Below are 136,511 nucleotides of genomic sequence, written 5' to 3'. Positions count from 1 at the left end.
AGTATTATAGTAGTTATATTCTTGTACGTAGAGGCAGTATTATAGTAGTTATATTCCTGTACATAGGGGGGCAGTATTATAGCAGTTATATTCTTGTACATAGGGGGCAGTATTATAGTAGTTATATTCTTGTACATAGGGAGCAATATTATAGTAGTTATATTCTTGTACATAGGGAGCAGTATTATAGTAGTTATATTCTTGTACATAGGGGGCAGTATTATAGTAGTTATATTCTTGTACATAGGAGGCAGTATTATAGTAGTTATATTCTTGTACATAGGAGGCAGTATTATAGTAGTTATATTCCTGTACATAGGGGGCAGTATTATAGTAGTTATATTCTTGTACATAGGGGCAGTATTATAGTAGTTATATTCTTGTACATAGGGGCAGTATTATAGCAGTTATATTATTGTACATAGGGGAGCAGTATTATAGTAGTTATATTCTTGTACATAGAGCAGTATTATAGTAGTTATATTCTTGTACATAGGAGCAGTATTATAGTAGTTATATTCTTGTACATAGGGGTCAGTATTATAGTAGTTATATTCTTGTACATAGGGGCAGTATTATAGTAGTTATATTCTTGTACATAAGGGGCAGTATTATAGTAGTTATATTCTTGTACATAGGGAGCAGTATTATAGTAGTTATATTCTTGTACGTAGAGGCAGTATTATAGTAGTTATATTCCTGTACATAGGGGGCAGTATTATAGTAGTTATATTCTTGTACACAGAGGACAGTATTATAGTAGTTATATTATTGTACATAGGGGGCAGTATTATAGTAGTTATATTCTTGTACATAGGGGCAGTATTATAGTAATTATATTCTTGTACATAGGGGGCAGTATTATAGTAGTTATATTCTTGTACATAGGATGCAGTATTATAGTAGTTATATTCTTGTACATAGGGGCAGTATTATAGCAGTTATATTCTTGTACATAGGGGGCAGTATTATAGTAGTTATATTCTTGTACATAGGGAGCAGTATTATAGTAGTTATATTCTTGTACATAGGGGCAGTATTATAGTAGTTATATTCTTGTACATAGGGGCAGTATTATAGTAGTTATATTCTTGTACATAGGATGCAGTATTATAGTAGTTATATTCTTGTACATAGGGGCAGTATTATAGTAGTTATATTCTTGTACATAGGGGCAGTATTATAGTAGTTATATTCTTGTACATAGGGGCAGTATTATAGTAGTTATATTCTTGTACATAGGGGCAGTATTATAGTAGTTATATTCTTGTACATAGGGGCAGTATTATAGTAGTTATATTCTTGTACATAGGGGGCAGTATTATAGTAGTTATATTCTTGTACATAGGGGCAGTATTATAGTAGTTATATTCTTGTACATAGGGGCAGTATTATAGTAGTTATATTCTTGTACATAGGAGCAGTATTATAGTAGTTATATTCTTGTATATAGGGGCAGTATTATAGTAGTTATATTCTTGTACATTTGTGACATCGTTTATTCCCCCCTCCTCTGCTTGTCCGGGCAGGTTGCAGTCAGCTGTTAGTGGGGGACCGCACACTATTCTCAGGGTTCGTGCTCCTGGCACATTATGGGGGGACACTTTCAGAATATAATAATTGCATTATTGTGATGTGTGCTTGGCTGGATCTGTCTCATTATTGGGATATACAGTTACATTGTGGTCCCTGTGGGGTTCTCCCGGTTCCGGTATATTCTCTTCTCCCCCCCACTCCCCCTTTCTGTACAGACAATCCTTGCGGTCAGGACTAGTAAATAATGAATGGATCCCATCACGCATGAATGGACATTCCTGGGAAAGTGCAGACTTCATGTTTGTTACTGGAGGCCTAGGAGTGGGGGCTGAGGGTGCACGGGGGGGGGGGGGGGGGGGGGGGGGGCGGTGCAGGTATTTGGCACAAGAGCTGACACTCAGGTATTATTGCTGTAGCCTAGATGCATCTGCAGAGCTGCAGTGCCTGAAAAAAGTATTCATACCCTGTGAACTCTTCCACATTACACACACATGCTTAAATATATTTCATTGGGATTTCATGTGATATTCACACTAAGTACCAGGGGCGTGCATAGAAATCATGGGGCTCCACCGCAGAAGATCTAATTGTGCTTCTACCACAAAAAAACATTTTTGGGCCGTGTCTCAGAAAAGCATACCCCAACCGTTACAGCACTTACAAAGTAATATTCCTCCTATTGAAGCCCCTATATTCCCCTTTCATTGCTCCCATAAAGTCTGATTCTGCCCCCAAAACACTGTATGATCCCCCACAGTGACTTCCTCCACATGCACAGTATGATGCCCCTACTGTACCCCCTTAAACTACCCCACCAAAGTATGGTGACCCCAACACAGTATGATCCCCTACTGTGACCCCCACTAGCCCTCCACATAGTATGATGGACCCCAATCTTCTTCACAATGTATAAATGATTGCACACATTATAATGGCCATCAAATAGCCCTGCATAAAGTATGAAGCTCCCTCATAGCCCTCCAAATAGTATATTGGCCTCCACATATCCACATGGTCCTCCATATAGTATAATGCACCCCCATAGTCCTCCATATAATATAATGCGCCCCCATAGTCCTTCATATAATATAATGTACCCCCATAGTCCTTCATATAATATAATGTACCCCATAGTCCTCCATATAGTACAATGCACCCTCATAGTCCTCTATATAGTATAATGCACCCCCATAGTCCTCCATATAGTATAATGTACCCCCATAGTCCTCCATATAGTACAATGCACCCTCATAGTCCTCTATATAGTATAATGCACCCCCATAGTCCTCCATATAGTATAATGCACCCCCATAGTCTTCCATATAGTATGATGTAGCCTTATAGTTCTCCATATAGTATAATGTAGCCTCATTGTCCTCCATATAGTTTTATGCACCCCCATAGTTCGCCATATATTATAATGCCCCCTCATGGTCCTCCATATAGTATAATGCACCCCCTAATCTTCCATATAGTATAATGCACCCACATAGTTCTCCATATATTATACTGCACCCACATAGTTCTCCATATATTATAATGCCCCCTCATGGTCCTCCATATATTATAATGCACCCCCTAATCTTCGATACAGTATAATGCACCATAGTGCTCCATATAGTATAATGCACCCCCATAGTCCTCCATATAGTGTAATGCACCCAACATAGTCCTCCCTATAGTATAATGCACCCCCATAGTCCTCCATATAGTATAATGCACATCCCATAGTCCTCCATATAGTATAATGCACCCCCCATATGCCTCCATATAGTATAATGCACCCCCCATATGCCTCCATATAGTATAATGCACCCCCCATATGCCTCCATATAGTACAATGCACCCCCCATATGCCTCTATATAGTATAATGTAGCACAACTTTCACCAGAGAGTCTGAATATCACACCTCACAGACCAACATAGAATAAACTATAGCTGGCATGGGTGGAAGGTTTCAACCAGCATAAATAGGAGGTGAGTGTATAGAAGTGATAGGTCTCCCCAAAACAGATGACCAAAGGAGCAAACAGACTATCAGAGATTAACTCTTGCTAGCCTGTCTATGAATTAGCATATAGCAGGTTGACGCCCGAGTCAGACTGTATTGTGAAATATAAAGCAGTAGAAATGATCAAATCTGCTGAAATATGAATTCAGGAACTCACTCAAATTTACCAAGAAATTTGCATTGAATTTATTTAATATGAATTACATATTGTATTATATTTTGGGGTCTCTCCAGTGTCTCAGTGCATAATTAACGTAGGGTGGAAAAACATTAAAATTAAATAAAACCCTTCCCCCAGAGCATGTCATAGTCTGAGCAGCGCCTGCTCGTCACTTCTGGTCGTTATTCACAGGCCATTGGTTTTATTGCCTTCGGGTTTCTTGCCTGTGAAGCCCATTACACCGACACCAGAGGCACTGGAGACACAAAGTCTATTGGTGACTAAGTGGTGAAATGTGTGGACAAGGGGCGGCGAGCAGAGAGAGTTTTTTATTTTTTAACGTGTGCTGGACGCGTGGCTTCATTCACACGAATGGAATCACAAAAAATTCTGATTCTGGTGAACCCAAATTATTTGCCTAAGCCTGGCGCCACACTCGTGACTGTAAAATCGGTCCGATTCTCGTGCTAGAAAGTAGCAAGAGCGCTGTCCGAGAGTTGATCCGTGTGCAATGCAACTGCAATGCGATTCTGTGATTTTTCTCTAGATTGTAGTCCATGTGTGATCCGTGTGTGATCCGTTTTTATTCTCAGCAGCTATGTCATCTGCCATTCAGCTCTGCTACATTGCCGCTGACAGCAGACACAGACAGAGCCGCGCGATCAGAATGAACTTCATTGTCATCCCGCGGCCCTGCTGTGTGTCACGGCCTGATTTTCGGTCACCGGTAAAGGTCTCACCGGTGACCGCAAATCCCCTGAGTGACCGCAGTGATCAGCACTATCAGCAGTGCCATCACTGAGGTTACTCGCGGCCCCAGCTGAAGTCCTCCCGCTGAGATCTGTGGCCGCGGGTAACCTGAGTGACGTCATCGCTGATAGCGCGACTCACTTCAGTTGCTGCGGGGAGCTCACAGAGAGCGGTCGTGGTCTGTGGCCGCTTTCTGTCAGCTTCCGATGTAACAGAGCTGAAAGCGTGGATTACGTCGGACCTGGATGGGTGTTTGGGGATTAATAAAGTGGTGAAAGAGGGTGTTTTTTTTTTTTGTCATTTATTCCAAATAAAGGATTTTCGGGTGTATGTGTTTATTTTCTTTAACTTACAGGTTAATCATGGAAGGTATCTCGGAGAGACACCTGCCATGATTAACCTAGGACTTAGGCTAAGTTCACATTTCCGCTAAAATGTATCAGTCTTAATCCGCTGCTATGGTAAACAATGGAATCAGTTTAGCGGATTCCGTTGTGTCCCATAGTCTTGCATTAGTGGCGGATTGCGACTGATGACCCTGCGTTGTGTCCGCTGCGTCGCGGTCCGTCGTTTTTTGACTGACCGCTGGGCGGGGAGCAACGCAGAATGTAACGTTTTTCTGGCCGTCAAAATTGACGCACCACGCAGGAATTCGCCGCAGTGCGTCACGCTTGTAATGTATGTCTATGATGCTGGATTCCGTCATGCTCTACTGAGCATGCCCAGCAGGTTTGGCACACCCACTGGGCTGTCCCAAACACAAACGGATCCGTCAAAAAACGGACGCACAGCGGATGCAACGGACGCAACGGATCAGTTTTTTCACAGGATTCCTGTGAAAGGAATCCTGTGAAAAACACATCCTTTGCATCAGTTGACAACTTAAAAACGACTGATCCGTTGCTGACGGACCTGACGGATTTAAAACAACGGAAATGTGAACTTAGCCTTGGTGACAGCTATGGGCTGCCATTAACTCCTTATTACCCCGATTTCCACCACACCAGGGCAATTCGGGATGAGCCGGGTAGAGTCCCGAGACTGTCACATCTAAAGCATGCGGCAATTCCGGGCAGCTGCTGGCTGATATTTTTAGGGTGGGGGGCTCCCCATAACATGGGGCTCCCCATCATGACAATACCAGCCACCAGCCGTGTGGCTTTACCTTGGCTGGTATCAAAATTGGGGGGGACCGCACGCCGTTTTTTTTTTTTTATTTATTTATTTTACTGCACGATATAGACCCGCCCACCGGTGGCTCTGATTGGTTGCTGCCTCATTGCTTAACATTGGTTCGAGTGCAATGCGAGATTTTCTCACATTGCCCTCGTGTGAGTCAATCGCAAGTGTGACGCCGGCCTTACTAAAGCAAACTCGATTCCTGTAGGAGAAATTGACTCATCGCTAATAAACATGTAAATTATTTAAAAAATAAACAGAGAGACTAAAAGAAAAATTGATTTTATCTATATTTGTGTCTCACACACACACACACACACACACACACACACACACACAAAAAATTACACAGTAATTTCTATAAATTGCAGAGCGTGCATAAAACAAGGCTTTATTCAGCCGTGAGAGTGAAAAAATAAAAATAGTTATGGTTCTTGAAATCTTGGAAGGCAAACCACCCCAAAACAATGGTTGTTATGTTTCTTTTAGCCCTAGTCATTAAAAGGTTGAACTTAATAGGATATGTATATATCTGTATGTAGTGAGCCCTCCTCTTAGCGGTGGCTGTACAGATCTGTATGTAGTGAGCTCCCTCTAGTGGTGACTGTATAAATCTGTATGTAGTGCGCTCCCCCTAGTGGTGACTGTATAAATCTGTATGTAATGAGCTTCCTCTAGTGGTGGCTGTATAAATCTGTATGTAATGAGCTTCCTCTAGTGGTGACTGTATAAATCTGTATGTAGTGCGCTCCCCCTAGTAGTGACTGTATAAATCTGTATGTAGTGAGCTCCTCCTAGTGGTGGCTGTATAAATCTGTATGTAGTGAGCTCCTCCTAGTGGTGACTGTATAAATCTGTATGTAGTGAGCTCCCTCTAGTGGAGGCTGTATAAATCTGTATGTAGTGAGCTCCCTCTAGTGGTGTCTGTATAAATCTGTATGTAGTGAGCTGCCTCTAGTGGTGGCTGTATAAATCTGTATGTAGTGAGCTCCCTCTAGTGGTAGCTGTATAAATCTGTATGTAGTGAGCTTCCTCTAGTGGTGGCTGTATAAATCTGTATGTAGTGAGCTCCCTCTAGTGGTGGCTGTATAAATCTGTATGCAGTGAGCTCCCTCTAGTGGTGGCTGTATAAATCTGTGTGTAGTGAGCTCCCTCTAGTGGTGGCTGTATAAATCTGTATGTAGTGAGCTCCCTCTAGTGGTGGCTGTATAAATGTATGTAGTGAGCTCCCTCTAGTGGTGGCTGTATAAATCTGTATGTAGTGAGCTCCCTCTAGTGGTGGCTGTATAAATCTGTATGTAGTGAGCTCTCTCTAGTGGTGGCTGTATAAATCTGTATGAAGTGAGCTCCCTCTACTGGTGGCTGTATCAATCTGTATGTAGTGAGATCCCTCTAGTGGTGGCTGTATAAATCTGTATGTAGTGAGCTCCCTCTACTGGTGGCTGTATCAATCTGTATGTAGTGAGCTCCCTCTAGTGGTGACTGTATAAATCTGTATGTAGCGAGCTCCCTCTAGTGGTGACTGTATAAATCTGTATATAGTGAGCTCCCTCTAGTGGTGGATGTATAAATCTGTATGTAGTGAGCCCTCCTCTTAGCGGTGGCTGTATAAATCTGTATGTAGTGAGCTCCCCCTAGTGGTGGCTGTATAAATCTGTATGTAGTGAGCTCCCTCTAGTGGTGGCTGTATAAATCTGTATGCAGTGAGCTCCCTCTAGTGGTGGCTGTATAAATCTGTATGTAGTGAGCTCCCTCTAGTGGTGGCTGTATAAATCTGTATGTAGTGAGCTCCCTCTAGTGGTGGCTGTATAAATCTGTATGTAGTGAGCTCCCTCTAGTGGTGACTGTATAAATCTGTATGTAGTGAGCTTCCTCTAGTGGTGGCTGTATAAATCTGTATGTAGTGAGCTCCCTCTAGTGGTGGCTCTATAAATCTGTATGTAGTGAGCTCCCTCTAGTGGTGGCTGTATAAATCTGTATGTAGTGAGCTCCCTCTAGTGGTGGCTGTATAAATCTGTATGTAGTGAGCTCCCTTTAGTGGTGGCTGTATAAATCTGTATGTAGTGAGCTCCCTCTAGTGGTGGCTGTATAAATCTGTATGTAGTGAGCGCCCTCTAGTGGTGGCTGTATAAATCTGTATGTAGTGAGCTCCCTCTAGTGGTGGCTGTATAAATCTGTATGTAATGAGCTCCCTCTAGTGTTGGCTGTATAAATCTGTATGTAGTGAGCTCCCTCTAGTGGTGGCTGTATAAATCTGTATGTAATGAGCTCCCTCTAGTGGTGGCTGTATAAATCTGTATGTAGTGAGCTCCCTCTAGTGGTGGCTGTATAAATCTGCATGTATTGAGCTCCCTCTAGTGGTGGCTGTATAAATCTGTATGTAGTGAGCTCCCTCTAGTGGTGGCTGTATAAATCTGTATGTAGTGATCTCCTTCTAGTGGTGGCTGTATAAATCTGTATGTAGTGAGCTCCCTCTAGCGGTGGCTGTATAAATCTGTATGTAGTGATCTCCTTCTAGTGGTGGCTGTATCAATCTGTATGTAGTGAGATCCCTCTAGTGGTGGCTGTATAAATCTGTATGTAGTGAGCTCCTCCTAGTGGTGGCTGTATAAATCTGTATGTAGTGAGCTCCCTCTAGTGGTGACTGTATAAATCTGTATGTAGTGAGCTCCCTCTAGTGGTGGCTGTATAAATCTGTATGTAGTGAGCTCCTCCTAGTGGTGGCTGTATAAATCTGTATGTAGTGAGCTCCCTCTAGTGGTGGCTGTATAAATCTGTATGTAGTGAGCTCCCTCTAGTGGTGGCTGTATAAATCTGTATGTAGTGAGCTCCCTCTAGTGGTGGCTGTATAAATCTGTATGTAGTGAGCTCCTCCTAGTGGTGGCTGTATAAATCTGTATGTAGTGAGCTCCCTCTAGTGGTGGCTGTATAAATCTGTATGTAGTGAGCTCCCTCTAGTGGTGGCTGTATAAATCTGTATGCAGTGAGCTCCCTCTACTGGTGGCTGTATAAATCTGTATGTAGTGAGCTCCCTCTAGTGGTGGCTGTATAAATCTGTATGTAGTGAGCTCCCTCTAGTGGTGACTGTATAAATCTGTATGTAGTGAGCTCCCTCTAGTGGTGGCTGTATAAATCTGTATGTAGTGAGCTCCCTCTAGTGGTGACTGCATATTGTAGATGTAATTGTATCTGTAATTGTAAATAATTGTATACTATGTGCACTGTATGGTGGTTATATCAGCACTATGTGGCTCTTATGTATATTCTGTGTGGCAGTTATGTATGCACCGTGTAGTGGTTATGGATACACTGTATAATAGTTATCTACAGTGGGTACGGAAAGTATTCAGACCCCTTTACATTTTTCACTCTTTGTTTCATTGCAGCCATTTGGTAAATCCTCATTAATGTGCACTCTGCACACCTTTTGAGCTAGTACAGCCATGAGTCTTCTTGGGATCCTGGATTTGGGGATCCTCGGCCATTCCTTCTTGTAGATCCTCTTCAGTTCCGTCAGGTTGGATGGTTATCATTGGTGGACACCATTTTCAGGTCTCTCCAGAGATGCTCTATTGGGTTTAGGTCAGGGCTCTGGCTGAACTGGTCAGGAATGGTCACAGAGTTGTTCAGAAGCCGCTCCTTTGTTATTTTAGCTGTGTGCTTAGGGTCATTGTCTTGTTGGAAGGTGAACCTTCAGCCAAGTCTGAGGCCCAGAGCATCTGGAAGAGGTTTTCTTCCAGGATATCTCTGTACTTGGCCACATTCATCTTTCCTTCAATTGTAACCAGTCGTCCTGTCCCTGCCCCCATAGCATGATGCTGCCACCACCATGTCTCACTGTGGGGATTGTATTCGGCAGGTGATGAGCAGTGCCTGGTTTACTCCACACATACCGCTTAGAATTATCACCAAAATGTGCTATCTTCATCTCATCAGACCAGAGAATCTTATTTCTCATAGTCTGGGAGCCCTTTATGTGTTTTTTGTAAACTCTATGCGGCTTTCATATGTCTTGTACGGAGGAGAGGCTTTCGTCGGGCCACTCTGCCATAAAGGCCCGACTGGTGGAGGCTGCAGTTATAGGTGATGTTGTAGAACTTTCTCCCATCTCCCTCCTGCATCTCCGGAGCTCAGACACAGTGATCTTGGGCTTCTTCTTTACCTCTCACCAAGGCTCTTCTCCCACGATTGCTCAGTTTGGCTGGACGGCCGGGTCTAGGAAGAGTTCTGGTGGTCCCAAACTTCTGCCATTTAAGGATTATGGAGGCCACTGTGCTCTTAGGAACCTTGAGTAGTGCAGAAATTCTTTTGTAACCTTGGCCAGATCTGTGCCTTGTCACAATTCTGTCTCTGAGCTCCTTGGGCAGTTCCTTTGACCTCATGATCCTCATCTGGTGTGACATGCAGTGTGAGCTGTGAGGTCTTATATAGACAGGTGTGCGACTTTCCAAATCACGTCCTATCAGTGTAATTACACACAGCTGCACTCCAATGAAGGAGCAGAACCATCTCAAGGAGGATCACAAGGAAATGGACAGCATGCGACTTACATATGAGTGTCTGAGCAAAGGGGCTGAATACTTATGACCATGTGATATTTCAGTTTTTCTTGTTTAATACATTTGCAAAACTTTCGACATTTCTAGATGGGGGATGGGGGCAGAGGGCACATTAATGAGAATTTACCAAATGGCTGCAACGAAACAAAGAGCGAAAAAGTTAAAGGGGGCTGAATACTTTTCGTACCCACTGTATGTATCATGTGGTGGTTATGCATGAACTATATATGATTATGGTATTTGAACATCTTAGGTTAGTGCTGTTGTTTTTTTATAGTATGGTGTTTATTTTGGCCTTTTAGCACTGTATGGTGCTACTATATGGAATCTCTAAATCAGAATTAAATAGTAACAGATAATAAATAAAAGATAAATAGTCGCCTCTAAAATGCCAGTAAAAGGGTTGGTATAACCTGCAGTAGCTTTCCCCCTAAACCTGGTGCATATAGCGGAAGAGCACAATCCAGCACTAATAAAGGGGCAGTGCCATAGCAGCAATATTATGAGGACAGGCCAATTCTGCACCAATAACTGGGGATTATGGACAATCGACTGGTTCACCGTCCCCAGCAGGACAATATTGTAAAATTAAATATTATTAATACATTTTAGGAGGTTGGTGATTGATTTTATTAGCACATTGTATGATATTTCCAGCTCTAGATGCATTATACCAGATCCAATTAATGAAATAATATCATGAACTGGACCTGATGTTGTATAATAACAAATATTATATTGTGATCTTGTAAGTACAGGAAATAATGATTCAGATGCCTGCCATCTAGTGGACAATAGAGTGAAGTGCAGAAAATCAAAATCATGCAGGAACAGATCCTTTGTTTGTAAATACATTTACACCCTCATCATAACCTTCCAGATTGTTCTATAATGCTATATATTTAGTGGGTATTTAATAATTTTACCCAATATCAGAGCATTGTCATGTATCTGTATATACAGGGAGCTCCCTCTAGTGGTGGCTGCAGACAGGATCTTATCATGTATCTCTGTATACAGGGAGCTCCCCCTAGTGGTGGCTGCAGACAGGATCTTATCATGTATCTCTGTATACAGGGAGCTCCCTCTAGTGGTGGCTGCAGACAGGATCTTATCATGTATCTCTGTATACAGGGAGCTCCCTCTAGTGGTGGCTGCAGACAGGATCTTATCATGTATCTCTGTATACAGGGAGCTCCCCCTAGTGGTGGCTGCAGACAGGATCTTATCATGTATCTCTGTATACTGGGAGCTCCCCCTAGTGGTGGCTGCATACAGGATCTTATCATGTATCTCTGTATACAGGGAGCTCCCCCTAGTGGTGGCTGCAGACAGGATCTTATCATGTATCTCTGTATACAGGGAGCTCCCCCTAGTGGTGGCTGCAGACAGGATCTTATCATGTATCTCTGTATACAGGGAGCTCCCCCTAGTGGTGGCTGCAGACAGGATCTTATCATGTATCTCTGTATACTGGGAGCTCCCCCTAGTGGTGGCTGCAGACAGGATCTTATCATGTATCTCTGTATACAGGGAGCTCCCCCTAGTGGTGACTGCAGGCAGGCGCTTATCATGTATCTCTGTATACAGGGAGCTCCCCCTAGTGGTGGCTGCAGACAGGATCTTATCATGTATCTCTGTATACAGGGAGCTTCCCCTAGTGGTGGCTGCAGGCAGGCGCTTATCATGTATCTCTGTATACAGGCAGCTCCCTCTAGTGGTGGCTGTAGACAGGATCTTATCATGTATCTCTGTATACAGGGAGCTCCCCCTAGTGGTGGCTGCAGACAGAATCTTATCATGTATCTCTGTATACAGGGAGCTCCCCCTAGTGGTGGCTGCAGACAGGATCTTATCATGTATCTCGGTATACAGGGAGCTCCCTCTAGTGGTGGCTGCAGACAGGATCTTATCATGTATCTCTGTATACAGGGAGCTCCCCCTAGTGGTGGCTGCAGACAGGCGCTTATCATGTATCTCTGTATACAGGGAGCTCCCCCTAGTGGTGGCTGCAGACAGGATCTTATCATGTATCTCTGTATACAGGGAGCTTCCCCTAGTGGTGGCTGCAGGCAGGCGCTTATCATGTATCTCTGTATACAGGCAGCTCCCTCTAGTGGTGGCTGTAGACAGGATCTTATCATGTATCTGTGTATACAGGGAGCTCCCCCTAGTGGTGGCTGCAGACAGAATCTTATCATGTGTCTCTGTATACAGGGAGCTCCCCCTAGTGGTGGCTGCAGACAGGATCTTATCATGTATCTCTGTATACAGGGAGCTCCCCCTAGTGGTGGCTGCAGACAGGATCTTATCATGTATCTCTGTATACAGGGAGCTCCCTCTAGTGGTGACTGCAGACAGGATCTTATCATGTATCTCTGTATACAGGGGGCTCCCTCTAGTGGTGACTGCAGACAGGATCTTATCCTGTATCTCTGTATACAGGGAGCTCCCTCTAGTGGTGACTGCAGACAGGATCTTATCATGTATCTCTGTATACAGGGAGCTCCCCCTAGTGGTGGCTGCAGACAGGATCTTATCATGTATCTCTGTATACAGGGAGCTCCCTCTAGTGGTGGCTGCAGACAGGATCTTATCATGTATCTCTGTATACAGGGAGCTCCCCCTAGTGGTGGCTGCAGACAGGATCTTATCATGTATCTCTGTATACAGCGAGCTCCCCCTAGTGTTAGCTGCAGGCATGATCTTATCATATATCTCTGTATAGAGGGAGCTCCCTCTAGTGGTGGCTTTAGACAGAATCTTATCATGTATCTCTGTATATAGAGAGCTCCCCCTAGTGGTGGCTGCAGACAGGATCTTATCATGTTTCTCTGTATACAGGGAGCTCCCCCTAGTGGTGGCTGCAGACAGGATCTTATCATGTATCTCTGTATACAGGGAGCTCCCTCTAGTGGTGGCTGCAGACAGGTTCTTATCATGTATCTCTGTATACAGGGAGCTCCCCCTAGTGGTGGCTGCAGACAGGATCTTATCATGTATCTCTGTATACAGGGAGCTCCCCCTAGTGGTGGCTGCAGACAGAATATTATCATGTATCTCTGTATACAGGGAGCTCCCTCTAGTGGTGGCTGCAGACAGGATCTTATCATGTATCTCTGTATACAGGGAGCTCCCCCTAGTGGTGGCTGCAGACAGGATCTTATCATGTATCTCTGTATACAGCGAGCTCCCCCTAGTGTTAGCTGCAGGCATGATCTTATCATATATCTCTGTATAGAGGGAGCTCCCTCTAGTGGTGGCTTTAGACAGAATCTTATCATGTATCTCTGTATATAGAGAGCTCCCCCTAGTGGTGGCTGCAGACAGGATCTTATCATGTATCTCTGTATACAGGGAGCTCCCCTTAGTGGTGGCTGCAGACAGGATCTTATCATGTATCTCTGTATACAGGGAGCTCCCTCTAGTGGTGGCTGCAGACAGGTTCTTATCATGTATCTCTGTATACAGGGAGCTCCCCCTAGTGGTGGCTGCAGACAGGATCTTATCATGTATCTCTGTATACAGGGAGCTCCCCCTAGTGGTGGCTGCAGACAGAATATTATCATGTATCTCTGTATACAGGGAGCTCCTTCTAGTGGTGGCTGCAGACAGGATCTTATCATGTATCTCTGTATACAGGGAGCTCCCCCTAGTGGTGGCTGCAGACAGGATCTTATCATGTATCTCTGTATACAGCGAGCTCCCCCTAGTGTTAGCTGCAGGCATGATCTTATCATATATCTCTGTATAGAGGGAGCTCCCTCTAGTGGTGGCTTTAGACAGAATCTTATCATGTATCTCTGTATATAGAGAGCTCCCCCTAGTGGTGGCTGCAGACAGGATCTTATCATGTATCTCTGTATACAGGGAGCTCCCCCTAGTGGTGGCTGCAGACAGGATCTTATCATGTATCTCTGTATACAGGGAGCTCCCCCTAGTGGTGGCTGCAGACAGGCTCTTATCATGTATCTCTGTATACAGGGAGCTCCCCCTAGTGGTGGGTGCAGACAGAATATTATCGTGTATCTCTGTATACAGGGAGCTCCCCCTAGTGGTGGCTGCAGACAGGATCTTATCATGTATCTCTGTATACAGGGAGCTCCCCCTAGTGGTGACTGCAGACAGGATCTTATCATGTGTCTCTGTATACAGGGAGCTCCCCCTAGTGGTGGCTGCAGACAGGATCTTATCATGTATCTCTGTATACAGGGAGCTCCCCCTAGTGGTGGCTGCAGACAGGATCTTATCATGTGTCTCTGTATACAGGGAGCTCCCCCTAGTGGTGGCTGCAGACAGGATCTTATCATGTATCTCTGTATACAGGGAGCTCCCCCTAGTGGTGGCTGCAGACAGGATCTTGTCCATGCAGTGCTGTTTTACAATTGTATCCAGATTGATATATTTTACCTCCACTGATAGTCTGTTACAATGTATCAGGAGAGAGACCCAATCATGGCCAAGCTGAGTTGTGACGTGTAGATGTGTTCTGAGCTATAAGGAGTTAATTATGCTGGCTGTATAGTTTGTTCCTGATGCCCCGATGGGTGCGGGGCAGTATGGATCAGTATAATCTCCGGCTGATAATGGCTGATATCACACAGATCAGTCCCAGCGGCCGCTTCGCCCCATAGAACGAGGCCGACGTTCACATTGCGACACGTCGTCTGGTCGCCGCAGACTTTGGACCCCGATCTCCAGGCTGCAGGAAGCCATTCTCTGCACAGCGGGCTCGCAGCATGGCCATCGAGTTTGCCTCTCGGTCCATTCCCTTAGAGCGGAGGCTGCAGACGGCGGCGGTGCTCCAATGGGTGTATTCATTCCTGGCGCTGGGTAAGTGCGGACCATAATCTGATTTACCAGTGAGAAGCTGTATCTAATCCTCTCCTGCGCGATACTGTCTGCTGAGCTGTGTATCTAATCCTCTCCTGTGTGATACTGTCTGCTGAGCTGTGTATCTAATCCTCTCCTGTGTGATACTGTCTGCTGAGCTGTGTATGTAATCCTCTCCTGTGTGATACTGTCTGCTGAGCTGTGTATCTAATCCTCTCCTGTGTGATACTGTCTGCTGAGCCGTGTATCTAATCCTATCCTGTGTGATACTGTCTGCTGAACTGTGTATCTAATCCTCTCCTGTGTGATACTGTCTGCTGAGCTGTGTATCTAATCCTCTCCTGTGTGATACTGTCTGCTGAGCTGTGTATGTAATCCTCTCCTGTGTGATACTGTCTGCTGAGCTGTGTATCTAATCCTCTCCTGTGTGATACTGTCTGCTGAGCCGTGTATCTAATCCTATCCTGTGTGATACTGTCTGCTGAACTGTGTATCTAATCCTCTCCTGTGTGATACTGTCTGCTGAGCTGTGTATCTAATCCTCTCCTGTGTGATACTGTCTGCTGAGCTGTGTATCTAATCCTCTCCTGTGTGATACTGTCTGCTGAGCTGTGTGTCTAATCCTCTCCTGTGTGATACTGACTACTGAGCCGTGTATCTAATCTTCCTGTGTGATTCTGTCTGCTGAGCTGTGTATCTAATACTATGCTGTGTGATACTGTCTGCTGAGCTGTGTATCTAATCCTCTCCTCTGTGATACTGTCTGCTGAGCTGTGTATCTAATCCTCTCCTGTGTGATACTGACTACTGAGCCGTGCATCTAATCTTCCTGTGTGACACTGTCTGCTGAGCCGTGTATCTAATCCTATCCTGTGTGATACTGTCTGCTGAGCTGTGTATCTAATCCTCTCCTGTGTGATACTTTCTTCTGTTGAGCCGTGTATGTAATCCTCTCCTGTGTGATACTGTCTGCTGAGCTGTGTATCTAATCCTATCCAGTGTGATACTGTCTGCTGAGCTGTGTATCTAATCCTCTGCTGTGTGATACTGTCTGCTGAGCTGTGTATCTAATCCTCTCTTGTGTGATACTGTCTGCTGAGCTGTGTATCTAATCCTATCCTGTGTGATACTGTCTGCTGAGCTGTGTATCTAATCCTCTCCTGTGTGATACTGTCTGCTGAGCTGTGTATCTAATCCTATCCAGTGTGATACTGTCTGCTGAGCTGTGTATCTAATCCTCTCCTGTGTGATACTGTCTGCTGAGCTGTGTATCTAATCCTCTCTTGTGTGATACTGTCTGCTGAGCTGTGTATCTAATCCTATCCTGTGTGATACTGTCTGCTGAGCTGTGTATCTAATCCTCTCCTGTGTGATACTGTCTGCTGAGCTGTGTATCTAATCCTATCCTGTGTGATACTGTCTGCTGAGCTGTGTATCTAATCCTCTCCTGTGTGGTACTGTCTGCTGAGCTGTGTATCTAATCCTCTCTTGTGTGATACTGTCTGCTGAGCTGTGTATCTAATCCTCTCCTGTGTGATACTGTCTGCTGAGCTGTGTATGTAATCCTCTCCTGTGTGATACTGTCTGCTGAGCTGTGTATCTAATCCTATCCTGTGTGATACTGTCTGCTGAGCTGTGTATCTAATCCTATCCTGTGTGATACTGTCTGCTGAGCTGTGTATCTAATCCTCTCCTGTGTGATACTGTCTGCTGAGCCGTGTATCTAATCCTATCCTGTGTGATACTGTCTGCTGAACTGTGTATCTAATCCTCTCCTGTGTGATACTGTCTGCTGAGCTGTGTATCTAATCCTCTCCTGTGTGATACTGTCTGCTGAGCTGTGTATCTAATCCTCTCCTGTGTGATACTGTCTGCTGAGCTGTGTATCTAATCCTCTCCTGTGTGATACTGACTACTGAGCTGTGTATCTAATCCTCTCCTGTGTGATACTATTTGCTGAGCTGTGTATCTAATCCTCTCCTGTGTGATACTGTCTGATGAGCTGTGTATCTAATCCTATCCAGTGTGATACTGTCTGCTGAGCTTTGTATCTAATCCTATCCAGTGTGATACTGTCTGCTGAGCTGTGTATCTAATCTTCCTGTGTGATAGTGTCTGCAGAGTTGTGTATCTAATCCTATCCTGTGTGATACTGACTACTGAGCCGTGTATCTAATCTTCCTGTGTGATACTGTCTGCTGAGCTGTGTATCTAATCCTCTCCTGTGTGATACTGCCTGCTGAGCTGTGTATCTAATCCTCTCCTGTGTGATCCTGTCTGCTGAGCTGTGTATCTGATCCTCTCCTTTGTGATCCTGTCTGCTGAGCTGTGTATCTAATCCTCTCCTGTGTGATACTGTCTGCTGAGCTGTGTATCTAATCCTCTCCTGTGTGATACTGTCTGCTGAGCTGTGTATCTAATCCTCTCCTGTGTGATACTGTCTGCTGAGCCGTGTATCTAATCCTATCCAGTGTGATACTGTCTGCTGAGCTGTGTATCTAATCCTCTCCTGTGTGATACTGTCTGCAGAACTGTGTATCTAATCCTCTCCTGTGTGATACTGTCTGTTGAGCAGTGTATCTAATCCTATCCAGTGTGATACTGTCTGCTGAGCTGTGTATCTAATCCTCTCCTGTGTGATACTGTCTGCTGAGCTGTGTATCTAATCCTCTCCTGTGTGATACTATCTGCTGAGCTGTGTATCTAATCCTATCCTGTGTGATACTGTCCGCTGAGCCGTGTATCTAATCCTCTCCTGTGTGATACTGTCTGCTGAGCCGTGTATCTAATCCTCTCCTGTGTGATACTGTCTGCTGAGAGGTGTATCTAATCCTCTCCTGTGTGATAATGTCTGCTGAGCTGTGTATCTAATCCTCTCCTGTGTGATACTGCCTGCTGGGCTATGTATCTAATCTTCCTGTGTGATATTGTCTGCAGAGTTGTGTATCTAATCCTATCCTGTGTGATACTGACTACTGAGCCGTGTATCTAATCTTCCTCTGTGATACTGTCTGCTGAGCTGTGTATCTAATCCTATCCTGTGTGATACTTTCTGTTGAGCCATGTATCTAATCCTATCCAGTGTGATACTGTCTGCTGAGCTGTGTATCTAATCCTATCCTGTGTGATACTGTCTGCTGAGCTGTGTATCTAGTCCTCTCCTGTGTGATACTGTCTGCTGAGCTGTGTATCTAATCCTCTCCTGTGTGATACTGCCTGCTGAGCTGTGTATCTAATCCTCTCCTGTGTGATCCTGTCTGCTGAGCTGCGTATCTAATCCTCTCCTGTGTGATACTGTCTGCTGAGCTGTGTATCTAATCCTATCCAGTGTGGTACTGTCTGCTGAGCTGTGTATCTAATCCTCTCCTGTGTGATACTATCTGCTGAGCTGTATATCTAATCCTATCCTGTGTGATACTGTCTGCTGAGCTGTGTATCTAATCCTCTCCTGTGTGATACTGTCTGCTGAGCCGTGTATCTAATCCTCTCCTGTGTGATACTGTCTGCTGAGCTGTGTATCTAATCCTCTCCTGTGTGATACTGTCTGCTGAGCTGTGTATCTAATCCTATCCAGTGTGATACTGTCTTCTGAGCTGTGTATCTAATCCTCTCCTGTGTGATACTATCTGCTGAGCTGTGTATCTAATCCTCTCCTGTGTGCTACTGTCTGCTGAGCTGTGTATCTAATCCTATCCTGTGTGATACTGTCTGCTGAGCTGTGTATGTAATCCTATCCTGTGTGATACTGTCTGCTGAGCTGTGTATCTAATCCTCTCCTGTGTGATACTGTCTGCTGAGCCGTGTATCTAATCCTCTCCTGTGTGATACTGTCTGCTGAGCTGTGTATCTAATCCTCTCCAGTGTGATACTGTCTGCTGAGCTGTGTATCTAATCCTCTCCTGTGTGATACTATCTGCTGAGCTGTGTATCTAATCCTCTCCTGTGTGCTACTGTCTGCTGAGCTGTGTATCTAATCCTATCCTGCATGACACTGTCTGCTGAGCTGTGTATCTAATCCTATCCTGTGTGATACTGTCTGCTGAGCTGTGTATCTAATCTTCTCCTGTGTGATACTGTCTGCTGAGCTGTGTATCTAATCCTATCCTGTGTGATACTGTCTGCTGAGCTGTGTATCTAATCCTCTCCTGTGTGATACTGTCTGCTGAGCCGTGTATCTAATCCTCTCCTGTGTGATACTGTCTGCTGAGCTGTGTATCTAATCCTCTCCTGTGTGATACTGTCTGCTGAGCTGTGTATCTAATCCTATCCTGTGTGATACTGACTACTGAGCCGTGTATCTAATCTTCCTGTGTGATACTGTCTGCTGAGCTGTGTATCTAATCCTCTCCTGTGTGATACTGCCTGCTGAGCTGTGTATCTAATCCTCTCCTGTGTGATCCTGTCTGCTGAGCTGTGTATCTGATCCTCTCCTTTGTGATCTTGTCTGCTAAGCTGTGTATCTAATCCTCTCCTGTGTGATACTGTCTGCTGAGCTGTGTATCTAATCCTCTCCTGTGTGATACTGTCTGCTGAGCTGTGTATCTAATCCTCTCCTGTGTGATACTATCTGCTGAGCTGTGTATCTAATCCTCTCCTGTGTGCTACTGTCTGCTGAGCTGTGTATCTAATCCTATCCTGCATGACACTGTCTGCTGAGCTGTGTATCTAATCCTATCCTGTGTGATACTGTCTGCTGAGCTGTGTATCTAATCTTCTCCTGTGTGATACTGTCTGCTGAGCTGTGTATCTAATCCTATCCTGTGTGATACTGTCTGCTGAGCTGTGTATCTAATCCTCTCCTGTGTGATACTGTCTGCTGAGCTGTGTATCTAATCCTCTCCTGTGTGATACTGTCTGCTGAGCTGTGTATCTAATCCTATCCTGTGTGATACTGACTACTGAGCCGTGTATCTAATCTTCCTGTGTGATACTGTCTGCTGAGCTGTGTATCTAATCCTCTCCTGTGTGATACTGCCTGCTGAGCTGTGTATCTAATCCTCTCCTGTGTGATCCTGTCTGCTGAGCTGTGTATCTGATCCTCTCCTTTGTGATCCTGTCTGCTGAGCTGTGTATCTAATCCTCTCCTGTGTGATACTGTCTGCTGAGCTGTGTATCTAATCCTCTCCTGTGTGATACTGTCTGCTGAGCTGTGTATCTAATCCTCTCCTGTGTGATACTGTCTGCTGAGCCGTGTATCTAATCCTATCCAGTGTGATACTGTCTGCTGAGCTGTGTATCTAATCCTCTCCTGTGTGATACTGTCTGCAGAACTGTGTATCTAATCCTCTCCTGTGTGATACTGTCTGCTGAGCAGTGTATCTAATCCTATCCAGTGTGATACTGTCTGCTGAGCTGTGTATCTAATCCTCTCCTGTGTGATACTGTCTGCTGAGCTGTGTATCTAATCCTCTCCTGTGTGATACTATCTGCTGAGCTGTGTATCTAATCCTATCCTGTGTGATACTGTCCGCTGAGCCGTGTATCTAATCCTCTCCTGTGTGATACTGTCTGCTGAGCCGTGTATCTAATCCTCTCCTGTGTGATACTGTCTGCTGAGAGGTGTATCTAATCCTCTCCTGTGTGATAATGTCTGCTGAGCTGTGTATCTAATCCTCTCCTGTGTGATACTGCCTGCTGGGCTATGTATCTAATCTTCCTGTGTGATATTGTCTGCAGAGTTGTGTATCTAATCCTATCCTGTGTGATACTGACTACTGAGCCGTGTATCTAATCTTCCTCTGTGATACTGTCTGCTGAGCTGTGTATCTAATCCTATCCTGTGTGATACTTTCTGTTGAGCCATGTATCTAATCCTATCCAGTGTGATACTGTCTGCTGAGCTGTGTATCTAATCCTATCCTGTGTGATACTGTCTGCTGAGCTGTGTATCTAGTCCTCTCCTGTGTGATACTGTCTGCTGAGCTGTGTATCTAATCCTCTCCTGTGTGATACTGCCTGCTGAGCTGTGTATCTAATCCTCTCCTGTGTGATCCTGTCTGCTGAGCTGCGTATCTAATCCTCTCCTGTGTGATACTGTCTGCTGAGCTGTGTATCTAATCCTATCCAGTGTGGTACTGTCTGCTGAGCTGTGTATCTAATCCTCTCCTGTGTGATACTATCTGCTGAGCTGTATATCTAATCCTATCCTGTGTGATACTGTCTGCTGAGCTGTGTATCTAATCCTCTCCTGTGTGATACTGTCTGCTGAGCCGTGTATCTAATCCTCTCCTGTGTGATACTGTCTGCTGAGCTGTGTATCTAATCCTCTCCTGTGTGATACTGTCTGCTGAGCTGTGTATCTAATCCTATCCAGTGTGATACTGTCTTCTGAGCTGTGTATCTAATCCTCTCCTGTGTGATACTATCTGCTGAGCTGTGTATCTAATCCTCTCCTGTGTGCTACTGTCTGCTGAGCTGTGTATCTAATCCTATCCTGTGTGATACTGTCTGCTGAGCTGTGTATGTAATCCTATCCTGTGTGATACTGTCTGCTGAGCTGTGTATCTAATCCTCTCCTGTGTGATACTGTCTGCTGAGCCGTGTATCTAATCCTCTCCTGTGTGATACTGTCTGCTGAGCTGTGTATCTAATCCTCTCCAGTGTGATACTGTCTGCTGAGCTGTGTATCTAATCCTCTCCTGTGTGATACTATCTGCTGAGCTGTGTATCTAATCCTCTCCTGTGTGCTACTGTCTGCTGAGCTGTGTATCTAATCCTATCCTGCATGACACTGTCTGCTGAGCTGTGTATCTAATCCTATCCTGTGTGATACTGTCTGCTGAGCTGTGTATCTAATCTTCTCCTGTGTGATACTGTCTGCTGAGCTGTGTATCTAATCCTATCCTGTGTGATACTGTCTGCTGAGCTGTGTATCTAATCCTCTCCTGTGTGATACTGTCTGCTGAGCCGTGTATCTAATCCTCTCCTGTGTGATACTGTCTGCTGAGCTGTGTATCTAATCCTCTCCTGTGTGATACTGTCTGCTGAGCTGTGTATCTAATCCTATCCTGTGTGATACTGACTACTGAGCCGTGTATCTAATCTTCCTGTGTGATACTGTCTGCTGAGCTGTGTATCTAATCCTCTCCTGTGTGATACTGCCTGCTGAGCTGTGTATCTAATCCTCTCCTGTGTGATCCTGTCTGCTGAGCTGTGTATCTGATCCTCTCCTTTGTGATCTTGTCTGCTAAGCTGTGTATCTAATCCTCTCCTGTGTGATACTGTCTGCTGAGCTGTGTATCTAATCCTCTCCTGTGTGATACTGTCTGCTGAGCTGTGTATCTAATCCTCTCCTGTGTGATACTGTCTGCTGAGCCGTGTATCTAATCCTATCCAGTGTGATACTGTCTGCTGAGCTGTGTATCTAATCCTCTCCTGTGTGATACTGTCTGCAGAACTGTGTATCTAATCCTCTCCTGTGTGATACTGTCTGCTGAGCAGTGTATCTAATCCTATCCAGTGTGATACTGTCTGCTGAGCTGTGTATCTAATCCTCTCCTGTGATACTGTCTGCTGAGCTGTGTATCTAATCCTCTCCTGTGTGATACTATCTGCTGAGCTGTGTATCTAATCCTATCCTGTGTGATACTGTCTGCTGAGCCGTGTATCTAATCCTCTCCTGTGTGATACTGTCTGCTGAGCCGTGTATCTAATCCTCTCCTGTGTGATACTGTCTGCTGAGAGGTGTATCTAATCCTCTCCTGTGTGATAATGTCTGCTGAGCTGTGTATCTAATCCTCTCCTGTGTGATACTGCCTGCTGGGCTGTGTATCTAATCTTCCTGTGTGATATTGTCTGCAGAGTTGTGTATCTAATCCTATCCTGTGTGATACTGACTACTGAGCCGTGTATCTAATCTTCCTGTGTGATACTGTCTGCTGAGCTGTGTATCTAATCCTATCCTGTGTGATACTTTCTGTTGAGCCATGTATCTAATCCTATCCAGTGTGATAATGTCTGCTGAGCTGTGTATCTAATCCTATCCTGTGTGATACTGTCTGCTGAGCTGTGTATCAAGTCCTCTCCTGTGTGATACTGTCTGCTGAGCTGTGTATCTAATCCTCTCCTGTGTGATACTGCCTGCTGAGCTGTGTATCTAATCCTCTCCTGTGTGATCCTGTCTGCTGAGCTGCGTATCTAATCCTCTCCTGTGTGATACTGTCTGCTGAGCTGTGTATCTAATCCTATCCAGTGTGGTACTGTCTGCTGAGCTGTGTATCTAATCCTCTCCTGTGTGATACTATCTGCTGAGCTGTATATCTAATCCTATCCTGTGTGATACTGTCTGCTGAGCTGTGTATCTAATCCTCTCCTGTGTGATACTGTCTGCTGAGCCGTGTATCTAATCCTCTCCTGTGTGATACTGTCTGCTGAGCTGTGTATCTAATCCTCTCCTGTGTGATACTGTCTGCTGAGCTGTGTATCTAATCCTATCCAGTGTGATACTGTCTGCTGAGCTGTGTATCTAATCCTCTCCTGTGTGATACTATCTGCTGAGCTGTGTATCTCATCCTCTCCTGTGTGCTACTGTCTGCTGAGCTGTGTATCTAATCCTATCCTGTGTGATACTGTCTGCTGAGCTGTGTATGTAATCCTATCCTGTGTGATACTGTCTGCTGAGCTGTGTATCTAATCCTCTCCTGTGTGATACTGTCTGCTGAGCCGTGTATCTAATCCTCTCCTGTGTGATACTGTCTGCTGAGCTGTGTATCTAATCCTATCCAGTGTGATACTGTCTGCTGAGCTGTGTATCTAATCCTCTCCTGTGTGATACTATCTGCTGAGCTGTGTATCTAATCCTCTCCTGTGTGCTACTGTCTGCTGAGCTGTGTATCTAATCCTATCCTGCATGATACTGTCTGCTGAGCTGTGTATCTAATCCTATCCTGTGTGATACTGTCTGCTGAGCTGTGTATCTAATCTTCTCCTGTGTGATACTGTCTGCTGAGCTGTGTATCTAATGCTATCCTGTGTGATACTGTCTGCTGAGCTGTGTATCTAATCCTCTCCTGTGTGATACTGTCTGCTGAGCCGTGTATCTAATCCTCTCCTGTGTGATACTGTCTGCTGAGCTGTGTATCTAATCCTCTCCTGTGTGATACTGTCTGCTGAGCTGTGTATCTAATCCTATCCAGTGTGATACTGTCTGCTGAGCTGTGTATCTAATCCTCTCCTGTGTGATACTATCTGCTGAGCTGTGTATCTAATCCTCTCCTGTGTGCTACTGTCTGCTGAGCTGTGTATCTAATCCTATCCTGCATGATACTGTCTGCTGAGCTGTGTATCTAATCCTATCCTGTGTGATACTATCTGCTGAGCTGTGTATCTAATCCTCTCCTGTGTGATACTGTCTGCTGAGACGTGTATCTAATCCTATCCAGTGTGATACTGTCTGCTGAGCTGTGTATCTAATCCTCTCCTGTGTGATACTATCTGCTGAGCTGTGTATCTAATCCTCTCCTGTGTGATACTGTCTGCTGAGCCGTGTATCTAATCCTATCCTGTGTGATACTGTCTGCTGATCTGTGTATCTAATCCTATCCTGTGTGATACTGTCTGCTGAGCTGTGTAGCTAATCCTCTCCTGTGTGATACTGTCCGCTGAGCTGTGTATCTAATCCTCTCCTGTGTGATACTGTCTGCTGAGCTGTGTATCTAATCCTCTCCTGTGTGATACTGTCCCCCGTAGAAGGCCCAGTAAGGGGAGTCTCCCATTTTCTGGATTTGTGACCTCTTCTCAGGAGCAGAATATGAGACGTCTTCATTCTAATGGCGCATTATGAAGGGTCCCGGTGGGGGAGGGGCAGTTGTGGGGGACGCGGTTTCTTTCTCTGCAGTTTCGCCTTAATCCCACATTTATTTTATTGGATGATTAAATACATGGATCCTTGCCTTTATGACCTGACACAGTGTCCTGTACAGGGGGGACACCGGGGGGACGGGACACGTCATGAATAATAGATGTAATATAATGCGTCTGAGACCCCGCACTTAGGATGTGGCTGCACCTGCTCCAGGAGGGTAACGTGACCCCTCTGAGGGCTCAGATCGGGAAGATCCGCTCATTAAAATAATGATGATAAACGATCCTGGAGTCAGAGACAAAAACAGCGCGGGGGGGGGGGCATCCAAAATAGAAAAACTGTGATGCCCAGAACAATATCTAAGATACAATGCAACTAAGTTATCAACAGTGCGGGCAGCAACATGGCATGATAGGTCCTCAAAATCCAGACAAGAATGGACACATATACAGAGATACATGATAAGATCCTGTCTGCAGCCACCACTAGGGGGAGCTCCCTGTATACAGAGACACATGATAAGATCCTGTCTGCAGCCACCACTAGGGGGAGCTCCCTGTATACAGAGATACATGATAAGATCCTGTCTGCAGCCACCAGTAGAGGGAGCTCCCTGTATACAGAGATACATGATAAGATCCTGTCTGCAGCCACCACTAGGGGGAGCTCCCTGTATACAGAGATACATGATAAGATCCTGTCTGCAGCCACCACTAAAGGGAGCTCCCTGTATACAGAGATACATGATAAGATCCTGTCTGCAGCCACCACTAGGGGGAGCTCCCTGTATACAGAGATACATGAGAAGATCCTGTCTGCAGCCACCACTAGGGGGAGCTCCCTGTATACAGAGATACATGATAAGATCCTGTCTGCAGCCACCACTAGGGGGAGCTCCCTGTATACAGAGATACATGATAAGATCCTGTCTGCAGCCACCACTAGGGGGAGCTCCCTGTATACAGAGATACATGATAAGATCCTGTCTGCAGCCACCACTAGGGGGAGCTCCCTGTATACAGAGATACATGATAAGATCCTGTCTGCAGCCACCACTAGGGCGAGCTCCCTGTATACAGAGATACATGATAAGATTCTGTCTGTAGCCACCACTAGGGGGAGCTTCCTGTATACAGAGATACATGATAAGATTCTGTCTGCAGTCACCACTAGGGGGAGCTTCCTGTATACAGAGATACATGATAAGATCCTATCTGTAGCCACCACTAGGGGGAGATCCCTGTATACAGAGATACATGATAAGATTCTGTCTGTAGCCACCACTAGGGGGAGCTCCCTGTATACAGAGATACATGATAAGATCCTGTCTGCAGCCACCACTAGGGGGAGCTCCCTGTATACAGAGATACATGATAAGATCCTGTCTGCAGTCACCACTAGGGGAGCTTCCTGTATACAGAGATACATGATAAGATTCTGTCTGCAGTCACCACTAGGGGGAGCTCCCTGTATACAGAGATACATGATAAGATTCTGTCTGCAGCCACCACTAGAGGGAGCTCCCTGTATACAGAGATACATGATAAGATCCTGTCTGCAGCCACCACTAGGGAGAGCTCCCTGTATACAGAGATACATGATAAGATCCTGTCTGCAGCCACCACTAGAGGGAGCTCCCTGTATACAGAGATACATGATAAGATCCTGTCTGCAGCCACCACTAGGGGGAGCTCCCTGTATACAGAGATACATGATAAGATCCTGTCTGCAGCCACCACTAGAGGGAGCTCCCTGTATACAGAGATACATGATAAGATCCTGTCTGCAGTCACCACTAGGGGGAGCTCCCTATACACAGAGATACATGATAAGATCCTGTCTGCAGTCACCACTAGAGGGAGCTCCCTGTATACAGAGATACATGATAAGATTATGTCTGCAGCCACCACTAGGGGGAGCTCCCTGTATACAGAGATACATAATAAGATCCTGTCTGCAGCCACCACTAGGGGGAGCTCCCTGTATACAGAGATACATGATAATATCCTGTCTGCAGCCACCACTAGGGGGAGCTCCCTGTATACAGAGATACATCATAAGATCCTGTCTGCAGCCACCACTAGGGGGAGCTCCCTGTATATAGAGATACATGATAACATTATATCTGCAGCCACCACTAGGGGGAGCTCCCTGTATACAGAGATACATAATAAGATCCTGTCAGCAGCCACCACTAGTGGGAGCTCCCTGTATACAGAGATACATGATAATATCCTGTCTGCAGCCACCACTAGGGGGAACTTTCTGTATACAGAGATACATGATAAGATCCTGTCTTCAGCCACCACTAGGGGGAGCTCCCTGTATACAGAGATACATGATAAGATCCTTTCTGCAGTCACCACTAGAGGGAGCTCCCTGTATACAGAGATACATGATAAGATCCTGTCTTCAGCCACCACTAGAGGGAGCTCCCTGTATACAGAGATACATGATAAGATCCTGTCTGCAGCCACCACTAGGGGGAGCTCCCTGTATACAGAGATACATGATAAGATCCTGTCTGCAGCCACCACTAGGGGGAGCTCCCTGTATACAGAGATACATGATAAGATCCTGTCTGCAGCCACCACTAGGGGGAGCTCCCTGTATACAGAGATACATGATAAGATCCTGTCTGCAGCTACCACTAGGGGGAGCTCCCTCTATACAGAGATACATGATAAGATCCTGTCTGCAGCCACCACTAGGGGGAGTTCCCTGTATACAGAGATACATGATAAGATCCTGTCTGCAGCCACCACTAGGGGGAGCTCCCTGTATACAGAGATACATGATAAGATCCGGTCTGCAGCCACCACTAGGGGGAGCTCCTTGTATACAGAGATACATGATAAGATCCTGTCTGCAGCCACCACTAGAGGGAGCTCCCTGTATACAGAGATACATGATAAGATCCTGTCTGCAACCACCACTAGGGGGAGCTCCCTGTATACAGAAATACATGATAAGATCCTGTCTGCAACCACCACTAGGGGGAGCTCCCTGTATACAGAGATACATGATAAGATCCTGTCTGCAGCCACCACTAGGGGGAGCTCCCTGTATACAGAGATACATGATAAGATCCAGTCTGCAGCCACCACTAGGGAGAGCTCCCTGTATACAGAGATACATGATAAGATCCTGTCTGCAACCACCACTAGGGGGAGCTCCCTGTATACAGAGATACATGATAAGATCCTGTCTGCAGCCACCACTAGGGGGAGCTCCCTGTATACAGAGATACATGATAAGATCCTGTCTGCAGCCACCACTAGGGGGAGCTCCCTGTATACAGAGATACATGATAAGATGCTGTCTGCAGCCACCACTAGGGGGAGCTCCCTGTATACAGAGATACATGATAAGATCCTGTCTGCAGCCACCACTAGGGGGAGCTCCCTGTATACAGAGATACATGATAAGATTCTGTCTGCAGCCACCACTAGGGGGAGCTCCCTGTATACAGAGATACATGATAAGATTCTGTCTGCAGCCACCACTAGGGGGAGCTCCCTGTATACAGAGATACATGATAAGATCCTGTCTGCAGTCACCACTAGGGGGAGCTCCCTGTATACAGAGATACATGATAAGATCCTGTCTGCAGTCACCACTAGGGGGAGCTCCCTGTATACAGATATACATGATAAGATCCTGTCTGCAGCCACCACTAGGGAGAGCTCCCTGTATACAGAGATACATGATAACATCCTGTCTGCAGTCACCACTAGGGGGAGCTCCCTGTATACAGAGATACATGATAAGATCCTGTCTGCAGCCACCACTAGTGGGGCTTCCTGTATACAGAGATACATAAGATCCTGTCTGCAGTCACCAGTAGGGGGAGCTCCCTGTATACAGAGATACATGATAAGATCCTGTCTGCAGCCACCACTAGGGGGAGCTCCCTCTATACAGAGATACATGATAAGATCCTGTCTGCAGCCACCACTAGGGGGAGCTCCCTGTATACAGAGATACATGATAAGATTCTGTCTGCAGCCACCACTAGGGGGAGCTCCCTGTATACAGAGATACATGATAAGATCCTGTCTACAGTCACCACTAGGGGGAGCTCCCTGTATACAGAGATACATGATAAGCTCCTGTCTGCAGCCGCCACTAGGGGGAGCGCCCTGTATACAGAGATACATGATAAGATCCTGTCTGCAGCCACCACTAGGGGGAGCGCCCTGTATACAGAGATACATGATAAGATCCTGTCTGCAGCCACCACTAGGGGGAGCGCCCTGTATACAGAGATACATGATAAGATCCTGTCTGCAGCCACCACTAGAGGGAGCTCCCTGTATACACAGATACATGATAAGATCCTGTCTGCAGCCGCCACTAGGGGGAGCGCCCTGTATACAGAGATACATGATAAGATCCTGTCTGCAGCCACCACTAGGGGGAGCGCCCTGTATACAGAGATACATAAGATCCTGTCTGCAGCCACCACTAGGGGGAGCTCCCTGTATACAGAGATACATAAGATCCTGTCTGCAGCCTCCACTAGGGGGAGCTCCCTGTATACAGAGATACATGATAAGATTCTGTCTGCAGCCACCACTAGGGGGAGCTCCCTGTATACAGAGATACATGATAAGATCCTGTCTGCAGTCACCACTAGGGGGAGCTCCCTGTATACAGAGATACATGATAAGATCCTGTCTGCAGTCACCACTAGGGGGAGCTCCCTGTATACAGAGATACATGATAAGATCCTGTCTGCAGTCACCACTAGGGGGAGCTCCCTGTATACAGAGATACATGATAAGATCCTGTCTGCAGTCACCACTAGGGGGAGCTCCCTGTATACAGAGATACATGATAAGATCCTGTCTGCAGTCACCACTAGGGGGAGCTCCCTGTATACAGAGATACATGATAAGATCCTGTCTGCAGCCACCACTAGGGGGAGCTCCCTGTATACAGAGATACATGATAAGATCCTGTCTGCAGCCATCACTAGGGGGAGCTCCCTGTATACAGAGATACATGATAAGATCCTGTCTGCAGCCATCACTAGGGGGAGCTCCCTGTATACAGATACATGATAAGATCCTGTCTGCAGTCACCACTAGGGGGAGTTCCCTGTATACAGAGATACATGGTAAGATCCTGTCTGCAGCCACCACTAGGGGGAGCTCCCTGTATACAGAGATACATGGTAAGATCCTGTCTGCAGTCACCACTAGGGGGAGCTCCCTGTATACAGAGATACATGATAAGATCCTGTCTGCAGTCACCACTAGAGGGAGCTCCCTGTATACAGAGATACATGATAAGACCCTGTCTGCAGCCACCACTAGGGGGAGCTCCCTGTATAAAGAAACTATCTACATTCGTTTGATACAGCGCTGATTATTTCGCAGCCAGTATTGATCGCTGATTCACTTAATATTTTAGAATATATACATACCAGGTTTATGTTTGTGGTAATGATGAGTGATACTGCTCAATACTTGATCGAGTATCGTGGTACCCAGGCATCATGCTCATGATCCTGCTCCACATATTTAGCGGGTTTTTTTCCCCCCAGATTTTGCAGGTTAGGATTAGAGGCGTAGAGGAAGGGATTATAGCTTGTGATGGGCGATCTGCTCAGACGCTCGAGGCTCGACGTTAGTAAAAAGCATTATGGGAAGTTATTGATTGGCTTCTTTAAATCTACGGCGGGAGAGAGGGCAGGGTTTTTTAATTTTGGTCGCCCTAAATCCAAGAACATCATGTAGTGAAGCAAGCCTGTGCTTTCTGGTCGTGCTTTTACGGGCTAAATATCTAAGCACCCACGATACTTGGACGAGCACCCTGATGCTAAATCGAGTAACTAGCAGTGCCGAGCATGCTCACTCATCAATTATTATCGCCTTCCTGTCCTTGCTGCTGCACCCTAAAACCCAAAGTCTCTTGTCAGGGCTTCATCTATTCTATTCTCTATTAATACCATAAAGTTTGCAAGCATATATCATCTACCTAATTTAATATGTGCAAGGCGTGAGGTAAGGGACAGGGAAGTGGATGTTCTGCTGATGGTGGACACAGAGGCCGTTGACTAGTTGTAACAGTGCCTTCTGCAGGAGCACAAAAACACGCCCATCTGAGACCTATCTTCAACAAGGCTTTTCTTCTAATTTTTGGCAGCTTTTGTCGGCTATACTTGTTTAGGAGTCTTACTCCTTATTAATGGGAAAAATTGTATTCTGAGGCCATCCTCTACCTTCCTTCCAGGGTGTATTGCAGTCCCTCCTAATTTTTTGGAGCCTTTGCCCATAATGCATTGGTTTTACTAGTCTCAGAGTCCCACTCCTTAATAATGGGAAAAAAATTGTATTCTGAAGCCTCTCTCTACGTGCCTTCCAGGGTATTTTGCAGTCCCCCCTAATTTTTGGCAGCCCTCGTACATAGTACATAGGCTTTAGAAGTCCCACTACATAACAATTTTAACAGAATGTATATGAGGCCCTCCTTTATGTCTATTACGGGGTGTATATGGGTTTCTCCTTTATGTCTAATACAGGGTGTATCGAGGTTCCTCCTTTATGTCTAATACAGGGTGTATCGGGGTACGTTCTTTATGTCTAATACAGGGTGTATCACAATTCCTCCTTTATGTCTAATACAGGGTGTATCAGGGTACCTCCTTTGTCTAATATAGGGTGTATCGGAGGCACTCCTTTATGTCTAATACAGGGTGTATTGGGGTCCCTACTTTATGTCTAATATAGGATGTATCACAGTCCCTCCTTTATGTCTAATACAGGGTGTATTGGATTTCCTCCTTTATGCCTAATACAGGATGTATTGGAGTCCCTCCTTTATGTCTAATACAGGGTGTATCAGGGTCCCCACACACAGTTTGATGCCCCCACAGTTCCTGCACACAGTTTGATGCCCCTACAGTCCCTGCACACAGTTTGATGCTCCTACAGTCCCTGCACACAGTTTGATGCCCCTACAGTCCCTGAACATAGTTTGATGCTCCTACAGTCCCTGCACACAGTTTGATGCCCCTACAGTCCCTGAACACAGTTTGATGCCCCCACAGTCCCTGCACATAGTTTGATGCCCCCACAGTCCCTGCACACAGTTTGATGCCCCTACAGTCCCTGCACACAGTTTGATGCCCCTACAGTCCCTGCACACAGTTTGATGCCCCTACAGTCCTTGAACACAGTTTGATGCCCCTACAGTCCCTGCACATAGTTTGATGCCCCCACAGTCCCTGCACATAGTTTGATGCCCCTACAGTCCCTGCACACAGTTTGATGCCCCTACAGTCCCTGAACACAGTTTGATGCCCCTACAGTCCTTGAACACAGTTTGATGCCCCTACAGTCCCTGCACATAGTTTGATGCCCCTACAGTCCCTGCGCACAGTTTGGTGCCCCCATAGTTCCTGCACACAGTTTGGTGCCCCCACAGTTCCTGCACACAGTTTGATGCCCCTACAGTCCCTGCACACAGTTTGATGTTCCTACAGTCCCTGCACACAGTTTGATGCCCCTACAGTCCCTGCACACAGTTTGATGCCCCTACAGTCCCTGAACATAGTTTGATACCCCTACAGTCCCTGCACACAGTTTGATGCCCCCACAGTCCCTGAACACAGTTTGATGCTCCTACAGTCCCTGAACATAGTTTGATGCCCCTACAGTCCCTGAACATAGTTTGATGCCCCTACAGTCCCTGCACATAGTTTGATGGCCCTACAGTCCCTGAACACAGTTTGATGCCCCTACAGTCCCTGCACACAGTTTGATGCTCCTACAGTCCCTGAACACAGTTTGATGCTCCTACAGTCCCTGCACACAGTTTGATGCTCCTACAGTCCCCGCACACAGTTTGATGCCCCCACAGTTTCTGCACACAGTTTGATGCTCTTACAGTCCCTGCACACAGTTTGATGCCCCTACAGTCCCTGCACACAGTTTGATGCCCCTACAGTCCCTGAACACAGTTTGATGCCCCTACAGTCCCTGAACACAGTTTTTTGCCCCCTACAGTCCCTGCACATAGTTTGATGCCCCTACAGTCCCTGCGCACAGTTTGGTGCCCCCATTGTTCCTGCACACAGTTTGGTGCCCCCACAGTTCCTGCGCACAGTTTGGTGCCCCCACAGTTCCTGCACACAGTTTGATGCCCCTACAGTCCCTGCACACAGTTTCATGTTCCTACAGTCCCTGCACACAGTTTGATGCCCCTACAGTCCCTGCACACAGTTTGATGCCCCTACAGTCCCTGAACATAGTTTGATGCCCCTACAGTCCCTGCACACAGTTTGATGCCCCCACAGTCCCTGAACATAGTTTGATGCTCCTACAGTCCCTGAACATAGTTTGATGCCCCTACAGTCCCTGAACATAGTTTGATGCCCCTACAGTCCCTGCACATAGTTTGATGCCCCTACAGTCCCTGAACACAGTTTGATGCTCCTACAGTCCCTGAACACAGTTTGATGCCCCCACAGTCCCTGAACACAGTTTGATGCCCCTACAGTCCCTGAACATAGTTTGATGCCCCTACAGTCCCTGAACATAGTTTGATGCCCCTACAGTCCCTGCACATAGTTTGATGCCCCCACAGTCCCTGAACACAGTTTGATGCTCCTACAGTCCCTGCACACAGTTTGATGCCCCCACAGTCCCTGAACACAGTTTGATGCCCCTACAGTCCCTGAACATAGTTTGATGCCCCCACAGTCCCTGAACACAGTTTGATGCCCCTACAGTCCCTGAACATAGTTTGATGCCCCTACAGTCCCTGCACATAGTTTGATGCCCCTAAAGTCCCTGCACACAGTTTGATGCTCCTACAGTCCCCGCACACAGTTTGATGCCCCCACAGTTCCTGCACACAGTTTGACGCCCCCCACAGTCCCCGCTCATGTTATGATGCCCTCACACAATCATCCCACTTGTCTGTATTTCCTAATTCTCTGCTGCCCAGTTATAACTGAAGGTCCTTAATTCTCCACATAGATGGAACAACAATCTGACCGCTCCCTGCTCCAACACTGTATGTAACTGTATCTGTGCCCTGAGTACATAGACACAGATCAGGACAGTGTATACAGTACACGACCTCCTGGAATAGTGAACAACTTCCCAAATTTGGGACAATCCCGCTAAATAGGCTGGGAGCTATGATATACATACAGTATATGACTGCTGCAGTATATGGCAACTGAACTCCTTCCTAACACTGTTCTATGGTTTTCCTGTAGTCACCACTAGGGGGAGCTCACAACAGATAGATTTTACAGTTTCTATTGAGTCCTAGTGGTGGCTGTATAGCTCAGTCTGCAGTGAGCCCCCTCTAGTGGTGGCTGTATAGCGCAGTCTGCAGTGAGCCCCCTCTAGTGGTGGCTGTATAGCGCAGTCTGCAGTAAGCCCCCTCTAGTGGTGGCTGTATAGCTCAGTCTGCAGTGAGCCACCTCTAGTGGTGTCTGTATAGCTCAGTCTGCAGTGAGCCCCCTCTAGTGGTGGCTGTATAGCGCAGTCTGCAGTGAGCCCCCTCTAGTGGTGGCTGTATAGCGCAGTCTGCAGTGAGCCCCCTCTAGTGGTGGCTGTATAGCTCAGTCTGCAGTGAGCCCCCTCTAGTGGTGGCTGTATAGCTCAGTCTGCAGTGAGCCCCCTCTAGTGGTGGCTGTATAGCTCAGTCTGCAGTGAGCCCCCTCTAGTGGTGGCTGTATAGCGCAGTCTGCAGTGAGCCCCCTATAGTGGTGGCTGTATAGCTCAGTCTGCAGTGAGCCCCCTCTAGTGGTGGCTGTATAGCTCAGTCTGCAGTGAGCCCCCTCTAGTGGTGGCTGTATAGCTCAGTCTGCAGTGAGCCCCCTCTAGTGGTGGATGTATAGCTCAGTCTGCACTGAGCTCCCTCTAGTGGTGGCTGTATAGCGCAGTCTGCAGTGAGCCCCCTCTAGTGGTGGCTGTATAGCGCAGTCTGCAGTGAGCTCCCTCTAGTGGTGGCTGTATAGCTCAGTCTGCAGTGAGCCCCCTCTAGTGGTGGCTGTATAGCTCAGTCTGCAGTGAGCCCCCTCTAGTGGTGGATGTATAGCTCAGTCTGCACTGAGCTCCCTCTAGTGGTGGCTGTATAGCGCAGTCTGCAGTGAGCCCCCTCTAGTGGTGGCTGTATAGCTCAGTCTGCACTGAGCTCCCTCTAGTGGTGGCTGTATAGCGCAGTCTGCAGTGAGCCCCCTCTAGTGGTGGCTGTATAGCTCAGTCTGCAGTGAGCCCCCTCTAGTGGTGGCTGTATAGCTCAGTCTGCACTGAGCTCCCTCTAGTGGTGGCTGTATAGCGCAGTCTGCAGTGAGCTCCCTCTAGTGGTGGCTGTATAGCTCAGTCTGCACTGAGCTCCCTCTAGTGGTGGCTGTATAGCTCAGTCTGCACTGAGCTCCCTCTAGTGGTGGCTGTATAGCTCAGTCTGCAGTGAGCCCCCTCTAGTGGTGGCTGTATAGCTCAGTCTGCACTGAGCTCCCTCTAGTGGTGGCTGTATAGCGCAGTCTGCAGTGAGCCCCCTCTAGTGGTGGCTGTATAGCTCAGTCTGCAGTGAGCCCCCTCTAGTGGTGACTGTATAGCGCAGTCTGCAGTGAGCCCCCTCTAGTGGTGACTGGATGCAGTTAGATCTTTAGCATTTACTGTGAGACGGCAAATTTGGAGATCACTAGAGATTACTTATCACTTTGTTTGCAGCGCTTTCATAGCATTTGGGTATAACATCAGATTTATGAACCCTTGTGCCACTTTTTCTGCATTAAAAGAGTTATGCGAGCTGGAAGAAAAAAAATCTGCACTCATCTATGTGACTGTAATCTGCCGAATCCTGACATTGTGTGATGTGCACACTTTTACTGTTCCCCTTTGGTTCTTTTTCCTGCAGCGCAGACCTGCATCATCCTGTTCTTCGCTCTTCTCTTCACCCGGTTCTGGATAATCAGTGTCCTATATGCAGTATGGTGGTTCATAGACTGGGACACCCCCACCGTGGGGGGCAGGAGGAGCCCCTGGCTGCAGAGGAGCGTGGTGTGGAGATACCTCAGAGACTATTTCCCTATAAAGGTAAGCGATCAAAAATGTGCTATAAAGAGAGGAATACCAGAAGTATAATATGCAGCATGCCCTCTAGTGGTCTGATTTATAATATACAGCATGCCCTCTAGTGGTCTGATTTATAATATGCAGCATGCCCTCTAGTGGTCTGATTTATAATATACAGCATGCCCTCTAGTGGTCTGATTTATAATATGCAGCATGTCCTCTAGTGGTCTGATTCATAATATGCAGCATGCCCTCTAGTGGTCTGATTTATAATATGCAGCATGCCCTCTAGTGGTCTGATTCATAATATGCAGCATGCCCTCTAGTGGTCTGATTTATAATATGCAGCATGCCCTCTAGGGGTGTGATTCATACTATGCAGCATGCCCTCTAGTGGTCGGATTAATAATATGCAGCATGCCCTCTAGTGGTCTGATTCATAGTATGCAGCATGCCCTCTAGTGGTCTGATTTATAATATACAGCATGCCCTCTAGTGGTCTGATTTATAATATGCAGCATGCCCTCTAGTGGTCTGACTTATAATATGCAGCATGCCCTCTAGTGGTCTGATTTAAAATATGCAGCATGCCCTCTAGTGGTCTGATTTATAATATGCAGCATGCTCTCTAGTGGTCAGATTCATAATATGCAGCATGGCCTCTAGTGGTCAGATTCATAATATGCAGCATGCCCTCTAGTGGTCTGATTTATAATATGCAGCATGCTCTCTAGTGGTCAGATTCATAATATGCAGCATGCTCTCTAGTGGTCAGATTCATAATATGCAGCATGCTCTCTAGTGGTCAGATTCATAATATGCAGCATGCCCTCTAGTGGTCTGATTTATAATATGCAGCATGCCCTCTAGTGGTCTGATTTAAAATATGCAGCATGCCCTCTAGTGGTCTGATTAATAATATGCAGCATGGCCTCTAGTGGTCAGATTTATAATATGCAGCATGCCCTCTAGTGGTCTGATAGATAATATGCAGCATGCCCTCTAGTGGTCAGATTTATAATATGCAGCATGCCCTCTAGTGGTCAGATTCATAATATGCAGCATGCCCTCTAGTGGTCTGATTCATAGTATGCAGCATGCCCTCTAGTGGTCTGATTTATAATATGCAGCATGCCCTCTAGTGGTCTGACTTATATGCAGCATGCCCTCTAGTGGTCTGATTTAAAATATGCAGCATGCCCTCTAGTGGTCTGATTTATAATATGCAGCATGCTCTCTAGTGGTCAGATTCATAATATGCAGCATGCCCTCTAGTGGTCTGATTTAAAATATGCAGCATGCCCTCTAGTGGTCTGATTAATAATATGCAGCATGGCCTCTAGTGGTGGGATTCATAGTATGCAGCATGGCCTCTAGTGGTCACATTCATAATATGCAGCATGCCCTCTAGTGGTGGGATTCATAATATGCAGTATGCCCTCTAGTGGTCTGATAGATAATATGCAGCATGCCCTCTAGTGGTCTGATTTAAAATATGCAGCATGCCCTCTAGTGGTCTGATTCATAGTATGCAGCATGCCCTCTAGTGGTCTGATTGATAATATGCAGCATGCCCTCTAGTGGTCTGATTCATAATATGCAGTATGCCCTCTAGTGGTCTGATTGATACTATGCAGCATGCCCTCTAGTGGTCTGATTGATAATATGCAGCATGCCCTCTAGTGGTCTGATTCATAATATGCAGTATGCCCTCTAGTGGTCAGATTCATAATATGCAGTATGCCCTCTAGTGGTCAGATTCATAGTATGCAGCATGCCGTCTAGTGGTCTGATTCATAGTATGCAGCATGCCCTCTAGTGGTCAGATTCATAATATGCAGCATGCCCTCTAGTGGTCTGATTCATAGTATGCAGCATGCCCTCTAGTGGTCTGATTTAAAATATGCAGCATGCCCTCTAGTGGTCTGATTTATAATATGCAGCATGCCCTCTAGTGGTCTGATTCATAGTATGCAGTATGCCCTCTAGTGGTCAGATTCATAGTATGCAGCATGCCCTCTAGTGGTCTGATTAATAATATGCAGCATGGCCTCTAGTGGTCAGATTCATAATATGCAGCATGCCCTCTAGTGGTCTGATAGATAATATGCAGCATGCCCTCTAGTGGTCTGATTTAAAATATGCAGCATGCCCTCTAGTGGTCTGATTCATACTATGCAGCATGCCCTCTAGTGGTCTGATTGATAATATGCAGCATGCCCTCTAGTGGTCTGATTCATAATATGCAGTATGCCCTCTAGTGGTCTGATTGATACTATGCAGCATGCCCTCTAGTGGTCTGATTGATAATATGCAGCATGCCCTCTAGTGGTCTGATTCATAATATGCAGTATGCCCTCTAGTGGTCAGATTCATAGTATGCAGTATGCCCTCTAGTGGTCAGATTCATAATATGCAGTATGCCCTCTAGTGGTCAGATTCATAGTATGCAGCATGCCCTCTAATGGTCTGATTCATAATATGCAGCATGCCCTCTAGTGGTCAGATTCATAGTATGCAGCATGCCCTCTAGTGGTCAGATTCATAGTATGCAGCATGCCCTCTAGTGGTCAGATTCATAGTATGCAGCATGCCCTCTAGTGGTCGGATTCATAGTATGCAGCATGCCCTCTAGTGGTCAGATTCATAGTATGCAGCATGCCCTCTAGTGGTCAGATTCATAGTATGCAGCATGCCCTCTAGTGGTCTGATTCATAGTATGCAGCATGCCCTCTAGTGGTCTGATTCATAGTATGCAGCATGCCCTCTAGTGGTCTGATTCATAGTATGCAGCATGCCCTCTAGTGGTCGGATTCATAGTATGCAGCATGCCCTCTAGTGGTCAGATTCATAGTATGCAGCATGCCCTCTAGTGGTCAGATTCATAGTATGCAGCATGCCCTCTAGTGGTCAGATTCATAGTATGCAGCATGCCCTCTAGTGGTCGGATTCATAGTATGCAGCATGCCCTCTAGTGGTCAGATTCATAGTATGCAGCATGCCCTCTAGTGGTCAGATTCATAATATGCAGCATGCCCTCTAGTGGTCTGATTCATAGTATGCAGCATGCCCTCTAGTGGTCAGATTCATAATATGCACCATGCCCTCTAGTGGTCAGATTCATAATATGCAGCATGCCCTCTAGTGGTCTGATTCATAGTATGCAGCATGCCCTCTAGTGGTCAGATTCATAGTATGCAGCATGCCCTCTAGTTGTCAGATTCATAGTATGCAGCATGCCCTCTAGTGGTCAGATTCATAATATGCAGCATGCCCTCTAGTGGTCAGATTCATAATATGCAGTATGCCCTCTAGTGGTCGGATTCATAGTATGCAGCATGCCCTCTAGTGGTCGGATTCATAGTATGCAGCATGCCCTCTAGTGGTCAGATTCATAGTATGCAGCATGCCCTCTAGTGGTCAGATTCATAGTATGCAGCATGCCCTCTAGTGGTCAGATTCATAGTATGCAGCATGCCCTCTAGTGGTCAGATTCATAGTATGCAGCATGCCCTCTAGTGGTCAGATTCATAGTATGCAGCATGCCCTCTAGTGGTGTGATACATATTATGATCAATATTTTATACCTTGTTTTTCATTAACATTTAAGCAGTTTCTACATCTTTGATAATTTAGTGTTGCTTTATTCAGAGAAGCGAGGACACAGCGTATGTTGCGTATTTTACTTTGTGTTGTTACATTGATGGCTTTAGCTCATTCTAATCTTTGTTTGAACTGATTCAGCAGAGTCTATGCTTTATCGTCTTTTTGTTGACACTTTTATACTTTTGGATAAGTTCTGATCCTTCCCCATTCTTCAGTCATTGTGATAAATACTTGTGTCATGTGAGGCCGAACAACAGTGGGGTACACGTACACTGACAGACACTGGCCGCGTGTTCTTGTCTCCGGTGCATCACCACTAATTGGACAAAGACTGGCAGATCTGGAGATCCCTTATATCTTGATCCAAACTAGTTCTCCCAGGAAAAGGGTTTCCATGACAATATTATGCAGCATGCCCTCTAGTGGTCTGATTGATAATATGCAGCATGCCCTCTAGTGGTCAGATTTATAATATGCAGCATGCCCTCTAGTGGTGCGATTCATAGTATGCAGCATGCCCTCTAGTGGTGCGATTCATAGTATGCAGCATGCCCTCTAGTGGTCTGATTGATAATATGTAGCATACCCTCTAGTGGTCTGATTTATAATATGCAGCATGCCCTCTAATGGTCTGATTTATAATATGCAGCATGCCCTCTAGTGGCGTGATTCATAATATGCAGCATGCCCTCTAGTGGCGTGATTCATAATATGCAGCATGCCCTCTAGTTGTTGGGTTCATAATATGTAGCATATCCTCTAGTGGTCGGATTAATAATATGCAGCATGCCCTCTAATGGTCTGATTTATAATATGCAGCATGCCCTCTAGTGGTCTGATTTATAATATGCAGGATGCCCTCTAATGGTCTGATTTATAATATGCAGCATGCCCTCTAGTGGTGTGATTCATAATATGCAGCATGCCCTCTAGTGGTCTGATTGATAATATGCAGCATGCCCTCTAATGGTCTGATTTATAATATGCAGCATGCCCTCTAATGGTCTGATTTATAATATGCAGCATGCCCTCTAATGGTCTGATTTATAATATGCAGCATGCCCTCTAGTGGCGTGATTCATAATATGCAGCATGCCCTCTAGTGGCGTGATTCATAATATGCAGCATGCCCTCTAGTTGTTGGGTTCATAATATGTAGCATATCCTCTAGTGGTCGGATTAATAATATGCAGCATGCCCTCTAATGGTCTGATTTATAATATGCAGCATGCCCTCTAGTGGTCTGATTTATAATATGCAGGATGCCCTCTAATGGTCTGATTTATAATATGCAGCATGCCCTCTAGTGGTGTGATTCATAATATGCAGCATGCCCTCTAGTGGTCTGATTCATAGTATGCAGCATGCCCTCTAATGGTCTGATTTATAATATACAGCATGTCCTCTAGTGGTGTGATTCATAATATGCAGCATGCCCTCTAGTTGTTGGGTTCATAATATGTAGCATATCCTCTAGGGGTCTGATTCATAATATGCAGCATGTCCTCTAGTGGTGTGATTCATAATATGCAGCATGCCCTCTAGTGGTCGGGTTCAAAATATGCAGCATGCCCTCTAGTGGTCTGATATATAATATACAGCATGCCCTCTAGTGGTCTGATATATAATATACAGCATGCCCTCTAGTGGTCTGATTCATAATATGCAGCATGCCCTCTAGTGGTCTGATTTATAATATGCAGTATGCCCTCTAGTGGTCTGATTCAAAGTATGCAGCATGCCCTCTAGTGGTGGAATTCATAATATGAAGTATGCCCTCTAGTGGTCTGATTGATAATATGCAGCATGGCCTCTAGTGGTCTGATTTATAATATGCAGCATGCCCTCTAGTGGTCTGATTCATAATATGCAGCATGCCCTCTAGTGGTCTGATTTATAATATGCAGCATGCCCTCTAGTGGTCTGATTCATAATATGCAGCATGCCCTCTAGTGGTCTGATTTATAATATGCAGTATGCCCTCTAGTGGTCTGATTTATAATATGCAGCATGCCCTCTAGTGGTCTGATTCATAATATGCAGCATGCCCTCTAGTGGTCTGATTTATAATATGCAGTATGCCCTCTAGTGGTCTGATTCAAAGTATGCAGCATGCCCTCTAGTGGTGGAATTCATAATATGAAGTATGCCCTCTAGTGGTCTGATTGATAATATGCAGCATGCCCTCTAGTGGTCTGATTTATAATATGCAGCATGCCCTCTAGTGGTCTGATTTATAATATGCAGCATGCCCTCTAGTGGTCTGATTCATAATATGCAGCATGCCCTCTAGTGGTCTGATTCATAATATGCAGCATGCCCTCTAGTGGTGGGATTCATAATATGCAGTATGCCCTCTAGTGGTCTGATTTATAATATGCAGTATGCCCTCTAGTGGTCTGATTTATAATATGCAGCATGCCCTCTAGTGGTCTGATTCATAATATGCAGCATGCCCTCTAGTGGTCTGATTCATAATATGCAGCATGCCCTCTAGTGGTGGGATTCATAATATGCAGTATGCCCTCTAGTGGTCTGATTTATAATATGCAGCATGCCCTCTAGTGGTCTGATTTATAATATGCAGCAAGCCCTCTAGTGGTGGGATTCATAATATGCAGTATGCCCTCTAGTGGTCTGATTTATAATATGCAGCATACCCTCTAGTGGTCTGATTTATAATATACAGCATGCCCTCTAGTGGTGGGATTCATAGTATGCAGCATGCCCTCTAGTGGTGGGATTCATAATATGCAGCATGCCCTCTAGTGGTCTGATTAATAATATGCAGCATTCCCTCTAGTGGTCTGATTTATAATATACAGCATGCCCTCTAGTGGTGGGAATCATAATATGCAGCATGCCCTCTAGTGGTGGGATTCATAGTATGCAGCATGCCCTCTAGTGGTGGGATTCATAATATGCAGCATGCCCTCTAGTGGTCGGATTAATAATATGTAGCATGCCCTCTAGTGGTCGGATTCATAATATGTAGCATGCCCTCTAGTGGTTGGGTTCATAATATGTAGCATGCCCTCTAGTGGTCGGATTCATAATATGCAGTATGCCCTCTAGTGGTTGGGTTCATAATATGTAGCATGCCCTCTAGTGGTTGGGTTCATAATATGTAGCATGCCCTCTAGTGGTCAGATTCATAATATGCAGCATGCCCTCTAGTGGTTGGGTTCATAATATGTAGCATGCCCTCTAGTGGTCGGATTCATAATATGCAGCATGCCCTCTAGTGGTCTGATTAATAATATGCAGCATGCCCTCTAGTGGTCGGATTAATAATATGTAGCATGCCCTCTAGTGGTCTGAATAATAATATGCAGCATGCCCTCTAGTGGTCTGATTAATAATATGCAGCATGCCCTCTAGTGGTCTGATTCATAATAGGCAGCATGCCCTCTAGTGGTCGGATTCATAGTATGCAGCATGCCCTCTAGTGGTCTGATTAATAATATGCAGCATGACCTCTAGTGGTCGGATTCATAGTATGCAGCATGCCCTCTAGTGGTCGGATTAATAATATGCAGCATGCACTCTAGTGGTCGGATTAATAATATGCAGCATGCCCTCTAGTGGTCTGATTAATAATATGCAGCATGCCCTCTAGTGGTCGGATTAATAATATGCAGCATGCCCTCTAGTGGTCTAATTAATAATATGCAGCATGCCCTCTAGTGGTCTGAATAATAATATGCAGCATGCCCTCTAGTGGTCTGATTAATAATATGCAGCATGCCCTCTAGTGGTCTGATTCATAATAGGCAGCATGCCCTCTAGTGGTCGGATTCATAGTATGCAGCATGCCCTCTAGTGGTCGGATTAATAATATGCAGCATGCCCTCTAGTGGTCGGATTAATAATATGCAGCATGCCCTCTAGTGGTCTGATTAATAATATGCAGCATGCCCTCTAGTGGTTGGATTAATAATATGTAGCATGCCCTCTAGTGGTCTGATTCATAATAGGCAGCATGCCCTCTAGTGGTCGGATTCATAGTATGCAGCATGCCCTCTAGTGGTCGGATTAATAATATGCAGCATGCACTCTAGTGGTCGGATTAATAATATGCAGCATGCCCTCTAGTGGTCTGATTAATAATATGCAGCATGCCCTCTAGTGGTCGGATTAATAATATGCAGCATGCCCTCTAGTGGTCTAATTAATAATATGCAGCATGCCCTCTAGTGGTCGGATTAATAATATGTAGCATGCCCTCTAGTGGTCGGATTAATAATATGCAGCATGCCCTCTAGTGGTCGGATTAATAATATGTAGCATGCCCTCTAGTGGTCTAATTAATAATATGCAGCATGCCCTCTAGTGGTCGGATTAATAATATGTAGCATGCCCTCTAGTGGTCTGATTAATAATATGCAGCATGCCCTCTAGTGGTCGGATTAATAATATGTAGCATGCCCTCTAGTGGTCTAATTAATAATATGTAGCATGCCCTCTAGTGGTCTAATTAATAATATGTAGCATGCCCTCTAGTGGTCTGATTAATAATATGTAGCATGCCCTCTAGTGGTCGGATTAATAATATGTAGCATGCCCTCTAGTGGTCGGATTAATAATATGTAGCATGCCCTCTAGTGGTCTGATTCATAATAGGCAGCATGCCCTCTAGTGGTCGGATTCATAGTATGCAGCATGCCCTCTAGTGGTCTGATTAATAATATGCAGCATGCCCTCTAGTGGTCGGATTAATAATATGTAGCATGCCCTCTAGTGGTCGGATTCATAGTATGCAGCATGCCCTCTAGTGGTCTGATTAATAATATGCAGCATGCCCTCTAGTGGTCTGATTCATAATAGGCAGCATGCCCTCTAGTGGTCGGATTCATAGTATGCAGCATGCCCTCTAGTGGTCTGATTAATAATATGTAGCATGCCCTCTAGTGGTCGGATTAATAATATGTAGCATGCCCTCTAGTGGTCGGATTCATAATATGTAGCATGCCCTCTAGTGGTCGGATTAATAATATGTAGCATGCCCTCTAGTGGTCTGATTCATAATAGGCAGCATGCCCTCTAGTGGTCGGATTCATAGTATGCAGCATGCCCTCTAGTGGTCTGATTAATAATATGTAGCATGCCCTCTAGTGGTCGGATTAATAATATGTAGCATGCCCTCTAGTGGTCGGATTCATAATATGTAGCATGCCCTCTAGTGGTCGGATTAATAATATGTAGCATGCCCTCTAGTGGTCGGATTCATACTATGAGCATTTTTATAATTTACTAATTGCTAAAAACTCCCAAGAACGGAAGGATTTTTACTGTTAAAGTTTACAGAGCGTTGTCTAGGTTACCGGCCATTTCTGCAGACTATCAGAATTGGCCAGTCTCCTAGGCAAGAAGTGAGTGTTTGCCTGTTGTTTGCTTTAGAGCTTGTAAGTGCTGCGCTGAAGTTGCCTGGATCTGGCCATCTTTAGTGCCTCCATGCTCCTCCATTGCTGCAGAGGTAAAGCTTCCTCTGCCACCAGCATTAGAGGTCACAGCTCGGGCCGAGCCGCCTGCTGAACTGTCAATCTTCAGAACAGCGCAGCCTCCAGACAAGTAGGAAAATGAGAGGCAGCGGAGCGCTGTGCTGCTGAAGAAAAATCAAGAGACAAGCCATTGAAGGCTATGCCATAGACAGTGTGTAATATCACTTATGGCCACTAGATGTCGCCAGTCTCCTGTCTCTATTTCTTGTAGGTAGGAGCAAGGCGTTATGATTGTGGTTGCAGAGGCGCGGGGGTACAGGGGGTACAGGGGGTACAGTACAGGGTGCACCACATCCAGCTGAAATGCACTGCAGCACAGAGACCTGGAGGGTCCCTGCACTGCAATACAAGCTATCAGTCAGCAGCTGAGGTCGGCGGTACCGGACTGGAGGCACATGAAAGTTGATGTCATGTGCTATGGTGCGCCCTCCGATGTCGGCTCCTGGCCACTGCACGCTGGCTACAGAGGATGCTGTATGCCATGGGAGCGGTTGTTTTGTTTTATTTTTGTGCATTAAACATAAAATAGGGTCTGTATATACCAAGAAGGGATGCAAGATAAGGACATATATACCAGGAAGGGACCACGATGGGGACCACATATACCAGGATAAGGGACATATATACCAGGATTGGCACAGGATGGGGTCCATATGTACCAGGATGGGGACATATAAATCAGGATGGGAGACATATAAACCAGGATGGGAGACATGTAAACCAGGATGGGAGACATGCAAACCAGAATGGGAGACATATACACCAGGATGGAACACATTCAAACCAAGATAGGGGACATATATTCCAGGATTGGAGACATATATAGCAAAATGGGAGACATATAAACCAGGATGGGAGACATTCAAACCAGGATGGGAGACATATAAACCAGGATGGGAGACATTCAAACTAGGATGGGAGACATATCTACCACGATGGGTGACATATCTACCACGATGGGAGACATATCTACCAGGATGGGGAACAATTATACCAGGATGAGGACATATATGCCAGGATGGGAAACATATATACCAGGATAGGGAACTTATATACCAGGATGAGGACTTATATACCAGAATGGGGGACATATATTTACCAGGAGGTGGCACAGGATGGGGGACATTAATAGATAATGAAGGGGGAGGGCAACTCATATGTCTTTATAGAATTTAGAATACTACATGGGCCATACATCTGATAAACATGCGGTGAGGGGAAGGCCCAAACCTTTCACCAGGACCTATCGTACTCTAGTTACTCCACTGGGTAGAGGGTCAATAACTTATGTCATTAGTGGTATGTGTCTGATATCTCGGACATTGTCCTGTCATCTCTGGACTCTGCACTATGTGATTACTAATGGGGGATTCTACCATCCATCAGAGTCAGCAGACGACACCCAGCATCTTGTAATTTGTCATTGTGATTGCGTTACATCACACTTACTGACATCTCAGATGGATGATGAAATGGGATGATTAGGTCCCGACCACAGGACCGCCCCAAAGATACCCCAAACTGGCTAAGAACACCCAGCTATTACCCTGCTGTTCCACCAGGGGCGCTGTGCACCGTGTGCAGAATTATTAGGCAAGTTGTATTTTAGAGGATTTTTTCTATTATCGATCAACAACTACAGTTAGGTCCAGAAATATTTGGACAGTGGCACAATTTTGGCGAGTTGGGCTCTGCATGCCACCACATTGGATTTGAAATGAAACCTCTACAACAGAATTCAAGTGCAGATTGTAACATTTAATTTGAAGGTTTGAACAAAAATATCTGATAGAAATTGTAGGAATTGTCACATTTCTTTACAAACACTCCACATTTTAGGAGGTCAAAAGTAATTGGACAAATAAACCAAACCCAAACAAAATATTTTTATTTTCAATATTTTGTTGCGAATCCTTTGGAGGCAATCACTGCCTTAAGTCTGGAACCCATGGACATCACCAAACGCTGGGTTTCCTCCTTCTTAATGCTTTGCCAGGCCTTTACAGCCGCAGCCTTCAGGTCTTGCTTGTTTGTGGGTCTTTCCGTCTTAAGTCTGGATTTGAGCAAGTGAAATGCATGCTCAATTGGGTTAAGATCTGGTGATTGACTTGGCCATTGCAGAATGTTCCACTTTTTTGCACTCATGAACTCCTGGGTAGCTTTGGCTGTATGCTTGGGGTCATTGTCCATCTGTACTATGAAGCGCCGTCCGATCAACTTTGCGGCATTTGGCTGAATCTGGGCTGAAAGTATATCCCGGTACACTTCAGAATTCATCCGGCTACTCTTGTCTGCTGTTATGTCATCAATAAACACAAGTGACCCAGTGCCATTGAAAGCCATGCATGCCCATGCCATCACGTTGCCTCCACCATGTTTTACAGAGGATGTGGTGTGCCTTGGATCATGTGCCGTTCCCTTTCTTCTCCACACTTTTTTTTCCCATCATTCTGGTACAGGTTGATCTTTGTCTCATCTGTCCATAGAATACTTTTCCAGAACTGAGCTGGCTTCATGAGGTGTTTTTCAGCAAATGTAACTCTGGCCTGTCTATTTTTGGAATTGATGAATGGTTTGCATCTAGATGTGAACCCTTTGTATTTACTTTCATGGAGTCTTCTCTTTACTGTTGACTTAGAGACAGATACACCTACTTCACTGAGAGTGTTCTGGACTTCAGTTGATGTTGTGAACGGGTTCTTCTTCACCAAAGAAAGTATGCGGCGATCATCCACCACTGTTGTCATCCGTGGACGCCCAGGCCTTTTTGAGTTCCCAAGCTCACCAGTCAATTCCTTTTTTCTCAGAATGTACCCGACTGTTGATTTTGCTACTCCAAGCATGTCTGCTATCTCTCTGATGGATTTTTTCTTTTTTTTCAGCCTCAGGATGTTCTGCTTCACCTCAATTGAGAGTTCCTTAGACCGCATGTTGTCTGGTCACAGCAACAGCTTCCAAATGCAAAACCACACACCTGTAATCAACCCCAGACCTTTTAACTACTTCATTGATTACAGGTTAACGAGGGAGACGCCTTCAGAGTTAATTGCAGCCCTTAGAGTCCCTTGTCCAATTACTTTTGGTCCCTTGAAAAAGAGGAGGCTATGCATTACAGAGCTATGATTCCTAGACCCTTTCTCCGATTTGGATGTGAAAACTCTCATATTGCAGCTGGGAGTGTGCACTTTCAGCCCATATTATATATAGAATTGTATTTCTGAACATGTTTTTGTAAACAGCTAAAATAACAAAACTTGTGTCACTGTCCAAATATTTCTGGACCTAACTGTATGTTCTCAATCACCCAAAAGACACAAATATCAGCGCTTAATATTTTTGGCAGTTGGAGGGGTTTTTAGATTTGGCTTCTTAGAAGGATCTGTTTGTGCAGGTGACTATTACTGTGCAGAATTATTAGGCATCTTAATAAAAACCAAATCTATCCCATCTCACTTGTTTATTTTCACCAGGTAAACCAATATAATTGCACAAAATTTAGAAATAAATATTTCTGACATGGAAAAACAAAACCCAAAAAAAAGAGTGCCCAATATAGCCCCCTTTCTTTCTGAGGACACTCAGCAGCCGACCATCCATAGATTCTGTCATTGCTTGATCTGTTACGATCCACATTGCGTGCAGCAGCCACCACAGCCTCCAGACACTGCTCCCAGAGGTGACTGTTTTCCCTCCCTGTAGAGCTCACATTTTATGGGTGACCACAGGTTCTCTATGGGGTTCAGATCAGGTGAACAAGGAGGCCATGTCATTATTTTTTCATCTTTTAGACCTTTACTGGCCGGCCACGCTGTGGAGTAGTTGGATGCATGTGATGGAGCATTGTCCTGCATGAAAATCATGTTTTTCTTGAACGATACCGACTTCTTCCTGTACCACTGCTTGAAGAAGTTGTCTTCCAGAAACTGGCAGTAGGTCTGGGAGTTGAGCTTCACTCCATCCTCAACCCGAAAAGGTCCCACAAGTTGATCTTTGCTGATCCCAGCCCATACCAGTCCCCACCTCCACCTTGCTGGCGTCTGAGCCGGAGTGGAGCTCTCTGCCCTTTACTGATCCAGCCTCTGGCCCATCCATCTGCCCATCAAGAGTCACTCTCATTTCCTCAGTCCATAAAACCTGTGAAAAATCAGTCTTCAGATATTTCTTGGCCCAGTCTTGAGGTTTTATCTTATGTTTCTTGGTCAGAGGTGGTGGTTTTTCGGCCTTCCCTACCTTGGCCTGTCCCTGAGTATGGCACACCTTGTGCTTTTTGATACTCCAGTAACGTTGCAGCTCTGAAATATGGCCAAACTGGTGGCAAATGGCATCTTGGCAGCTTCACGCTTGATTTTCCTCAATTCATGGGCAGTTATTTTGCGCCTTTTTTGCCCAGCACGCTTCTTGCGACCCTGTTGGCTATTTGCTATGAAACGCTTGATTGTTCGGTGATCACGCTTCAAAAGTTTGGCAATTTCAAGACTGCTGCATCCCTCTGCAAGACAGCTCACAATATGGACTTTTCAGAGCCCGTCCAATCTCTCTTCTGACCCATTTTGCCAAAGGAAAAGAAGTTGCCTAATAATTAAGCCCCCCTTATATAGGGTGTTGTGTCATTACACCGCACCCCTCCTCATTACAGAGATGCACATCACCGGATTTACTTCATTGGTAGTTGGCTCTGAGCCTATACAGCTTGGAGTAGGACGACATGTATAAAAAGTATCATGTGACCAAAATACTCATTTGCCTAATAATTCTGCACACAGTGTAGACAAACATACAAGTTACATGGAATGTCACAGGAAAGTGTTAATCCCTTGATTGTGGTTGTATAGGATGGGGCATGGTTGGCAGCTCCTGGTACAGATATTGCAGTCAGTATCACACATCATATGGTCACAAGGACGGGACTTGAACGAGTGATTTAGAGATCTTCCATGTGAAGGAAGCGCGCAACGACCAGAGCTGAAATCCCAGCGTATCGTCTGCTGCAGGATCTGCAGAAAGTTATTAATTAGGGAGACCTGCAGATATCAAGAATAGGAGGCAGTGATTGTCAGAGGCGAAAGTCTGGGGTGAATACAAATGATAGGGCTCTAAAAAAAAAACAAAATCACTGTGATGATACATCTCCTTATATTTACAGAAGTAGAAAAAAAAGTCAAAATCCTCTCATCAAACACTTACAGTGCTGGCCAAAAGTATTGGCACCCCTGCCATTCTGTCAGAGAATACTCAGTTTCTTCCTGAAAATAATTGCAATCATAAATTCTTTGGTATTATCTTCATTTAATTTGTCTTCAATGAAAACAAAAATAAATTATGTCAAAAAGCCAAATTGGATATAATTCCACACCAAACATAAAAAAGGGGGTGGACAAAAGTATTGGCACTGTGTGAATAATCCTGTGATGCTTCTGTAATTTGTGTAATAACAGCGCCTGTAACTTACCTGTGGCACCTAACAGGTGCTGGCAATAATAAATCACACTTGCAGCAGGTGACATGGAGTAAAGTTGCCTCAGCCTCTGTCCTGTGTCCTTGTGTTACCACATTGAGCATGGAGAAAAGAAAGAAGACCAAAGAACTGTCTGAGGACTTGAGACTCCAAATTGTGAGGAAGCATGAGGAATCTCAAGGCTACAAGTCCATCTCCAAAGACCTGAAAGCTCCTGCGTCTACGGTGCGCAGTGCCATCAAGAAGTGTAAAGCCCATGGCACTGCGGCTAACCTCCCTAGATGTGGAAGGAAAAGAAAAACGGACGAGAGATTTCAACGCAAGATTGTGCGGATGGTGGATAAAGAACCTCGACTAACATCCAAACAAGTTCAAGCTGCCCTGCAGTCCGAGGGTACAACAGTGTCACCCCGTAAGAAACTGAGTATTCTCTGACAGAATTGCAGGGGTGCCAATACTTTTGGCCAGCACTGTAAGTATAAATTTGTGTTCAGAGACTGAAGCCTCCACTAGATGGAGCTCATGCATATAGATTTATATGGACCTGTATGTAGTGAGCTCCCCCTTGTGGTGGTTATATAAATCAACTATGCTAGTTTAGCAGTGCAACATTTTTTTGTAACTCAGGATCAGTAATGTATGTACACAGTGACTGCACCAGCAGAATAGTGAGTGCAGCTCTGGAGTATAATACAGGAGGTAAGTCAGGATCAGTAATGTATGTACACAGTGACTGCACCAGCAGAATAGTGAGTGCAGCTCTGGAGTATAATACAGGAGGTAACTCAGGATCAGTAATGTATGTACGTACACACTGACTGCACCAGCAGAATAGTGAGTGCAGCTCTGGGGTATAATACAGGATGTAACTCAGGATCAGTAATGTAATGTATGTACACAGTGACTGCACCAGCAGAATAGTGAGTGCAGCTCTGGAGTATAATACAGGAGGTGACTCAGGATCAGTAATGTATGTACACAGTGACTGAACCAGCAGAATAGTGAGTGCAGCTCTGGAGTATAATACAGGAGGTAACTCAGGATCAGTAATGTATGTACACAGTGACTGCACCAGCAGAATAGTGAGTGCAGCTCTGGAGTATAATACAGGATGTAACTCGGGATCAGTACAGGATCAGTAATGTAATTTATGTACACAGTGACTGCACCATCAGAATAGTGAGTGCAGCTCTGGAGTATAATACAGACTGTAACTCAGGATAAGTACAGATGTACTGTATGTACACAGTGACTGCACCAGCAGAATAGTGAGTGCAGCTCTGGAGTATAATACAGGAGGTAAGTCAGGATCAGTAATGTATGTACACAGTGACTGCACCAGCAGAATAGTGAGTGCAGCTCTGGAGTATAATACAGGAGGTAATTCAGGATCAGTAATGTAATGTATGTACACAGTGACTGCACCAGCAGAATAGTGAGTGCAGCTCTGGAGTATAATACAGGAGGTAACTCAGGATCAGTAATGTATGTACACAGTGACTGCACCAGCAGAATAGTGAGTGCAGCTCTGGAGTATAATACAGGAGGTAACTCAGGATCAGTAATGTAGTGTATGCACACAGTGACTGCACCAGCAGAATAGTGAGTGCAGCTCTGGAGTATAGTCACCTACAGAGATTGGACAAAATAATGGAAACACCTGGAAACATCAACAAAAGTTAGGTTAATATGGTGTAAGTCCACCTTTTGCGGCGATTACAGCCTCAATTCTCCGAGGTATGGATTCATACAAGGTGTAAATTGTTTCCAAAGTAATTTTAGCCCATTCTGCAGTCACAACACCCTCCAGTTCTTTGAGGGACGATGGTGGCGGAAATCGACGTCTAACTTGAATCTCTAAAATCAACCATAAATGCTCAATAATGTTGAGGTCTGGGGATTGTGGGGCCGGATGAGATGCTCACCTTCATTAGAATGTTCGTCGTGCCATGCTGTAACGATTCTAGCTGTATGTATTGGTGCATTATCATCCTGAATAATGGCGTTCCCCTCCGGGAACAGAGCTTGAACCATGGAATGCACTTGGTCGCCCAAAATGCCTAAATAATTTTGGCTGTTAATTCTTCAATGAAGGGATATCATTGGCCCGGAGGATCTCCATGAAATAGCACCCCAGATCATCACAGAACCTCCGCCATGTTTTACGGTTGGGAGAAGGTAGTCTGGATGGACTGCTTTCGGCTGTCTCCAAACGTACACTCGGCCGGAGGTCAGAAAAAGGGTAAACGATGATTCGTCTGAGATATCACATGTTTCTGTGACGCCCTGGACTAGTCGGGTCGTCCCAGGTAGTTACACACACTCCACCCCCTCCCCGACTAGGTGACAGCAGCCAACCTAGGAACCCTTGTCACCACCCTCCAGGGTTTGATGTCCACACCAGGGGGGCGGAGCCAGGCGGTTGACTCCGCCCACCGAGGAGTTCACAGGCCTGGAGGCGGGAAAACGGACACACAAGTGGTAGTGCAGAGTAGAGAGAAGTCAAGTTCAAGGGCAGACCTGTGACCAGGCCTGCCAACAGACTACCCCGGTGGCTGGGTCGGAGCCCAGTCACCTTTGGCAAGGAGGCAGACGGTGGTGGCCGCCTGCAGGAGCTGGGATTACAGCCGGTGGAACCGTAGGGACCGGGGTCGGGCGGTGGCCCGCCGGTACCGAACCGGGGAACCGATTGGAAACCAGAGCACCAGGAGGGGAACTCAGACCCAGTACAAAGCCCTGAACCGACAGGGCCGAGTCAAATCAACTGATTGCGGACTGGACTTTAGGACCTATCCCACAGAAAACCCGTTAGAAGACAACAGCCCAAGCATACAGGGAAAGGCCACCGCCAAGGCATAGAGACCCAAAGGGCCAGCGTGTGCGGGCAAACGGGCTCTTACGGCATATACAAGTCGGGGAGCGGACTACCGTTGCTTAAGCATAGGAGTCAAGCATTCATACACAGAGGTGCAGGAGAAAGGCGGAAACCACCAACCCGTTCAGGGAGAAGCTGCAGCCGGCTGCGGGCCCCGTTCATCATCCCATTTGGTTTACCAGAGACTCCAGTGTATTGTGTCATAGTGAGTACACCAATGCCTTCGGGCCACGCACCGCACTGCACCACATCAGTACCCAGCACGCACCTGCTCCCACGCCTCGGCACCTCCATCGGGCGACCGGGACCATTGCTCCCCTACCAACGGAGGGGTCAAAACCAAGCTGCGCAACACTGTACCTGGGAGGCCTAGTCAACGGCAGCGGTGGTGTCCATCCATTCACCACAAGCCGTGGGTGGCGTCACGAACTTACATCCCAAACCAAACCACCGCGGCCCCGGCCGTGGAACTCCCCACCAAAGTCCCTACGTGTAGCGCCAAGCCCCTAGCAGAGCGACGTGACCCCCGGGTCCGTGAGAGGCTCGAGCCACCACCAACCGTACGAGCACGGATCCGAGCGGCTCGGCGGTACATTTCCACTGCTCGAGGGACCAATTCTGGAGGTTTCTACATTACGCTAAACGCTTGGACACATTTGTCATTGAGAGCAGCGGTTTTCTAATTGCAGCTCTTCCGTGGATCCAGATTTGTGCAGCTCCTGATTAACAGTTTTCGTGGAAACTGGGTTGTGTAGGTGTTCATTGAGCTCAGCAGTGATTTCCAGAGCCGTGGTCTTGCGATGCTCTCACAATTCGCTTTAGAGTCCGACGGTCTCTCTCAGTCCACTTCGACTTTCGGCCGGATCTGTGCTTTGCTGCGGACGTTTTCCCTTCTCTTTCAGACGCAGTCATTACTTTGGTGACATTACCTCCTGACGCGCCAAGTGTCGCGGGCGGAGGAGGGGACGCTGCGCTCACCCACTGCTCGGGTCCGGCTGCTCCTGCTCGGTGGTGGCTCGAGCGATGGGCCGGATCCCGGGGACTCGAGCGGCGTTCCTCGCCCGTGAGTGAAAGGGGGGTGGTTTGGTTTAGGGATATTGTCCGTGACGCCACCCATGGTTGTGGTGAGGTTGTGACACCACCGCTGCTCTGGACGGGGATCCCGGGAGCGGTGACAGGGAGCAGCTTGTATGTTAGTTCTCCCCTCCGTGGGTAGGGGGTTGGTTGTCCCAGGGCCCGGTGAGGGGTAGGGATGGATGGCAGGTGGGTTACGGGGCCTGGTGAGGTGCAGGGTCGCGGGGGCAGCGCTGTGCCGCACGGCACGGTGGTACTCACTCAGCCAATGACGAATGCAAAGTCTCCGGTAAAACAAACGGCTGGATGGACGGGTCCCACAGACGGCTGCGGTGTTTCTCCTCCCGGCAGGTTGATGGTGACTGCCTTTCCCTGCACCTGTAGAATGTTTCTGGTTCTGGTGGCTTCCCACCGGTAACCCGCTCCCCAGCTTGGATGGTTGCTGAGGGAGCCCCTTTTGCCCGCAGGCTCTGGCCCTGGGAACTGTAGCCTTGGCGGTGACTGTATTTCCCTTTACGGTGTGAGCTGTTGCCTTCAATCGGGTCTTGACTGCTGGGAAACCCCAGAGGTTCCCTTCGCTAACGGATTTGACCAGTTTTACGGCGACTCCTAGCCTGGTTGGGGTTCATAAGCCCTGCCGGATGGTGCTGGCTTCTCTTTACTCTCCGAACCGGTACCGCCGGGCCACCGCCCGTCCACGGTCCATACGGTTTGCTCCAATCAACCTCTCCTGCAGACGGTCACCACCGTCTGCCAACCTTGCTGTACCGTCCGGGCCACACACCCGGACGCCGTCAGACTGCTTCGCTACCACTCCACTTCCTTCCACTTCAAAACTCCTCTGAAAACTAACTCCCTTTCCCGCCTCCAGGGCTGTGAACTCCTCGGTGGGCGGAGCCAACCGCCTGGCCCACCCCCTGGTGTGGACATCCGCCCCTGGAGGAAGGGAACAAGGATTTTGTTTTTGGCTTTGGTGTGCCTAACCGGGGTGTGGGGTGTGTTGGTGTAGTTCTGTGACGACCTGGCTTGTCCATGGCACCACACAAGCATTCGGGCACTTTCTGGTACACCAGCGCCTGCCATACGAGCACGTGCAATTTGCCCTCTTTGAAAATCCGAGAGGTCTGCCATTGTATCAGGTTCTCATCAATGTTCTTACAATTCTGCAAAACAAACAGTTAATTTACACACACATCACATAACACAAATAATCAACTACAAAACAGTAACGTGTCACGGTTTGCATGTTTATAACATGTTCGAAGATTATGATGCCAAAACGTGAGGTGTTTCCGTTATTTTGTCCATCCCCTGTATCAGCTTGCTGTCTGCAGGGCTTGTATTGTGCAGTGTCTCTCTACGCCTGTAGGTGGCAGTGCGGATCTGTGGCCTCTCTCCTCGGTGTCTCCCCTGTTGCTGACCCTCAGCAGACGCTCTCCCCCCGGCCCCCGGCACTGATCGCTTCTTACCGCCGATCGCTCTCATGTTGCATCTGAAATCCACGCAATCGTCTTAGACACCCTAGTAAATAGCCCCTATTTTTAGTGATAGAGCCGGCATTGCCATGGAAACGCGTCGGGTCAGTAATCCATAATGACAGAATTGAGATCAATCTATATAATCCATGGGTCTAATCCATCGCTGTTTTCCCGCTGCAGACATATGTGCTGTAAGCCGGCGATGGCCGCTGTCCCCGGAGGAGGTGAAGGGCACAAGAGAAGAGGTGAGGAGGAGATGAAGACGCCGCACAAGCCCCGGGACCGGACGCCATCACTCCCCCGTGTCCGGGGGTCCCCACTGTGACTCCACAGGGCCCCTCCATAGTCATGGAGAGGTTTACAACTTTCTCATGTACTTTGTCAGAATTCCTTCAAGATCTCTGCTTGCTGTCAGTCAGTGTAGATCCTTGCTGTCAGTCAGTGTATCCATTCAGCGGAGCCCACCCTATGTGTGCTATGTCAGGGGCAGAACTACAACTCCCAGCATGCCTTGTCAGCCACACGATCTGAGGACCTGCTGGGAGTTGTAGTTCCACAGCAGATGGAGTACCAGACCCTTGTAGTACTTGCACATGAGATGCCTCTAGGGGGCTCTGTGCATGAAATGATGTATAATTACACCATGTTGGGGTGGAGGGGGTTCAGAAACAGAGAAACGTCCCGATTCTTCCAGTGTGAACTGGGTCAGGAAGGGATTGTATCAACAAGGAGTGTTTCCATCCACTGACAGCAAGCAGCGGTCACCGGCTGCACCTCCAGAGGAGACTGTGGTGCTCACTATATCCTGCAAGCCCTGAATACTGCAATATAGAGACGGAACCATCAAAAGATCAAAGACTGAAGATTCCTAGGAAAAGTATAAAATCAAGGAAAAAATACACTAAAAAACTATAAAACAATAGAGTAAAAAATACAATAAACTATAAAACAATAGAGTAAAAAATACAATAAAAAAACTATATGTAAAAATACAATAAAAATAAACCTATAAAACTATAGAGTAATAAATAGAGAAAACTATAAAACAATAGAGTAAAAAATACAATAAAAAAACTATAGGTAAAAATACAATAAAAATAAACCTATAAAACTATAGAGTAATAAATAGAGAAAACTATAAAACAATAGAGTAAAAATACAATAAAAAAACTATAGGTAAACATACAATAAAAATAAACCTATAAAACTATAGAGTAATAAATAGAGAAAACTATAAAACAATAGAGTAAAAAATACAATAAAAAAACTATAGGTAAAAATACAATAAAAATAAACCTATAAAACTATAGAGTAAAAAATACAATAAAAAAACTATAGGTTAAAATACAATAAAAAGTAAACCTATAAAACAATAGAGTAAAAATACAATTAAAAAAAACCCTATAAAACAATAGAATAAAAATACAATAAAAAAACTATAGCTAAAAATACAATAAAAACTATAACTCAATAGAGTAAAAATACAATAAACCCCCCCCCCCCCGAAAACAAGTGTTCAAAATACAATAAAAAAAACCTATAAAACAATACAGTAAAAATACAATTAAAAAAACACAAAATGAGGTAAAAATACAATAAAAAAACCTATAAAACAAAAGTCAAAATACAATAAAAACAACTATAAAACAATAGAGTTAAAAATACAATAAAAAACTATAAAGCAAGAGTTAAAAATATAACTAAAAAAACTTATAAATTAGCTTCAAATACCTTTAAAACAATAGAGTTAAAAATTACAATAAAAAACCTATAAAACAATAAAGTAAAAAATACAATAAAAAACCTTAAAAATACAATAAAAAACCCAATAAAACAATAGAATTAAAAATACAATAAAATAAACTATAAAACAGTTAAAAATACAATAAAAACACTATAAAGGAATTGAGTTAAAAATACAATAAAAAATATAAAACTAGAGTTAAAAATACAATTTTAAAAAAACCTTTAAAACAATAGAGTAAAAATTTCATTAAAAAACCTATAAAACAATAGTTAAAAATACAATAAATAATAATAATAATAAGTTTTATTTCTATGCTGCCAACATATTCCAGAGTGCTTTACAATTCAGAGGGGACATGTACAGACAATATGAGACAACACAAAATAGCAAAATTCAGATACCAGGAGGAGTGAGGGCCCTGCTCGGAAGCCACAGTCTATGAGGAAATAGGGGAGGCACAAAAGGTGAATGGGGGGGAGAAAAGCTTGTCATATATGGACCAGCCATCGATTTAATAGGGGATTCAAAACCAGCTGCGTGGACCGGTCACCAGCCAGAATTTATACATAGAGTGTAACAAAGTGCATGAAGAGGAAGGAACCAGAAGATCCAGGGGACAGGAATGGAAGAAAATGTTATGAAGGGCAGAAAGGGTCCAGATTAGATCAGGGCTGTGAGGTGATAGACTAGTCTAAAGAAATGCGTTTTTAGGGCCCACTTAAAGGTGTGAATGTTGGGGATTAATCGGATTGTTCTTAAAATAATAAATAAGAATAATAAAAAACTATAAAACAAGAGTTAAAAATATAATTAAAAAACCTATAAATTAGTTGAAAATGCAATAAAAAAAAATAAAAAAAAAGAGTTAAAAATACAATAAAAAAAAAACCTATAAAACAATAGAGTAAAACATACAATAAAAAACAATAGTTAAAAATACAATAAAACAATACAGTTAAAAATAAGAAAAAACCTTTAAAACAATAAACTTAAAAATCCCCCCAAAACACCTTAAAAAATACAGTTTAAAATCCAATAAAAGAATAAAACTATAAAGTTAAAAAATAAAAAACCTTTAAAACAATACAGTTAAAAATACAATAAAAACTATAAAACAATACAGTTAAAAATACAATAAAAAACAATACAGTTAAGAAATAATTTTTTTTTAAAAAAAATAGTTAAAAATCTCCCCAAATACCATGAAACAATACAGTTAAAAATCCAATTAAAAAACCTTTAAAATAATACAGTTAAAAATTCCAATAAAAAAACCTTTACAAGAATACAGTTAAAAATCCAATAAAAATAAACCTTTACAAGAATACAATTAAAAATCCAATAAAAAAAAATAAAACAATACAGTTAAACACTTTAGAACAATAGAATTAATAATTCAAAAAATAATATTAATAAAATAAATAAAAACAAACATTTGCATAATCTTAAATAATAATTATGCATTGAACCGATATATATATATATATATATATATATACAATTAATTTATGTTTTATAGTTGCTGCAACTACCCCCATAAATTAAATCAAAATGACGCATGTAACCCCAAAATAGTCTGTAGGAAAACTACAGCTGAGCATAAACAAAGAAAAAACTCGCCACCCGACTCCATTTCTAGAAAAATAAAAGAGTTAGTTAGAAAATGGTGAAATAAATACAAATTTTTCTTTTACAATTTCTGTTTTTGTTTTTTTACCACAAAAAAAGAAAAAAAAAACCTGTACACGTTTGGGGTCTCTGGACTCGCTCTGATCGGCTGGATCAGGATCCCTGGCAATTTCTAAAACCGATGAATGCGGCAATAATAATAATAATAATAATAATTAATAATAATCTTTATTTATATAGCGCCAACATATTCCGCAGCGCTTTACAATTCAGGAGGATCATATACAAGCTGGCAAAAACAAAACCCAAAAAGAAAAAGTGGAATTACTTTTTATTTATTTTTTTCCCATTTAATCCCACTTGGAATTATTATTTTTTTTTTCAGTGCAGTATAAGATACAGTGAATGGTTTAACTCAAAACTACAACTTGTCCCTCCGAAAGCCCAAGCGATTCCGAGGTGGGGGGAGGAGATGACTCTTAGTTATAAAGGGAGGAACAAACCGAAAGTATGAAAAATGTTACATTTACCTAGTTAGGAATTAATGTCAGCGTTACATCTGCAGCGACACCGTCCCCTCATTGTTCTACTGAGCCTCAGGACATGAATAAAGAATAAGAAGGTTTCCATTCACTGACATCAAGTGTTGGTCTTAAAATAAATTGTAAGATTTGATTATTAGAACCGCGAGGGAGGGGCCCAAGCATTGTGGTCAGACAAATGGTGACTATGGGGCCCCTCTATGGTGCTGATTATGGGGCCCCACTGTGGTGCTGACTATGGGGCCCCTCTATGGTGCTGATTATGGGGCCCCTCTGTGGTGCTGACTATGGGGCCCCTCTGTGGTGCTGACTATGGGGCCCCTCTGTGGTGCTGACTATGGGGCCCCTCTATGGTGCTGATTATGGGGCCCCTCTGTGGTGCTGACTATGGGGCCCCTCTGTGGTGCTGACTATGGGGCCCCTCTGTGGTGCTGACTATGGGGCCCCCCTATTGTGCTGACTATGGGGCCCCTCTATAGTGCTGACTATGGGGCCCCTCTATGGTGCTGACTATGGGGCCCCTCTGTGGTGCTCACTCTGGGGCCCCTCTGTGGCGCTGACTATGGAGCCTCTCTATGGTGCTGACTATGGGGTCTCTCTATGGTGCTGACTATGGGGTCTCTCTATGGTGCTGACTATGGGGTCTCTCTATGGTGAGGACTATGAGGGTCCCTCTACCGTGCTGATTATGGGGTCCCTCTATGGCGCTAACTATGGAGCCCCTCTATGGTGCTGACTTTGTGGCACCTCTATGGTGCTGACTATTGAGTTCCTCTATGGTGCTGACTTTGGACCCTTCTGTTGATGACTATGGGGCCCCTTTGTTGATGACTATGAGGCCCATCTATGGTGCTAACTGTGGGGCCCCTCTATGGTGCTCACTATGGGGCCCCACTGTGGTCTTGACTATGGGGCCCCTCTATGGTGCTGATTATGGGGCTCCTCTGTGGTGCTATGGGGCTACTCTGTGGTGCTGACTATGGGGCCCCTCTGTGGTGTTGACTATGGGGCCCCTCTGTGGTGCTGACTATGGGGCCCCTCTGTGGCGCTCACTATGGGGCCCCTCTGTGGCGCTCACTATGGGGCCCCTCTGTGGCGCTCACTATGGGGCCCCTCTGTGGCGCTCACTATGGGTCCCCTCTGTGGTGCTCACTATGGGGTTTCTCTATGGTGCTGACTACGGGGCCCCTCTATGGTGCTGATTATGGGGCCCCTCTACGGTGCTGATAATGGGGCCCCTCTGTGGTGCTGACTATGGGATCCCTCTGTGGTGCTGACTATGAGGGCCCCTCTATGGTGCTGACTATGGGGCCCCTCTATGGTGCTGACTATGGGGCCCCTCTATGATGCTGATTATGGGGCCCCTCTATGGTGCTGACTATGGGGGCCCCTCTATGGTGCTGATTAAGGGGCCCCTCTATGGTGCTGATTATGGGGCCCCTCTATGGTGCTGATTATGGGGCCCCTCTATGGTGCTGACTATGGGGGACCCTCTATGGTGCTGATTATGGGGGCCCCTCTATGGTGCTGACTATGGGGCCCCTCTATGATGCTGATTATGGGGCCCCCCTATGGTGCTGATTATGGGGCCCCTCTATGATGCTGACTATGGGGGCCCCTCTATGGTGCTGATTATGGGGCCCCTCTATGGTGCTGATTATGGGGCCCATCTATGATGCTGATTATGGGGCCCCCCTATGGTGCTGATTATGGGGCCCCTCTATGGTGCTGATTATGGGGCCCCTCTATGGTGTTGACTATAAGGGCCCCTCTATGGTGCTGACTATGGGGCCCCTCTATGGTGCTGACTATGGGGCCCCTCTATGGTGCTGACTATGGGGCCCCTCTATGGTGCTGACTATGGCGCCCCTCTATGGTGCTGATTATGGGGCCCCTCTATGGTGCTGATTATGGGGCCCCTCTATGGTGCAATGGGGCCCCTCTATGGTGCTGATTATGGGGCCCCTCTATGGTGCTGATTATGGGGGCCCCTCTATGGTGCTGACTATGGGGCCCCTCTATGGTGCTGATTATGGGGCCCCTCTATGGTGCTGATTATGGGGCCCCTCTATGGTGCTGATTACGGGGCCCCTCTATGATGCTGATTATGGGGCCCCTCTATGGTGCTGATTATGGGGCCCCTCTATGGTGCTGATTATGGGGCCCCTCTATGGTGCTGACTATGGGGCCCCTCTATGGTGCTGATTATGGGGCCCCTCTATGGTGCTGATTATGGGGGCCCCTCTATGGTGCTGACTATGGGGCCCCTCTATGGTGCTGATTATGGGGCCCCTCTATGGTGCTGATTATGGGGCCCCTCTATGGTGCTGATTACGGGGCCCCTCTATGGTGCTGATTATGGGGCCCCTCTATGGTGCTGACTATGGGGCCCCTCTATGGTGCTGATTATGGGGGCCCTCTATGGTGCTGATTATGGGGGCCCCTCTATGGTGCTGATTATGGGGCCCCTCTATGGTGCTGATTATGGGGGCCCCTCTATGGTGCTGATTATGGGGCCCCTCTATGGTGCTGATTATGGGGCCCCTCTATGGTGCTGATTATGGGGCCCCTCTATGGTGCTGATTATGGGGGCCCCTCTATGGTGCTGATTATGGGGCCCCTCTATGGTGCTGATTATGGGGCCCCTCTATGGTGCTGATTATGGGGTCCCCCTATGGTGCTGATTATGGGGCCCCTCTATGGTGCTGACTATGGGGCCCCTCTATGGTGCTGATTATGGGGGCCCCTCTATGGTGCTGATTATGGGGCCCCTCTATGGTGCTGATTATGGGGCCCCTCTATGGTGCTGATTATGGGGGCCCCTCTATGGTGCTGATTATGGGGCCCCTCTATGGTGCTGATTATGGGGGCCCTCTATGGTGCTGATTATGGGGGCCCCTCTATGGTGCTGATTATGGGGCCCCTCTATGGTGCTGATTATGGGGGCCCCTCTATGGTGCTGATTATGGGGCCCCTCTATGGTGCTGATTATGGGGGCCCCTCTATGGTGCTGATTATGGGGCCCCTCTATGGTGCTGATTATGGGGCCCCTCTATGGTGCTGATTATGGGGCCCCTCTATGGTGCTGATTATGGGGGCCCCTCTATGGTGCTGATTATGGGGCCCCTCTATGGTGCTGATTATGGGGCCCCTCTATGGTGCTGATTATGGGGTCCCCCTATGGTGCTGATTATGGGGCCCCTCTATGGTGCTGACTATGGGGCCCCTCTATGGTGCTGATTATGGGGGCCCCTCTATGGTGCTGATTATGGGGCCCCTCTATGGTGCTGATTATGGGGCCCCTCTATGGTGCTGATTATGGGGGCCCCTCTATGGTGCTGATTATGGGGCCCCTCTATGGTGCTGATTATGGGGGCCCTCTATGGTGCTGATTATGGGGCCCCTCTATGGTGCTGATTATGGGGCTCCTCTATGATGCTGATTATGGGGCCCCTCTATGGTGCTGATTATGGGGCCCCTCTATGGTGCTGATTATGGGGGCCCTCTATGGTGCTGATTATGGGGCCCCTCTATGGTGCTGATTATGGGGCTCCTCTATGATGCTGATTATGGGGGCCCCTCTATGGTGCTGACTATGGGGGCCCCTCTATGATGCTGATTATGGGGCCCCTTTCCTCCGTACACACCACTTCCTCTGCACGGGATGTTATTACACAGCAATAATAACAATATGTGAAGGTAAAACATTAATCTGCAGCGGGACCCAGCGCAGCGCTCGAGCGCCCGGAGAAAAAACATGTTTATCCCTCCATCTTCCTGGAGTTCAAGGTTGTGTACTCCGTAACTGGGGGCAATGATTAACTAATTAGAGAGGCTTTTAATGCAATAAATCGGTGACCAGGACGATGGCAGGACGCGCCTCCGATCACCAATAGCTCTGCGCTTCCCTCCTTATCACCAGGACATCATGTGCTGACCTGCAGCTCACCTGGGAGCATCCCCGCACCTTACCTGGAAAAGCTGAGGACACGGAAACATGAACTAATGCCGAGCGAGGAGATCTGCAGCTTTCTATTATACTTGTGCTTCCATTTCTGAGCATCATTCAGGTCTCTGCTACTATTGTATCCTGTGCAGGCAACGCTCTGTGAGCTAAAGACACAAGTAACACAAAACATTCCTTCCATATAGTTTGATACAATGTATCAGTCTGGAATTTAGGATTAGTGATGGGCGAACGGAACTGTTCCAGACGCCTAGTGTCCGTGCACGAACTCCAAAGACGGAACTCAGGGAAGTCCGTGTGACTGTTCGGAAGCGAAAAAGGATCTAAAATGGGGATTAAAGCAGGACTATTATATTTACAGAATTTCTGTGCGGCTGTCACACTGCTTCCGGGTTAGATCATTAAATCTTATGAATATTCACTGCTTTCCCCTACCACCCTCTGGGACAGCGTCTCTGATTGGTTGCAGTCAGACTGCCAGTGTCTCTGATTGGTTGCAGTCAGACTGCCAGTGTCTCTGATTGGTTGCAGTCAGACTGCCAGTGTCTCTGATTGGTTGCAGTCAGACTGCCAGTGTCTCTGATTGGTTGCAGTCAGACTGCCAGTGTCTCTGATTGGTTGCCCTCACACTAGCTGTCTGGGTCCCTGAAGTGGAGTATAAAATGAAGTAAATAATTGGAAAAAATGGCATAGGGTCCCCTATATTTTGATACCCAGCGCAGGTAAAGCAGATAGCTGGAGGCTGCAGCCCCCCGCTGTGTGCTTATCTTGGTTGTGTAACAAAATACCAGGGACCCAAAGTGTTTTGGGTATTTTTTTTTGTTGTTGTTGTTTTTTTTTAATATTTAAATAATTAAAAAAAACTAGCGTTTTTTACCCAATTTTGATACCCAGCCAAGATAAAGTGGATAGCTGGAGGCTGGTATTTTCAGGCTGGGGAGGCCCATGGTAATTGAGCTCCCCAGCCTAAAAATAGCAGCCTGCAGTCACCCAGAAATGACACATCTCTATTTATGATACAATTGTATCCTGTGCAGGCAATCCTCTGTGAGCTAAAGAGACAAGTAACACAAAACATTCCTCTCCGAGTAGTTTGATACAATGTATCAGTCTGCTGTTTAGGATATAATTGTAATCTGGGCAGAACAATGAAAAGTGTAAAATTAGTACAAAAATTATTTCCATTCACTGACAACAAGCAGTTTGTAAAAAATGGAGAAAAAAAGAATTGTGTCACCATTTTCATTTTAAATGGGAGCATCCTTCTATAAAAACGAACCTGCTGGGGAATAATACCGCACTATATAGGTTCAGAAATAACACTGATAACAGAGAACAGATTTGATTCAACTGTTTTATAACCAGCTTCTCCCTGGCCTGAAATGGCTGATAACAGGGAACAGTAAACTGAATTCTGGGGACAGACAAGACGGCAAGTGTACTCTCCCTTTAAGATATAAACTCCGATAGTCATGCCGAGTATAAAGTGTGACTACTATATTTCTTCTTGACACGTAATCTTCACATGTTTCAATGGGAAGATAACTAATTTGTCAGAGATTACATAAAAATACAGAAGACACAAAGAAATCGTTATATTATAGGAGTATAATCGTCATCATCCGTGGGCCACAGAATCGAGAGGGAGCATTACATCTCCCACCTCCACATTTTTAGACTTTTTCCCTAGAGAACATGTGTGGACTGTCATTCGGCAATCCATGTTCATTATAGGTGCACAGGTGTAGATGTGGGACATGCATAAGATGACCTAGTCGCCTCGACACAGCCAGAGAACTAATTATTCCTACAGAGAGAAATACAGGAGAGGCTAATCTGCCTCGGAGAAGTCCTCAAAGATATAGATAGCCCCCCACATATAAAGATTACGGTGATGTAGGAACACAATACACAGGTAGAAAACAGATTCAGCAAAAATGAGGCCCAAACTATCTAAATAGGAAAGGACAGAAAAGAGCACAGTCTGCAGCCGTGCAATACCCTAGAAAAAGAACCAACACACCTGATATGGAAAAATACTGAGCCCATATGGCCTCTCCCCCACTATATCAGTACTCTAATGTTACTGGGATCCAAACAAAACACTAATATAGTGGAGGGACTAAAATTAGTACCAAGCACGACAAAACAAAATACATAGCAGAATATGGAGCAAGATACACAGACATTCCCAGCAGGGAATGATCCAACTCCACCCAGAACTCCACATAGGCAAAATAGGAAATAAGCCTTAGTACCTAAACAGAAAAACAACCAGAAGGTGGAAACCACCAGCAGAGGTACAAAGACCAAACTTATCTGAAAGGAGTTCTGGTAGACACAGAAGGAAGGGCTGGCTTCTGAATGTCCTTAGCACACAGGAAACAACATTGAGCACCGGCCAGGAACAAGAGAACACTACTCAGTTTTATAGGCCCAGTCAGAACAACCTGATTGCCAATCATCCCCAGCTGTCTGGTTTCTATTCAGCAAGCAGACTTCGCTACCAGCACTGACCACAAGAGGGAGCCCCAAACTGGAACCTAGTCCAAATGTATTCACAACAGGCACTCTTTAGTGCCTTTCATGTTTACCCTAATAAATGAAAAAGATGATCTGGGGTCCTCCTTATTTTTGATAACCAGCGCAGGTAAAGTCGACAGCTTGGGCTGGTATCAGGATGGGAAGGTCCAATGTTATTGGGCCCTCCCGGCCTAAAAAGAGCAGCCTGCAGCTGCCCCAGAAGTGGTGCATCCATTAGACGCTCCAATTCTGGCGCTTCATCTCTACTTATCCTGTTGCCCTGGTACAGTGGCAAATGGGTCATATATGGGGTTGATGTCAGCTGGGAAATGACAGGGGATAGCATGGAGGAATGTCTATTCAAATAAACAATTTTTTTCTGTGTGTAATTTGTTTTTTTTTTTTATCACTGGGTTAGTAATTGGGGTGTCTGATAGACGTCTCTCCTTTACTAACCACAGGGCTTGATGCTGGCTGACATTGCATAGCTGACTTCAACCCAAAATCTATTACCCTAATTGCCACCACACCAGGGCAATTGAGAAGAGCCATGTAAAGCACCAGAATTGGAGCATCTAATGGATACGCCACTTCTGGAGCGGCTGCGGGCAGCTATTGGTAGGCTGGGAAGGGCCAAATAACCATGGACCTTCCCTGTCTGATAATGCCAGCCCCCAGCTGTCTGCTTTACCTTGGCTGCTTATCAAGAATAGGAGAGACCCATGTCATTTTTTAAAATAAATTATTTATTTAGCTCTCAGTCAGATATGCGTCCAGGCATCTTCCTCATGCGGTTTCTATCCATTACAGCGATTTTCCTGTCCCCCTCAGCCCTTCTGTTAAGGTCTTCCAGAATAATTCCCATTGAGCCTGTCTGCTCAGTTTAATGTTCGCTCATCACTAGAAGTCAGCTACGTGCAATTTTCTTTTTGGAAAGAAGACAAATCTAATAAAGCAACTTGCAAAGTTTCATAACTTTCCATGCTGAATAAAAAAGTTACAAAATAATGAAAGTTTTGTTACTCTTCAAAGCGATTGTCCTGTGTGTCTAATGCCCTGGATTAGTAGAGGACAGGACAATAGGGAGTTTATTCCCAAAAAGGATTTGATGTAAACTTTTCTGGCTGAAAAATCGACATCAAAAACCTTTGTCTCCATTGTAATACTTTGTAATATAGCGGCGTCTCCACATCCACAGCCGACGACTCATGAGTCCGCGCGCATTCACACACAGCAGCAAGTGCAACTTTCACTACACAACTTTTGAATGCCCTCTGACCTTTTCAGGTGACCTTCTCTATTCTTGTAGATGCTCATGTCAAACCGTTCAATGTTTCAGGACTTTCTGCACAACTTGCCTTTCTCTAACAAGGAGCTTAATGGCCAAAATTCACACCAGATGTTTGATCTATGATCACCCTATAAATGATGGGGTTAATTAGAATTGCCATTTAAACAGTCCTCCTCCTCCTCCTCACGCTGTTCACTTAACAATTGATCAGCAGAACCGCGCCATTGTGAGGCTTCAAGCAGGAGGTTCTCAGACAAAAGTGGCCACTGAGCTTAGAGTGTCACCAGCAGGTTGTACAGAGATACGGAGAGACTGGAAGAGTCACAGGCAGAGAAGTGGATGTTCTCTGGCCCCATCCCACACTGATGACCACTTAATTGTGAACAATGCCCTGCGGCGCCAGATGATGGATGCACACAACCACACAATCCAGGAACATTTTAGGGATCTGAGAGGCAGCAAGTGTCACGTCAAACCACTGAAAACAGTTTACATCAGTGTTGTCTACGTGCTAGAAAACCTGCCAGGTACCTGACCACCCCACCAGGCAGAGGCGTCATATACGTACCTGATCACCCCAGCAGGAACAGGCGTCATCTGCGTACATAACCACACCACCAAGCACAGGCGTCTACATACCTGATCACACCACCAGGCACAGGCGTCATCTACATACCTAACCACACCACCAGGTACAGGCGTTATCTACGAAGCTGACCACCCCACCAAGCACAGGTGTCATCTACATACCTGACCAAACCACCAGGCACAGGTGTCATCTACGAAGCTGACCACATCTCCAGGCAAAGCTGTCATCTACGTACCTGACCACACCACCAGGCACAGGCACCATCTACGTACCTGAGCACACCACCAGGCACAGGTGTCATCTACGTACTTGACCACCCCACCAAGGATTGGTGTCATCTACGTACCTGACTGCACCACCAGGCACAGGTGTCTACGTACCTGACCACACCACCAGGCACAGGCGTCATCTGCGTAACTGACTGCACCACCAGGCACAGCCGTCATCTACATATCTGACCACCCCACCAAGCACAGGTGTCATCTACATACCTGACCACACAACCGGGCACAGGCGTCATCTACGTACCTGACCACACCACCGGGCACAGGTGTCATCTACGTATCTGACCACACCACCAAGCACAGGTGTCATCTACATGCCTGATCACACCACCAGGCACAGGCATCATCTAGGTACCTGACCACACCACCGGGCACAGGCGTCATCTGCGTACCTGACCACACCACCAGGCATAGGCGTCATCTATGTACCTGACCACACCACCAAGCACAGATGTTGTCTACATACCTGACCACACCACCAGGCACAGGCATCATCTACGTACCTGACCAGGCATAGGCGTCATCTATGTACCTGACCACACCACCAAGCACAGATGTTGTCTACATACCTGACCACACCACCAGGCACAGGCATCATCTACGTACCTGATCACACCACCAGGCATAGGCGTCATCTATGTACCTGACCACACCACCAAGCACAGATGTTGTCTACATACCTGACCACACCACCAGGCACAGGCATCATCTACGTACCTGATCACACCACCAGGCATAGGCGTCATCTATGTACCTGACCACACCACCAGGCATAGGCATCATCTACGTACCTGACCACACCACCAGGCACAGGCGTCATCTACGCTGGACGAGGAACCAGTGGGTGGACCTCAGTGCTGGTCACTGATAAAAGTTGATTCACACTGAGAATAAATTATGTATGCCAACTATGTTGGAGACGTCAAGGAGAGCATTGTGAATCAGCCACTGGTGTCACCAGACGAGACTTTGGTGGTGGTGGTGTTAGTGTGGGCCGGTGTGTCTAGTCAGTACAGAACGGCTCTACACTGTGGGAATGGTACAGTGACAGCCCCTACTACTGGAATAATATCATTAATCCAGTCATTGTGCCTCTGCATGTACAAAACCGGCTTATTGTCATCTTCATGGAGGACAATGCTCCAGCTCATCGAAGTCCCATCATCGGTGAACAGCTGCTGGAGACTGAGGGACCTCAAATGGAGCGGCCGCACTTTCTCCAGACCTGAATCCCATAGAAAACCTATGGGATCAGCGGAGCCGCTGTATAGAGGCCGTAACTCTGTACCCCAGAACCTCAGTGACCAGAGGGCTGCCCTTCAAGGTGTGGTCAAGAGGCTCAGTGCTCCTTGGGTGTGGCCAAGAGGCTCAGTGCACCGCTTCGACCGTTGATTTTGTATGCCCCGCCTCCCTCACTGGTGATTGACAGCCCTAGCTTGCCGGGAGTGAGTACTGTCTGCATGGACAGCTCGGCCAGGCCAGTGTAACATTTATGGGGCACTGTCCATATCATGGGGACACTATAGCAGTTGTTGGGGATCTGGTATTGTTACGGTGACACTGTGGCGGTCAGCTCTATTAGTAGCTCTATGATTGTTATGGAGGCAGGGGTGTTATGTAGACCCCTGCACTATTATGGGGGCGCTGTCTGGGGAGACCTGGTTCTGTTATTTGGGCACTGACTGTGGTTCGGACACTGGGGTCATATGAAGGACAATAGAGACATTGTGGTTGTGATGGGCGCTGAAGTTGGCAGTGTAACACTTATGGGGGCGCTCCCCTATTGGTGGGGAACCAGGCACTGTTCTGGCGACACATGCGCCCCGCGGTCAGTGCTTGTCAGGTGATCGGCCGCCGCTTTGTTTTGCATATGTAACTTATTGAGGGACTGGGGCGGACACCGGGGGAGGGGGATTGTCATGGTTTTAGTGTAACCAGTTTTGGACTAAAACAAAACATTTGACCCTGAAAGATCCCAGGTTCATGGAAAATCAGAGAGGACGGGATTAACCCTGTTACTTCTGGAGCGAAATCTAAACTGAGAGGGACAATAACAGACAATGTTTATACACAATGACTGCACCAGCAGAATAGTGAGTGCAGCTCTGGAGGATAATACAGGAGGTAACTCAGGATCAGTAATGTAATGTCTGTACAGAGTGACTGCACCAGCAGAATAGTGAGTGCCGCTCTGGAGTATAATACAGGAGGTAACTCAGGATCAGTACTGTAATGTATGTACACAGTGACTGCACCAGCAGAATAGTGAGTGCAGCTCTGGAGTATAATACAAGAGGTAACTCAGGATCAGTAATGTAATGTATGTACACAGTGACTGCACCAGCAGAATAGTGAGTGCAGCTCTGGAGTATAATACAAGAGGTAACTCAGGATCAGTAATGTAATGTCTGTACAGAGAGACTGCACCAGCAGAATAGTGAGTGCAGCTCTGGAGTATAATACAGGAGGTAACTCAGGATCAGTAATGTAATGTATGTACACAGTGACTGCACCAGCAGAGTAGTGAGTGCAGCTCTGGAGTATAATACAGGAGGTAACTCAGGATCAGTAATGTAATGTATGTGCACAGTGACTGCACCAGCAGAATAGTGAGTGCAGCTCTGGAGTATAATACTGGAGGTAACTCAGGATCAGTAATGTAATGTATGTACACAGTGACTGCACCAGCAGAATAGTGAGTGCAGCTCTGGAGTATAATACAGGAGGTAACTCAGGATCAGTAATGTATGTACACAGTGACTGCACCAGCAGAATAGTGAGTGCAGCTCTGGAGTATAATGCTGGAGGTAACTCAGGATCAGTAATGTAATGTATGTACACAGTGACTGCACCAGCAGAATAGTGAGTGCAGCTCTGGAGTATAATACAGGAGGTAACTCAGGATCAGTAATGTAATGTATGTACACAGTGACTGCACCAGCAGAATAGTGAGTGCAGCTCTGGAGTATAACACAGGATGTAATACAGGATAAGTAATGTAATGTACAGTCATAGCTGAAAGTGTTGGCACCCTTGAAATTGTTCCAGCAAATTAAGTATTTCTCCTAGAACATTACTTCAGTTACACATGTTTTATATCCTTTGTGTGTATTGGAATAGTACAAACAAAAGAGGGAAAAAAGCAAATTAGACATAATTTCACACAAAACTCCCAAAATGGTCTGGACATAATTGTTGTCCCCTCCTCTTAATATTTGGTTGCACCCTTTGCCCTTTGGAATAAATCCCTTCCATCAGTCGCCTCCTGTCCCCGTCCACAGCTTCTTCCTCCTCTCACCTGGAATCTCGGACTCTTTATAATCATCTCCAGGTCTCTCATGTCTGAAGGCGTCTTCTCCTCTCCTTTTCTCTCTTGTTTCTCTTCTCTTCTCTTCTCCCAATCTTCAGATCTCTCCACAGGTGTCAATGGGATTTAGATCCGGACTCATTGCTGCCTCTTCAAAACTCTCCAGCGGTTTGCTTCCATCCATTTCTGGGGCTTCTTGAAGTGTTTGGGGTCATTGTCCTGCTGGAGACTCCTGACCTAGGACTATACTCGGTTTTCTGACACTGGGAGCTAGTTTGCCACCCAAAATCCTTTGCTAATCTTCAGATTTCATGATGTCTTGCACACAGTAGCAAAACAACCCCAAACATCTCTGACCTCCACCATACGTGACTGTAGGTCCTGTGATCTTTACTTTGTAGCCTCATTCCGTTTTCCGTAAACAGTAGAATGCTGCGCTTTACCACAAAGCTCTATTTTGGTCTCATCTGTCCACAAGACGCTTTCTCAGAAGGATTTTGGTTACTCACATACATTTTGGCTTTTTTCTGTCTGTGTCAGCAGTGGGGTCCTCCTGGGTCTCTTCCTTAGTGTTTCATGTCATTCAGCTGTGGACAGATAGTTTGCGCTGACACTGATGCCCCTGAGCTGCAGGACAGCATGAATTTCTTTGCTTATCCACAATCCGGTATATCCTGTGTTACACTCCTTCATCAATTTTTCTCTTCCGTAAACATCCAGGGAGATTAGCTACAGCGCCATGGGTTGTAAACTTCTTGATTATGTTGTGCACCGTGAACAAAGGAGCATCAAGATCTCTGGAGATGGACTGGTAACCTTGAGATTGTTGATATTTTCAACAATTTTGGTTCTCAAGATCTCAGAGCATTTTCTTCTCCTCTTTCTGTTCTCCATGCTTAGTGCGGCACACACAGACACACAATGCACAGATTGTCAACTTCTCCCCTTTTTATCCAGTTTCAAGTGTGACTTTCATATTGCCCACACCTGTTACTTGCCACAGGGGAGTGTGAATTAGCATCACATGCTTGAAACAAAGTTGTTTTGGAAATGTGACAATTTTGTCCTGCCCATTTTTGGGATTTTGTGTGAAATTATCTCCCTTTTGCCTTTTTTTTCTTTCAGTTTTTTTGTGTTGTTCCAATACGCAAAAAAGAAAATAATAATAATAATATATTATCATAAAATATAATTGTCTTATTTTTCATTAATTATATTATATATATTATTATATTATAATATATATATATTTATATTATATATATTTATTTATATTATATTATTTATATATAATATAATATAATATATATTATATTATTTATATTATAATATAAATATATATTATTATATTATAATATTTTTAATTAATTATTTATTATTTATTATAATATTATAATATATTCTTATAAAATAAACATGTGTACAACAAAATGTTTAACTGCAATAATTTTTTTTAGGAGAAATACTTCATATTGTGGAACAACTTCAAGGGTGCCACCACTTGTGGCCGTGACTGTATCTTCACACTTTCTACCTAGATTATTTCTTAGCGAATTTTCTTGTCAATCAATTATTTTTGTATTTTATAGTTGATTAAAACGGCAGATTTGGATCCGAATAAGAACTACATTTTTGGCTTCCATCCACACGGGGTCCTTATAGCCGGAGCATTCACTAATTTCTGCACTGAGGCCACTGGATTTCCGGACCTGTACCCGGGAATCACACCGTACCTACTGATGTTACCACTTTGGTTCCGGGCGCCATTCTTCAGGGACTACATTATGAGTGGTGGTAGGTATTACTGAGGGATCATGAATATTATGTATATAATTAATAAATCTTGGATTTCAACCTCATCAGAGCTAAAAACCGTGATCTCTTCCAGGATTGATCCCATCTGACAAGGACAGCGCTACCTACGTGCTTAAAAAAAACAAAGGTGGAACCGCTGTAGTCATCGCTGTGGGCGGAGCACCGGAATCTCTGGACGCTCGCCCCGGTGCTTTCACCCTATTGCTGAAAAACCGGAAAGGATTTATCAGACTTGCCATCGAAAATGGGTAATTTCATACTATAACTTATTTTTTTTCACATTTACAGTGCCTTGCGAAAGTATTCAGCCCCCTTGAATTTTTCAACCTTTTCCCGCATTTCAGGCTTCAAACATAAAGATAAAAAAAATTTTATGTTATGGTGAAGAATCAACAACAAGTGACACAATTGTGAAGGTGAACGATATTTATTGCTTATTTTAAATTTTTATAAAAAATAAACAACTGAAAATTGCGGCGTGCAATATTATTCATCCCCTTTACTTTCAGTGCAGAAAACTCACTCCAGAAGTTGATTGAGGATCTCTGAATGATCCAATGTTGTCCTAAATGACTGATGATGATAAATATAAGCCCCTGTGTGTAATCAAGTCTCCGTATAAATGCCCCTGCTCTGTGATATTCTCTGGGTTCTGTGTAAAGCGCAGAGAGCATCATGAAGACCAAGGAACACAACAGGCAGGTCCATGATACTGTTGTGGAGAAGTTTAAAGCCGGATTTGGTTACAAAAAGATTTCCAAAACATTAAACATCCCAAGAAGCACTGTGCAAGCGATCATATGGAAATGGAAGGAGAATCATACCACTGCAAATCTACCAAGACCCGGCCTCCATCCAAACTATCATCTCAGACAAGGAAAAGACTGATCAGAGATGCAGCCAAGAGGCCCATGATCCCTCTGGAGGAACTGCAGAGATCTACAGCTGAGGGGGGAAGAGTCTGTCCATAGGACAACAATCAGTCATACACTGCACAAATCTGGCCTTTATGGAAGAGTGGCAAGAAGAAAGCCATTTCTCAAAGACATCCATAAAAAGTGTCGTTTAAAGTTTGCCACAAGCCACCGGGAGACACCAAACATGTGGAAGAAGGTGCTCTGCTCAGAGGAAACCAAAATCAAACTATTTGGGCACAATACCAAACGATATGTTTGGCGTAAAAGCAACACATCGCATCACCCTGAACACACCATCCCCACTGTGAAACATGGTGGTGGCAGCATCATGGTTTGGGCCTGCTTTTCTTCAGCAGGGACAGGGAAGATGGTTAAAATAGATGGGAAGATGAATGGAGCCAAATATAGGACCATTCTTGAAGAAAACCTGTTGGAGTCTGCAAAAGACCTGAGACTGGGACGGAGATTTGTCTTCCAACAAGACAATGATCCCAAACATAAAGCAAAATCTACAATGGAATGGTTCACAAATAAACGTATCCAGGTGTTAGAATGACCAAGTCACAGTCCAGACCTGAACCCAATCGAGAATCTGTGGAAAGAGCTGAAAACTGCTGTTCACAAACGCCTCCATCCAACCTCACTCAGCTCCAGCTGTTTACAAAGGAAGAATGGGCGAGAATTTCAACCTCTCCATGTGCAAAACTGATAGACACAGTCCCCAAGAGACTGCAGCTGTAATCGCAGCAAAAGGGGGTGCTACAAAGTATTAACTTAAAGGGGATAAATAATATTGCACGCCCCAATTTTCAGTTATTTATTTTTTACAAAAATTTAAAATAAGCAATACATTTTGTTCATCTTCACAATTGTGTCCACTTGTTATTGATCCTTCTCCAGAACATTGTGTGTGCTCCCTCAGTCCTGTTCCTGTCCTCCAGTCCTGTTTGTGCCCCACTAGTGCTGTCCATGCCACCACCAGTGCTGTCCGTGCACAGCAGTACTGTCCGAGCCCCAGCTCCTCCTGTGATGTGTATATGCCCCCAGCCCCTCCTGCTGTGGTGTGTATATGTCCCCAGCCCCTCCTCCCCTATATGTGTCTGATCCCCTCCTGTGATGTATATATATGTCCCAGCCCCTCCTGTGATGTGTATATATATATATATATATATATATATATATATATATATATATATATATATATATATATATATATATACAGTGCCTATAAGTAGCATTCAACCCCCTGCAGATTTAGCAGGTTTACACATTCGGAATTAACTTGGCATTGTGACATTTGGACTGTAGATCGGCCTGGAAGTGTGAAATGCACTGCAGCAAAAAAGAATGTTATTTCTTTTTTTTTTTTTTTTTTTAAATTGTGAAAAGTTTATTCAGAGGGTCATTTATTATTCAACCCCTCAAACCACAAGAATTCTGTTTGGTTCCCCTAAAGTATTAAGAAGTATTTCAGGCACAAAGAACAATGAGCTTCACATGTTTGGATTAATTATCTCTTTTTCCAGCCTTTTCTGACTAATTAAGACCCTCTTCCTTAAACTTGTGAACAGCACTCATACTTGGTCAACATGGGAAAGACAAAGGAGCATTCCAAGGCCATCAGAGACAAGATCGTGGAGGGTCACAAGGCTGGCAAGGGGTACAAAACCCTTTCCAAGGAGTTTGGCCTACCTGTCTCCACTGTTGGGAGCATCATCTGGAAGTGGAAGGCTTATGGAACTACTGTTAGCCTTCCACGGCCTGGACAGCCTTTGAAAGTGTCCACCCGTGCCGAGGCCAGACTTGTCCGAAGAGTCAAGGCTAACCCAAGGACAACAAGGAAGGAGCTCCGGGAAGATCTCATGGCAGTGGGGACATTGGTTTCAGTCAATACCATAAGTAACGTACTCCACCGCAATGGTCTCCGTTCCAGACGAGCCCGTAAGGTACCTTTACTTTCAAAGCGTCATGTCAAGGCTCGTCTACAGTTTGCTCATGATCACTTGGAGGACTCTGAGACAGACTGGTTCAAGGTTCTCTGGTCTGATGAGACCAAGATCGAGATCTTTGGTGCCAACCACACACGTGATGTTTGGAGACTGGATGGCACTGCATACGACCCCAAGAATACCATCCCTACAGTCAAGCATGGTGGTGGCAGCATCATGCTGTGGGGCTGTTTCTCAGCCAAGTGGCCTGGCCATCTGGTCCGCATCTGTGTCGCCCTGGACAAGCCAGGGGCCACAGGTAACAACATCACCACACCCCACACTCCCTGTAGGCACATCGAGGTCAAAACATAAAATCCTTGTTGCCTTCCCCAGGGGCTGTTGTCAACACCAGGGGGTGGAGCCAGGCGGTTGGTCTCCACCCACCGAGGAGTTCACAGTCCTGGAGGAGGGAAAACACAGGCAGTCTAGTTTGGACAGTGAAGTGGAAGGAGGAAAGTGTAGCAGTCGAGCAGTCTGAAGTGAAGTCCGGGTGTGTGGCCCGGACAGAGCAGCAAGGTTGGCAGACGGTGGTGACCGTCTGCAGTGGAGGCCGATTGGAGTCTGCCGTAAGGACCGTGGACGGGTGGTGACCCGGCGGTACCGGACTGGCATACAAAGAGAAGCCAGCACCAGTGGCAGGGGCCTTTCGGATCCCGGCAAGGCTTGGAGTCGCCATGAATTTGCCAAATCCGTTAGTGAAGGGGACCTCCGGGTTTCCAAACAGCCAAGTCCTGATAGAAGGCAACCGTCCAACCGTGAAGGGGAGACACCGCCACCGCCAAGGGCAACCGTTTCCCAGGGCCAGCGCCTGCGGGCAAAAAGGGGCTCCTCCGGCCTACATCCAGGTCGGGGAGCGGGTTACCGGTGGGAACCCATCGCAACCAACACTGAACTTAGGTGCAGGGAGAGACAGTCATCACCAACCTACAGGGAAGAAGCAACCGCAGCCGTCTGGGGGACCCGTCCATCCAGCCGTGTGTTTTACCGAGAACTGTGTCATCGTCTCAGGCTGAGTGAGTACCCCCGTGCCGTACGGCACAGCGCTGCCCCTGCGACCCTGCACCTTATCAGGCCCCGCAACCCGCCTGCCATCATCCCTACCTACCCCATCACCGGGCCCCGGGACAACCAACCCCCTACCCACGGAGGGGAGAAATAGCAACTCAGCTGCTCACTGTCACCGCTCCCGGGATCCCCGTCCAGAGCAGCGGTGGTGTCCACACACTCACCACAACCGTGGGTGGCGTCACGGACAATAAATCCCTAAAACCATTCCCCTTTTCACTCACGGGCGAGGAGCGCCGCTCGAGTCCCCGGGATCCGGCCCATCGCTCGAGCCACCGAGCAGCAGCGGCCGCAGCAGCAGCGGCAGCCGGACCCGAGCAGTGGGAGAGCACAGCGTCCCCTCCTCCGCCCGCGACACATCCATGGGAAGATGGATAGCACGGCCTACCTGGAGATTTTGGCCAAGTACCTCCGCTCCTCCATCAAAGATCTTAAGATGGGTCATCATTTCATCTTCCAACAAGACAACGACCCAAAGCACACAGCCAAGAAAACCAAGGCCTGGTTCAAGAGGGAAAAATGAAGGTGTTGCAGTGGCCTAGTAAGTCTCCTGACCTTAACCCAATTGAAAACTTGTGGAAGGAGCTCAAGATTAAAGTCCACATGAGACACCCAAAGAACCTAGATAACTTGGAGAAGATCTGCATGGAGGAGTGGGCCAAGATAACTCCAGAGACCTGTGCCGGCCTGATCAGGTCTTATAAAAGACGATTATTAGCTGTAATTGCAAACAAGGGTTATTCCACAAAATATTAAACCTAGGGGTTGAATAATAATTGACCCACACTTTTATGTTGAAAATGTATTAAAATTTAACTGAGCAACATAACTTGTTGGTTTGTAAGATTTATGCATCTGTTAATAAATCCTGCTCTTGTTTGAAGTTTGCAGGCTCTAACTTATTTGCATCTTATCAAACCTGCTAAATCTGCAGGGGGTTGAATACTACTTGTAGGCACTGTATATATATATATGCCCCCAGCCCCTCCTGTGATATATATATGCCCCCAGCCCCTCCTGTGATGTATGTGCCTTCAGCGCCTCCTACATGATATATATGATTTACCAATCTGTTGACTGTGCTTCAGACCGAGACAAACCTGGAAAAGCAGTTGGGAGAGGCCACATGATCAATATAACCGAACATCACAGCTGCACCAGAGAGAAGCAACTCTAGCCACCACAGTAAGGGTTAATTAATTGACCAAATATATTAGGGTAATTTTCAAGCTGATAATTTTTTGTGGCCCCCTAAGGTTGGTAGAAATTTCCAAATGGCCTCCGGCAGAAAAAAGGTTCCCCACCCCTCATCTAAATAGTGTTCTTCTTCTTCTTTACAGGCATATTGTACTGGTTCATATATATATATATATATATATATATATATATATATATATATATATATATATATATATATATATATATATATACTACATAGGGTTTTTTAATTATTTTTTTATTTAATTACTATGCAGGGTTTTCCCAGGATTCAAACTCAGACCCTCTAGCATGAAAGGCAGCAACATTATTAATGTCACAGGCTGCACTGCTAAATATAGGAGGATTTTGTTGCCTAAAGATCTAAATAGTGTTGTTCTTCTTTACAGGCACATTGTATTGGTTCATAGCTATACAGCTAAATAAATCTGTTTTTTTATTTTTTTTTTTTCCATTTAATTCATGAAAGTTAATATAATTGTAACACGTACTGTATCTATGGGAAAATGATACCTAAAAACTAGATATCTCATATTTTAAAAACAAAGTTATTTGTGAAGGTGCAAATAAAAATATTTTTCTGGTCACAAAACTAAATTTGCATCAGTGAAGAGATTAAATCACAAACGTTAGGTCATACAGATGCTTTTTTCATTGTTAGGGGTTTTTTTATGTTCTTTATTTCGGGCAGGGCCGGCGTCAGCACCTGGAAAACCCGGTCAAATGCCCGGGCCCTGGCCTGCCTGGGGGGCCCACTCGCGGTGGCAGGAGTGGCGTACCGCTAGTCAGGGAAACCCGGTGCCCACGCTGTCACCAACCTCCCCCCGCCGAGGATCGCACTTTCAATTGTATCCGCATTGCAGTTGCCGAATGCCGATACAATTGAGAGCAATGATGAGATGGAGCGGCGCGCTGTCTCTCATCATTCTCCCCGCTGTGTCTGTTGGCGCTCTGACAGCTCAGCAGTGGAGCGCGGTGCGTCATCACTGCGCGCCTGCTGAGAGGTCAGAGCGAGCGACAGCAGTGGACGCGTCGAAGAGACCGGAGCAGCGGTGGAACGAGGAGAAGTGAGTATGTACAATCATTATAGCCAGATGACCATGGGGGTGCATTAAATGATATGGCGGCTGTGTACTACATGAGGGTGCCTAATGCTATCTGGCTCTGCACTGTGCTATATAGGGGCTGTGTACTACATGAGGGTGTCTAATGCTACTGGCTCTTGCCTGGCTATATACAGGCTGTATACTACATGAGGGTGCCTAATGTTATCTGGCTCTGCACTGTGCTATATACAGGCTGTATACTATATTAGGGTGCCTATCTATCTGGGTCTGCATTGTGCAATATTGGGGCTGTATATTACAGCTCGGGTATTGCAGCTCTCCACAGATAGAGCTAGGCTCCAGGGAGGATATCGGGAGTAGTAGTCGCCTATAGAGCACTATGGGCAATGATGGGACAACACAGATGGTGCAGTTCAAGCTCTTTACTCACTGATGTCACACCGCCTCTGGAGTGCCGTGCTCCGCTGTGATGGGCCTCAGCCAATCTCGGACAGTTCGGAGGTCAAGGCCAGTGTTTCCTGCTGTGTGTCCTTTCTGGTGGTCTTCCCTCCACCCCAGCTCCAAGGCCGTGGAACCCGGACCAGCTAGAGAATGAGGTGCGGGAGCTGGGACGTAGCCTGCAGGAGCTCCAGACCAGGGCAATCCGAAGGTGGCAGTTGTCGATGAGGGCTCTGATAATGGGAGGGCGCAGCCTCCTGGGACAAGCAACGCTGACCCCGGTGGAGCGAGTGACCAGTGCGGGCAAGGCAAAGGATGCCCCAGCAGCTGGCGAGACCTTGGCGGGACCCCAGTTGTACTTGCAGGTCTCTACACCCAGTCCAGCCTCTCAACCCCTAGAGGGGGACAACGCAGCTGCGATACCCAGTCCAGTGACTCTGCCACGGACTGGAAGAGATGCAGTGCCAAGCGGAGGTTGGGAGCCGGACCCTACATCACCCCAGGCTGCGCAAGTCGCCCGGAACGCAGCTAGACAGGCTCATCAACTGGCATGTCAGCGAGAATTCGCCAAGCTGGGGGCCGAGCAGGAAGACCACGAGTTCCGGGAGGAAGCTCTGGAAGCCCGCAACCTGGCCGCAAAGCAACGGCTCCGCCAGTCCCATCGGAGTGGGGGCAGCGGAGGCACGTGCTGGTAGTGCAGTTTGACTTGGAGTGGGGGTGGGGGTTCATTGAGGAACCCGGAATGGCAAAAGACGTGTTTGTGTCCCGTCGGGATGTGGAATCCCGCCTCCCCCAAGGACACCCGGATCAGGATCTCTACCCAGGCGATGCCATTTCCTACACCCGGCAAAAAGGGGAATGGGGATGGTTTGCCCTGGATGTCCAGGTGGAACGGTTGAGGGCACCATCAAAAGTCCAGTCCAGGGACCAGGGGAGTCAGACGGTTCTACTTTAGACTGCCACCTGGAACCCCTGCATAATGGTTAAAGTTAAGTAATATTACAGAATAGTGTTATGTTAAAATGGACAGCTGGGCCATCAGACTTGTATGGCCAGGACACTTTATTGTAAATAATTAGCACCTGTCGTGCTCCTGTAGCGCCCCTGAAGCCATCAGGGAGCTACAAGGTACTGCATCCCCACCAGGATGCAGGGCTTACCCCCCACTGTACCCAGAAGACCAGTGCCGATCCCGACCAAACACCCAGGTAATCCCTGCTTTTCCCAAAAATTCCCCAATAATCGATGACCGACTAGGGTAGGACCCAGGGGATGGCCACCCAGAGGTAGAGCCAATCCAGTCCACTAGACCAGGACCAGGAGGGAGGGGCAGACAGTGGACAGCAGTCAGGAGTTAGTAAGCGACAGTGGAGGAGAGCGGACGCACTGACCGGAGTGTGACAGTGACCTGAGGGCCCAGGCGGTTGGTTGTCAGTGGATTACAGTGGAGTACTCCCGGAACCATGCACCAACAGGGTACAGAATTTTAGGTCAGGCAGACGCTCCAGGCAGCCCTGATAAAATCTGCACAGTGAGTGGACCATCAAGTACCTCACTGACCTTGAAGTTTGAGACACAGTAACAATGGGAGAACCAGGGACAGGACCAGAGACTCCGAGCCAACAGGGTTCACGCTACTGTCATACAGACTGCTGAAGAGAGACAACCGGGAGGGGACCCCGAGCCGCTTCAAGCCACGGGGACCCACCAATCAAAAACATGTGCAGGGGAAAGAAGCCACCAGGTCATTAAATCGGCACTGGGGCTAATGGGACTTGCGGTTAAGACCAGCCAGCCTCGGGTGACCAGTTTACAACTTACCGTGAGTAAAGGAACTAGTTACACTCCAACCCCGTGTGTGGCCTCCCTTCTTTCAACGCCTATCTGCATCGCCTACCCTCTGGGGCCTGGCTCTGCTTGCAGAGGGCCTAACATCCAGGCAAAGACAGAAGCAAAATCGAGAATATAACAAACACAGAGACCACATTCTAAAGCCCGGATTCCAAAATTCGATGATCAATGGGAAAGAAACCCATATACCATCTGTCCCCAAGAACATCAGGATTATAAAGTCTACTGGATCACAAAAGATGGAGGGAAAGGGCACAAAGTGATTTCTTATGATGACCTTAAGTGAGTCCATCCCAATTATGTCAAGGAGAAAGACCCGGGGCGGACTGAACCTCCTGAACACCAAGAAGAGAGAAGACTGCCCACTCTTCTTGGTACGTTCCATCACAGATGGTTGAGTTTCGGAGAAGCTGTAGTCATAGCTACCCTGGTCTTTAATTAAGGACCCCAAGGAATGGTGAAGTCTCACGAGCCTACCGTAGCCTTAGCAAGTTCCAAGGTTAGAAGACGCTTGCCCAGTACACCCAGTATTGCCCTTGTCCGGCATTGAGTACGCAGTATTTGAGGTCAGTTACCCGTTAAATACAGACAGTAGCCACCTGCCGGTGCCTTCACCGTGGTCACTGCTGGGACTCCAGCGAAATCTGTGAAGCCGCGAGGAACATAGTCTGATCCTAGAACTTCTCTCTGTTTTATTCCAGGGCCTCCTTGGTGCCGGTCTTTTCATTTGGGGAGAATGAAGTCTTTGACCAAGTGGAGAACCCAAAAGGATCATTGCTAAGAAGAATCCAGGAGAAGCTGCAAAAAGTCATGGGTGTGGCGCTACCCCTGTTCCACGCCCGGGGGGTCTTTCAGTATAGCTTTGGACTAATGCCATATCGAAGGCCGATCAACACTATTGGTAAGTTTAGGGCAGGGCCGAAATTTTTTATATAACTTGTTATATTAAAGGGGTTCCAACACCATGCAATGGAGATGCCCAGGTTATACCGGCTGTACATATATAAGTATATGCAGGAGATGCCCAGGTTATACCAGCTGTACATATATAATTATATACAGGAGATATCCAGGTTATACCAGCTGTACATATATAATTATATACAGGAGATGCCCAGGTTATACCGGCTGTACATATATAATTATATACAGGAGATGCCCAGGATATACCAGCTGTACATATATAATTATATACAGGAGATGCCCAGGTTATACCAGCTGTACATATATAATTATATACAGGAGATGCCCAGGTTATACCGGCTGTACATATATAATTATATACAGGAGATGCCCAGGTTATACCGGCTGTACATATATAATTATATACAGGAGATGCCCAGGTTATACCGGCTGTACATATATAATTATATACAGGAGATGCCCAGGTTATACCAGCTGTACATATATAATTATATACAGGGGATGCCCAGGTTATACCAGCTGTACATATATAATTATATACAGGAGATGCCCAGGTTATACCAGCTGTACATATATAATTATATACAGGAGATGCCCAGGTTATACCGGCTGTACATATATAATTATATACAGGAGATGCCCAGGTTATACCAGCTGTACATATATAATTATATACAGGAGATGCCCAGGTTATACCGGCTGTACATATATAATTATATACAGGAGATGCCCAGGTTATACCAGCTGTACATATATAATTATATACAGTAGATACCCAGGTTATACCGGCTGTACATATATAATTATATACAGGAGATGCCCGGGTTATACCAGCTGTACATATATAATTATATACAGGAGATGCCCAGGTTATACCGGCTGTACATATATAATTATATACAGGAGATGCCCAGGTTATACTGGCTGTACATATATAATTATATACAGGAGATGTCCAGGATATATCAGCTGTACATATATAATTATATACAGGAGATGCCCAGGTTATACAAGCTGTACATGTATAATTATATACAGGAGATGCCCAGGTTATGCCGGCTGTACATATATAATTATATACAGGAGATGTCCAGGTTATACCGGCTGTACATATATAATTATATACAGGAGATGCCCAGGTTATACCAGCTGTACATATATAATTATATACAGGAGATGCCCAGGTTATACCAGCTGTACATATATAATTATATACAGGAGATGCCCAGGTTATACCAGCTGTACATATATAATTATATACAGGAGATGCCCAGGTTATACCAGCTGTACATATATAATTATATACAGGAGATGCCCAGGTTATACCGGCTGTACATATATAATTATATACAGGAGATGTCCAGGTTATACCGGCTGTACATATATAATTATATACAGGAGATGCACAGGTTATACTGGCTGTACATATATAATTATATACAGGAGATGCCCAGGTTATACCAGCTGTACATATATAATTATATACAGGAGATACCCAGGTTATACCGGCTGTACATATATAATTATATACAGGAGATGTCCAGGTTATACCAGCTGTACATATATAATTATATACAGGAGATGCCCAGGTTATACTGGCTGTACATATATAATTATATACAGGAGATGCCCAGGTTATACTGGCTGTACATATATAATTATATACAGGAGATGCCCAGGTTATACCAGCTGTACATATATAATTATATACAGGAGATGCCCAGGTTATACCGGCTGTACATATATAATTATATACAGGAGATGCCCAGGTTATACCGGCTGTACATATATAATTATATACAGGAGATGCCCAGGATATACCGGCTGTACATATATAATTATATACAGGAGATGCCCGGGTTATACCAGCTGTACATATATAATTATATACAGGAGATGCCCGGGTTATACCAGCTGTACATATATAATTATATACAGGAGATGCCCGGGTTATACCAGCTGTACATATATAATTATATACAGGAGATGCCCAGGTTATACCAGCTGTACATATATAATTATATACAGGAGATGCCCAGGATATACCAGCTGTACATATATAATTATATACAGGAGATGCTCGGGTTATACCAGCTGTACATATATAATTATATACAAGAGATGCCCGGGTTATACCAGCTGTACATATATAATTATATACAGGAGATGCCCAGGTTATACCGGCTGTACATATATAATTATATACAGGAGATGCCCAGGTTATACTGGCTGTACATATATAATTATATACAGGAGATGCCCGGGCTATACTGGCTGTACATATATAATTATATATACAGGAGATGCCCAGGTTATACTGGCTGTACATATATAATTATATATACAGGAGATGTCCAGGTTATACCAGCTGTACATATATAATTATATATAGGAGATGCCCGAGTTATACCGGCTGTACATATATAATTATATACAGCAGATGCCCAGGTTATACCGGCTGTAGATATATAATTATATACAGGAGATGCCCAGGTTATACCGGCTGTACATATATAATTATATACAGGAGATGCCCAGGTTATACCGGCTGTACATATATAATTATATACAGGAGATGCCCAGGTTATACCGGCTGTACATATATAATTATATACAGGAGATGCCCAGGTTATACCGGCTGTACATATATAATTATATACAGGAGATGCCCGGGTTATACCAGCTGTACATATATAATTATATACAGGAGATGCCCGGGTTATACCGGATGTACATATATAATTATATACAGGAGATGTCCGGGTTATACCAGCTGTACATATATAATTATATACAGGAGATGCCCAGGTTATACCGGCTGTACATATATAATTATATACAGGAGATGTCCGGGTTATACCAGCTGTACATATATAATTATATACAGGAGATGCCCAGGTTATACCGGCTGTACATATATAATTATATACAGGAGATGCCCAGGTTATACCGGCTGTACATATATAATTATATACAGGAGATGTCCGGGTTATACCAGCTGTACATATATAATTATATACAGGAGATGCCCAGGTTATACCGGCTGTACATATATAATTATATACAGGAGATGCCCAGGTTATACCGGCTGTACATATACAGTTAGGTCCAGAAATATTTGGACAGTGACACAAATTTTGTTATTTTAGCTGTTTACAAAAACATGTTCAGAAATACAATTATATATATAATATGGGCTGAAAGTGCACACTCCCAGCTGCAATATGAGAGTTTTCACATCCAAATCGGAGAAAGGGTTTAGGAATCATAGCTCTGTAATGCATAGCCTCCTCTTTTTCAAGGGACCAAAAGTAATTGGACAAGAGACTCTAAGGGCTGCAATTAACTCTGAAGGCGTCTCCCTCGTTAACCTGTAATCAATGAAGTAGTTAAAAGGTCTGCGGTTGATTACAGGTGTGTGGTTTTGCATTTGGAAGTTGTTGCTGTGACCAGACAACATGCGGTCTAAGGAACTTTCAATTGAGGTGAAGCAGAACATCCTGAGGCTGAAAAAAAAGAAAAAATCCATCAGAGATATAGCAGACATGCTTGGAGTAGCAAAATCAACAGTCGGATACATTCTGAGAAAAAAGGAATTGACTGGTGAGCTTGGGAACTCAAAAAGGCCTGGGCGTCCACGGATGACAACAGTGGTGGATGATCGCCGCATACTTTCTTTGGTGAAGAAGAACCTGTTCACAACATCAACTGAAGTCCAGAACACTCTCAGTGAAGTAGGTGCATCTGTCTCTAAGTCACCAGTAAAGAGAAGACTCCATGAAAGTAAATACAAAGGGTTCACATCTAGATGCAAACCATTCATCAATTCCAAAAATAGACAGGCCAGAGTTACATTTGCTGAAAAACACCTCATGAAGCCAGCTCAGTTCTGGAAAAGTATTCTATGGACAGATGAGACCAAGATCAGCCTGTACCAGAATGATGGGAAGAAAAAAGTTTGGAGAAGAAAGGGAACGGCACATGATCCAAGGCACACCACATCCTCTGTAAAACATGGTGGAGGCAACATGATGGCATGGGCATGCATGGCTTTCAATGGCACTGGGTCACTTGTGTTTATTGATGACATAACAGCAGACAAGAGTAGCCGGATGAATTCTGAAGTGTACCGGGATATACTTTCAGCCCAGATTCAGCCAAATGCCGCAAAGTTGATTGGACGACGCTTCATAGTACAGATGGACAATGACCCCAAGCATACAGCCAAAGCTACCCAGGAGTTCATGAGTGCAAAAAAGTGGAACCTTCTGCATTGGCCAAGTCAATCACCAGATCTTAACCCAATTGAGCATGCATTTCACTTGCTCAAATCCAGACTTAAGACGTAAAGACCCACAAACAAGCAAGACCTGAAGGCTGCGGCTGTAAAGGCCTGGCAAAGCATTAAGAAGGAGGAAACCCAGCGTTTGGTGATGTCCATGGGTTCCAGACTTAAGGCGGTGATTGCCTCCAAAGGATTCGCAACAAAATATTGAAAATAAAAATATTTTGTTTGGGTTTGGTTTATTTGTCCAATTACTTTTGACCTCCTAAAATGTGGAGTGTTTGTAAAGAAATGTGACAATTCCTACAATTTCTATCAGATATTTTTGTTCAAACCTTCAAATTAAACGTTACAATCTGCACTTGAATTCTGTTGTAGAGGTTTCATTTCAAATCCAATGTGGTGGCATGCAGAGCCCAACTCGCCAAAATTGTGTCACTGTCCAAAGATTTCTGGACCTAACTGTATAATTATATACAGGAGATGCCCAGGTTATACCAGCTGTACATATATAATTATATACAGGAGATACCCAGGTTATACCAGCTGTACATATATAATTATATACAGGAGATGCCCAGGTTATACCAGCTGTACATATATAATTATATACAGGAGATACCCAGGTTATGCCAGCTGTACATATATAATTATATACAGGAGATGCCCGGGTTATACCGGCTGTACATATATAATTATATACAGGATATGCCCAGGTTATACCGGCTGTACATATATAATTATATACAGGAGATGCCCAGGTTATACCAGCTGTACATATATAATTATATACAGGAGATGCCCAGGTTATACCAGCTGTACATATATAATTATATACAGGAGATACCCAGGTTATGCCAGCTGTACATATATAATTATATACAGGAGATGCCCAGGTTATACCGGCTGTACATATATAATTATATACAGGAGATACCCAGGTTATACCAGCTGTACATATATAATTATATACAGGAGATGCCCAGGTTATACCAGCTGTACATATATAATTATATACAGGAGATGCCCGGGTTATACCGGCTGTACATATATAATTATATACAGGAGATGTCCAGGTTATACCAGCTGTACATATATAATTATATACAGGAGATGCCCAGGTTATACCGGCTGTACATATATAATTATATACAGGAGATGCCCAGGTTATATCGGCTGTACATATATAATTATATACAGGAAATGCCCAGGTTATACCGGCTGTACATATATAATTATATACAGGAAATGCCCAGGTTACACCGGCTGTATATATATAATTATATACAGGTGATCCCCAGGTTATACCGGCTGTACATATATAATTATATACAGGAGATGCCCAGGTTATACCGGCTGTACATGTATAATTATATACAGGAGATGTCCAGGTTATACCGGCTGTACATATATAATTATATACAGGAGATGCCCAGGTTATACCGGCTGTACATATATAATTATATACAGGAGATGTCCAGGTTATACCGGCTGTACATATATAATTATATACAGGAGATGCCCGGGTTATACCGGCTGTACATATATAATTATATACAGGAGATGCCCAGGTTATACCGGCTGTACATATATAATTATATACAGGAGATGCCCGGGTTACACCGGCTGTATATATAACTTTACAGAGTAAGTTCCCTTCCTTGCAGGAGTGCGCCTGTGATATTGCTCTCTCTGCGCTGTTACGTGCGTGGACGGAGGGTGACATGTGGCCTCGCAGTGAGGCGGAAGGAATGAGCGAGCGGTCCATATGGCGGCACTGGAACATTTTCAGCAATGAGACAATGGTCACCTGAGTGAGGGCAGCGGCCGGTGAATCCCGCCATCCAGCTGAGCAGACGCGGTTCAGCCATGACAGCAGGCGGATTGATCGATGTATAATCCCTCCTGTTACCAGGACTAATGGGACAAACAAGCGGCTGTGCACACAGTGTCCGTCAGATACTATTACACAGGTATTAATAGCCGCACAGAATTGTCCTAATGTCCACAGAGGACAGAAGGCAAGTGATGGTCACACGAGCGGACAGTCTGCTGAGCCACCATTATTCCAAAGGGATATGCTGATATAACCTGGGTACTGTCTGTGTATATGTACAGCTGCTATAAACTGGGTACTGTCTGTATATATGTACAGCTGCTATAACCTGGGTACTGTCTGTATATATGAGTACAGCTGCTATAACCTGAGCGCTGTCTGTATATATATACAGCTGCTATAACCTGAGCGCCGTCTGTATATATGTACAGCTGCTATAACCTGAGCACCGTCTGTATATATGTACAGCTGCTATAACCTGAGCGCCGTCTGTATATATGTACAGCTGCTATAACCTGAGCACTGTCTGTATATATATACAGCTGCTATAACCTGAGCGCCGTCTGTATATATGTACAGCTGCTATAACCTGAGCGCCGTCTGTATATATGTACAGCTGCTATAACCTGAGCACCGTCTGTATATATGTACAGCTGCTATAACCTGGCCACTGTCAGTATATATGTACAGCTGCTATAACCTGGGCACTGTCAGTATATATGTACAGCTGCTATAACCTGGGTACTGTCTGTATATATGTACAGCTACTATAACCTGGGCACTGTCTGTATATATGTACAGCTACTATAACCTGGGCACTGTCTGTATATATGTACAGCTGCTATAACCTGGGCACTGTCTGTATATATGTACAGCTACTATAACCTGGGCACTGTCTGTATATATGTACAGCTACTATAACCTGGGTACTGTCTGTATATATGTACAGCTGCTATAACCTGAGCACTGTCTGTATATATGTACAGCTGCTATAACCTGAGCACTGTCTGTATATATGTACAGCTGCTATAACCTGGGCACTGTCTCTATATATGTACAGCTACTATAACCTGGGCACTGTCTGTATATATGTGCAGCTGCTATAACCTGGGCACTGTCTGTATATATGTACAGCTGCTATAACCTGGGCACTGTCTGTATATATGTACAGCTGCTATAACCTGGGCACTGTCTGTATATATGTACAGCTGCTATAACATGAGCACTGTCTGTATATATGTACAGCTGCTATAACCTGGGCAATGTCTGTATATATGTACAGCTGCTATAACCTGGGCACTGTCTGTATATATGTACAGCTACTATAACCTGGGCACTGTCTGTATATATGTACAGCTGCTATAACCTGAGCGCTGTCTGTATATATGTACAGCTGCTATAACCTGGGCACTGTCTGTATATATGTACAGCTGCTATAACCTGGGCACTGTCTGTATATATGTACAGCTGCTATAACCTGGGCACTGTCTGTATATATGTACAGCTGCTATAACCTGGGCACTGTCTGTATATATGTACAGCTACTATAACCTGGGCACTGTCTGTATATATGTACAGCTGCTATAACCTGGGCACTGTCTGTATATATGTACAGCTGCTATAACCTGGGTACTGTCTGTATATATGAGTACAGCTACTATAACCTGAGCGCTGTGTGTATATATGTACAGCTGCTATAACCTGGGCACTGTCTGTATATATGTACAGCTACTATAACCTGGGCACTGTCTGTATATATGTACAGCTACTATAACCTGAGCGCTGTCTGTATATATGTACAGCTGCTATAACCTGGGTACTGTCTGTATATATGTACAGCTGCTATAACCTGGGTACTGTCTGTATATATGTACAGCTGCTATAACCTGGGTACTGTCTGTATATATGTACAGCTGCTATAACCTGGGTACTGTCTGTATATATGTACAGCTGCTATAACCTGGGTACTGTCTGTATATATGTACAGCTGCTATAACCTGGGTACTGTCTGTATATATGTACAGCTGCTATAACCTGGGTACTGTCTGTATATATGTACAGCTGCTATAACCTGGGTACTGTCTGTATATATGTACAGCTGCTATAACCTGGGTACTGTCTGTATATATGTACAGCTGCTATAACCTGGGTACTGTCTGTATATGTGCACAGTTGCTATAACCTGGCACTGTCTGAACATATCTTGGTTTTATTGACATGAATTTCTCATCAGATGTCGGTAACAACTCATCAAATCCTCACAGGCAAATTATATATTCTATATCATTATATAATTAACTAGAAGGTGGCCCGATTCTACGCATCGGGTATTCTAGAATTTACGTATTGTGTAGTTCATGTATGATTTTTGTTATATATATAGATGTTGTTGTGTGTAGTTACCAAGTGTTTGTGTAGGGGCTGTACATGTTCTGGATGTTGTCTGGGTGTGATGGGGGGTGAGAGCGGTGTTGTTTGTGTGTTGCGTTGTTTGTGGAGCGCTGTGTGTCTGTAGCGTTGTGTGTGTGTTGCGCGGTTTGTGTGTGTGTGGTGTGTTTTGGGGGGAGGTATGTTTTGTGCAATGTGCGTGTTGTGCGGTATGTGCGTATATTTGTGTGTGCAGCGTTGTCTGTGTGTGTGGGTGTCTGTGTAGGGCAGTTGTTTGTGGTTCCCAGTGTGTGTGTGTGGTGTGGTGTGTAGTGCAGTGCGCGCGTGTGTGTGTGTGTGTTGGGGGGAGGTGTGCACTTCCCATCGTGCTCCATCCCCCATGCAGCGCACTCCCCATCGTGCTCCATCCCGTATGCTGCGCACCCCCCATCGTGCTCCATCTCCCATCCTGCGCACTCCCAAACGTGCTCCATCCGCCATGCTGCGCACTCCCAAACGTGCTCCATCCGCCATGCTGCGCACTCCCCATCGTGCTCCATCCCCCATGCTGCGCACTCCCAAACGTGCTCCATCCGCCATGCTGCGCACTCCCCATCGTGCTCCATCTCCCATGCTGCGCACTCCCAAACGTGCTCCATCCGCCATGCTGCGCACTCCCAAACGTGGTCCATCCGCCATGCTGCGCACTCCCAAACGTGCTCCATCCGCCATACTCCGCACTCCCCATCGTGCTGCATCCTCCATGCTGCGCACTCCCAAACGTGCTCCATCCGCCATACTCCGCACTCCCCATCGTGCTGCATCCCCCATGCTGTGCACTCCCAAACGTGCTCCATCCGCCATGCTGCGCATTTCCAAACGTGCTCCATCCGCCATGCTGCGCATTTCCAAACGTGCTCCATCCGCCATGCTGCGCACTCCCAAACGTGCTCCATCCGCCATGCTGCGCACTCCCAAACGTGCTCCATCCGCCATGCTGCGCACTCCCAAACGTGCTCCATCCGCCATGCTGCGCACTCCCAAAGGTGCTCCATCCGCCATGCTGCGCCAGCATCATCCTCTATACCTGCAGCATCAGCCTCTCTCCTCCCAGCATCAGCCTCTCTGTCCCCAGCATCAGCCTCTCTGTCTCCAGCATCAGCCTCTCTGTCCCCAGCATCAGCCTCTCTGTCGCCAGCATCAGCCTCTCTGTCCCCAGCATCAGCCTCTCTGTCCCTAGCATCAGCCTCTGTCCCCAGCATCAGCCTCTCTGTCCCCAGCATCAGCCTCTCTGTCCCCAGCATCAGCCTCTCTGTCCCCAGCATCAGCCTCTGTCCCCAGCATCAGCCTCTCTGTCCCCAGCATCAGCCTCTCTGTCTCCAGCATCAGCCTCTCTGTCCCCAGCATCAGCCTCTCTGTCCCCAGCATCAGCCTCTCTGTCCCCAGCATCAGCTTCTCTGTCCCCAGCATCAGCCTCTCTGTCCCCAGCATCAGCCTCTCTGTCCCCAGCATCAGCTTCTCTGTCCCCAGCATCAGCCTCTCTGTCTCCAGCATCAGCCTCTCTGTCCCCAGCATCAGCCTCCCGCAGCATCAGCCTCTCTGTCCCCAGCATCAGCTTCTCTGTCCCCAGCATCAGCCTCTCTGTCCTCAGCATCAGCTTCTCTGTCCCCAGCATCAGCCTCTCCGTGTCCAGCATCAGCCTCCCCATCCCAGCCTTCCCCAGGATCAGCCTCTGTCCTCTCAGCCTCCTCCAGCACGCCGTGCTCCTCTGCCGACACTCACACACCCGATCGCATACACTCACACACACCCGATCGCATCCACTCACACACACCCGATCGCATCCACTCGCACACACCCGATCGCATACACTCACACACACCCACACACCCCCACCCGATCGCATACACTCACACCCACCCGATCACATACACTCACACACACCCGATCGCATACACTCACACACACCCGATCGCATACACTCACACACACCCGATCGCATACACTCACACACACCCGATCGCATACACTCACACACACCCGATCGCATACACTCACACACACCCGATCGCATACACTCACACACACCCACACACCCCCACCCGATCGCATACACTCACACCCACCCGATCACATACACTCACACACAAAGACACACACACTGACGATATTGCACAAACGCGCTGATACTCACAACATCCGGGGATATCACATGCTTCTGGCCATGTGATCCCCCGGCAGGTCCTGGAAGCTCACAACAGCACAGTATCGCCGCCGAGAAGCAAGCGATATCCCAGGATGTTGTGAGTATGTGGATGCGATGTGATGTGTGAGGTGTGTGTGAGTGAGTGTGATCTGATTTGTGTGTGTATGTGTGTGCTGTTATGTGTGTGTGCTGTTATGTGTGTGTGTGTGTATGTGTGTGTGTGTGCTGTTATGTGTGTGTGCTGTTATGTGTGTGTGTGTGTATGTGTGTGTGTGTGTGTGTGTGTGTGTGTGCTGTTATGTGTGTGTGTGTATGTGTGTGTGTGTGTGTGTGTGTGTGCTGTTATGTGTGTGTGTGTGTATGTGTGTGTGTGTGCTGTTATGTGTGTGTATGTTCCGCAGCTGCAGGACCTTGATGTGTGGATGCGATGTGATGTGTGTGTGAGGTGTGTGTGAGAGTGAGTGGGAGCCGGTGTACACTGGTAACTATGATACACATCGGGTAACTAAGGGACCTTAGTTACCCGATGTGTATAATGGTTACCAGCTTTCACGGCCTCCGTCAAGATCCCAGCATCGCAAGGTTATGTCTGGCGCTGCCGGGATCCTGACGGAGCCGGTGTAGAAGCAAGCGATATCCCAGCATGTTGTGATGTGTGAGGTGTGTGTGAGGTGTGTGTGAGAGTGAGTGTGATCTGATGTGTGTGTGTACTCACCTGGGAATCGGAGCTCCGTGTCAGTTGGGCCAGAGCGAGCGTGCATTGCGTGAGGGGGGCGGGGCCTGCAGAGAGCCGGGGCGAGAGGCCAATCCGTGTGGGGGGGCGGGGCCATGGCGAGCCCAGCGGCCAATCAGCTTTGTGTCACCGTAAGGACACAATTTCGGAGCATGACAGACAGACAGACAGACAGACAGACAGACAGACAGAATAAGGCAATTATATATATAGATTATATATGTACAACTGGTATAACCTGGTATCTACTGTATATGATTATATATACACCGTGTGCAGAATTATTAGGCAAGTTGTATTTTAGCGGATTTCTTTAATTATTGATCAACAACTATGTTCTCAATCAGCCCAAAAGACTCATAAATATCAAAGTTTAATATTTTTGGCAGTTGGAGGTTTTTTTTAGATTTGGCTATCTTAGGCTAAGTTCACATTTCCGTTGATTTGTATCAGTCACATGCGTCGCTTGACGCATGTGACTGATGCGCTGTTCAACGCTGTACAACGGATGACAAAGAACAGAATTCTTTGTCGGATTCCGTTGTGTGCGGGGGGCGGAGTTCGGGGGCAGAGCCGAGCGGGGGGCGGGGCCAGGCGCTGAGGATGTCAGTAGAAGTGCTGCGGTCTGCATGGCTGGGGACAGGTGAGTGTATCTGTGAGTGAGTGTGTGTATGTGCATGTATGTATGTATGTGTGTGCACATGCAAAGTGCGGGAGGGGGCGGAGCCGAGCGGGGGGCGGGGCCAGGCGCTGAGGATGTCAGTAGAAGTGCTGCGGTCTGCATGGCTGGGGACAGGTGAGTGTATGTGTGAGTGTGTGTATGTGCATGTATGTATGTATGTGTGTGTGTGCACATGCAAAGTGCGGGAGGGGGCGGAGCCGAGCAGGGGGCGGGGCCAGACGAGGGTGTCAGTGGCAGTGCTTGTCTGCAAGGCTGGGGACAGGTGTGTGTGTGTGTGTGTGTGTAGATACATGTGCGGAGTGCGGGAGGGGGCGGGGCCGAGCGGGGAAGTGTCGGCCTCCCTGCACACGTAACCAGCCTAAATATCGGGTAACAGCAAAGCACCCGATGTTTACCTTGGTTACCCGATATTTACCTTGGTTACGGGCCTACACCGCTTAGCGCTGGCTCCTTGCACCGAAACCAGGGTAAATATCGGGTAACCAACCAAAGCTGGTGACGTGTGCAGGGAGCCAGAGAGCATGCGCAGCGAAATCCGACGGATCTCGCTGCTCAAAAACCGTTACATGCTGCGTTCCCCCCGCCCGGCGGTCAGTCGTTCCACGACTGATCAGTCGGGCGGAGGGTGCAACGCAGCATCATCAGTCACAATCCGCTGCTCATACAAGTCTACGGGAGCAGCGGAATCCGCTAAACGGATTCCGCTGTTTACAAGAGCAGCGGATTGTGACTGATACATTTTAGCGGAAATGTGAACTTAGCCTTAGGAGGATCTGTTTGTGCAGGTGACTATTACTGTGCAGAATTATTAGGCAACTTAATAAAAACCAAATCTATTCCCATCCCACTAGTTTATTGTCACCAGGTAACCAATATAACTGCACAAAATTTAGAAATAAACATTTCTGACATGCAAAAACAAAACCCCAAAAAATTAGTGCCCAATATAGCCCCCTTTCTTTCTGATGACACTCAGCAGCCACTATCCATAGATTCTGTCATTGCTTGATCTGTTTACCATCAGCATTGCGTGCAGCAGCCACCACAGCCTCCAGACACTGTTTTTCCTCCCTGTAGAGCTCACATTTTATGAGAGACCACAGGTTCTCTATGGGGTTCAGATCAGGTGAACAAGGGGGCTATGTCATTATTTTTTTCATCTTTTAGACCTTTACTGGCCAGCCACGCTGTGGAGTAGTTGGATGCATGCGATGGAGCATTGTCCTGCATGAAAATCATGTTTTTCTTGAACGATACCGACTTCTTCCTGTACCACTGCTTGAAGAAGTTGTCTTCCAGAACCTGGCAGTAGGTCTGGGAGTTGAGCTTCCTCCATCCTCAACCCAAAAAGGTCCCACAAGTTGATCTTTGATGATCCCAGCCCATACCAGTGCCCACCTCCACCTTGCTGGTGTCTGAGTCGGAGTGGAGCTCTCTGCCCTTTACTGATCCAGCCTCTGGCCCATCCATCTGCCCATCAAGAGTCACTCATTTCATCAGTCCATAAAACCTGTGAAGAATCAGTCTTCAGATATTTCTTGGCCCAGTCTTGAGGTTTTATCTTCTGTTTCTTGGTCAGAGGTGGTGGTTTTTCAGCCTTCCTTACCTTGGCCTGTCCCTGAGTATGGCACACCTTGTACTTTTTGATACTCCAGTAACGTTGCAGCTCTGAAATATGGCCAAACTGGTGGCAAATGGCATCTTGGCAGCTTCACGCTTGATTTTCCTCAATTCATGGTCAGTTATTTTGCGCCTTTTTTGCCCAGCACGCTTCTTGCGACCCTGTTGGCTATTTGCCATGAAACGCTTGATTGTTCGGTGATCACGCTTCAAAAGTTTAGCAATTTCAAGACTGCTGCATCCCTCTGCAAGACATCACACAATATGGACTTTTCAGAGCCCGTCCAATCTCTCTTCTGACCCATTCTGCCAAAGGAAAGGAAGTTGCCTAATAATTAAGCCCCCCTTATATAGGGTGTTGATGTCATTACACCGCACCCTCCTCATTACAGAGAGGCACATCACCTGATTTACTTCATTGGTAGTTGGCTCTCAGCCTATACAGCTTGGAGTAGGACGACATGTATAACAAGTATCATGTGATCACAATACTCATTTTCCTAATAATTCTGCACACAGTATATACAGCCGGTATAACCTGGGCATCTTATATATTATATGGTATAATATATAAGTTTCTTTGCTCTTGCAGTTGGGAAGCCAATTCCAGTTTTGGAAGATCCCAACCCCACAGCTGAGGAGGTGGAGCGCGTGCATAAGCTTTATATGGAGAAACTCTCCGAACTCTTCGAGGAACACAAAGTCAACTACAATGTTCCTGCGGACCGACACCTGAGCTTCATCTGACGCCCCCCGACCTGTGGACCCTGTGACTCCGGCTGCAGCTGCTCGTTAATCTAATCACTGCATTAATAATAATTAATGATAGTTGCATTAATCGCAATCACATAATTACATTACATTAATGTAATAGCTACATTAATAATTCCATCATGGAACCTTCAGTAATTAACTCAATGTTCTAAAGAGGTTTAATTTCTCCCTAATTTTTTTTCTCAAAAAATTGAGAATATTTTTGTAATTTTTTTTGTCTTGGTCGGTTTTGTGTTTTTTAAAAAATAAAAAAATTCAGGAATTTCTTTTTGATTCATCAATTATTCTTATGTTGCAACATTAATTTTATTACTTTGTAAGGGGTCGCTGCCCTCCACCATGCTAAAGAGATAACACTTTAAGGCAGGGCCGTACATAGAAATCATAATTGGGGCGCCCTCCCACTCAAGAAAGAAAAAATACTAATATTTCGCATAGAAGACCATAACCCACAGGTTTGCAGCCTTTACTAAGTATTTTTAGCCCTACTGAGTACAATACCAATAAATGTGCGCACCCCCTACCCCCATTTAGGGGGGAATGGGACATGCAAGGAATGTGGGGAGGCTGGGAGTAATAAAGCTGTTAATAGTATTAAATGTCTACTAGCAAATGCAAGAAGTCTTACAATCAAAATGAATGAATTGGAGACTCTTACGTCGACCATGGATTATGATGTGGTGGGCATTACGGAAACTTGGCTGGATGAAAGCCATGACTGGGTGACAAACATACAGGGTTATTCTACATTTAGGAAGGACAGGAAAGACAAAAAAGGTGGTGGGGTGTGTATATTTATCAAATCTAACCTAAAACCTGTGTTGAATGATGACATTGCGGGGAACTGCAACAATGTAGAGTCAGTATGGGTAAATGTACATGGGGAGGGGAATAATGGAAAAATGCTAATTGGAGTTTGCTATAAGCCTCCTAACATACCTGAACAAATAGAGGGTGAAATGCTGGAACAAATTGAAAAGGCAGCTAATAATAATAATCAGGTTCTTATTATGGGGGATTTCAACTATCCAGACATACAGTGGGACATAGAATCTTCTGGTTGTGCTAAAAGCTGTAAATTCTTATCTACAATTCAAGACAATGTCCTCTCTCAGATGGTAGATGAACCGACCAGGGGAGATAATCTGCTAGATCTGGTCCTGTCAAATAGACCGGATACAATTTCAGATCTTCAGGTCTGGGAGCACTTGACAGGTCCGGGAGCACTTGACAGGTCCGGGAGCACTTGACAGGTCCGGGAGCACTTGACAGGTCCGGGAGCACTTGGGCACCAGCGATCATAATATGGTAAGCTTCAACGTAATATTCAATAGAACATTTCAAAGGGGGAATGCTAAAACCTGGAATTTTAGGAAAGCTGATTTCAACAAATTAAGGGAAGAGCTTAAATGTGTAGATTGGGACAAAGTCATAATAACTGGGGATACCGAACATAAATGGGGAAAGTTTAAGGATATATTGCTAGAGTCCTGTAAAAAACTTATACCCTCTGGTAATAAAATGTCCAGGAATAAAAAGAAACCACTATGGATAAATAAGACTGTACAAAGTATAATAAAAAAAAACCCAAAGGGCATTTAAAATCATAAAGGCTGAGAATACAGAAATAGCATTTCAGAAGTATAAAGATATCAATAGGAAATGCAAAAAAGAAATCAAAAAAGCAAAATTAGCTACTGAAACAAAAATCGCCAATGACATTAATATAAATCCCAAAATCTTTTATAAATACATTAATGCCAAAAGGAAAACAAAGGATAATATTGGTCCCTTAAAATCCAATAACATGTTAGTTATAGAGGACAAACAAAAGACTGAGATATTAAATAGGCATTTCTCATCTGTGTTCACCAAGGAACTGACTGTACCATTGACATCCCGCCCACCTCCTTCCTTCCTCATTGCCGGCGGCCGCTTGTAAGGTGAGGTTCCTTGTCCCTGGGGTGTCACACATAGCGATGTGTGCTGCCGCAGGAACGACGAACAACCTGCGTCCTGCAACAGCAACGATAATCGGGAAAGGAACGACGTGTCAACGATCATCGATTAGGTGAGTAATTTTGATCGTTGACGGTCGTTCCTGCGTTTCACACACAACGACGTCGCTAACGAGGCCGGATGTGCATCATGAATTCCGTGACCCCAACGACATCTCGTTAGCGATGTCACTGCGTGTGAAGCCCGCTTTATAGTACAAGCCATCAAACAATCAAATGCTTCAGTATTGCAGGATGTAGTGAAATGAACAACCTCGTATAAAGGCCAGGCCTCATCTGCTGCTGTGTATGGTGCAGGCTCAGCTACTGAGTCTGCTCTGTACAACTGCACAAATACTAAGACATAGGGGCACATTCTGTGTAGACAAGAAGATACAATGAATGATGCTGCGCTGCAATATCAAATGCAACCTGCAATGGAGCGTGGCGCTGTTTTGGGAGGTCAGTAGCCATGTTTTCCTATAAGACATATCTTGGTTGAATTTTTTGCCGCTCAGCACAGACTACCTTGTGGCTTCCATCTTTTTCATGCATTGGGAAGGCTCCTTAGACGCCCTCAGATGACTTCAGCGATGGTTTCGTTACTTATAGCTTATTTCATAGCACTGTGATATAATCCTATAACAAAAACCTTGTTCTTTTCTTTCCCGGACTTTCTAATGTAAGTGACAGTCACAGGGAGATTAAGCCGACTTAATGCGATCACAGACCTTCTGATATAGGGTCCGTCTCAGTCCACAAGATTACCCTATACATTTATGGGGGGATAATGCTCTGGGATGTCTTGATCTGATCAAATATCATCTGAAACTGATATTTAGTTAAGGGTTAATTGGTGATTAGCATATTTATTTCACATTGTGCACTTTAGAGAGGCAGAAGATACAGCGCTAGTGTCTCCCCTCCTTCCTCCACCACAGTCCATTCTAAGCTTCTCTGTAAGATTATAGATGTGGAACTCAAACTTTCTGGGCCCCAATTCTAATAGGGCCCCATCTACCTTCCGCCATATGCAACCCTGGTGTTCCCTTATGGTGCAGAGGGGCGTTCTGGCTCCCTTTAGACGCCTCTTCACTCCCTATAGTTTTGCCGGTGGATTATATATAGTAGCAGGGTAAGATCACACAACCGATTTCTCTCCATATGGTCGTATTATTCGCTTCAGAGTTTATTCAGAATCCGGTTTCTCGGAGGTGGAGAGGAAAAAAAATGTCTTCACCTCCTACATTATGTCAGTCCACAAAAATCGGAGCAGTCAGATGTCATCCGAGTGCGGTTCAATTTTTTCCATGGACCTATAGACTTGGATTATTGATTTTGATCTGACATTTGGCACCGATATATTCCTTAGACCGCTCAGTCCAAGGAAAAGATCGGACATGTGCATGAGCCCTACAGAATAATACGAGTCCGAGTGCTACCAATGAAAACCACAGACTGCACTCGGATGAGAAATCCGGACATGTGTAGAGCCCTATAGAATAACACAAGTCTGAGTGCTATGCGTGAAAACCTCAGAGAGCCTCAGAGAGCACTTAGATGAGAAAATCGGACTTGGGCACAGCCCCATGAAATAACAGGGGTCCAAGTGCCCTCCATGAAAACCTAAGAAAGCACTCGGATGAGAAAATTGGATATGTGCACAGCCCTATAGAATAACATGAGTTCGAGTGCTATCCATAAAAATGTCAGAGAGCACTCGGATGAGAGGATCACCGGATGAGCAGATGTATACGCAGCAAAGCAGGCCCGTGTTATCTGTAGTGGCATCATCTGGAAGTATACTGAGTACAAAGAAGACCTGAGCCCTACTGTTACCAGAAGAACCTGAAAGCCGAACACCGAATACGGCCATAAGAGGAACCCAATAACCAAAAATTCCGCCATCAGAGGAAGCCAAAGACCAAATACCGCCATTAGTGGAGCCCAAACATGGAATACCACCATCAGAGGAAGCCAAAGGTGGAATACCGCCATCAGAGGAAGCCGAAGACCAAATACCGCCATCAGAGGAGCCCAAACACGGAATACCACCATCAGAGGAAGCCAAAGGTGGAATAACGCCATCAGAAGAACCCAAAGGTGGAATACTGCCAACAGAGGAACCCAAAGACCAAATACCACCATCAGAGGCACCCAAAGACCAAATATCGGGATCAGAGGAACCCGAAGACCAAATACCTGGATCAGAGGAGCCCGAAGACCAAATACCGCCATCAGAGGAAACCGAATACCGCCATCAGAGGAACCCTAAGACCAAAAATACCACCATCAGAGGAAACAGAATACCGCCATCAGAAGAAACCGAATACCACCAGTAGAGGAACTTGAAGGCCGAATACCACCATCAGAGGAACTCAAAGACAAAATACCGCCATCAGACTAACCATACTGCCATCAGAGGAACCCAAAGATGGAATACCGCCATCAGAGGAGACCGAATACCGCCATCAGAGGAACCTGAAAGCTGAATACTGCCATCAGAGGAACCCGAAGACGGAATACCGCCATCAGAGGATCCTGAAGATGGAATACTGCCATCAGAGGAGCCCGAAGATCAAGTATGACCATCAGAGGAGCCCAAAGATGGAATACCACCATCAGACTAACCTAAAGTCGGAATACCGCCATCAGACTAACCCAAAGATGGAATGCCGCCATCAGAGGAACCCAAAGACCGAATACCGCCATCAGAGGAACGCAAAGACCGAATACCTCCATCAGAGGAAGCCATAGATCGAATACCACCATCAGAAGAACCACCTGAAGACCAAAAATACCGCCATCAGAAGAAAAGGAATACCGCCATGAGAGGAACCTGAAGGCCGAATACTACCATCAGAGGAAAAGGAATACCGCCATCAGAGGAACCTGAAGGCCGAATACTGCCATCAGAGGAACCCGAAGACGGAATACCACCATCAGAGAAACCTGAAGACGGAATACTGCCATCAGAGGAACCCAAAAACCAAATACCGCCATCAGAGGAAAAGGAATACCACCATCAGAGAAATCCGAAGACCGAATACCGCCATCATAAGACCCCGAAGATGGAATACCGCCATCAGAGGAACCCGAAGACAAAATACCGCCATCAGAGGAACCCGAAGACGAAATACTGCCATCAGAGGAACCCAAAAACCACATACTGCAATTAGAGAAACCCGAAGATCAAATATCACCATCAGAGGAGCCCGAAGATGGAATACCACCATCAGAGGAACCCAACGACTGAATACCGCCATCAGAGGAACCCAAAGACTGAATTCCGCCATGAGAGAAAGCCATAGACCGAATACTGCCATCAGAGGAACCTAAAGACCAAACACCAAATAGTGTCACTAGTAGAAGATCAGACCATGTAGTCACACACCAAAGATCGGACATCAAGAGCCAGAGTCCGGGAAACAAACATTTGTTCCGATGCAGCATCCAAGTGAGCCGGGCCATTACTTCCCGCCTTGACGTACAGTATATATGAAATATCTAGCTACCAAAATTAAACTGTCGATGTAGTGAATTGCCACACAACTACGCCAAGTTTAGTCTACTGGTAACATACACAGATTTATATACAGTATTTCACAAAAATGAGTACACCCCTCACGTTTTTATAAATATTTTCTTATATCTTTTCCTGGGACAACACTGAAGATCTGACCCTGTGATACAATGCGCAGTGTCAGTGTGCAGCTTGTATAACAGGGTAAATAACTCCACAAATAGCCATTAATGTCTACACCACTGGCAACAAAAGTGAGTACACCCCTAAGTGATAATGGCCAAATTGTGCCCAATTAACAATTTTCCCTCCCCGGTGTCATGTGACTCATTAATGTTACGAGGTCTCAGGTGTGAATGGGGGCAGGGGTGTTACATTCGGTGTTATCTCCCACACACTCTCTCATACTGGTCACTGGAAGCTCAGCATGGCTCCTCATGGCAAAGAATTCTCTGAGGATCTGGAAAATGAATTGTTCCCCTGCATAAAGATGGCCGAGGCTATAAGAAAATTGTCACCACCCTGACACTGAGCTGCAGCACGATGGCCAAGACCATACAGCGGTATAACCAGACAGGGATCCACTCAGACCAGACCTTGCCATGGGCGACAACAGAAGCTGAGTGCACGAGCTCCATGTCATATCAGAATAGACGTATGAGTGCTGCCAGTATTGCTGCAGAGGTTACAGGGGTGGGGGGTCCGCCTGTCAGTGCTCAGACCATACATCACACTGCAGAGGTTACAGGGGTGGGGGGGCGCCTGTCAGTTCTCAGACCATACACCACACACTGCAGAGGTTACAGGGGTGGAGGGTCCACCTGTCAGTGCTCAGACCATACAGCGCACACTGTAGAGGTTACAGGGGTGGGGGGTCCGCCTGTCAGTGCTCAGACCATACCCCACACACTGCAGAGGTTACAGGGGTGGGGGTCCGCATGTTAGTGCTCAGACCATACATCACACTGCAGAGGTTACAGGGGTGGGGGGTCCGCCTGTCAGTGCTCAGACCATACATCACACTGCAGATGTTACAGGGGTGGGGGGGCGCCTGTCAGTTCTCAGACCATACACCACACACTGCAGAGGTTACAGGGGTGGAGGGTCCACCTGTCAGTGCTCAGACCATACAGCGCACACTGTAGAGGTTACAGGGGTGGGGGGTCCGCCTGTCAGTGCTCAGACCATACACCGCACACTGCAGAGGTTACAGGGCTGGGGGGTCCGCCTGTCAGTGCTCAGACCATACACCGCACACTGCAGAGGTTACAGGGCTGGGGGGTCCACCTGTCAGTGCTCAGATCATACACCACACACTGCAGAGGTTACAGGGGTGGGGGGTCCACCTGTCAGTGCTCAGATCATACACCACACACTGCAGAGGTTACAGGGGTGGGGGTCCGCCTGTCAGTGCTCAGACCATACCCCACACACTGCAGAGGTTACAGGGGTGGGGGGTCCGCCTGTCAGTGCTCAGACCATACACCGCACACTGCAGAGGTTACAGGGGTGGGGGGTCCGCCTGTCAGTGCTCAGACCATACACCGCACACTGCAGAGGTTACAGGGGTGGGGGTCCGCATGTTAGTGCTCAGACCATACACCGCACACTGCAGAGGTTACAGGGGTGGGGGGTCCGCCTGTCAGTGCTCAGACATACCCCACACACTACAGAGGTTACAGGGGAGGTGGGTCCACTTGTCAGTGCTCAGACCATACATCACACACTGTATCATATTGTTCTACATGGGTGTCATCCCAGAAGGAATCCTCTCCTAAAGATGATGCACAAGAAAGCCGCAGTTTGCTGGAGACAAGCAGACTAAGGACATGGATTACTGGAACCATCCTGGGGTCTGATGAGACCAAGATAAAGTTATTTGGGTCAGATGGTGTCAGTGTTTGCAGGTGAGGAGGAGAAAGACAAGTGTGTCATGCCTACAGTCAGGCATGGTGGTGGTGGAGGGTCATTGTTTGGGGCTGCATGAGTGTTGCCAGCTGTGGGGGCTACAGATCATGGAGAGAACCATGAATGCTAACATGTCCTGAACATACTGAAGCAGAGCAGGATCCCCTCCCTTTATAAACCAGTATGATAATGACCCAAACCCCTCCTAGACCAAATACTGCTGAGTTGAGTTGCAGTACCACACATAACCTGAGGACTGGTGTGGCGCTGTTTTTGGAAGACAGCAGTCATGTTTTTTAATCCTAGTCATCCCCTTTAAAAATTACTTCCTTGCCACCTAATTCCACGTCCCAATCCTCAAAACCGTGAACAACTCTCAGCCGCCATATGTAGAAATCCCAGGATGTCACCGCCCGTCCTCCTGTGCACTATGAGGGCAGGTAAATAGTAGTTATCACAGGTTGGACCAAGATAACATTTACATTTCACAGCAAATTCTTCAGCCTCCAAGGTATACGGTATATACCATCATCACATGACAGCGGGAACTAAAAACAGCGTGTTCCGGAAGTGGATCATAAATGATCTCATTATATTGGTTACTTAGTGCTTCAGTATAATCTCTAGCAGATCGGTCTGATAGGGACCCGGGACCTCGTCTCCCATCAAATCAGCAGAAAATAACATCCAGTGATTTGTAAAAAGCGTTCCGTGTGCGCAGGGTATGACGGTATTATTTTAACCATGTATGGCAGTATTATTTGTACATGATTTTTGGCCACAGTACAATCATCTTATTTGCTCAATGCATGGGAGACATTTTTTTCCAATCATATGGCAGTGATACAAAAACAATGAAGGGCAGTTTTTATTCAACAATGTAACGGTTGTATAATATGTGCACGGCGGTCTTATGTTCGGATGGTATGATGGCGATAGATGATCAAATATAGGACTGGACATGGCATGGCAGTGGTATTCAGCACCATCTGGAGATATTAACACCATTTACACTGAGACAGGCAAATAGTTACATAATTATATAGGTTGATAAAAGTCTTAGGTCCATCAAGTTAACCCTTTCTCCAGCAGTTTCCGCCATTACTTCCTCTTGGGGTTGGGCATTCCACAGTTTGACAGCTCCTCTAACCAGTGGCGAAACTAAAATCTGATGAGCCTCAATGCAAAATTTGGACCAAGGCCCCCCACTTGCAAGGTGGTTAGATGTATGGGGCCCTGGAGCTTTCAAAATCCTACAAAGAGACGTGTCCCTAATGTATTATGTCCCCCATCCTGTACTAATGTTCCCCTTCCTGGGCCCCTTCCATTAAGAATGTCCCTTATTTTGGGCTCCTTCCAGTAAGAATGTCCACCATCCTGGGCCCCTTCCTGGTATAATGTTCACCATTCTAGGTCCATTTGAGTAATAATGTCCCCCCCATCATGGTGTAAAATCCCCATTCTGGTCCCTTCCAATAATAATGTCTCCCATACTGGGCCCCTTGTAATAATAATGTCCAACATCATGTGGACCTTCTAGTAATAATGTTCCCCATCTTGGGCCCCTGGGAGTAATAATGTCCAAAATCATCTTCCCCTTCCAGGTATAATGCCCTTCATCCTCGGCCTACTCCAGTAATAATGTCCCTCATACTGGGCCCCTTGCAATAATAATGCCCAATATCATGTGCCCCTTTCAGTAATAATGTTCCCCATTCTGGGTCCATTCAAGTAATAATGTCCAACATCCTGGGACCCTTCCTGATATAATGTACACCATCCTGGGCCCATTCCAGTAATAATGTCCCTCCTTGTGGTGTAATGGTCCCATTACGGCCCTTTCCAGTAATAATGTCCAACATCTTGGTGTAATTTCCCCATCCTGGGCCTCTCCAGTAATAATGTTCAAAATCCTGGGTCCCTTCCTGGTATAATGTCCCTCATCCTGGGTCCATGTCAATAAGAATGTCCCTCATACTGGGCCCCTTGCAATAATAATGCCCAACATCATGTGCCCCTTTCAGTAATAATGTTCCCCATTCTGAGCCTTTTCCGGTAATAATGCCCAAAATCCTTAACATCTTCATGGTATAATGTCCCCCATCCTGGGCCCATTCCAATAATAATATCCCTCAAAGTGGTGTAATAACCCTATTATGGCCCCTTCCAGTAATAATGTCCTGCATCCTGGTGAAATTTCCCCATCTTGGGCCACTTCCAGTAATAATATCCAACATCCTGGGCCCCTTCCTGGTATAATGTCCCCCCATCCTGGGCCTATTCCAGTAATATTGTTCCTCATTGTGGTGACCTATCCCCATTCTGGCCCCTTCCTGTAATATATGCCTCCCATCCTGGGGTAATTTCCCCATCCTGGGCTCCTTCCAGTAATAATCTCCAACATTCTGGTCCCTTTCTTGGTATAGTGTTCCCCATCCTGGGCCTATTCCAGTAATAATATCGCTTATTGTGGTGTAATATCCCCATTCTGGCCCCTTCCAGTAATATATGTCCCCTTTCCTGGTGTAAGGTCCCCATCCTGGCCCCATCCAGTAATATATGTCCCTCATCCTGGACCCACTCCAGTAATATGTGTCCCCCATCTTTTTCCTTTCCAGTAATAATGTCCAACATCATGGGCCCCTTCTTGGTATAATGTCTCCCATTCTGGCCCCATCCAGTAATATATCTCCCCCATCCTGGCCCTTTCTAGTAATATATATCCCCATCCTGGGCCCCGTCCTAGTATAGTATCAATCTCCCCATTGAGTCCCCTTCCAGTAACAATGTTCCCCATCCTGTTCTGCCGCTGTTCTTTAACAAATTTAAAGAAAACCCCCCAAATATGATTCTTTTTACCTTCCCCCACTCCCATGACCCCCGATGTCCTCTTTTACATCCGGTTCAGAGGCCGGCAGCTGACTTCGTGCCTGCAATGTGCCGCCTGTGACTAGCATGCCACCATCAGGTGTAGGGTATATTGCAGCGCAGGGACCCCTCAGACGCAAATGTAACTGAAATAGGCGCTGGCATCGGGGGCCCCTTCTTTCCGCTTCCCCTTCTCTCCTCGCCCTCTGTGAGCACAATCGTTACCCCTCCAGCTCTAACTGTAAAGAACCTTTGCGATTTAGCTATGGGTATCGCCTTTCCTCCACACGTATGTTCTCCCCGTGTTTGGTGGGTTTCCTCCGGGTTCTCTTGTTTCCTCCCACACACCAAAGACTGAGGGAATGTAGATTGTGAGCCCCAATGGGGACAGTGAAGATGACATCTGTAAGGTGCTGTGGAGTGAATGGCGCTAAATAAGTGCGTACAATAATTATATACAAATAAATAAGTGCCCCCTGGGGCCGTCCTTCGTATTGACCACATACGTATTTATACATATAAGTGATTTCGCCTCCGCGGCGGCTTTTTTCTCCGCCATCGTCTCTGCCGTCTCCGCCCATCCCCATTAATAACAAACTGATTTTTATCGGAACTTCGTGTTTGTTATTTCTTATTCTTATTTTTCTGACACTTTTTGATACATTTTACCCCGGAGGACACGTTCCGATAACGGCACATTATTCCTCATGGTGATAAGATACGGCGCTGTATGTAAACAATGGCGACCTTTGTAGCGCGGAGCAAGAGAGCAGCGCAGCAGAGCCCGGACCTTTATTACTGTTTAGTCAGGATAAGTGCAGTGTTATGTTCAGCCCTGGAAGAGAGCACACTACTGTGTATATGGAGGGCGTTTAAAGGGGATGTGCACACCTGCATCCAGGACCACTGGTAGAGACCCCACTACTGTGTATATAGGGGGTGCTTAAAGGGGAAGTCCACACGTGTCTGCAGGACCACTGGTAGAGAGCCCACTACTGTCTATATAGGGGGCATTTAAAGGGAATGTCCCCACATGTCTGCAGGACCACTGGTAGAGAGCCCACTACTGTGTATATAGGGGGCGTTTAAAGGGAATGTCCACACGTGTCTGCAGGACCACTGGTAGAGAGCCCACTACTGTGTATATGGAGGGCGTTTAAAGGGGATGTGCACACCTGCATCCAGGACCACTGGTAGAGACCCCACTACTGTGTATATAGAGGGTGCTTAAAGGGGAAGTCCACACGTGTCTGCAGGACCACTGGTAGAGAGCCCACTACTGTGTATATGGAGGGCGTTTAAAGGGAATGTCCACACGTGTCTGCAGGACCACTGGTAGAGAGCCCACTACTGTGTATATGGAGGGCGTTTAAAGGGAATGTCCACACGTGTCTGCAGGACCACTGGTAGAGAGCCCACTACTGTGTATATAGGGGGCATTTAAAGGGAATGTCCCCACATGTCTGCAGGACCACTGGTAGAGAGCCCACTACTGTGTATATAGGGGGCGTTTAAAGGGAATGTCAACACGTGTCTGCAGGACCACTGATAGAGAGCCCACTACTGTGTATATGGAGGGCGTTTAAAGGGAATGTCCACACAAGTCTGCAGGACCACTGGTAGAGAGCCTACTACTGTGTATATGGAGGGTGCTTAAAGGGGATGTCCACACGTGTCTGCAGGACCACTGGTAGAGAGCACACTACCGTGTATATGGAGGGTGCTTAAAGGGGATGTCCACACGTGTCTGCAGGACCACTGGTAGAGAGCACACTACTGTGTATATGGAGGGTGCTTAAAGGGGATGTCCACACGTGCCTGCAGGACCACTGGTAGAGAGCACACTACTGTGTATATGGAGGGTGCTTAAAGGGGATGTCCACACGTGTCTGCAGGACCACTGGTAGAGAGCACACTACCGTGTATATGGAGGGTTCTTAAATGGGACATCCACACGTGTCTGTAGTTCAGCTCAAATCAATCATTTTAAAATCACAGAAATAATTACCATTGGTAAAGCAGCTTATATCAGATGGGAGCTGCTGAAAGCCCCCAGAGCTGCTACATTACTCTTTCTGAGAAGCCCATGGCCTTGAAGGGAGAACATTTTCTCTATATATCACAATACAGCCATACTGTAGTGTATAGAAGAAGGGATCACAAGAGCCCCCTAAATAGATTAAAGATTTAAAAAAAAATCAAGGAAAAAAAACCTAAAAAAAAAAAAAAATAAGAATTTGAATCACCTTCTATTTTTCCTATTAAAAGATAAATAAACCCATTCAGCATCGCCGCACCTCTAAATTTCTGGTCTTTAGAAGTATAAAATTAATTACCCATATAGTAAATGCCAGAAAGAGAGAGAAAATCCAACTGATAGAATTACTGATTTTCATCCAATATAACTTGCTTAAAAAAATATAATAAAAAGCCATCAAAATATTATATGTAACACAAATTGGTATCAATTTCTGTCTGCCTGCTGTAACCACTAGGGGGCGCTCCCTGCAGTCAGGGCTCTGCGGGGGCCGGATCATCACTCCCAGGACTCCTCATGCGTAATTACATTGGCTGGATGTTTGTGGTTGTTGTATGGTTGAAGAATACATTTGAAGCCAATAAGTCGCCTCTCCGATTGAGTTACACGATGGGTATTTATCTGCCCATATTTTTGGAAGTGATGATCCGGCCCCCACAGACCCCTGATCTCACGTCATCTCATCAGTCAGAGATCCCAAGAAGAGAGAGAAGGATTCGCACAAGCCTCATACACAGAAGATTTGAGGTCAGGTCTCAAAAATGTTTGGAGAAACCACCTGCTGAGTTCCTTCAAAACTGAGTACAAGTGATGGAGGTGATGAGCGGTCACCAAACACTGAGGATGGAGATGTTACGACATGAACCCTAACACTCTAAAGGGGATAAACAAACCAGGGGAGATGTAGAACCAAAAATCCACAGGTCTCAAAACAGGTTTGTACGTTCCCTAGACCTGACCCTGATATGTCCCTGCCTGACAGAGAAGGTTGGCACCCTAAGATTATGTAAAGGCACCACCACCCCCAGAGTGTCCTTAACTGCACCATCAGCTATAAACCAAGTGTAACATAAAAACAACCATAAACATAAATGAAGAGTGAAAAAGGCAGAGAGTGAGACCCAGGGCTAGGACTGTGCAAACACAGTCATACAGGAATGATGGAATACAAGAAACTAAAAAGAACAGAATACATGGAAACCCTCCATAACCTAAATGACACAAAATAGGAGAAAACTGGGAAAGGATTCACACAAACTACAGGGAATAGCAATAGCAATGTCTCAGTAAGAAAACCATAAACAAAGAGCTGGGACAACCTTACATTCCGAAATATAGCCAGGACTGAGGCTTGTGAGTAACGGGTATAAATAGACCCTCCCAAAATGGGATTGGGTAAACCAAATAAGAAAGTACATACACCTGAATATACGGTAAGTGAAACAAGAATGGCGTCCCTACTCATTGACTGTTGACTCTGAGTCTCCTTAACTGCTAGGGCTAGAAACGTACAAACGCAGTCACACAGCAATGATGGAATACAAGAAATCATAAAGAATAAAACCAAAAATGGAGAAACCCTCCCAAACCCAAATAAAATAAAATAGGAGATATGTGGGAAAAGATTTACAGAAACAAATTGCAGGGAATAACAGCAACAGTATGAAAATCTAAACCGAGGAGCTGGGACTCCAGACAACCATCCATCCAGAAATATAGCCAGTACTGAGGCATATGAGTAATGAGGGAAAACAGACCCTCCCAAAATGTGATTGGGCAAACCAAACAAGAAAATGCACATACCTGAAAAGAAACAGGGAAGGCAAAGCATTAGAAAGAAACCAAGAAATCCTTCAATAGTTTCACCAACAAAAAACAGGCTGTCATCCAACAAAAAGGGAAACCAACCAACAACCAGAGATCCCCGCCTCGAACCGTGGAGTGGAGCCATGGTAGTACCCCCCTTCTACAAGGTGCAAATGGACCCTCAGAAATCCTCGATCTCCAACAACTCTGATGGAACCTTGACTCGGGAATTATCCTCAGTAAACCTTCCACTTAACCTGACCTCCCTGGATCCCAGAACTCGTTCCACTTCATACTCCAGATCCCCATCCAGATGCACCATAATAATGTTGCGAGGACCAGGCATCCTCACAAATCTCTTCAAAAGGGAAGAATAGAACGAGCTGATGATTTTCCAAGTTACCGAGAGTTTTAAAACTTCAGAAATTCTATAAAGATCTACAAGTTTGGGAGCAAATTTCTTAGAGGCTACTTTAAATTTTTAGAGGACAACTGTGGTGCCCTGGACTAGCCAGGTCGTCACAGGTACTACAACACACACCCCCACCCTGAGACAGGCACATCAGCCAGACACAAAATCCTTGTTGCCTCCCTCCAGGGGCTGATGTTCACACCAGGTGGGGTGGAGCCAGGCGGTTGGCCCCACCCACTGAGGAGTTCACAGTCCTGGAGGCGGGAAAAGGAAGTCAGATCAGTTAGGGAAGTGGAAGAGAGAGGAGTGAGAAGTGAGGAGTAAACTGACCGTGTCCGGGTGTGTGGCCCGGGCACCAAGAGCAAGGTTGGCAGACGGTGGTGGCCGTCTGCAGGAGAGGCAGATCAACGCGGAACCGTAGGACCGGGGACGGGCGGTGGCCCGCCGGTACCGAACCGGGGAGCGAAGTCAAGCCAGCACACACAGACAGGGCCTGCCGACCCCGACCAGGCTTGGCGTCGCCATTAGAGGTCAAATCCGTCAGTGACCGGAACCCCAGGGGTTTCCTAACAGCCAAGACCTGATTGAAGGCAACCGTCCGACCAGCAAAAGGAAATACAGCTACCGCCACAGCTAGAGTTCCCAGGGCCAGAGCCTGCAGGCAAAAGGGCTCCTCCGGCACATATACACGCTGGGGAGCGGGTTACCGGTGGGAATCCATCGGGACCGAACATACACAAAGGTGCAGGGAAAGGCAGCCACCACCAACCGTCCGGGAGAAGTCACAGCAGCCGGCTGCGGGACCCGTCCATCCAGCCATTTGGTTTACCAGAGACTTTGCGAACATTTGTGGCTGAGTGAGTACAACCGTGCCGTCCGGCACCGCGCTGCGCAGTCCAGGCGACCCTGCACCTTGCCAACCCTGCCTCACCGTCACCTAACAGGGCCCCAGGACCACCAACCCCTACCCACGGAGGGGGGGAAACAACATCCCAGCTGCTCCCTACCATCGCTCCCAGGATCCCCGTCACCAGCAGCGGTGGTGTCCAACCTCACCACAACCCGTGGGTGGCGTCACAGACCAAATCTCCAAACCAAACTACCCCCTTTCACTCACGGGCGAGGAGCGCCGCTCGAGCCCCCGGATCCGGCCCACCGCTTGAGCCACCGAGCAGCCATCGCAGCAGCGCCGGACCCGAGCGTTAGCGAGCGCAGCGCAGCGGCGTCCTCCCCACCCACGACACAACCACACAAACTCCCCCACCCAAAAGACAGGAGCCATTCTGGGTCTGCGTTTGGCTCCTTTTCTGACCCGATCACCAGCAACCAAAGACCCCTTTTTGACCTGCTTCCAGACTTTTATCACATGTGAATAAAATTTCTCTTCTGGCAGAAAGGACTGCAACCCAGAAAAAATCCCAAACACTGCATGAAAACCCCCACAACAACAAAAAAGGTGAGGTTCCGGTAGCTGTGGAAGCACAATTATTTAAAGCAGATTCAGCAAGGGTCAAAAACATCACCCAGTCCTCCTGATGAGATGAAACAAAACACCTCAAATATTGCGCTCTTCGTTCAGTCTGTCCATTAGTCTCATGATGGTATCATGAGGAAATTGGCAACTTGATACCCAATCTGGAACAAACACTAGGACAAAAGTTAGCCAAGAACTGTACTGAACCCCTCTATCAGAAATAATAATTTTCGGACTACCATGAAGTCTAAAGCGGGCTTTACACGCTGCGACATCGCTAATGCGGAGTCGTTGGGGTCACGGAATTCGTGACGCACATCCGGCCGCATTAGCGATGCCGTTGCGTGTGACACCGATAAGCGATTTTGCATCGTTGCAAAAACGTGCAAAATCGCTAATCGGCGACATGGGGGTCCATTCTCAAATCTCGTTACTGCAGCAGTAACGAGGTTGTTCCTCGTTCCTGCGGCAGCACACATCGCTGCGTGTGACGCCGCAGGAACGAGGAAGCTCCCCTTACCTGCCTCCCGGCCGCTATGAGGAGGGAAGGAGGTGGGCGGGATGTTACGTCCCGCTCAGCTCCGCCCCTCCGCTTCTATTGGGCGGCGGTTCAGTGACGTCGCTGTGACGCCGCACGGACCGCCCCCTTAGAAAGGAGGCGGTTCGCCCGTCACAGCGACGTCGCCGGACAGGTATGTATGTGTGACGGCTGTTGTGCGACACGGGCAGCGATTTGCCCGTGTCACGCAACAGATGGGGGCGGGTACCCACACTAGCGATATCGGGACCGATATCGCAGTGTGTAAAGTAGCCTTAAGGGCGGCTTTGCACACTACGACATCGCAGGTGCGATGTCGGTGGGGTCAAATAATCGAAAGTTACGCATATCCGGCGTCACTTGCGATGTCGTAGTGTGTAAATCCTAGATGATATGATGAACGAGCGCAAAAGCGTCGTTATCGTATCATCGGTGCAGGCTCCGACATTTCCATAATGCCGGTGCCGCGACAGGTACAATGTAGTTCCTCGTTCCTGCGGCAACACACATCGCTGTGTGTGAAGCCGCAGGAACGAGGAACATCTCCTTACCTGCCGCCAGCGGCTATACGGAAGGAAGGAGGTGGGCGGGATGTTTACATCCTGCTCATCTCCGCCCCTCCGCCACCTGCCGTGTGACGTCGCTGTGACGCCGCACGGCCCGCCCCCTTAGGAAGGAGGCGGATCGCCGGCCAGAGCAACGGTCGCAGGGCAGGTGAGTGCATGTGAAGCTGGCGTAGCGATAATTTTCGCTACGCCAGCTATCACAAGATATCGTACCTGCGACGGGGGCGGGGACTATTGCGTGCAACATCGCAGCATCGGCTTGCGATGTCGCAACGTGCAAAGCCCGCCTATCAATATAAGAAATGAACAATGTAGCTAAACTCTTAGGAAGTAGGACCAAAAACCATCTTGCTGAAATGGTCCACCACCACCCACACAATATTACCTCCAGAACTAGGTAAATCAGTGACAAAATGCATAAACAAGTTGGTCCAAGGCTGTGACGGAACCTTGTTAGGCAAGAGATAACCCACTGGGGCCTGACGAAAAGCTTTAGGCCTGGTACAGACCCTGCATTTCCGAACATACCCATCCCCTTCCTTACGAGCATTCTGGCACCCAAATGAGCCAGAAAGAAATCTACAAGTAGCAGAAGAACCAGCCAAAACAGAATCATTCACCTCCTCAAGAAGATCCATGTGTCTGGTGTCTTTGATCTGAGGAGATAGGTCACGGAGAAATCAAACCAAACAAAAAGAGCCCACCGGGCCTGTCTGCGGTTTAGACACTTAGCAGCATCAATTTATATTAGGGTTTTGTGACCGATAAAGACTGCTATCTTATGTCTAGCTCCCTCCAACTAATGTCTCCATTCCTCAAAGGCTCTCTTAACTGCCAAAAGCTCACAGTCACCGATGTCATAGTTAGATTTGCCTTGAGAGAACTTCTGAGAATAAATGGAACAGGGATGAAGGAAATTATTTTATGAAAGAACGGCCCCCCATCACTACAGCCGAAATGTCTACTTCGACAACAAATGGCAGCTAAATATTGGGTTGACTGGGAACAGGAGATTTAGAAAAGGCCATCTTGGGGCAGAAAAGGCATTCTCTGTGTACTGCCTCCGTGTCAGAGGCCGAGCCACTTGGATCCGGAGCTGCGGTGGCTCGAGGGGTCTCCACACCCGAGGGTTCGCGTAGACACTCGAATTTAAGAAGAGGAGTATGTACAGGGAGTTAGAAGTTTGTGACGCCACTCAGGGTGCGTGGTAATATGGAGTACCACCGCTGCTGTTGGGAGTGCCTGGTGGTTGTGGTAAGGCAGCAAGGTGTTTAACCCCTCCGTGGGTAGGGAGATTGTACCCCGGGACCCAGTGATGGTGGTGCAGGGGTACCGTTGAGAGTAGGAAAGGGGTTTTCTGCATACTCACTCAGTCCAAGAATACTGACACCGACAGCTTGTAAACCAGAATTCTGAGCACCGCTGCAGCAGGGAGGGAGCACGCGTGGATCCGTGCCCTTGGTATTGCTTGTTAGCCTGTGGCCTTTTCTGTGGCACCTTCTCTCTGTTAGACCCTCTAGTATGGAACTAATCAGGTCCCGCTCACCCGTATGGCTAACGGAGTGAGCTTGTTCTCAGGGTTCACGTTCTGGATTTTCTAGACTGTGTTTGGGAAAACTCCTATCCCATCGGTGCGCTAGTACCCCGATTTTGGAGTGGGTGAGGGATGAATCTTGAAGACTTCACCCCCGTCGGGTAAATTACCAGGACGCTTGAAGCTACTTCCCGGCCTAGGGTCCACGTACCCCGTCGTGCCCTGGCCCCTGCCCGGAGATGGCTCAAGGCTGCCGGCTGCCCTCCTCGGAAATCCGTGCCCCTTGACACAATCCCCTGCGACTGGAGTTCCAGCTCCTACCAGGCCCAGACCAACGCCTGCCACCTAGTACTCAAGGAGCCCTGCTCCTAACCTCCAACAACACACTCTCCCATGACCTCTCTCCTTGAGAGTCACCGCACAACTCCTTTCACTTTTTCCCTTTCCCCTACCAACCCCCTATGTGGGCAGCCCTATTCCATTCAGGCCCCCCAATGGTGTGTCTGGTGGGTATGGTGCAAAGTGTTGCTAGGATTTTGACTGGCTAAGCTGTTAGCAACACCAAAGGACAAGGATCCGTAACCAAGGAGGGTAGATACTGTGCAGGAGGGCAGATTGCACAATACCCTGTGACGACCTGATAGGCCAGGGCGTCACATATGCCTCAGCTGACAATAAAGACTCGTTAGTCCCTTTCTTGGTCCTGTCAGTTACTGGTTTATCTAGGATCAAAAAATTCTTAATGATCTTCCAGTAATAATTCGCAAAACCTCTGTAAAGCTTTAAGGTTAGTCAGTTGAACCCAATCAAGTACGGCCTGTGCCTTAACGGGATTCAACTGAAACCCTGAAGCAGAAACCAGATGACTTAATAATTGCACCTGCTGCACTTCAAAAACATATTTCTCCAGCTTAGCAAATTAATGATTGTCACAAAGAATCTGGAGGACCTGCAAAAATGTGGCCCCGGGGTTTCTCCTAAGAACGTGAGTCAAATGTCATCAAGATAGATCAAAATATATAATCAAAATCCTGAATGAAATCTGGAAGGTGAGTTCAAAACATTAACCATGACATACAAAGCCATGCACAACCTGTCTCCTCCTTACATCTGTGACCTAGTCTCCCGGTACCTACCTGTACGCAACCTCAGATCCTCACAAGATCTCCTTCTCTACTCTTCTCTTATCTCCTCCTCCCACAATCGCGTACAAGATGTCTCCCGTGCCTCCCCCATACTCTGGAACGCTCTACCTCAGCATATCAGACTCTCCCCTACCGTGGAAAGCTTCAAGAGGAACCTCAAGACCCACCTCTTCCAACAAGCCTACAACCTACAATAACCCTCAGTCCAGTACACCACTGCACAACCAGCTCTGTCCTCACCTATTGTACCATCACCCATTCCCTGTAGACTGTGAGCCCTCGCGGGCAGGGTCCTCTCTCCTCCTGTAGACTGTCAGCCCTCGCGGGCAGGGTCTTCTCTCCTCCTGTAGACTGTGAGCCCTCGCGGGCAGGGTCCTCTCTCCTCCTGTAGACTGTGAGCCCTCGCGGGCAGGGTCCTCTTTCCTCTTGTAGACTGTGAGCCCTCGCGGGCAGGGTCCTCTCTCCTCCTGTAGACTGTGAGCCCTCGCGGGCAGGGTCCGCTCTCCTCCTATACCAGTCTGTTTTGTACTGTTAATGATTGTTGTACGTATACCCTCTTTCACTTGTAAAGCGCCATGGAATAAATGGCGCTATAATAATAAATAATAATAATAATAATAATCTTACAGAAGCCAAGGATCTGGATAAACAACTAGAAAAACAATAGTCGCGCCTAACACTTAACCTCCTGAGTCTCTAAATTGAAAGCAGGATTGTGCTTAACTAGCCAAGGTAAACCCAACACCAATTTTGCAGGTAATGCAAGACACCATAAAAGAAATGAATTCAGAGTGTAATACCCCTACCTTTATAAAGACATCCTCGACCTTTGAGGTCACATGGCTTTGTTAAAGAGGACAATTATCAATCACTGAAACTTGGATGACCGAGGGAAGAGATATTCTTATAGCCACAGTTAACAGCAAAGTCATGGTCAATACAATTCAGAGGAGAACCTGAAACCACAAGTACTGGAGTAAAAATAAACCTATTTTAGTCTCTAATGACATCTGTAAAAAAAAACCAAAAACCTGATGTTTGCACCAGAGATAATCTCAAACTCTTGGAATTAGCATCCACATACTTTAGTATTATTTTTTCTTTTTCCCTTTTTCCTTGGAAGTCATTAATGTTCCTAAACGATGACGTGACCTGAACGACCACAATATAAACAAAAACGAGTTGGCGTTCTGCGATCCATACTTTGTCTGGGATTCCAATTTGCATAGGTTCACCTGTCTTCACGGATGGAGATGCCACCAAAATACCCTCGAACATGTTTCTATCCCTCAGATACCTGTCCGGATAAATAGCAAGAGACACAGCATCCTCCAAAGACTGCAGACTGGAATCGTAAGTCATCCTGTCCTTGATCTGATCAGACAGTTCCTGGTAAAAACTGGCAGGGTTATTCCAAGAGGTCTCCACAGCCCGTCATCTAAGTTCTGAGCTGTAGTTCTCCACGACTGTGATCTCCCTCAACCAATCCAATCTTGGACTCAGCAACGACGATCTTATAAGGATCTTCATAAATGAGACCAAGAGCCAAGAGAAATGCCTCTATGGAGGACCTCCATAGAGGCATTTCTCTGGGCTCTTGGTCTCATTTATGAAGATCCTTATACATCCATTGGAGGTCAACCATGGAGAATCCTCAGTCAAGGAAAAAGCCCAAACCTGTGCATAACCACAAAGCAAAGACAAAATAATTCCTAGATGCTGACTCTCTGACCAGGAGGATACCAGATGTAAATTGATGTATCACTAGATTGTAGCATAAAAAACAGAGAACTTACTTTGGCCACCATTGAGACAATCCGGGATCTTTACCTTAGGTTCCAACGGAAAACACTGATGCCCTCGATCACTAGTACAGCCGAACGTATAAGTAGTTATTGGTTCCTAACTTCAGTGACCTCCACTGACAAGGCCTGTAGTTGTGCAGCCAAGGAGCAAACCGGATCCATACGGAGGCCCACACAGTGCACAAATGGGCTGGCTATAATATTACGACTGAACCCTAAAGGGTACTTTACACGCTGTGACATCGCTGCCGAAATATCGTCGGGGTCTCGTCGTTAGTGACGCACATCCGGCGCCGGTAGCGACATCGCAGCGTGTAATACAAATGAGCGACGATCAACGAGCACAAAACGTGAAAAATAGTTGCTCGTTGACACATCGTTCATTTCCATAATATCGGTGCTGCTGCAGGTACGATGTTGTTTGTCGTTCCTGCGGCAGCACATATCGCTGTGTGTAACGCCGGCGGAACAACAAACATCTCCTTACCTGCCTCCACCGGAAAAGGAGGAAGGAAGGAGGTGGCCGGGAGGTTCCGGCCGCTCATCTCTGCCCCTCCTTTTCTATTGGGCGGCGGTTCAGTGACGCTGCTGTGACGTCGCTGTGATGCTGAACGAACCGCCCCCTTAGAAAGGAAGCGGGTCGCCGGCCAGAGCGACGTCGCAGAGCAGGTATGTGCATGTGATGCTGCCGTAGCGATAATGTTCGCTACGGCAGCTATCACCACATATCGCATGTGCGACAGGGGCGGGTGCTATCGCGCTCGACATCGCTAGCAATTGCTAGCGATGTCGCAGCGTGTAAAGTACCCCTACCACTCTCATGGGGATGGACAAATAAGAGAAGATGTAAAACCAAAAATCCACAGGTCCCAAAACAGGCTACACTATGCCTTAAACCTGACCCCAGACAACCATCCATCCAGAAATAGAGCCAGCACTGAGGCATGTGAGTAATGAGTAGAAATAGTCCTACCAAGATGTGATTGGGTAAACCAAGTGAGAAAGTGCACATACCTCAATAGAACTGAAAAAGGAAAGGTAAATATCACAAGTGTTTCATGATTGACAGACAGTCTTGTGGTGTCCGGCTGCAGAAGGTCGCAGCGTTTGGCTACACAAACTGCGCCCTAACATTTTATTCTTCCTGCATGGTATCCTGTGTATCATCTCAGCTTGCCATTTTGGCTTATTCATGGTGCTCCCGGGCACTCGAAGATGCTCATATAAAGCAGTGATGTTACGTGTGTGCCACGGTTGACAGACAGTCCTGTGGTGTCCATCTGTAGAAGGTCACAGCGTTTAGGTACACAAACTGCTCCCTGACAGTCTATTCTTCCTACTGTGGAGTAAATGGTATCATATGTGTCTTATCTGCTTGTGGTTAATCCACTTCCTTTTGGGACCCTGTGGATATCCTCACCTTTAAGATGTTAATCATCATAATCACTTCCTATTGTGTCCTTAAAGACCCTCATTTCCCCTTGGTCTTTGCTGGTCACAGAGTTATATTCCTATACAGGCCTTGGATGCAAGCAGTCGGCTTGTATTCATCTGAAGAAACGTTGTTTGTTGCTGTTCCTCTCCCTGAGTCTTCTTGGAGATAGGTTATTTATTCACTTCCCCCTGTTTGTGCTCCCTGTGTCTTCTTTAGCTCCTAGAGGGGCTGACTAAGCGCTCATCCCATCCGCTTCTTACGTAGGGCCCAGTTCAAGGTCAGCCAGGGTCAGGTATCCTGCTCGGCGCATAGGGGGGCCAGCCGGTTTGGTCAGGGGTCATCATCTCCCCCTTCTGTAGACACAGGGTTTCCCTTATCTTTCCTTTTGCTGTACTCGGGGTACTTCGCCATGAAAGCATTAGAAAGACAAGACATCCTTAAGCATTTAGTCCAGCACAAAACAGGTTGAGGTCCATTCAAGTGGGAAACCAATTTAAAACCAGAGATCACTGGTTGAAACCTCAGAATGGAGCCATGACAGTAGGTTATCGGCCTCTAATACTGGAGATGGAGGCTCTCGATTGTCACTGAATACTGATTTTAATTACACTACCCTTTTCTTAATTCACTTTGTGTTTTGTTCATTGATAAAATACACTATTAACGTTTATATTTTAAATACTACTAGGGAGAGCTCCCTGTATACAGAGATACATGATAAGATCCTGTCTGCAGTCACCACTAGGGGGTGCTCCCTGTATACAGAGATACATGATAAGATCCTGTCTGCAGCCACCACTAGGGGGAGCTCCCTGTATACAGAGATACATGATATGATCCTGTCTGCAGCCACCACTAGGGGGAGCTCCCTGTATACAGAGATACATGATATGATCCTGTCTGCAGCCACCACTAGGGGGAGCTCCCTGTATACAGAGACACATAAGATCCTGTCTGCAGACACCACTAGGGGGAGCTCCCTGTATACAGAGACACATGATAAGATCCTGTCTGCAGCCACCACTAGGGGGAGCTCCCTGTATACAGAGGTACATGGTAAGATCCTGTCTGCATCCACCACTAGGGGGAGCTCCCTGTATACAGAGATACATGATAAGATCCTGTCTGCAGCCACCACTAGGGGGAGCTCCCTGTATACAGAGATATACATGATAAGATCCTGTCTGCAGTCACCACTAGGGGGAGCTCCCTGTATACAGAGATACATGATAAGATCCTGTCTGCAGCCACCACTAGGGGGAGCTCCCTGTATACAGAGATATATGATAAGGTCCTGTCTGTAGCCACCACTAGGGGGAGCTCCCTGTATACAGAGATACATGATAAGATCCTGTCTGCAGCCACCACTAGGGGGAGCTCCCTGTATACAGAGATACATGATAAGATCCTGTCTGCAGCCACCACTAGAGGGAGCTCCCTGTATACAGAGATACATGATATGATCCTGTCTGCAGCCACCACTAGGGGGAGCTCCCTGTATACAGAGATACATGATATGATCCTGTCTGCAGCCACCACTAGGGGGAGCTCCCTGTATACAGAGACACATAAGATCCTGTCTGCAGACACCACTAGGGGGAGCTCCCTGTATACAGAGACACATGATAAGATCCTGTCTGCAGCCACCACTAGGGGGAGCTCCCTGTATACAGAGGTACATGGTAAGATCCTGTCTGCATCCACCACTAGGGGGAGCTCCCTGTATACAGAGATACATGATAAGATCCTGTCTGCAGCCACTACTAGGGGGAGCTCCCTGTATACAGAGATATACATGATAAGATCCTGTCTGCAGTCACCACTAGGGGGAGCTCCCTGTATACAGAGATACATGATAAGATCCTGTCTGCAGCCACCACTAGGGGGAGCTCCCTGTATACAGAGATACATGATAAGATCCTGTCTGCAGCCACCACTAGGGGGAGCTCCCTGTATACAGAGATACATGATAAGATCCTGTCTACACCCACCACTAGGGGGAGCTCCCTGTATACAGAGATACATGATAAGATCCTGTCTGCAGCCACTACTAGGGGGAGCTCCCTGTATACAGAGATACATGATAAGATCCTGTCTGCAGCCACCACTAGGGGGAGCTCCCTGTATACAGAGATACATGATAAGATCCTGTCTGCAGCCACCACTAGGGGGTGCTCCCTGTATACAGAGATACATGATAAGATCCTGTCTGCAGCCACCACTAGGGGGAGCTCCCTGTATACAGAGATACATGGTAAGATCCTGTCTGCAGCCACCACTAGGGGGAGCTCCCTGTATACAGTGATACATGATAATATTCTGTCTGCAGCCACCACTAGGGGGAGCTCCCTGTATACAGAGATACATGATAAAATTATGTCTGTAGTCACCACTAGGGGGAGCTCCCTGTATACAGAGATACATGATAAGATTCTGTCTGCAGTAACCACTAGGGGGAGCTCCCTGTATTCAGAGATACATGATAAGAGCCTGTCTGCAGTCACCACTAGGAGGAGCTCCCTGTATACAGAGATACATGATAAGATCCTGTCTGCATCCAACACTAGGGGGAGCTCCCTGTATACAAAGATACATGATAAGATCCTGTCTGCAGCCACCACTAGGGGGAGCTCCCTGTATACAGAGATACACTACAGTTCAAAAGTTTGGGGTCCCCCAGACAATTTTGTGTTTTCCATAAAAAATCCTACTTTTATTTATAAATGAGTTGCATAATGAATAGAGAATATCGTCCAGACTGTGACGAGGTTAGAAATAATGATTGTTACATGTAATAATAATCTTCTCCTCACACTTTGCTCTCGGCACAGAATGCTCCTTTGCACAATTCCAGCTTTGCAGAGCTTTGGCATTCTAGCTGTTAATTTGCGGAGGTATCTGGAGATATTCCCCCCCTCCCCCTCCACAAGTTGGATTGGTTGATGGGCACTTTTTGGTACCATACGGTCAAGCTGCTCCCACAACAGCTCTATAGGGTTGAGATCTGGTGACTGGGCCGCTCCATTACAGATAGATACCAGCTGCCGGCTTCTTCCCTAAATAGTTCATGCATAATTTGGAGGTGTGTTTTGGGTCATTGTCCTGTTGTAGGATAAAATTGGCTCCAATCAAGCGCTGTCCACAAGGTATGGCATGGCATTGCAAAATGGAGTGATAGCCTTCCTTATTCAAAATCCCTTTTACCTTTTACAAATCTCCCACTTTACCAGCACCAAAGCAACCCCAGACCATCACATTACCTCCACCATGCTTGACAGAAGGCGTCAGGCAGTCTTCCAGCATCTTTTCAGTAGTTCTGCATCTCATAAATGTTCTTCTGTATGATCCAAACACCTCAAACTTTGATTTGTCTGTCCATGACACTTTTTTCCAATCTTCCTCTGTCCAATGTCTGTGTTCTTTTGCCGATATTAATCTTTACCTTTTATAAACCAGTCTCTGATATGGCTTTTTCTTTGCCACTCTGCCCTGAAGGCCGGCATCCCGGAGTCACCTCTTCACTGTAGACGGTGACACTAGTGTTTTGCGGGTACTATGTAATGAAGCTGCCAGTGAGGATCTGTGAGGCGTGGATTTCTCACACTAGAGCCTCTAATGTACTTGTCTTGTTGCTCAGTTGTGCAGCGCGGCCTCCCACTCCTCTTTCTACTCTGGTTAGAGCCTGTTTCTGCTCTCCTCTGAAGGGAGTAGTTCACACCGTTGTAGGAAATCTTCAGTTTCTTGGCAATTTCTCGCATGGAGTATCCTTCATTTCTAAGAACAAGAACAGACTGTCGAGTTTCACAAGAAAGTTCTCTTTTTCTGGCAATTTTGAGCGTTTTATGGAACTAACAAATGTAATGCTCCAGATTCTCAACTAACTCAAAGGAAGGGCAGTTTTATAGCTTCTCTAATCAGCAAAACGGTTTTCAGCTCTGCTAACATATTTGCACAAGGATTTTCAAGGGATTTCTGTACATCCATTAGCCTTCTAACACAGTTAGCAAACACAATGTACCATTAGAACACTGGAGTAGTGGTTGTTGGAAATGGGCCTCTATACACCTATGTAGATATTGCATTAAAAACCAGACGTTTGCAGCGAGAATAGTCATTTACCACATTAACAATGTATAGAGGGGGTTTCTGTGTAATTTAATGTTAGTTTCATTGAAAAAAAAAATGTGCTTTTCCTTTCAAAAATAAGGAAATATCTAAGTGACCCTAAACGTTTGAACTGCAGTGTATACAACAAGCTTCTGTCTGCAGCCACCACTAGGGGGAGCTTCCATTGAATTGAATACTAGCTAAGACTGCAGAGAGCTCCCCCTAGTGGTGACTTTAGGCACACAGATTTCTGAAGTGTAAAGCTGAAGGTTAGCAGGGATTCGGAACCTTGTCCCTATAGAGGTATTTTCTGATAGAAAGCCCAACCACCAATGGTCATGGGCATTCTGCTATTGTTAACATCTGCATGGAATAACAGATTAAGTAAAAAAATGAGATTTATTGTGAACGCTGGCGATTCTGCAATATTTGGGTTTGTCAACCCCTCTCCTTCTGATAGGTAAACAATAATGAATCTGGTGCCAGTATACTCGCTGCCAACTTGGCCTCCTGTCCACTTACCTCTGCTTGTCCTCAGATAACCAGCTTTGCGCATGGCTTCTCACTGGTGTTATTCTTTCTGTCCAGCTTTATTATTAGCACCCATCTCCCAGCACCCCCTGCTTGTTCAGTGTCTGTACAGACCTTATTGCTTCTTGTTTCTATCTTCATTACTGTGCAGCTCAGACATCATGGATGGTTATTTTCTACAGCAGGTACATGGGTTACTGCACGTGTCATGCAGATGAGCTGGACAGTCACAGCTATCTGTGTAATAAATCTGCTGATGGTCTCAGAACTAATCACCTTATATCTTATAACCCTGCTGCAGTGATAATATTATATTTATCTGAACACAAATGCTTCACTGTAGGCATCACCGAGCCCCCACCATGCTTCACTGTAGGCATAACCAAGCCCCCTAAATGTTTCAATGTAGACATCACTGAACCCCCACCATGCTTCACTGAAGGCATAACCAAGCCTTCTAAATGTTTCAAAGTAGACATCACTGAACCCCCACCATGCTTCACTGAAGGCATAACCAAATCTCCTAAAAGTTTCAATGTAGGCATCACCGAATCCCCACCATGCTTCATTGAAGGCATCCCTCAGCTACTACAATGCTTAATTGTAGACATCACTATGCCCTCGCCGTACTTTATTTCACAGTAGGCGTCACCAAGCCCCCACCATGCTTCACTGAAGGCATCCCTCAGTCACCACCATGCTTCATTGTATGCATCACTATGCCCTCGCCATACTTTATTTCACAGTAGGCGTCACCAAGCCCCCGCCATGCTTCACTGTAGGCATCACTGAGCCACCATTATACTTCACTGCAGGCATGGCATTCTTTTCAGCAAATGCTTCATTCTTCCTCATTCATTCCTTCCTCATCTAGACATACGGCTTATACATATGGCCGAAAAGTTCCAGGTTTGTTACATCTTTTCACAAAAAAGAATCCCAGAACTCTGTGACTTAATTATAGGGTTTTTTTTTATCATATTCAAGCCAATTGTTCTTGAAATTTTAGGTCAGCAGAGAGGACATTTCAGACTTCTGACATGGTGATCTTCAAGGTTTACGGTATTATGCACCTTAATGTTGCATTTTGACTACCTGCCTCCTTAGGATTCCAGTAGCAGCTAATTGGAGCCTTTGAATATTTTTCCTAAACTGTATAAGGCAGTGATAAAGTTTCTTCTTTCTGGACCTCTCTCTTGCCAGTAAAACAATATTAGTGATGATTGCCCGTGAGGGATGGGATGAGATTCCTATGGAACGCTGACAGAAGTTGGTGTTGGGTTATAAATAACATTTAGGGCAGGTCATAACAGCCAGAGGGGCAACAGGTCGCAACAGCCAGAGGGGCAACAGGTCGCAACAGCCAGAGGGGAAACAGGTCACAACAGCCAGAGGGGAAACAGGTCACAACAGCCAGAGGGGCAGCAGGTCATAACAGCCAGAGGGGTCACAGGTTATAAAAGCCAGAGGGGCAACAGATCACAACCGCCAGAGGGGCAACAGGTCGCAACAGCCAGAGGGGAAACAGGTCACAACAGCCAGAGGGGAAACAGGTCACAACAGCCAGAGGGGCAGCAGGTCATAACAGCCAGAGGGGTCACAGGTTATAAAAGCCAGAGGGGCAACAGATCACAACCGCCAGAGGGGCAACAGGTAGCAACAGCCAGAGGGGAAACAGGTCACAACAGCCAGAGGGGACACAGGTCACAACAGCCAGAGGGGAAACAGGTCACAACAGCCAGAGGGGAAACAGGTCACAACAGCCAGAGGGGAAACAGGTCACAACAGCCAGAGGGGCAACAGGTCACAACAGCCAGAGGGGTAGCAGGTCACAACAGCCAGAGGGGCAACAGGTCATAACAGTCAGAGGGGCAGCAGGTCATAACAACCAGAGGGGTCACAGGTTATAAAAGCCAGAGGGGCACCAGGTCACAACAGCCAGAGGGGCAACAGGTCATAACAGCCAGAGGGACTCTACTAAGTATTAAAGACTATTAAACAAATTAGATAAGTGGCATTTAGATGCACTAACTATACAATTTTATTAAATACAAATCCATAACAGATGAATGTGTCTTATTTCCTTCCTGCCTCACTATAATTAATTGTATAAATGTACCAAGGGGATTCTGTTTGCTTAAGTATTAAAGATTTTGGTCATGAAGGGGTGAATAATTGGGAGGCTGCAGTCAGTAGTGGCCTTTTTTTCCCTTTTTTTTGGCTGAATTTGCACAAACCACTTGTTATATTAGTTGCATTGTCCTTTTTTATTGCTTTATAACAAACTGTAGGAAGTTTGCAAATTTTACTAATGAAATTAATTTTGACTTTGGGATGGTGAATAATTTTGATTGCAAGAGATGATAAATAAAGAGAGATAGGTGGAATAATGAGGTTTCTTATGGGCCCGATTTGTAGCCAGATTACGGACCATACAATACACAGAGCTTCCCTCAGTCCGAGGCGCGGGGTTCTCATGGCCTCGACCTCTGAGGTTACAGTCGCTCATTTTTTTCCCTGCAGTTCTGTGCAGACATTGTGTCCAATGGGAAAAAATCATTGCCAGGCGCTGCCCCTGCCCCACGCCCAGCGCCGGCCGGCACTCTATAGGGGCATTCATCAGGAGTTACATTGTTACATGGGGCTGGAACAAATCATCGACGGATCTTCTACATGGAGGATTAGTGATAAGTTTCATAAACTATATTTGTAGTGTGATGATGGGGTACAGCACATATACAAAATTTGGGGCTGTATATTGGAGTAGAAAGATCCTTATTGTCGGTGAATGGGAACATTCTTGCATTTAAAGGATGAAAAGCTGACCCATTGGACCGTACACTGGACTCTCCTGAAGGAGCTTACCCCTATACAGGGACAGTCAGGCGTAGCCCCAAGGGGCCTAAATGCACGACTGCCAGGATCAGTGGTATCGGCTCTTACAGACAGGAAAGTCTCTGAAGTCCAGTATGGATGTGCTCAGATGTAATGGCATGGAGGTGGTGACTCAGACGTGGCCGCACGGAGGTGGTGACTCAGACGTGGCCGCACGGAGGTGGTGACTCAGACGTGGCCGCACGGAGGTGGTGACTCAGACGTGGCCGCACGGAGGTGGTGACTCAGACGTGGCCGCACGGAGGTGGTGACTCAGACGTGGCGGCACGGAGGTGGTGACTCAGACGTGGTCGCACGGAGGTGGTGACTCAGACGTGGTCGCACGGAGGTGGTGACTCAGACGTGGCCACATGGAGGTGGTGACTCAAATGTGGCCGCACGGAGGTGATAACTCAGATGTGGCTCTACGGAGGTGGTGACTCAGACGTGGTCGCACGGAAGTGGTGACTCAGATGTAATGGCACGGAGGTGGTGACTCAGATGTGGCCGCACCGAGGTAGTGACTCAGACGTGGCCGCACGGAGGTGGTGACTCAAATGTGGCCGCACAGAGGTGGTGACTCAAATGTGGCCGCACAGAGGTGGTGACTCAGACGTGGCCGCACGGAGGTGGTGACTCAAATGTGGCCACACAGAGGTGGTGACTCAAATGTGGCCGCACAGAGGTGGTGACTCAGACGTGGCCACACGGAGGTGGTGACTCAAATGTGGCCGCACAGAGGTGGTGACTCAGACGTGGCCACACGGAGGTGGTGACTCAGACGTGGCCGCACCGAGGTGGTGACTCAGACGTGGCCGCACTGAGGTGGTGACTCAGACGTGGCCGCACCGAGGTGGTGACTCAGACATGGCCGCACCGAGGTGGTGACTCAGACGTGGCCACACGGAGGTGGTGACTCAGACGTGGCCGCACCGAGGTGGTGACTCAGACGTGGCCGCACTGAGGTGGTGACTCAGACGTGGCCGCACCGAGGTGGTGACTCAGACATGGCCGCACCGAGGCGGTGACTCAGACGTGGCCGCACCGAGGTGGTGACTCAGACGTGGCCGCACCGAGGTGGTGACTCAGACGTGGCCGCACGGAGGTGGTGACTCAGACGTGACCGCAAGGAGGTGGTGGTAGTAGCAGGCTCTAGGAAGAGACATAGATTAGCAGGTACAGGTAACTGGTACGACACGTGACGCAGGACTAGACACAGTAACGAGTCTAGAACTAGCAATGTGCGCCACCCCAGCAGCAGATCAAACCGCTCGTTTCCGGGGGTAGTGTCAGTTCGTGGCTCAAGGGTCTCCGGACCTGGGGGTTTAGGAGCCACACTCTAAAGTAAAAGGGGGATATTTACAGAGGAGCTATAGTTGGTGACGCCACCCGTGGTGTGCGATAACTGGGAGTACCACCGCTGCCATTGGGAGTACCCGGGGTGATGAAATGGAGCAGCAAGGTGTTGTTGCCCTCCACGGGTACGGGTATGCCCCAGGACTCTGGATGATGATACTGGGTGCTATGAAGGGGAGATCACTCATTTACTCACTCAGCCAGTAAGCAGACACTGACAACCGGGTAAACCAAGTCTCTGGGTGCCGCTGCCGTTCAAGGGGAGCTCGACCGGGTCCCGTCCCCTGCAATGCTGCCTGATGGTCTGTGACCTGCCTCCTAGCACAAAGTTTAAATTCACCGTAGTGGCCCGGTAGTCTGGAACTTGCCGGGCCCCGCTCTCCACTGTGGCTAAGTGTGGGAGCCTGCTCTCAGGGCTCACGCTTGGGATTTTAGTGGGCTACGTATATGGAAGGCCCAGACAGAGGACAGAGCAAGAAGCACGGCCGCTCCTGCCACATGCATGATCAGGTGCTGGGTCCATGTTGTATGGGACCTGATTTGGATTCACCGTTTATATGACTCTGTGATGAGTCTGGGTCCGCTGCATGCCTATTGGATATAACGGGCTCTTGATTTTATGAGACCCGGAATGGATTCATAAGCTCCCCTGAAGAGTTCTTTCAGAATGAAACGCGTTGGGAGGTATATATCCTTTAATTATAAGGTTCCGCCATGAGATGGTCTGAACCAATCAGAATTTGAATCATAAATCAATTGGTGAGATTAATTCAATTATTTTTTTGGACCTTGATGTTGGTAGCATCTAGTCATTTGGTGAGATAAATTTCAATCACTATAGCGGTAATAGCTGAATTATTGGCCTACACGTGTCTCCTTGTTTGGAGGGGCCAAACTCTATATGTATTGTTTGTCTGGTTTTATTGGTTGAGGACCTTTTAATGAATTTAATAATAAAGGTTACATTTTAAATTTCAATTGGAGAATTCGGTACTTCAAATTTGCTAATTTCCCTGCGTATATGGAAGGCCCTATTCCCCTCGTTGCGCTTGTGCCCAGATTCTGGAGCTAATGGGAACAGTCCATGAAGGCTTCGTTCTCCGCAGGTTAATTGCCGGGTTGCCTGAAGCTTCTCCCCAACCTAGGGTCCGTGTACTCCGCCGTGCCTTCGGTCCCGGACCAGTGATAGGACCAAGCTGCTGACCGTTCTCTTTAACATGTCCAGGCACCTTGCCTCAATCTCCTGCGACCTGGGCTCCGACTCCTCTAGGTCCAGACCACCGTCTGCAACGTAGACAGCTACTCTTGGGAGCCACTACTCCCAACCTCCTCCACTTCACTACTCCAGCACGCTCTCCTCTCCTCTCTAGACTGACACTCTCCTGACCCTCCATTCCTGACTCCTAGGTGGGCGACCCTATTCTGCTCAAGCCGCCCACTGGTGTGTCTGGTGGGTGTGGTGCAGGGTGTATTTAGGATTTTTGATTTGCTGTTGGAGGCAGCACCGCAAGATGGTGACCCAGAACGATGAGGGATTTGAATACTGCACTGAAGAGAAAGAGCATGCAGTACCCTGTGACGATCTGATAGTCCAGGGGGGTCACAAATGCACTACGGATAGGCAACATTACTGAGGCACCTCCCCTAAGGGGAGAGTGGCTTAAATACCTTCAGGGTGATTGCTGACCCCAAGGGTCAGTTCTAGGTAACAGGACGCAGACACTGTAAGAAAGGGGGCGTGGCCACGCACGCACCCTTTGTGCACTTCCAGAAGGCCTGCATGTGGCCTGGAAGTGGGAGGAGGCTGTGGCAGGCCCCAGGGCAAGAATGGGGTGCATTGGCTTGCCGGGCAGGTAAGGAGAATGCCGCCCCTGCCGAGGCATGAGAGTGGGAGCATGCGGGAGTGCGGCACCGGGACCGGGTGCTACAGCATCCTCTTCTGATGCACTTTTGAATCCTGGGATTTGGGGAACTGAGACCCCTCTGATTGCTGAGGGAAGAGCTGTAGGAGCATTCTCACAGCGGAATATGGGTGCAATAGAAAGTCCATAGGTATGTACACCACTGTGTGCACACTCATATGTAAGGGGTGGTCGAAAGAAGACGCCCATCTTCAATGCTTCACGGCAGCTGTAGATAGATCAGCATCACCATCTACTGCTGAACCAGAACCCACAGGAACTGAATTATAAGGAGTGTGTTTCCTGGAGAGAAGAGTTAGACGGGAACGCTGAGTCAAGGTGACAACAACTGTGGCACAGCTGCAAAATATAAAAGGCCGGGCCGGCAGCAAAGAGGTGGAGTTGGCACTATGACTACAAGGGGAGTAGACGTATACATAGCAGAGAAGGCCGCCAACTCCACGATTACAAGGGGAGTAGATGTGTACACAGCAGAGCAGGCCTATGTCATCTGCAATGGAAGCATCTGGAAGCACACTGAGGCCAATGAAGACCTGAGCCTTATAGTCACCATCGCCTGAGGAACCCGAACACCAAACACTGAATACCATAAAACAAAAAACCCGAGGCCCAAACAACGAATGTCATTGTCAGAGAAACCCGAATACCATTGCATGAGGAACCCAAAGACCAAACAGAGTACCATCAAATGAAGAGCACGAGGACTGAACAATGAATACCATCGCCAGAGGAATCCAAAAGATAGAACACCAAATACCATGGCCTGAAGAACCTGAAGACCGAACACCAAATACCACTGCCCGAGGAACCCGAAAACCGAACACCATACCATCAAACGAAGAACCCGAGGACCAAACAATGAATACTATTGCCAGAGGAATCCAAAGACCAAACACCAAATACCATCACCAGAGAATCGAGAAGACCGAACACCAAATACCATCGCCTGAAGAACTCGAAGATCGAACACCAAGTATCATTGTCAGAGGAACCCAAAGACCGAACACCAAATACTATCGCCTGAAGAATCCGAAGACCGAACATCAAATACCATCACCAAGCACAATGCTGAGCCGTACATCACCAAGCACAATGCCAAGCCATACATCACCAAGCACAATGACAAGCCGGACATCACCAAGCACAATGACAAGCCGGACATCACCAAGCTCAATGCCAATTCATACATCACCAAGCACAATAACAAGCCATACATCACCAAGCACAATGCCAAGCCGTACATCACCAAGCACAATGCCAAGCCATACATCACCAAGCACAATGACAAGCCGAACATCACCAAGCTCAATGCCAATTCATACATCACCAAGCCCAATGCCAAGCCGTACATCACCAAGCACAATGTCGAGCCATACATCACCAAGCACAATGACAAACCGGACATCACCAAGCTCAATGCCAATTCATACATCATGAAGCACAATGCCAAGCCGTACATCACCAACCACAATTCCGAGCCGTACATCACCAAGCACAATGCCGAACCGTACATCACCAAGCACAATGCTGAGCCGTACATTACCAAGCACAATGCCGAGCCGTACATCACCAAGCACAATGCCGAGCCATACATCACCAAGCACAATGCCGAGCCATACATTACCAAGCACAATGACAAGCCGGACATCACCAAGCAAAATGCCAATTCATACATCACCAAGCCCAATGCCAAGCCGTACATCACCAAGCACAATGCCAAGCCGTACATCACCAAGCACAATGCCGAGCCATACATCACCAAGCACAATGACAAGCCGGACATCACCAAGCTCAATGCCAATTCATACATCAACAAGCCCAATGCCAAGCCATACATCACCAAGCACAATGCCGAGCCGTACATCACCAAGCACAATGCCGAGCCATACATCACCAAGCACAATGCCGAGCCATACATCACCAAGCACAATGACAAGCCGGACATCACCAAGCTCAATGCCAATTCATACATCATCAAGCACAATGCCAAGCCGTACATCACCAAGCACAATGCCGAGCCGTACATTACCAACCACAATTCCGAGCCATACATCACCAAGCACAATGCCGAGCCATACATCACCAAGCACAATGACAAGCCGGACATCACCAAGCTCAATGCCAATTAATACATCACCAAGCCCAATGCCAAGCCGTACATGACCAAGCACAATGCCAAGCCGTACATCACCAAGCACAATGCTGAGCCATACATCACCAAGCACAATGCCGAGCCATACATCACCAAGCACAATGACAAGCCGGACATCACCAAGCTCAATGCCAATTCATACATCACCAAGCCCAATGCCAAGCCGTACATCACCAAGCACAATGCCAAGCCGTACATCACCAAGCACAATTCCGAGCCATACATCACCAAGCACAATGCCGAGCCATACATCACCAAGCACAATGACAAGCCGGACATCACCAAGCTCAATGCCAATTCATACATCAACAAGCCCAATGCCAAGCCATACATCACCAAGCACAATGCCGAGCCATACATCACCAAGCACAATGACAAGCCGGACATCACCAAGCTCAATGCCAATTCATACATCACCAAGCCCAATGCCAAGCCGTACATCACCAAGCACAATGCCAAGCCGTACATCACCAAGCACAATGCCGAGCCGTACATCACCAAGCACAATGCTGAGCCGTACATCACCAAGCACAATGACAAGCCGGACATCACCAAGCTCAATGCCAATTCATACATCATCAAGCACAATGCCAATTCATACATCACCAAGCACAATGCCGAGCCGTACATCACCAAGCACAATGCGGAGCCATACATCACCAACCACAATTCCGAGCCATACATCACTAAGCATAAGAAAAGCCGGACATCACCAAGCTCAATGCCAATTCATACATTACCAAGCACAATGCCAAGCCGTACATCACCAAGCACAATGCCGAGCCATAAATCACCAAGCACAATGCCGAGCCGTAAATCACCAAGCACAATGCCGAGCCATACATCACCAAGCACAATGCCGAGCAATACATCACCAAGCACAATGCCGAGCCGTACATCACCAAGCACAATGCCGAGCCGTACATCACCAAGCACAATGCCGAGCCGTACATCACCAAGCACAATGCCGAGTGTTGTGAATGTTAGTTATGTTTTGGCTGCTGGGAGGCTCCCTCTGGTGGCCAGGAATGGTTTGGACTTGGACCAGGTGTGTTGTGCAATGGGCGTTTCCTTTGCTAACTCTCTGCTTATTTGAATCCTGGTCTGATAGCAGGCTATGCCGGATGTCAGTTGTTCTTTGTATTACCAGCCTGCTTCATTCTGCTCCACACCACATCTACCCCAGATAAGTGCTTGCTCTTTATTTATTGTTTGGTTCTTTTGCTCTTATCTGGGTTTGTCTTTTGCTGTGGTTGTTTTCAGTTTATTTGCATGCAGGGATTTTTTCCCCTCAGTTGCTTGGCTGGGGAACTCCCTGCAGTTCTGTTTGGAGTATTGCTCATATAAGTCCATGTGTTTGTGGCTTGTTGAATTTGTTATGATTCTTGTTTTCTGTTCATTGGTATGACAAGTGCACCTGGTATAGGACAGAGTGCAGATCCAGCGATCTGAGGGCCTTTTTGTACTATCAGGAATTTGGAATTTTGTAGAGTTTTTCTCTGGCCACCATCAGCCCCTTTCCTGTCCTTTCCTATTTTAGTCAGTAGGGCCTCACCTTTTGCTAATCCTGTCATCTACCTGTGTATTGTGTTTTTCCTATATCACCGCAGTCTTTGAATGTGGGGGGCTAGCTATTCTTGTCTATTTTTTGAGGCAGAGAGTTATTCATCTTTCCTTCCTTTAAGATAGTTAGTTCTCCGTCTGGGTTCGCGGTGCACAGGATGTTAGTTCACCCCTCGGCTACTTCTAGTTGTGATGGTTAATAAGGGGATGGCGGCCAGATTAGTTGCCAATTCTCTTGTCACCTTTTACCAATGATTTATGGTGGTCTTCCATGGTTCCGGATCATAACAGCCGAGCCGTACATCACCAAGCACAATGCTAAGCCATACATCACCAAGCACAATGCCGAGCCGTATATCACCAAGCACAATGCCGAGCCGTACATCACCAAGCACAATGCTGAGCTGTACATCACCAAGCACAATGCCGAGCCGTACATCACCAAGCACAATGCCGAGCCGTACATCACCAAGCACAATGCTGAGCTGTACATCACCAAGCACAATGCCGAGCTATACATCACCAAGCACAATGCTGAGCTATACATCACCAAACACAATGCTGAGCTGTACATCACCAAGCACAATGCTGAGCCATACATCACCAAGCACAATACCGAGCTATACATCACCGAGCACAATGCTGAGCCGTACATCACCAAGCACAATACTGAGCCGTACATCACCAAGCACAATGCTGAGCTGTACATCACCAAGCACAATGCCGAGCAATACATCACCAAGCACAATGCTGAGCCATACATCACCAAGCACAATGCCGAGCCGTACATCACCAAGCACAATGCCGGGCCGTACATCACCAAGCACAATGCCGAGCCATACATCACCAAGCACAATGCCGAGCCGTACATCACCAAGCACAATGCCGAGCCGTACATCACCAAGCACAATGCCGGGCCGTACATCACCAAGCACAATGCCGAGCCATACATCACCAAGCACAATGCTGAGCCATATATCACCAAGCACAATGCCGAGCCATACATCACCAAGCACAATGCTGAGCCATACATCACCAAGCACAATGCCGAGCCATACATCACCAAGCACAATGCCGAGCCATATATCACCAAGCACAATGCTGAGCCATATATCACCAAGCACAATGCCGAGCCGTACATCACCAAGCACAATGCCGAGCCATACATCACCAAGCACAATGCTGAGCTGTACATCACCAAGCACAATGCCGAGCCATACATCACCAAGCACAATGCTGAGCCATATATCACCAAGCACAATGCCGAGCCATACATCACCAAGCACAATGCCGAGCCATACATCACCAAGCACAATGCCGAGTGTCGGATGGATCGGTGAAAAGCCACCACCACTGGACTCAGGAGAAGACGTGTTCTGTCCAGTGACGGATCGAAATTCTCTGTCTTTGTCTGATGGAGGGG

The 136,511-nt window shown here is 46.5% G+C and overlaps 1 protein-coding gene across 1 annotated transcript; it reads left to right on the top strand.

Moving 5' to 3' along the window:
• Positions 1 to 14,871: 14,871 nt before the first annotated feature.
• On the top strand, positions 14,872 to 97,789 carry MOGAT2 (monoacylglycerol O-acyltransferase 2). Its single transcript, XM_075334720.1, has 6 exons — positions 14,872 to 15,029; positions 35,719 to 35,897; positions 73,334 to 73,538; positions 73,633 to 73,807; positions 82,808 to 83,007; positions 97,353 to 97,789. The coding sequence occupies exons 1-6, from the start codon at positions 14,936 to 14,938 to the stop codon at positions 97,505 to 97,507; spliced, it is 1,008 nt and encodes a 335-aa protein (XP_075190835.1). The 5' UTR covers positions 14,872 to 14,935; the 3' UTR covers positions 97,508 to 97,789.
• The last annotated feature ends 38,722 nt before the right edge of the window (positions 97,790 to 136,511 follow it).

This window comes from Anomaloglossus baeobatrachus, chromosome 2 (assembly GCF_048569485.1).
Source record: "Anomaloglossus baeobatrachus isolate aAnoBae1 chromosome 2, aAnoBae1.hap1, whole genome shotgun sequence".
Classification (NCBI taxonomy): Eukaryota; Metazoa; Chordata; class Amphibia; order Anura; family Aromobatidae; genus Anomaloglossus; species Anomaloglossus baeobatrachus.
Note: the sequence above shows the minus strand (reverse complement) of the source record. Positions and strands in the feature narration are given on the sequence as shown.

Coding starts and splice junctions, on each gene's coding strand:
- MOGAT2 (XM_075334720.1), top strand. CDS start 14,936: ATGGCCATCGAGTTTGCCTCTCGGTCCATTCCCTTAGAGCGGAGGCTG. Junction 15,030..35,718: donor GTATTCATTCCTGGCGCTGG/GTAAGTGCGGAC, acceptor TTTTTCCTGCAG/CGCAGACCTGCATCATCCTG. Junction 83,008..97,352: donor AAGGCCGATCAACACTATTG/GTAAGTTTAGGG, acceptor TTGCTCTTGCAG/TTGGGAAGCCAATTCCAGTT.